The 144,179-nt window shown below is 46.9% G+C and overlaps 2 protein-coding genes across 5 annotated transcripts; one reads left to right on the top strand and one right to left on the bottom strand.

Moving 5' to 3' along the window:
• The first annotated feature begins 42,992 nt into the window (after nt 1-42,992).
• Nucleotides 42,993-45,693, top strand: FZD9 (frizzled class receptor 9). Its single transcript, XM_003895871.4, has one exon. The coding sequence runs from the start codon at nt 43,579-43,581 to the stop codon at nt 45,352-45,354; it is 1,776 nt and encodes a 591-aa protein (XP_003895920.2). The 5' UTR covers nt 42,993-43,578; the 3' UTR covers nt 45,355-45,693.
• A 4,250-nt stretch (nt 45,694-49,943) lies between these two features.
• Nucleotides 49,944-132,555, bottom strand: BAZ1B (bromodomain adjacent to zinc finger domain 1B). 4 transcript variants are annotated; one of them, XM_031665497.1, is made up of 21 exons: nt 132,089-132,167; nt 130,729-131,001; nt 121,095-121,211; nt 118,396-118,540; nt 108,669-108,870; nt 101,956-102,077; nt 98,559-98,756; nt 86,794-88,495; nt 80,096-80,234; nt 78,659-78,792; nt 75,437-75,542; nt 74,585-74,683; nt 72,076-72,253; nt 68,433-68,615; nt 61,331-61,478; nt 59,724-59,871; nt 57,473-57,588; nt 53,529-53,674; nt 52,266-52,369; nt 51,725-52,097; nt 49,944-51,238 (listed from the first exon to the last, which is right to left on the bottom strand). In XM_031665497.1, exons 4-20 carry the CDS (start codon nt 118,492-118,494, stop codon nt 51,740-51,742), a joined length of 4,182 nt encoding a protein of 1,393 aa, XP_031521357.1. In that variant the 5' UTR covers nt 118,495-118,540; nt 121,095-121,211; nt 130,729-131,001; nt 132,089-132,167; the 3' UTR covers nt 49,944-51,238; nt 51,725-51,739. The 4 variants fall into 4 exon arrangements, with proteins under 4 accessions (XP_031521357.1, XP_031521355.1, XP_031521356.1 ...); XM_031665495.1 differs by lacking the exon at nt 130,729-131,001 and having other exon boundaries at nt 108,675-108,870; nt 132,089-132,409; XM_031665494.1 differs by lacking the exon at nt 130,729-131,001 and having other exon boundaries at nt 49,948-51,238; nt 132,089-132,555.
• Nucleotides 132,556-144,179: the final 11,624 nt, after the last annotated feature.

The following is a 144,179-nucleotide window of genomic DNA, read 5'->3' as shown; positions in this document are numbered from 1 at the left end:
GTCACTTGCTTTCAGCCTGAAGAACTTTATTTAGTATTTCTGTTTTTTTGTTTTTTGAGATGGGGTCTCACTCTGTCACCCAGGCTGGAGTGCAGTGGCGCGATCTCAGCTCACTGCAAGCTCCGCCTCCCGGGTTTATGCCATTCTCCTGCCTCAGACTCCCAAGTAGCTGGGACTACAGGCACCTGCCACCACGCCCAGCTAATTTTTTGTATTTTTAGTAGAGACGGGGCTTCACTGTGTTAGCCACAATGGTCTCAATCTCCTGAGCTCATGATCCGCCCTCCTTGGCTTCCCAAAGTGCTGGGATTACAGGCATGAGCCACCGTGCCCAGCCCTATTTAGTATTTCTTATAAGGAAGGCTTGCTAACAACTAACTATCCCAGTTTTTTGTTTATTTGGGAATGTCTTTATTTTGCTTTGATTTTCTAACAATAGCCTTGCTGGATAAAGGATTCTTGGTTGATAGATTTTTTTTTTCCCCCCTAGAGCATTTTGAATATTTTGTATCTATCTCAGTGCCTTTTGGCCTTCATTCTTTTTGTTTGTTTGTTTGTGACAGAGTGTTTGTGACAGAGTCTCACTCTGTCACCCAGGCCTGAGTGCAGTGGCATAATCATGGCTCACTGCAGCCTTGAACTTCTGGGTTCAAGCAATCCTCCACCTCAGCCTCTTGAGTAACTACAACTACAGGCTTGTGCTACCATGCCCAGCCAATTTTTTTATTTTTCTTTTGTAGATATACAGTCTTGCTATGCTGACCAAGCTGGTTTTGAACTCCTGGCCTCAAGTGATCCTCCCACCTCAGCCCTCCAAAGTGCTGAGATTATAGGCATGAGCCACCATACCTGGCCTAGCTGTCATTTGTAAGTGATCAGTTGTTTTCCTCTTCCTGTTTTCAAGATTTTCTCATTGGCTTTGGCTTTCAATATTTTCACTACAGTGTGCCTATTTGTGGATCTCTTTATCCTGTTTGGAGTTTGTTGAACTTCCTAAAGATGTAAATTAATGTTTTTCAATAAATTTTGGAGGTTTTCAGTCATTCTTTCTTTAATTTTTTTTTTTTTTTTTTGAGAGAAGTGTCCCTCTTATCCCCCAGATTTGAGGACAATGGCTCAATGTCAGCTCACTGCAACCTCCGCCTCCTGGGTTCAAGCGATTCTCCTGCCTCTGCCTCCCAAGTAGCTAGGATTAACTTGCCTGCCACCATGCCCGGCTAATTTTTGTATATTTTAGTAGAGACGGGGTTTCACCATGTTGGCCAGGCTGGTTTCGAAATCCTGACCTCAAGTGATCCACCCACCTCAGCTTCCCAAAGTGCTGGGATTACAGGCATGAGCCACTGCGCCCAGCCCTTTCTTTAAATATTTTGTTTTGCTCCTTCCTCCCTCTCCTCTCTTTCTGGTACTCCCATTGTGTTCAATGATGCCACATATTTCTCTGAGGTTCTGTTCATTTCTCGTCACAATTTTTAAAAATCTTTGTTCTTCAGATTGCATAATCTTTATTAATCTTTCTTCAAGTTTACTAATTGTTCCTTCTGCCAGTTTAAATCTACTGCTGTACTTCTAGTGTATTTTTCAGTTTGGTTGTTGTATTTCCAATTCTAGTATTTCCATTTTTTTATAATTTCTATCTCATTATTGATATTCTGTACTTCATGCAACTTTGTCATCATACCTTCCCTTACTTCTTTAATCATGGTTTTCTTTAGTTCTTGTTATAAATAAAGTTTCAGTGCCACAAAAGAAATAGCACTTGAATATAAAATTTTCTCTTTTTTTTTTTTTTTTTTTGAGGTGGAGTCTCACTCTGTCACCCAGGCTGGAGTACAGTGGCACGATCTTGGCTCACTGCAAGCTCCGCCTCCTGGGTTCACGCCATTCTCCTGCCTCAGCCTCCCGAGTAGCTGGGACTACAGGCGTCCTCCACCACGCCTGGCTAATTCTTTGTATTTTTAGTAGAGACAGGGTTTCCCCGTGTTAGCCAGGATGGTCTCCATCTCCTGACCTTGTGATCTGCCCACCTCGGCCTCCCAAAGTGCTGGGATTGTAGGCATGAGCCACTGTGCCCGGCCTAGAATTTTCTTTTTAATTCTCAGCAAGGCAATGTACTTCTATAGAAGGGTGCGCCCTTACAGATGGGGCAATGGTAAGCACACACTTGGACAAGGGAGGGGAAGGGTTTCTTACCTCTGACGCATGTGGCCCCTGCTGCTGTGTCATTCCCTTATTGGCTAGGATTAGACCACACAGACTAAACAAATTCCGTTTGGCTACTTTAAAGAGAGCGACAGGGTGAGTGGTATGGCAGGAAAAATGGTTATGGCAGAGCAGGAAATTGGAATGAGTCAGGGTGGAGAATGAGCAAGTAATTGGAATGATTCAGGGTGGGGTAGGTAATCAGAATGAGTCAGGGTGGAGCAGGTAATTGGAAAAGGTTGCTTTACGAGGAATTTAAGTTTAAAAGTAGAAGGCAAAGAATTGAACATACTGACATATTGATTCTTTGAAGAGAAATTTAGAACTCATATCTAACAGTTCTTTTAACACATTTTTAACAGCTTTTTTGAGGTCTTTGTTAAATCTGACATCTGGTCACTCTCACAGGCAGTTTCTGTTACCTGCTTTTTTTCCTGGTGTATGGGTCATATTCACCTGTTTCTTTGCATGTCTCATATATTTTTGTCGGAAACTAAACACTTTAGATAATATGGTGTAGCAGCGCAGTACTGGTCATCCACTTCCCAGGGTTACCTTTGTTATTTGGTTATTTGTTTAATGACTTGATGGATTTTTTTTCCTTTTGAGACAGGGTCTCACTCTGTTGCCCAGGCTTGAGTGCAGTGGTGTAATCATAGCTCATATCGGCCTCAACCTCCCTGGGTCAAGTGATCCTCCCAAGTAGCTGGAACCACAGGCATGTACTACCACACCTGGCTAACTTTTTTACTTTCCTTTTTTTTTTCTCTATAGAGACAGGGTCTCTTTGTGTTACCCAGGCTGATCTCAAACTCCTGAGCTTAAGCAGATCCTCCGCCTCAGCCTCCCAAAGTGCTGGGATTACAGGCATAAACAACCACACCTGGCCTGGATGGATTATTTTAGCATAATCTATTCCACCCTCTTCCCCTCCGAAGCAAGTGGCCTCTGATGTTGCTTCTTAGGGGATGCAGCCTTGGATATGCTCACAGACACCCTGAGATGATGGTGGTTTGAGAAGGTCTCTATTTGACCATCTTTTTCCCTGACCACACCCATTTGTTAAGCTCTACTAATTGTTAGTTGATTGCTGTATTTTTCACGCTGTCTCTCTCTCTCTCTCTTTTTTTTTTTTTTTTAAATAAAACCTATACCTGATACAGCTCTATTGTTCCCAACATTCCCCTGGGGCATAAATTGTCCCAATCAGACTAATCCAATCAAATTCAGGCTCATTTTTCAAGAGGTAGGTCCCAAGGTCAGTGTTTGAGATTTGTTCTGATCCCAGAAGGACACCTCTCAGTGGTCTCCTTCCCTGGTTCTTTCCAGAAAACTAGCCAGCCTAAAGTTTAGCCTACATCTCTAATGAATCTACCCATCTCTTTCCAATTATCTTTCACCACAATCTCTACTGTTTTTGAGAGCACCCTTAGGCTTCAACCTTTCCACATTCAGTTGCCGATGAAGTCAGTTCTATTGGGAAGAGATTTGGAATTCTCTGTGCTGCAGCCTGCCTCACCTTCCGGGCGAAATCTCTGTGCCATTGCTATATAGCTAGGGGTGGGATAACCCATGCTTCTCTCTGAATGACACTCCTGCCTTAGGGGCTGAGCACTCAGTGGAGGAAAAGTAGCCTCAGGTCTTTTTGGCTTGCTTCTCCCACCATAGAAACTCTGTCTTTTATTTTATTTTATTTATTTTTTTTGACAGGGAGTCTTGCTCTTGAAAGGACACAAAGATAGATGTGTACCCGCCCCCCTGCTACACCTTTGTTCTGCTCTCTAATCTTTGCACATACCAGAGATTTCGTAAGTTCTGTGAAGTACCTGTTTTTCTGCACGTACCAGAGATTTTGTTTTGCACATACCAGAGATTTTGTAAGTTCTGAGGCAAGGTCACAAGACGTGTTTAAGTAAGATAAACTCTTGCTGCCATAAACCTGCTCTCCCGCCTCAAAGGTTGAACCGAAATATCAGAAATGGCGGGAACCAATCATAGTTAGCCAAATCGCCTTGTTCAAACACTAGCCAATCATATATCTGATTTGTATAATAACTCTACGCCCACTTTTCTTAGACTATATAACACTGCTCGGAGCTCAGTGGGGGAGCTCTCCTGCCCGTCTCGTTTCGCGAGCGAGTGAGAGTTCCAGGTTCGAACCTGTAATAAAGATCCTTGCTGCTTAGCTTTGACTCTGGACTCTGGTGGTCTTCTTCGGGGAATAAACGGTCTGGGCATAACACTCTGTTGCCCAGGCTGGAGTACGGTGGCACAATCTTGGCTCACTGCAACCTCTGCCTCCTGGGTTCAAGCGATTCTTCTGCCTCAGCCTCCCAAGTAGCTGGGACTTCAGGCACCCGCCACTAGGCCTGGCTAATTTTTGTATTTTTAGTACAGACAAGGTTTCGCCACGTTGACTCGGCTGGTCTCGAACTCCCGACCTCAGGTGATCCACCAGCCTCGGCCTCCCAAAGTGCTGAGATTACAGGCGTGAGCCACCACATCCAGCCAAGGGACTTCTGTCTTATGAGCCGGAACAAAGAGGCTGAGGACCCCAGGAGCCTCAGTGGTGCCATGCTCACAGCAGAGTGGGGGCTGGGTGGAAGGTGGGAGGCCTCACCTCTTGGACATGAAACTGCCTTTGCAAAGTTATGACTGAGACAGTGAAAGAGATCTAACTTAATTGACTCCATCTTGCTTCTAACCTCCAAGCTGTCCTTGTTCATTCCCGGGCGTAGGCTGAACTAGCTTTGGGAGACACTTAGTTTACAGTTTAAAACAAAGACAATAACAGCCCTTTCCCAAGGCAGACCTCCTTCTTGTCTGGGGACTAGATTGCCCTTATAGGACTAACACGAGCTACAAGATGAGAGATTATGGTTTAGGAGTCATGCCGGTGGAGGCTACAAGATTCTGATCCCTCTCTAAACTGCTCCTGAGATCAGTGCTTGAGATATTTTGCAGACCCTACGCTTGATGGAGCAGCTGGCACCATCTAGTTGGATAAACTGGCTCATCTAATCTTGTGGCCCCCATCCAAGAACTGACTCAGCACAAGAAGACAGCTCCGACTCTCTATGATTTCATCCCTAACCAATCAGCACTCCCGGTTCACTGGCTTCCCCCCACCCACCAGGCTGTCCTTAAAAACTCTGCTCCCTGAATGGTCGCGGAGACCGATTTGAGTAATTAATACAACTCCAGTCTCCCATACAGCTGGCTCTGCATGAATTACTCTTTCCCCATTGTAATTCCCCTGTCTCAGTAAATCGGCTCTGTCTACGCAGTGGGCAAGGTGAACCCCTGGGGCGGTTACAGGCATACTTGCCCAGAACAGTGCTTCACCAACCAGTAGCTGGGGACAAGGTGAGAAATTCTGATTTCCTGCCCCTCCTGGGAAGAAATCTTTCCTACTGGGAGCCGGAGGGAGGGGACCTTTAGTCTGGAATGGAATTTCCATCTTTTTGAGCTCAAGGGGTGGGGAGCAGGTCTTAATTTCAATACCACAGACTCTCACTGTTCTCATTAAATTTGAGTAGATTTGTTGAATAAATGTTTATTCATCTTTTGAAATGCCTTTAGGACCATTTCCAGAGGGTGTCTGGCTGTGGTGAGCTTCCCGCCCCCGGTGGACAGGAAGCATGAGGAACTATTTCTTTGCTGTGTTAAGCCCCTAAGAGGAGAGTTTTCGTTATGACAGCAAATCTAGCTCAGTGCTTCTCAAACTTGAGCATTCATTGGAAACATCCAGAAGCCTTGTGAAAATTGGGCCCTACTCCAAGAGTTTCTGATTCAGCAGATCTGGGTTGGTGTCTAAGAATTCACATTTCTGGCTTTATTCTTTTTTGGTGGGAGGGACAGAGTCTTGCTTTGTTACCCAGGCTGGAGTGCAATGGCATGATTTCGGCTCACTGCCACCTCCGCTTCCCGGGTTCAAGAGAATCTCTTGCCTCAACCTCTCGAGTAGCTGGGATTACAGGCACCCGCCACCACGCCCAGTTAATTTTTGTATTTTTAGTAGAGATGGGGTGTCGCCACATTGGCCAGGCTGGTCTTGAACTCCTGACCTCAAGTGATCTGCCCACCTCGGCCTCCCAAAGTGCTGGAATTACAGGTGTGAGCCACCGTGCCCGGCCAGAATTCACATTTCTAACAAGTTCCCAGGGAAAGTCCATGCTGGGGGGTCCAGGGATCACACTTTGAGAACCACTGCTCCAGCCCATCCTCTCTGATACTGGTGGATAAATAATAGTACAATAGTGTTTATTTCATAAGCCAGTTACAAGTTATTGCATTAAGATCTGAAAAGCAGTTAGAGTCGTGTCTGGCACACAGGCAGCCTTAATAATTAACCATTATTAATATGTCCCAGGATTTTCTTTTTTTTTTTTTTTTTTTGAAACGGAGTCTCGCTCTGTCGCCCAGGCTGGAGTGCAGTGGCACGATCTCGGCTCACTGCAAGCTCCACTTCCCGGGTTCACACCATTCTCCCACCTCAGCCTCCCGTGTAGCTGGGACCACAGGCGCCCATCACCACACCTGGCTAATTTTTTGTAGTTTCAGTAGAGGTGGGGTTTCACCGTGTTAGCCAGGGTGGTCTCCATCTCCTGACCTCGTGATCTGCCCATCTCAGCCTCCCAAAGTGCTGGGATTACAGGAATGAGCCACCATGCCCGGCCTCTTACCTGTTTTTCTAAGTCAGCATGCTGGCCCCCGCAGATCTGAAAGGAACTCTGTCCTGTCTGCATACAGACACAGGGGCCTTGTGACTAAAGATCCCTCTGTTCCCATTGGGGCTGGACTAGGTGTTTTGCTTCTTAGAGAACCAACAGACCTCAGTCACGTTCCCAACATGATGTTAACGGGAAGTAAGCGGAAGGTAAACAACTGTCAAATGTCTTCCTTGTGAGCAGATTGTATAAACGGAAAGATAAAAACCGAGCCACGTCAGGCAGAAGGCGGTGCCTGTGTTCTCTGCTGAATCCCAAGCCCTTCTTCCAGTTTCATAAGCATTCAGGAGGTTGTCAATTGTGGTCCCAAAGGAAACAATCTGGGGAGAAGGTCAGGGCAGATCCCTTTGGTTTTTTTTTGGTTTTTGTTTTATGAGAGAGAGTCTCGCTCTGTCACCCAGGCTGGAGTTCAGTGGCGCGATATTGGCTCACTGCAAACTCCGCCTCCCAGGTTCAAGCAATTCTCACGCTTCAGCCTCCGAGTAGCTAGAATTACAGGGGCTCACCACCTCGCCCGGCTAGTTTTTTGTATTTCTTAGTAGAGACGGGGTTTCACCATGTTAGCCAGGATGGTCTCGATCTCCTGACTTCGTGATCCACCCGTCTCGGCCTCCCAAAGTGCTGGGATTACAGGCTTGAGCCACCGCGCCCGGCCTTTGTTTTTGTTTTTTCAAGATGGAGTCTTGCTCTGTCGCCCAGGCTGGAGTGCAGTGACATAATCTCAGCTCACTGCAACCTCTGCCTCCCAGTTTCAAGTGATTCTCCTGCCTTGGCCTCCTGAGTAGCTGGGATTACAGGCATGGGACACTGTGCGCAGCACTGATGTTCTCTAGAATGTAAGTGCCAGGTGTACAGGGACCTTGCCTGTCCTGTCCCCTGCTCTACCCCGACTCAGGAATAACGCCTTTCCCATAAGAGGTCCTCCATGAGTGCCTGTAGAATGAGTGAGAGAATTCCCAGATAAGAACTGGATAAGAGGGGCCTGTCAGTGCGTTCTGTGCTCACCAAGTGTTGTTTATGTTACCAGAAAGGGGTCCAGATCCAGACCCCAAGAGAGGGTTCTTAGACTTCACGCAAGAAAGAATTGGAGCAAGTCCATCAAATGAAAGCAAGTTTATTAGAGAAGTAAAGGAATAAAAAAATGTGATGTGACTTGGCTGTGTCCCCACCCATATCTCATCTTGAATTGTAATTCCCATAATTCCCACGTATCCTGGGAGGGACTCGGTGGGAGGTAATTGACTCGTGGAGGTGGGTCTTTCCCATGCTGTTATTGTGATAGTGAATCAGTCTTACACGTCTGATAGTTTTATAAAGGGGAGTTTCCCTACACAAGTGCTCTCTTGCCTGCCACCATGTAAGACGTGCCTTTCGCCTTCCACCATGATTGTGAGGCCTCCCCAGCCACGTGGAACTGTGAGTCCATTAAACCTCTTTTTCTTTATAAATTACCCAGTCTTGGGTATGTCTTTGTCAGCAGCATGAAAACAGACTAATACAGAATGGCTATTCCGTAGGCAGAGCAAACCCAAGGGCTGCCTGATTGGCTATTTTTATGGTTATTTCTTGATCATATGCTAAACAAGGTGTGGATTATTCATGAATTTTCCAGGATAGGGGCAGGCAATTCCCAGAAAGGACGGTTCCTCCCCTTTTTAGACCATATAGTGTAACTTCTGGACATTGCCATGGCATTTGTAAACTGTCATGGCACTGGTGGGAGTGTCTTTTGTATGCTTATTAGCATACTATATATATTATATATATACACATATATATATATTTTTTCTTTTGAGACAGAGTCTCGCTCTGTCACCCAGGCTGGAGTGCAGTGGCACGATCTTGGTTCACTGCAATCTCTGCCTCGTGGGTTCAAGCGATTCTTCTGCCTCAGCCTCCTGAGTAGCTGCGACTACAGGCACGCGCCACATGCCTAGCTAATTTTTGTATTTTTAGTAGAGATGCAGTTTCACCATATTGGCCAGGCTGGTCTCAAACTCCTGACCTCGTGCTCCACCTGCCTCAGCCTCCCAAAGTGTTGGGATTACAGCAGTGAGCCACTGTGCCCAGACGCCATGATAATATATTATAATTACCATTAAAGAGCAGTGAGGATGTCCAGAGGTCACTTTGGTCGCCATCTTGGTTTTGGTGGGTTTTGACCAGCTTCTTTATTGCATCCTGCTTCATCAGCAGGGTCTTTGGACCTGTATCTTGTGATACCAGACTTGCCGACCTCCTATCCCATCCTGTGACTTAGAATGCCTTAGCCGCCTGGGAATGCAGCCCAGCCAGTGTCAGCCTCATTTTACCCAGCCGCTCTTCAAGATGGAGTCACTCTGGTTCAAACACCTCGGTCAGTTACACAAAGGAAGCTCAGAAAAGAGTAACTCCTCCGAGGTCTCCTGGGGTGTGGTGTGGCCAGAACCACTGCTCAAGTCCAATTAGATGAATTAAGTGCCTGCAGCCTCTGCCAGGATGAGAGCCTCTCCCCTCAGCGCCCAGGGCATGGTGATGTTCTGCCAGGCAGAGGCCGCTGCCCGGGGAAGAAGGCCAGACTCCAGAGAGGGCGGAGAGGGCACCTTGCCACCCGCTGGTCGGGCCGAGGCTGGATGCCCACACCCTGGACATTACGGGAGAGAGACGCTGGAGGCAGCTGCCTGACAATCCTGAGCTTGGACACAAAAGGAATTTGGAGTTTTCCACTGTGAACCAGACCCTGGGTTGTGGTTGGAGAGACCCCAGTTCAAATCCCAGTGTGTAAAAATAGAGATAATAGCTGCTGCAAACATGTGTTGTGTGGATTGAATGAATGTGCTTGTGAACGGTCCCTAGGAGGTCCTTCCCCACTGGCCTTTCCCAGACCTGACCCGGGGCCTGATCCCCAGGAAGCCTACTTCCCTGCACCCCCAGCCGGGAATGGATTCTTCAGAGAGAGGCTGGGACACGGGAGAACTGGGTGACCAGGGCAGAGTGTGATCATGCCCCAAATAGGTTGCTTTTCCAGCCTGTCACTTTTTCCCACAGTTGCTGACCTAGAGACAGCTGGAAAACTGGCTGGCCCGAGGGGAAGGGATGGCAGGGAGGGCACAGAGGGACACCTTGACCCTGTACCCCCTCCCACCTCCCAGGGTGCCAGTCTTCTGGTGGGGGCTGCCTCAGAGTGGAGGTCGGGGGTTCTGGGACACTTAAGGCAGGGACAGTGGCTCTTGGAGCTGCACGGGAATGGGGCGTTGTTTAAAACGTGGCTCTGGGGCCAGGCACGGTGGCTCACGCCTGTAATCCCAGCACTTTGGGAGGCCGAGGCGGGCGGATCACCTGAGATCAGGAGTTCCAAGCCTGGCCAACATGGTAAAACCCCATCTTTACTAAAAATACAAAAAAATTAGCCAGGCGTGGTGGCACATGCCTGTAATCCCAGCTACTCAGGAGGCCGAGGCAGGAGGATTGCTTGAGGCCAGGAGTTCAAGACCAGCCTGGGCAATACAGCAAGACTCTGTCTCTACAAAAAAATTGAAAATTAGCTGAACATGGCAGCATGCGCACCTGTGGTCCCAGCTACTGTGGAGGATGAGGTGGGAGGATCACTTGAGCCCAGGAGGTCGAGGCTGCAGTGAGCCATGATCACATCACTGCACTCCAGCCTGGGCAACAGAGCAAGACCCTGTCTCTTAAAAAATATAAATAAATGTGAAATGATAAATTAAAAAATAAAATGATGTATCTCTGACCCCACCCCCAGAGAGTCCATGTCTTGGGGGACTCGAGGCAGGCCCTGGAGTCTTTATCATAAGAAGCCCCCCAAATAACCCTGCTGCAGACCCCAGGCTACACTGGCAGAGGAGTCTCCTCCCAGTTCTACCCTGGCTCCAGGTCACCCTAAGCTCCTCCCTTCCCTTCTGCTTCAGTTTCACCTGCTGTCAGATCACAGAGGAACCAATAGCGCTTTTTAGGAGCTTTCAGCTGAAATCTCTGCCTCACAGTCCGCACCGCTGCCGGCTCTGACTGTTCCTCCACCTTGGCTTTGCCCAGGGATCTGTCCTGTCTCCTCTGCAGCTGGCCTGAGCCAGCCCAAGTCAGCCGTCTCTGCCGGGCCCCTCTTCTCCAGCAGCTCAGTTAGCCCCCGTCTTGGGAGACACAGGGCAGGCAGTAAACTGCTGGAGGAGGAGAAGAAGGAGGAGGAGGAGGAGGAGAGCGAGGAGGAAAAGGGGACTGGGAGAAGGAGGAGGAGTAGGGGAAAGGGGAGGGGAAGAGTAAGGAGGAGGAGGAGGCAGAGGGGGAGGAGGAGAAGCAGAGGAGGAGGGGGAAAAGGAGAAGGGGGAGGAGGAGACGGAAAGGGAAGAAACCTGGTCTCCATGGGCAAACGGGGCTTGACCAGCGGGTGGGGCCTGCTTGGGGGCGGGGTGCGGGGGGATGCAGGGTTGGCCAGGCCATCTCTGCTCCACACACAACCATGTGCAGGATGCCATGTGGCTATTTTTACCCCTGCCGAGGAAATAGCCTGATTTATGTGAGGCCTGGTCCCGTTTGTTCGGGCCTGTGTTATAAATACACCTGGCCCCACACTCGTGTTCACTTGGACAGAGAACTCAGGCATTGGCCTGCACAGCCTCTCTCTGGCCTCCCTCCCCGCCTCACCCTGCCATGCAGCCTTGTTGAGAAGTCCTTCTGTTACCTTAGGGAGCTAGTGACACAGGAGCAGGGCAGGACCCCCACAACCAGCAATGTCAGGCACCACCAGGTGACGGTCAGATGGTTGAGTTTTTTTGTTGTTGCTTTTTGTTTTTTGTTTTTGAGACAGGGTCTCACTTTGTTGCCCAGGCTAGAGTGCAATGGTGTGATCTCGGCTCACGGCATCCTCCGCCTCCTGGGTTCAAGCGATTCTCCTGCCTCGGCCTCCCGAGTAGCTGGGATTACAGGCGCTCACCACCACACCCGGCTAATTTTTGTATTTTTAGTAGAGACGGGGTTTCATCATGTTGGCCAGGCTGGTCTCGAACTCCTGACCTCAGGTGATCACCTGCCTTGGCCTCCCAAAGTGCTGGGATTACAGGCGTGAGCCACCATGCCCAGCACCTGCCCCAAAACTTTTTAATGAACTTTCACTCCTGCTCTAAAACTTGCCTTGGTCCCTCACTCCGCCTCATGCACCTCAGTGGAATTCTTTCTTCTGAGGAGGCAAGGATTGAGGTGAATCCACATGGATTCACCAACACTAACACTTCCCCGATATATCTCCCCACTGCTGCGCCCAGCTCACCTCAGTCCCCAAGGCCTCAGTGTGAGTGAGTTTATCAGATGCATTCAGGAGTGGCACGTGTCTGGGAGCAAGCTCTGATAAGGGAAGAGAAGGAAAGGGGCTTTGGATTTGAGGTCCACACTTTCTTCAAGGAACAGGTTTAGCTGGGCATAATGGCACACCTGTAATCCCAGCACTTTGGGACGCCAAGGCAGGAGGATCGCTTGAGGCCAGGAGTTCGAGACTAGCCTGGGCAATATAGCGAGACCCCCATCTCTACCAAAACAAAAAAAAATAGAAAAATAAGCCAGGCACAGTGCTGCGTTCCTGTAGTCCCAGCCACTCTGGAGGCTGAGGTGGGAGGATTGCTTGAGCCCAGGAGTTTGAGGCTGCAGTGAGCTATGATAGCACCATGGCACTCCAGCCTGGGCCACAGGGTGGGACCCTGGCGAAGGAAGGAAGGAAGGAAGGAAGGAAGGAGGGAGGGAGGGAGGGAAGGAAGGAAGGAAGGAAGAAAGGAAGGAAGGAATTGATGTGGGTGAAATTCAGGCCAGGCTGGACAGACAAGGGCAATTTTCAGGCCAGGCAGCTACTGTCAGACATCACCCTCTTCTCTGAGGATCCCTGGTCCTACCTTAGCCTCCCAAGTAGCTGAGACTACAGGCATGTACCTCCATGCCTGGCTAGTTTTTGCTGCTTCTTTTTATTTTTATTTATTTTTTTGATAGAGACGGGGTTTCACCATACTGCCCAGGCTGGTCTTGAACTCCTGGGCTCGAGCAATCCACCAACCTTGGCCTCCTACAGCACTGGGACTAGAGGCATGAGTCATCGTGACCTGCCTATTTATTTATTTATTTATTTATTTGTGTTAGGCTCTTACAGTGAAGCAGTGGAAGTGGAGAGAGAACAAAAAAATCTGTAACTGGTTGTGATCAATTAAGTGTAACCACCACTGCACTCGGGCCAGTTCCATCGAGTTCATTATGAGGAAGGAGAGAAGACGGGAGAGCTTTCTACTTTCTAGACCCTGGGGTTTGTGGGGAGAGGAAGGCCGAGGGAGGAGAGGAAGAGATTGGATACAGCACCCTGCTATGGGTGTCTCCATCTGGACTGCTGCTGGGAGGGGTGGTTGTTCTCTTGTTTTTCTTTTTTAGACGGAGTTTTTTTGCTCTTGTCACCCAGGCTGGAGTGCAGTGGTGTGATCTCAGCTCACTGCAACCTCCGCCTCCCGGGTTCAAGCGATTCTCCAGCCTCAGCCTCCCAAGTAGCTGGGACTACAGGCGCCCGCCACCACGCCTGGCTAATTTTTGTATTTTTAGTAGAGATGGGGTTTCACCACGTTGGCCAGGCTGGTCTCGAACTCCTGACCTTAAGTGATCCACCCTCTTCGGCCTCCCAAAGTGCTAGAATTACAGACGTGAGCCACTAAGCAGACTGCTCCTCCATCCTGGGCTGGGAAACATCAAAGCAGATGTGGGGCCAGCATGCTTACAGCGGGGACATCACTTCCCAACAGCCTGAAAAACTCCCATTTACCCTTAAAAACTCACCAGACCTGGCCGGATGCGGTGGCTTACGCCTGTAATCCCAGCACTTTAGGAGGCAGAGGCAGGCGGATCACGAGGTCAGGAGTTCAAGACCAACCTGGCCATCATGGCGAAACCCTGTCTCTACTAAAAATACAAAAATTAGCTGGGCGTGGTGGCAGGCGCCTGTAATCCCAGCTACTTGGGAGGCTGAGGCAAGAAAATCGCTTGAAACTGGAAGGCGGAGGTTTCCGTGAGTGGAGCTTGAGCCACTGCACTCCAGCCTGGGCGAAAGAGCGAAACTTTGTCTCAAAACAAAATTTTTTTTTAAAAAAACAAAACTCATCAGACATCTTTCTGCAAACCCCGCCATGCCAAAACTCTCATAGACAGAGCTAGCTGCCCCCCACTGTGGGTCCCCTACTCCATTATCAGAGTCATTGAAAGGCCTGTCCCTCCAGCCAAGCAAACTCAGGGCAGGCAAGGGGGCCACACCCTAGGCTGTGCCAGACAGTGTGGGGCTGTGGGAGACCCAGGCGGAGCCTCTGCTCTGTCCTTAGGGGGCCTCTGAGAAGAGGTTCTAGACAGAGAAGACCAAGGGGCGGTGGTGGTGTCAGGGCTGGGGAGGAGAGGGAAGGGCTGCACCAGGGAAGTGCGAACTCCTCTCCCTCGAACCTTCCACTGCCCGTCCCTGGGCAGACACAGTCCAGGCATCACTGCTGCAGCTGTAGGAAGGACCTGCTAGGTGAGCTCATCTCTCTGAGCACTGACTGGCAAGGGAGCCCCCTTTGTAGCCAGTGTTCCTCTGAAACAGCGATGCTATGAGACGACTGGTTTCAAGTCCCTGGGGCCCCACCCTTCCTGGGCACTTGCTGTTTCCCTGCCTCCTCTTTCCCTCTGTACCCAGAAAGGAGGAGCCCCTGCGTTGAGGACTGGCCCCTTGCACTGCAGGGAGAGGAGCAGGGCCCTGACACCAATGGTGGGCACCTGGTGTCTGGCCTCAGGGATCCACATGTTTTGAGAACAGATACGGTCCCAACTTCAGATTGAGCACTGCTCTTCTAAGCATATCCACATGTGGCTGGGTTGAAGTCAATATTCCAGAGAAAAAATCCATCTGTTCCTAAAATTTCGGTTTGTTTGTTTGTTTGTTTGTTTTTCGAAGACGGAGTGTTGTTCTGTTGTCCAGGCTGGAGCGCAGTGGCATGATCTCGGCTCACTGCAAGCTCCACCTCCCGGGTTCAAGCGATTCTCCTGCCTCAGCCTCCCTGAGTAGCTGGGATTACAGGCACGCACCACCACGCTCAGCTAATTTTTGTTTTTTGTTTTTTGTTTTTTGAGATGAAGTTTTGCTTTTGTTGCCCAGGCTGGAGTGCAATGGCACGATCTCCAGTCACCACAACCTCCGCCTCCTCGGTTCAGGCGATTCTCCTGCCTCAGCCTCCCAAGTAGCTGGGATGACAGGCATGCGCCACCATGCCCGGCTGATTTTGTGTTTTTAGTAGAGACAGGGTTTCACCATGTTGGTCAGGCTGGTTGCAAACTCCTGACCTCAGGCAATCCACCTGCCTCAGCCTCCCAAAGTGTTGGGATTACAGGCGTGAGCCACCACACCCGGCCTTTAATCCTTTTTCTTTTTTTTTTTTTTCTTTTGAGACGGAGTCTCGCTGTGTCACCAGGTTGTAGTGCAGTGGCGTGATCTCGGCTCACTGCAAGCTCTGCCTCCCGGGTTCAAGCGATTCTCCTCCCTCAGCCTCCCAGACTATAGGCAAGCACCCAGCTAATTTTTGTATTTTTAGTAGAGATGGGGTTTCACTGTGTTGGCCAGAATGGTCTCGATCTCCTGACCTCGTGATCCGCCCGCCTAGGCCTCCCAAAGCGTTGGGATTACAGGCGTGAGCCACCGCGCCCGGCCAGTCATTTTTATCTTGTTTCCAAATGAAATCATACCTGAAGACAACTTCATTCTCTTGGACGAAAGAGCACTGACCTCTAGCTGATCCTAACTCACACCTCCCACCTACTCCATGGCTCCTGCTTAGACACCGGGACACTCAAAGCTGTGGGCCCTCCCCCATCTGCCTTTCCTGAGACTTCCAGACCCCCCAGGTCAAGTTGACCACCCTTACCCCCACCCCAACATAGCTCACTGGCATCAGACGTGCTTTGCTGTAGTGTACACTTATTTATTTATTCATTTATTTATTTATTTATTTATTTTGAGACAGAGCCTGGCTCTGTAGCCCAGTCTGGAGTGCAGTGGCACAATCTCATCTCACTGCAACCTCTGCCACCCAGGTTCAAGAAGTTCTCCTGCCTCAGCCTCCCAAGTAGCAGGAGGGATTACAGGCATCCACCACCACGCTCGGCTAACTTTTTGTATTTTTAGTAGAGACGGGGTTTCACCATGTTGGTCAGGCTGGTCTCAAACTCCTCACCTCAAATGATCCACCTGCCTTGACCCCCCAAAGTGCTGGGATTACAGGCATGAGCCACTGGGCCCAGCCGTACACTTCTTTTAAAGAAATAAAAATGATCAGAAACCATAAATAGGCTTGGCTTGGTGGCTCATGCTTATAATCCCAGAATTTTGGGAGGCTGACCAGGGAGAATCCCTTGAGGCCAAGAGTTTGAGACGAGCCTGGGCAACATAGTGAGACTCTGTATCTACAAAAAATAATAACAATAAATTAGCTAGGCATGATGACGCATGCCTGTAGTCCCAGCTACTCAAAACAGAAGGAAGGAGGATCGCTTGAGCCCAGAAGTTCGGGCTGCAGTGAGCTGTGATTAAACTGCTGCACTCCAGCCTGGGCAACAGAGTGAGATCCCATCTCAAAAAAAAAAAATTTAAAACCTTAGTTTACAGGCATATATTATCATTGCAAATGATTGCTGCAAAAGAGAGTTCTCACTGTGACAAATCATGGGATCTTTAAAAGTTATCATTGATAAAAGATGACAGAGTGGGAGAAAAGAAAAAGGAAAGGAGGCCGGGCACGGTGGCTCATGCCTATAATTCCAACACTTTTGGAGGCCAAAGGGAGCAGATCACTTAAGGTCAGGAGTTCGAGACCAGCCTGGCTAACAGGGTGAAACCCCGTCTCTACTAAAAACGCAGAAATTAGCTGGGCATGGTGGCCGGTACCTATAATCCCAGCCACCTGAGAGGCTAAGGCAGGAGAATCCCTTGAACCTGGGAGGCAGAGGTTGCAGTGAGCCGAGATTGCGCCACTGAACTCCAGCCTGGGCGACAGAGCGAGACTCAGTCTCAAAAAATAAAAATAAAAAAAAAAGGAAAGAAAAGAAAAAGTTACCTTTTCTTTGGAGCGGTGGGGTGGCTGTGCGGGGTTTCACCCTGTTAGCCAGGCTGGTCTCGAACTCCTGACCCCAAATGATCCGCCCGCCTCAGCCTCTCAAAGTGCTGGGATTACAGGCATGAGCCACTACGCCTGGCCGAAAAAGTTATCATTGAAATGAAATTGAAAACTTCAAATCCTCAAGGAATTTGAAGATCTCTCCAAATGCATTTTCACATCCCTGTTTTGAGAGCTATCTCTGGGAAACATCGCCCCCACCCACACACAGCAAGACCCCAAGGTCCAGGACCACCTCATTGTGTAAAGTCCAGGACAGAGAAAGCACCTGGTAAATGCTGATGGGTGGTTTTTTTTTTTTTTTTTTTTTTTGGGACGGGGTTTCGCTCTGTCACCCAGGCTGGAGTGTGTGGCGCAATCTCTGCTCACTGCAAGCTCCGCCTCCCGAGTTCACACCATTCTCCTGCCTCAGCCTCCCGAGTAGTTGGGACTACAGGCGCCCACCACCTCACCCGGCTAATTTTTTGTATTTTCAGTAGAGACAGGGTTTCACCACATTAGCCAGGATAGTTTCCATCTGCTGACCTCGTGATCCGCCCACCTTGGCCTCCCAAAGTGCTGGGATTACAGGCATGAGCCATCGCGCCCGGCCACTGATGGGTGATTAAGTGAAGGAAGGAAAGATCTGGAGTGCAAGCAGGGGATGAAGACAGATGCAAAACATTGGTTCAGAAGGTGCCCCTTCCCACAGTGGAGTGGAGGAATCTCCAAGGCAGGGGTCCGTGGTCCCCAGCTGGTCCGTGGCTTGTTAAGAATCAGGTCGTGCAGCAGGAGGTGAGTGGCAGGTGAGGGAGCATTACCGCCGGACCTCCGTCTCCTGTCAGATCAGCAGTGGCATTAGATTCTCACGGAGCGTGAACCCTATTGTGAACTGCGCATGCGGAAGATCTAGGTTGCCCGTTCCTTATGAGAATCTAATGCCTGATGATCTGACGTGGGACAGTTTCATCCCCAGACCCTCTGGCTCACTTCTACCCCCAACCCCAGCTCCATTCTTTGAAAAATTGTCTTTTTTGAAACTGGTCCCTGGTGTCAAAAAGGTTGGAGGTGCTGGGCGCAGTGGCTCTCGCCTGTAATTCCAGCACTTTGGGAGGCTGAGGGGGGCAGATCATTTGAGGTCAGTAGTTCAAGATCAGCCTGGCCAACATGGCGAAATCCTGTCTCTACTAAAAATACAAAAATTAACCAGGTGTGGTGGCGCATGCCTGTAATTCCAGCTACTCAGGAGGTTGAGGCAAGAGAATCGCTTGAACCTCAGAGGCAGAGGTTGCAGTAAGCTGAGATTGTGCCACTGCACTCCAGCCCAGGCAAGACAGCGAGACTCTGTCTCAAAAAAAAAAAAAAAAAAAATGTTTGGGACCACTAGAGGACAGGCAGGTGGAAGAAGGAAAGAGAGAAGTGTGAGGGGCGTTTTGTCTGCCCCTGAGCTCTCTCACATCCGCAGCCCAGGGCAGGTACGGCTGGACTTGGAGGGTGGAATGGTCTGGGCAGAGATCAGTTTGAAACTTCAGCCCTGGAGTGAACTGGAGCTGGGGCTTTATCTTTCTCCTTTTCTTTATTTTAACTTATTCTTGTGTTTTAGTTTTGTAAAGATAGGGTCTCACTATGTTGCCCAGGCTGGTCTTGAACTCCTGGGCTCAGGCAATCCTGTCACCTCAGCCTCCCAAAGTGCTGTGATTACAGGCATGAGTCACTGCACCCAGCTCTTTCCTCCTTTCAAAAACAAGAAACCTGGCCAGGCATGGTGGCTTATGCCTGTAATCTCCACATCTTGGGAAGCTGAGGTGGGCCAATCACTTGAGGCCAGGAGTTCAAGACCAGCCTGGCCAACATGGTGAAACCCTGTCTCTACTGAAAATACAAAAATTAGCCGAGTGTAGTGGTGCACGCCTATAATCACAGCTACTCAGGAGGCTGAGGCAGGAGAATCGCTTGAACCCGGGAGGCGGAGGTTGCAGTGAGCCAAGGTCGTGCCACTGCACTCCAGACTAGGTGACAAAGTGAGACCCTGTCTCAAAAAAAAGAAAGAAAGAAAAGAAGCCTGAGTCACAGGAAGAGGCTTCTCTCCAGCCCCTGGGAAGCAGAGGAAGCCCTGGCTGGGACAGGCTCCCAAACTCAGGGGTCCTGCTGGGCGCCTGCTGTCACTCTCAGTACGGACCTGGCAGAAGGCAGTGGCCCATTTATGACACTGCACCCCGCTAAGCAGGCAGAGCCTCTGGAGCCCTTCTGCAGCTGGAGGTTCATTTCCTTCCTGATGTCATAGTGCTCCAAGGTGGCACAGTGAGGACGGGAGCCTAGGGAATTGTCATCCACCCTGGAGCCCTTTCCGTCTCTCAGCTGCTGTCCCAGCCCCGCATCCCAAGAATTCCTGCAGAAATCGGTGGGCCCTGGGCTTCCTGGATGGGGAACCACAGCCCCCGAGGCAGAATGGCACAAACCCTCCAGTGGGTCCCGTTCTCTTCTCCCAGGGATCAATGAAGCCCAGGGCGTGGGGGCTCAGCCTCGGTGTCCCGGCCCCTCTGGTCACACAGCAGCTATTGCTATGGGGTTGGGATGCAGGGAGGAAAAGCCCAACGTCCCCCTTCCCACCCCAGGCCCCAACTTCTCTGTATTTGTTTATTTACCTTGGAAAAGGCCCCGCGGCCCAGGCAGGAAATGGGCCAATTCCAGGAGGCCGGGCCAGGGAACAAGGAGCTACATTGTGCTCGGGCGGTGGCTCCCCACCGGGGCCTGCCCGGAGCCCAGAGAGGGGGGTCTGCATGGGGGCCGGGCAGGAAGGAGGCGTGGGGCTGAGGGGCTGCCAGTGCTCCCAGCCAGCCGGCTGGCCTGTGAAAGGGCTTCTGTGCGGGGGGTGGGTTGGGGGCTGTGGCTTCCCATCCCACCTGGGAATGAACAGAGGCTGGACATGGGGGGAGGCAGACGCTGGGCTGGGGCTGGCCCCCGGTCGTGACCCAGGGCCCACCTGGCACCGACCTGCTTGCCCAAGGTAGACCCTGGCCCGGGAACCCCATCTCCTTGGGCTGAGATCCCACCCTGTGGCTGGAGAATGTTCCTGCCCTCAGCCTCCCTTCTGGGGGTCTCAACTCCTGCCAGGCAGCTGGCCTGACCTCAGGCTGCCCCTAGCCCAAGGCCGGGGGCTGGAGAGCCCTGTGGTCAGAGCCCTGCCCTCCATGCCCAAGCCCAAGCTGGCACTGGGGCTGATGTCGTCATGGGAGCGGCTTGAGGAGGGCTGAGCCCTCCCTGACCACAGACTCTTCTTTACTGACAGGCTATCGTCCGTATGGACTGATCATTCATTCACTATTCATTCATTCAACACACTTCCTGTCTGTTCCATGCACACTCCCCTTCTCTCCACTTCTGGCCCCGTTTCCTCTAATCCTTCATTCCTTGGTTCCCAGAGGGTTAAATGTAGATCCATACGTCACCTCTGGCTCTGAAGATCTCTGAAGGGCTGGGCGTGGTGGCTCAAGCCTGTAATCCCAGCACTTTGGGAGGCTGAGGCAGGTGGATCACCTGAGGTCAGGAGTTCGAGACCAGCCTGGCCAACATGGTGAAACCCCATCTCTACTGAAAACACAAAAATTAGCCAGGCGTGGTGGTGGCGGGCGCCTGTAATCCCAGCTACTTGGGAGGCTGAGGCAGGAGAATCACTTGAACCTGGGAGGCAGAGGTTGCAGTCAGCCGAGATCACGCTACTGCACTCCAGCCTGGGCAACAAGAGCAAAACTCCATGTCTCAAAAAAGCAAAACACAAAACAAACAAAAATAAATAATTAAAAAAATAAGAGTCTCTGAAGACTTCCTGCTACTTTCTGAGTAAGGCCCTGCAGGGTCCATGCCCCTCCTCTCCACCCTCCACTTCCCACCGGGCTCTTCAGGCCCCAGCCTAGATAACACCAGGTTATTCTTGGTTTCCTGGGGACTGGGTGTCAGGAGGGAAAGGTGGGGGGAGTGTCAGAGAGGGGATGGATTTCTCCCACCCACACTCGGGGAGGCCTCCGGATGAACATGTCCTTCCAGCTGATGGACCTCAGGATTGGGAGAAAGATCGGGGCCAAGAGACGGGCACAACAGTCACCTGGTTTCTTTTCCTTTCTTTTTTTTTTTTTTGAGACTGAGTCTCGCTCGATCACCCAGGCTGGAGTGCAGTGACATGATCTTGGCTCACTGCAACCTCCACTTCCTGGGTTCAAGTGATTCTCCTGCCTCAGCCTTTCGAGTAGCTGGGATTACAGGCGTGCACTGCCATGCCCAACTAATTTTTAGATTTTAGTGGAGATGGAGTTTTGCCATGTTGGCCAGGCTGGTCTTGAACTCCTGACCTCAAGTGATCTGCCTGCTTTGGCCTCCCAAAGCGTTGGGATTACAGGTGTGAGCCACCTCACCTGGCCACCTGGTTTCTTCCATGACAGCTGCCTCTCTGCTGAAACAGCATTTCCCACCCCCACCCATGGCATCGCTCTCCTGCTGCCATTTTCATCAAAGACTGATGTCACCTGGCATGCTTTTAGGATTTTTTCTGGTGATTTTTTTTTTTTTTTTTTTTTTTTTAATTTTAAAGATGAGGTCTCGCTATGTTGCCCAGCCTGGTCTCAAACTCCTAAGCTCAAGGGATCCACCTGCCTCTGCCTCCCGAAGTGCTGGGATTACAAGCATGTACCACCATGCCTGAACCACATTGCATGCAGTTTATTTATTTATTTATTTATTTTTTGGTGGAGTCCCATTCTGTCACCCAGGCTGAAGTGTAGTGGTGCGATCTTGGCTCACTGCAACCTCCGCCTCCTGGGTTCAAGCAATTCTCCTGCCTCAGCCTCCCGAGTAGCTGGGATTACAGGCGTGAGCCACTGTGCCTGGCCTTTAAGATTTGTCTCTTTAACCATTACACCTGTAATCCCAGCCCTTTGGGAGGCCGAGGTGGGCAGATCACTTGAGTTCAGGTGTTCAAGACCAGCCAGGCCAACATGGTGAAATCACATCTCTACTAAAAATACAAAAATTAGCCAGGCATGGTGGCAGGCACCTGTAGTCCCAGCTACTCGGGAGGCTGAGGCAGGAGAACTGCTTGAACCTGGGAGGTGGAGGTTGCAGTGAGCCAAGATCGCACCACTGCACTTCAGCCTGGGCAACGGAGTGAGACTCTGTCTCAAAAAAAAAAAAAAAAAGTGTCAGGTGCTGGCAGAGACACTGCTTTTCCCTAATTGACCCATTTGGTCTTCACGTTAACCGTATTTTATAACAACTATCATTTACAGATAAGGAAACTGGGCCAATGAGGAGGTGAGAAATCACTCAAGGCTGCCAGGTACAGTGGCTCATCCCTGTAATTCCAGCACTTTGGGAGGCCAAGGGAGGAGGATTAATTGAGGCCAGGAGTTTGAGACCAGCCTAGGCAACATAATGAGACTCCATTTCTACAAAAAAAATTTTTAAAATAGTGGGGTGTGGTGGTGCATGTGTAGTCCCAGCTACTCGGGAGGCTGAGGTGGGAGGATCACTTGATCCCAGGTGTTTGAGACAGCAGTGAGCTATGATTGCACTACAACCTGGGTGATGCAATGAGACCCTGTCTCAAAAACACACACACACACATAGACATACACACACAAATTGCTTAAGGCGAGCCTGGTGTGTCAAGCCCCTGTTCTGAGCACTTTGCTTATATTATCTCCCTTAATCCTTCCCACCACCCCACATGCTAGATACTGGGATTAATTTAGTTGAGCTGTAATACATCAATACTGTATGAAATGCTATGCAACATCTAAAAGGAAGACAGGTGGAGCTTTTATTTATTTTTTATTGTACTTCTTTTTTGAGACACGGTCTCGTTCCATGACCCAGCCTGGAGTGCAGTGGCACGATCATAGCTCACTGTAGCCTCAACTTCCTGGGCTCAAACAATCCTCCCACCTCAGCCTCTCAAGTAGCTGGGACTACAGGTGCACGCCACCACGACTGGCTAATATTTTTGTTTTTGTTTTGAGATGGTGTCTTGCTAAGTTGCCCACGCTGATCTCAAATTCCTTTTTTTTTTTTTTTTTTTTTTGCTTTGGAATGATTTGGAACTCCTGAGCTCAAGTGATCCTCCCACCTTGGCGCCCAAAGGCCTGGGATTACAGGCATGAGCCACTGCACCAAGCCCAGGTTGAGCTTTTAAGGTATTCAAGATTCACTAGGTGAAAAAAAAGAGCGAATGGTACATATATTCGCTCTTTTTAAGGGAAGCACAAGAAAACTCCTATTTTGTCTCTGTGTGAATACAGGGACATAGATGCCTAGAAAAGTGTCTGGGAAGAAATGAAACCAGACTGGCCACAAAAATCACCTCTGGAAAAAGGAGAAGACTTTCAGTTTTTGCTTCATATGTTTCATGTACCTTTTTTTTTTTTTTTTTTTTTTGAGATGGAGTTTCACTCTTATTGCCCAGGCTGGGGTGCAGTGGTGTGATCTCAGCTCACTGCAACCTCCACCTCCTGGGTTCAAGTGATTCTCCTGCCTCAGCTTCCTGAGGAGCTGGAATTACAGGCATGCGCCACCACGCCCAGCTAATTTTTTGTGTTTTTAGTAGAGACGAGGTTTCTCCATGTTGGCCAGGCTAGTCTCGAACTGCCGACCTCAGGTGATCCGCCCGCCTTGGTCTCTCAAAGTGCTGGGATTACAGGCGTGAGCCACCGCGCCCGGCCATATTAGTAAAATATGGCGTAAAATATTAGTAAAATATTAGTAAAATATTAGTAAAATATTAGTAAATAGGCGGTGGCTCACGCCTGTAATCCCAGCACTTTGGGAGGCTGAGACGGGCGGATCACGAGGTCAGGAGATCGAGACCATCCTGGCTAACGCGGTGAAACCCCGTCTCTACTAAAAAATACAAAAAACTAGCCGGGCGAGGTGGCGGGCGCCTGTAGTCCCAGCTACTGGGAGGCTGAGGCAGGAGACTACAACCCGGGAGGGCGGAGCTGCAGTGAGCTGAGATCCGCCACTACACTCAACCTGGGCGACAGGGCAGATCTGCCTCAAAAAAAAAAAAAAAAAAAAAAAAAGTAAAATATAACAGAAAACTGCACAAAACCAAACAACAGAAGTGTTCAAATTAAATTTTTTTTCTTCTTTTTTTTTGAGACAGGATCCTTTTCCCACATGAGGCTGGAGTGTGTGTGCAGGGCTCATTGCAGCCCAAACTCCTGGGTTCAAGCTTATCCTCCCACCCCAGCCTCCTGGAGGGCTGGAAGGTCAATGGAGTCCAGGAGTTTGAGGCTGTGCCACCACTCCAGCTAGTTTTGGGGTTTTTTTTTTAATTTTTGTAGAGACAGGGTCTCTATGTTACTCAGGCTGGTCTCAACCTCAGACTCAAGCAATCCTCCCATCTTTGGCCTCCCAAAGTACTGGGACTACAAATGAACCATTGTGCCCAGTCCCTAGAACGGTTATCCAACAAACACTGATGTAACCCCTACCGCCACACAAAGTAAAACACTGCCAGCCAATCCCTAGATGCCTCTGCTTGCCCTTCCCAATCCTGACCAAATGCCTTCTCCTGACAAGTACAGATGGTCATGTTCCTGCATTTCTAATGCTTCATCGTTATCTAACTAACTAGTTTTGTTTTGCCTGTCTCCAAACTTGGCATAAAATGAGCAGCATGTCTGGTGGACCTGGCTTCTTCCACTCAACATTATGATTACAAGATGGACCAAGGGGAGTCTATAGCTATTTTTCTATGTCAGTTCTGTAGATTCTTACTCAACATACCTAACATTTTTATTCTGAAATAAGAGGGGATGCTATTAAAAAAAAAAAAAAAAAGAAAGAAAAGAAAAAAATAGAAAACAAAAAAAAGTCCCTCCAGTAAATTTAAACACGTAGTTACATGGGCTGCAGTGGCTCACACCTGTAATCCCAGCACTTGAAAGCTTGAGGCGGACCATCAGAGTCTGGAGACCATCCTGCCAACATGGCAAAACCCCTGTCTCTACTAAAAAATAACAAACAAAATTAGACAGGCATGGTGGTGTGCACTCCAGGTTCCAGCTACTCAGGAAGCTGAGACATGAGAATTTCTTTTGAACATGGGCTGCAGAGGTTTCGTGAGCTGAGAAGTGCCACTACACTCCAGCCTAGAGACAGAATGAGACTGTCTCAAAAAAAAAAAGAGAGAGAAGAAGAAGAAGAAGAAGAAGAAAGAAGAAGAAGAAGAAGAAGAAGAAGAAGAAGAAGAAGAAGAAGGATATATATGAGGAGGAGGAGGAGGAGGAGGAGGAGGAGAGAGGAGGAGGAGGAGGAGGAGAGAGAAAGAAAGAAAGAGAGAGAGAGAGAAAGAGAAAGAAAGAAAGAAAGAAAGAAAGAGAAAGAAAGAAAGAAAGAAAGAGAAAGAAAGAAAAGAAAGAAAGAAAGAAAAAGAAAGAAAGAAAGAAAGAAAGAAAGAAAGAAAGAAAATTAGAGATTAATCTCAGGAGATTCAACATCCTACTTAATAGAAATTCCAGAAAGAGGAAGAAGAGAACAGAGGGGCCAGGTGCAGTGGCTCACCTCTAATCTCAGCACTTGGGAGGCTGAAACAGGAGGATTGCTTGAGGGGCCAGAGTTGGAGGCTGCAGTGCAGCCATGATCGAGTCACTGTACTCCAGCCTGGAAAAACAAAGCAAGACCTCATCTCTAAAAGTAATAAAAGGCCGGCACAGTTGCTTATGCCTGTGTTCCCACACTTGGGAGTAAGCAGGAGGCTAAAATAAAAAAAATTAGCCATGTGTGGTGGCACATTCAGGAATCCCCAGTTGTTGGGTTTATATTAGAGAATCGCTTGAACTCAGGAGATGGAGAGGCAGTGAGCCAAGATCGCGATCATTGCAGTCCAGCCTTACAGAGACTCTGTCTCAAAAAAAAATAATAATAATACCAATAATAGAGTTAAACATAACAACAAAAAGCAAATTAATATAATGAGTTTTATTTATTTGTTCTGTTGTTGTTTTGGAGACAGAGTTTGCTTGCCACCCAGGCTGAGTACAATGACGCCGATCTTGGCTCACGCAACCTCTGCCTCCTGGGTTCAAGTGATTATCCTGCCTCAGCCTCCTGGAGAGTAGCTGGGATTAGAAGCATCTCACACCAAGCCCGGTAATTTTTTTGTATTTTTAGTAGAGATGGGGTTTCACCATGCCAGCCAGCCCCGCCTCTAACTCCCCACCCCTAGGTGATCCACCCACCTCAGCCTCCCCCAAGTGCTGGATTACAGGTGCTAGCCACCATGTCCGCCAACTTTTTATTGTTTTTTGTTTGTTTGTTTTTTGTTTGCTTTGTTTTTGTTTTTTTTTTTTTTTGAGACAGAGTCTGCTCTTGTTGCCTAGCTGGAGCAGGCCTGATCCCAGCTCACTGCAAGCTCCACCTCCCGGCCCAGCCACCCCTCCCGCCTCAGCCTCCCGAGTAGCTGGAACCAGGTGCTGCCGCCACCCGGCCAGCTTTTTGTATTTTTAGTAGAGACGGGCTTCACCGCTTTAGCCAGGATGGTCTCGACCTCCTGACCTCGATCCGGCCTGGCCTCAGCCTCCCAGCAAAGTGCTGGGATTACAGGCTTGAGCCAATCACACCGCCTATGGTTTTGAAACGGAGTTTTCAGCTTCTGTTGCCCAGGCTGGAGTGCAATGGTACGATCTCAGCTCACCACACAACCTCTGCCTCCTGGGTTCAAGCTCCTGCATCAGCCTCCCGAAAGCATGTGCCACCGGACGCCACACTTTTGTATTTTGGGTTTCACCATGATGGCCAGTCTGGTCTCGAACTCCTGGACCTCCCAGGTGATCCACCCACCTCGCCCAAAGTGCTGCTGGGATCACAGGCGGTCACCGCCTCAGCCTTTATTATTGTTTAGGTGCATATATACCGTGAGTTTAAAGTCATAATAAAACATTACGCTTTGTTATTTTTAAAGATGTGATTATAGGCCGGGAACAATGGCTCACACCTGGAATCCCAGCACTTTGAGAGGCTGAGGCGTGGCAGGTCAGCTGGAGGCCAGGAGTTCCAGGATGAGCCTGGGCAATATGGTGAAATCCCATTTCTACTAAAAATACACAAAAAATTAGCTGGGCATGGTGGCTCACACCTGTAATCCCAGCTACTTGGGAGGCTGAGGCAGGAGAATCGCTTTGAACTCAGGAGGCAGAGCTTGCAGTGAGCCAAGATCACACCACAGCACTCCAGCCTGGACTGACAGAACGAGACTCTGTCCTGAAAAAAAGGTGATTATAAGTGATATGTATTACGCTTTGTCCTTAAGAAAGTAAGCACAAAGCCACAGTCAAGAAGGGTGCAGCTGGCAGAAGGACGTCTCAGTATTTTGTGCCAAGCACTGGGCTTGCTGGTGTCTGGGCTGGGTGAGAGACAGGTGCTGGGACCCCAGGCTCTATGCGTGGGGCTGGGGAGAGCAATGGCAGAAATCACTGAGCTCCCAAGACCTAATAACCAGGCTGAGCCGCGGTGGGTATGACACTAAGAAGATGAGAGCCAGTGAAGGCTTGGGAGTGGGGTATAGAGGTGACGCCTGGCATCTGGAAGGACCTGACCTCTCCTACTGGGTGGCTCGGGGCTGAGACACAGGGGAGGGCCAGCCAAGGCACTCCCCAGGCTGGCTCAGCCACCCAGGAGGGAAAGCCTGCCCAGAATGCTGGAGATTTCTCCTGCCAAGGATGTGGGAAAGATTGCAGGGCTCTTGTGGGCCAAACCTCCCACTCTTTCTAGGAGGAAACTTTCTTTACCCAGGTGCAGGGAAGAAGGAAGGGAATTCCAAATCAGACAGAAACTCCGTCAGTGTGGAACTTCGACGAGCGATCGAGACGATGATCCATGACTTATCCTGACGAGCGTGCAAGCGTTTCTGGCGGGTAAAGCCGCCGCCGCCGCCGCCGCCGCCGCCGCCGCCGCCGCCGCCGCGCGCGATCGGGCTCTGTTGTCCAGGCTGAAATGCAATGGCACAATCTCAGCTCACTGCAACCTCCTCCTCCCAAGTTCAAGCTTTATTCTCCTGCCTCAGCTCCAAGTATTGGGACAGGCAGCCCACCACCACCTGACTAATTTTTGTGTATTTTTAGTAGAGACAGGGTTTCACTCATGTTGGCCAGGCTGGTCTCAAACTCCTGACTCCCAGTGCATTCACCCACCTGGGCTTCCCAAAGTGCTGGGACAGGTGTGACAATGTGGCCCAGCCTCATTTCTTTTAAAATCAGAAGGAAAAAAATACATAACTTTTAGGCCCAAATGTTCCTATGTATACAATAGATTCACCTTTTCCCAATGTAACCATAAATATCATTTTAAAATTATTATTATTTTAGAAACAGATCACTCTGATGAGAAATAAAATACAGGTACGCATCTAGCTCACTGCAACCTCCCAATTCCTGGGCTCAAGTGATCCCTCCCACATCAGCTTCTTGAGTGTGACTCAGGCATGCCCACTGCACTGACTAATTTTTAATTTTTTTTGGTAGAGATGGGTTCTCAAGTTGCCCACACAGGTCTTTGGAACTCCTGGTCTCAAGTGATCCTCCTGCCTTGGCCTCCAAAGGTGCTATTATAGGATTGAGCCACCAAGCCTGGCCAAATATAATTTTAATTTTTTTTTTTTTTTTTTTTTTTTTGAGACAGGTTTTAGCTAGGCGTGCATTATCTGCTTCTCCAGGTTCAAGCGGCCTGTTCACTGAATTTGTGCAGCTGGGATTACTGGCACACACACCCAGCTAATTTCTATTTTTAGAAACAGGGAGCCTGCCCACCCCTGACCTCACAGGTGATCTCCACCAGCCTCGCAAAAGCAGAGAAAATGAGCCACCGCTTGGCCTATTCTTCTTTAATGAAAGAAAGTCCCCTGCAGTTTTTCTCCAAAAAGTGCCTACCACCCATGAAAGTCAAAATGAGGACAACAGAGCCTGGGTGCAGTGGCTACACATGTAATCTCAGCACTTTGGGAGGCGTGGCGGAGACCGAGGTCAGGAGTTCAAGACTAACCTGGCCAACATGGCAGGAAACCCTGTCTCTACTAAAAAACACACAAAAATTAGCCGGCATGGTGGCTGGCACCTGTAATCTCAGCTACTCTCGGGAGGCTGCGCAGGAGAATCGCCAGGGAGGCTGGAGGCTGCAGTGAGCCGAGATCGCGACCACTGCACTCCAGCCTGGGACAGAGTGAGACCCCCGCCTCAAACAAACAAACAGACAATGGGGCTTCCAGTGGCAACTCGACATTAGTTTACTCCAGAGCCATGGAGACAGAATGGAGTGTGTGTGTGTAAGAAAGGAGGAGGGAGGGTTATAGACTGTAGGAGTCAACAGAAAAAAAAGCAGGGAAGGTTCGCTGTGAATTGACAGTCACTGTGACATCACAGGCATGTGCAGAGTGCTCACTTCCCACCAGGCACTGTGCCAAGCCAGTACCTTTCATGTCATGAGACCCTCTCAGCAACCCTGTAACCTTGTCCCCACCAGAATATTCCTTTCTTACAGCTGAGAAAACTACAGCCAAGAGAGAGGATGAATTAAAATTGGTCTAACATGCCGCTTAGTGGTCAATGCTCTGTAATCCCAGCACTTTAGGAAGCTGAGGCAGGTGGATTATCTGAAGTCAGAAGTTTGAAACCAGCCTGGCCAACATGGTGAAGCCCTGTCACTACTAAAAAATACAAAAATTAGGATCGGGCTGGTGGCTCACGCCTGTAATCCCAGCTCTTGGGGAATGAGGTGGGCTGGATCACGAGGTCAGAGATCGACGATCCCACAACACGGTGAAACCTCGGCTCTACTAAAAGTACAAAAAATTAGCCAGGCAGAGGCTGGCTGAGGCAGGAGAATGGAGAACCTGGGAGGCGAGCCTTCAGTGAGCTGAGATCACACCACTGCACTCCAGCCTGGGCAGCAGAGCTTGGTGACTCCCGCCTCAAAAATAAATAAATAAATAAAATTTAAAAATAAATAAAAATTTTGAGTCTCATCCAAAAAACAAAAACAAACAAAAGACTTAGCCAGGTGTGGTGGTGGGCTCTGTAGTCCCAGTTACTTGGGAGGCTGAGGCGGAGAATCATTTGAACCTGGGAGATTGAGACTGCAGTGGGTCATGATTGCACCACCACACTCCAGCCTGGGCAACAGAGGGAGACCCTGTCTGAAAGCACTCTATTTCTGTGGGGATGTCAGCCCGTGCCTGGCCCCACCCCTAGCTGGCCTCCACAACCAGGCTACAGCTCACGGGCACATGGCAGGCAGGAGAAGGAACAAAGAGGAATAGAGGGAGGAAAGAGGCCTAGGAGCTCCAGTGGAGGAATGTGTAATGATGAAACCCCAAACACTACAGTTACCAGATTGGAGGACCCAGGTGAGCCTCCCTTGGGGTATCCAACTCTCATTCCAGAGGACTTATTCAACAGATACTTTACTGAGACTGTGCTGAGGGGCATGGTAATGAACCGGACTCAGCCTGGGACAATCAGGTGGGAGATGACAGGGCAGGTTAGGTGGGTGTATGGAGGGGTGATGGCCAGTGAAGTCCTGGGACTGGAGTTAGCTTGAACTAGTTTAGGTACAGCCTCGGCATACCAGGTGCAGGGGCCTCTTGGAGGAGTGAACTGCAGACTCGGGTCCTGCCTGCAGTCAGTGGGACCTGGAGTACAAAGTTAAAGACTGGTGTGGGGTCGGGAGTCATGCCTAATCCCAGCATTTGGGAGGCCAGCAGTGCCGATCACAAGGTTGGGAGATCGAGACCACCCACAACACAGTGAAACCCGCTCTACTACATTAAAATTAAATGGGGCCAGGCAGGCAACGAGTCACCGGGAGGCTATAGAGAAGAGAATCCTGAGGATGGTGGCCGAGATCAAAGATCATCTGCACTCCAGCCTGGTGACAGAGTGACCCGCCCCCAAAAAAAAAAAAAAAAGACTGGTGTGGGATGTGCCGTGGGGAACCCCCGGGAGGCCGGATCTGCAATGAGCTGGTGTAACGAGGACCAAGGGCTGCTGCTTACAAGTCTAGGAGGGGTCCCCAGGTGACCTGGCGACAGGGTGCAGCTCTTCTTTATTTTATTTATTTATTTATTTTTTTTTGAGACAGAATCTTGCTCTGTCACCCAGGCTGGAGTGCAATGGTGCGATCTCTGCTCACTGCAATCTCCACCTCCCTGGTTCAAGCGAGTCTCCTGTCTCAGCCTCCCAAGTAGCTGGGACTACAGGTGCGCACCACCAGACCCCGCTAATTTTTGTATTTGTAGTAGAGATGGGGTTTCCCAATGATGGCTAGGTTGGTCTCTAACTCTGAACCTCAAGTGATCCATCTGCCTCAGCCTACCAAAGTGCTGAGATTACAGGCATGAGCCATCGCACCTGGACAGTTGCAGATTTTGTTGTTGTTGTTGTTGTTGTTGTTGTTGTTGTTTTTGAGATGGGGTCTTGCTCTGTCACCAGGCTGGAGTGCAGTGGCACGATCTTGGCTCACTGCAACCTCCACCTCCCAGGTTCAAGCGATTCTCCTGCCTCAGCCTCCTGAGTAGCTGGGATTACAGGCGCGCCACCAAACCCGGCTGTATTTTTAGTATTTTTAGTAGAGACGGGCGTTTCACCAGGCTGGTCTCCTACTCCTGACCTCGTGATCTGCCCGCATCGGCCTCCCGAAGTGCTGGGATTACAGGCGTGAGCCACCGCGCCCAGCTCAGGTGCAGCTTTTTAAAGCTCTTGCTGGGCTGGGTGCGGTGGCTCACATCTGTAATCCCAGCACTTGGGGAGGCCAAAGCAGGAGGATCCCTTGAGCCCAGGAGTTTGAGATCAGCTTGGGTAACATGGCAAAACCCCATCTCTACAAAAAATATTTAATACAAAAATTAGCTGGATGTGGTAACTTGAGCCTGTGGTCCTAGCTACCCCGGAGGCTGAGGTGGGAGAATGGTTTGTGAGTCCAGGAGGCAGAGGTTGCTGTGAGCCAAGACACGCCTCTGCACTCCAGCCTGAGTGACAGAGTGAGACCCTGTCTCTAAATAAAATAAAATAAAGCGCCTGCTGTGACCAGGTGGGGCCACTAAGCACTCATAGGAGGCTGGGAAGAACTTGGTGTAGGGCTGGGAGTAGGGAGTGGCACCCCCACCCTAAAGATGTCCGGCCAGAGCAAGGGCAGTGGAGACAGGTACCCTTGTCCCCGCCCCGGCAGACATCACTGGGGCAAGGTGAGGGGCTGGGCCAAGTGCTACCTGCCCCTTGGAAAAGGGACTGACCCCTACCTGGAGGGACTGAAGGGAGACAGTAGGGAGGAAGAGGCTGTGCCAGTGGGGAGCCAGGAGGCCCACTCCTGTCCTGCACACACGCCCCAGGCTGAGAGAGGTTGTGGTCTGCGGAGGCTGAAGGTCACAGCCCCACCTGCCCCACCTTGCTGGGCTTTGCCCCTTACACCTGGAGAGGCAGATGGGCCGTGACCCAGGGACCTGCGTTGGCTGCAGTGGCCAGGCTGCGGCTGGGCCAGCCAAGCAGGGTCAAGAAAGTCCCCAGAACACCTTGGGGACCATCTCTCCCAGAGCTTCCCCTAGGCAGGGCACAGTGCAGCTTGCTGGCCTCAGGGGCTGGCCCAGGAGTCAGGCAACATTCCCTGGGGACCCCGCTGGGACCAGCACAGCCTCCGAGAAGGTGGGCTCCTGGACCGGGGCTGGCGCAGGGCTCTGGGCCGTCTGAGGCCCAGGCTGCAGGGAGCAGGGACCCTGAGTCCTTCCAGGTTCCCTGGCCCCTCTCTAGGCCGGACAGGCCGGCGGGAGGGAGGGTGGGGGTGGGGGACGCTGGGGCCTCTTTCCTGGTCGCCTGGCGGCAGCTGAGGTTATTTTTTCCCCCTGGCCGCTGCAGAATTTCCCTCCGAGTTGGATAAATAAGCAGCAGAGTCCAACGTCAACGAAACAGGAGCTCGCTCGGCCGCACAAAAGCGGCTTTCAGCAGCGGCGGTGCCTCCGGGCCTGTCCCGTGGCCGGGACTCCCCGAGCAGCGCAGAGAGCGGAGCTGCCCCTGGCCCGCGCTGCGATTGCGGCTTCAGAGGCCTCCTCCCTCCGGGGTTCCGGCGCTTGTCCACTTCTCTTTTTTACTTTTATTTTTAATGTAATTTTTTTTTTTTTTTTTTTTAAGAGATGAGGGCTTGCTCTGTCTCCCAGGCTGGAGTGCAGTGGTACTATCACAGCTCACTGCAGCCTCCACCTCCCGGTTCAAGTGATCCTCCCGCCTCAGCCTCCCAAGTGGCTGGGACTACAGCAGTGAGCCACTGAGCCTGTGTTCTCTTCTGTCCCATCTCTTCTGGTCCCTGCCTGCTCCCTGCAGAACCCATGCTTGCCCTTTGCCCCCACAGCACTCTGTGCAGACCCTATTAAGGACTCCCTCCCTTAAAACCTATGACTCTGCCAGGCGTGGTGGCTCATGCCTGTAATCCCAGCACTTTGGGAGACAGAGGCCAGCGGATCATGAGGTCAGGAGTTCGAGACCAGACTGACCAACATGGTGAAACTCCATCTCTACTAAAAATACAAAAATTAGCCGGGCGTAGTGACACACGCCTGTAATCCCAGCTACTCAGGAGGCTGAGGCAGGAGAATCACTTGAACCCAGGAGGCAGAGGTTGCAGTGAGCTGAGATCGTGCCATTGCAGTGAGCCGAGATCGTGCCATTGCAGTGAGCCGAGATCACGACATTGCACTCCAGCCTGGGCAACAGAGCGAGACTCCGTCTCAAAAAACAAAACAAAACAAAACAAAACAAAACAAAAACCTTCTGAGGCTCCTCATTGCCCAAGGGAAGATCCTGGCTTTCCAGACCCCCACCATGAAGTGGGCTGCTTCCTGTTTCTCACCAGTGCTTTGCAGAGGCTGGTTCCTCTGTCAACAACACCCTTCCCTCTCTTCTACCTGGTTCCCACTTGGTGTTGAGATTCAGCTCCTGCATCGTTGTTGCTGACTCCAGCCCCTACAGCTTCTCTCTCTAATCACAGGCATCAGCTGACACCAGAGTGGTCACTGCTCTGTCTGTGGCTCCAGCTGACCTTGAGCCACCCTAGGGCAGGAGGTGAATCCTTTTTTTTTTTTTTTTTTTAAGGTATGGGGTCTTGCTCTATGCCCGGGCTGGAGTGCAGTGGCGTGATCATAGCTCGCAGTAACCTCAACCTCCTAGGCCCAAGCCATCCTCCCGCCTCAGCCTCCTGAGTAGCTAGGACTCCAGGCATGTGCCACCATGCCCTGCTAATTAAAAATATATATAGAGAGAGATAGGGTCTCACTATGTTGCCCAGGTTAGTCTCAAACTCCTGGCCTCAAGTGATCCTCCCACCTTGGCCTCCCAAAGCACTGGGATTCAGGCATGAACCACTGTGCTCGGTCCCAAATTTGGCTCATCTTGTATCCTCAGAACCCAGTCTAATCTGTGCTATGTGCTGCAGAGGCACAAAAGGGCCATTACCTGGCACGGAGTAAGTGCTCACTTAATGTCTCCTGTTAAAAAGCAACATAAGGCCAGGCGTGGTGGCTTACGCCTGTAATCCCAGCACTTTGGGAGGCCAAGGCGGGTGGATCAATGAGGTCAGGAGATCAAGACCATCCTGGCTAACATGGTGAAACCCCCATCTCTATTAAAATACAAAAAAAAATTAGCCAGGCATGGTGCATGGTGCCTGTAGCCCAGCTACTCGGGAGGCTGAGGCAGGAGAACGGGTGAACTCTGGGAGGCGGAGCTGCAGTGAGCCGAGATTGCCCACTGCACTCCAGCCCGGGGTGAGAGCCAGACCGTTTCAAAAAAAAAAAAAAAAAAAAAGGGCCGGGCCGTGGCCTGCCTGTAATCCCAGCACTTTGGGAGGTCAGGCAGACATGGATCACCAGGTCTGGAGATCGAGACCATCCTGGCTAACACTTGTGAAACCCCGCTCTCTACTAAGAAATACAAAACTAGCCGGGCGAGGTGGCGATGCTCTGTAGTCCCAGCTACTCGGGAGGCTGAGGCCGAGAATGGCGGGAACCTGGGAGGCGGAGCTGCAGTGAGCTGAGATCCCGGGCCACACTGCACCCAGCCTGCTACAGGAGCGAGACCGCCTCAAAAAAAAAAAAAAAAAAAAAAAAAAAAAAAAGCATAAAATCAGGCAGACGCTACAGTGAGCCTCCAGTGAGCCCAGATCATGCCACCGCACTCCAGCCTGGGTGAGAGAGGGAGACTCTGTCTCAGAAAAAAAAAAAAAAGGGACATAAAATCATAATAATATTACATTTTATATAACAAATGCAAACTAATCAGTCATGACAAAATGCAGTGCAGTGATTGGCTGCCTGACTACAGACTCAGGGAAGGGAGGGAGAGCACAAGAAAACTTTTGGGGTGATGAATATACTCACGGTCTTTTCTTTTCTTTTTTTTTTTTTTTGAGACAGAGTCTCACTCAGTCGCCCAGGCTGGAGTGTAGTGGCACGATCTTGGCTCACTGCAAACCCCACCTCCCTGGCTTCAGTTTACCTCCCACCTCAGCCTCCCGAGTAGCTGGGATTACAGGTGCCCGCCACCACGCCCAGTCATTGTCTTAAAAAAAAAAAAAGTCCTGGCATCATCTCTTGCCCAAATTGCTTCAACTCTCTCTAAATATCAATGCCCTCGTCTAAAAATGAGAATAAAAGATCACCACCAGTGGGCACAGTGGCTCATGTCTGCAATCCCAATACTTTGGGAGACCGAGGTGGGTGGATCACTTGAGGTCAGTGACCAACATGGCGAGACCAGCCTGGCCAATGTGGTGAAACTCCATCTCTACTAAAAATACAAAAATAGCTGAGCGTGGTGGTGCGCACCTGTAATCCCAGCTACTTCGGAGGTTGAGGCAGGAGAATCACTTGAACCTTGAACCCTGGAGACAGAGGTTGCAGTGAGCCGAGATCACGCCACTACACTCCAGCCTGGGTGACAGAGTGAGACTCCATCTCAACAAAAATAAATAAATAATCACCTCATAAAGTATTATCAGGATTAAATGAGATACAAATTAATATTTAATAAATTGTAGTTATGATTAAGCTCATTTCACAGGATATTGTAGCATGTACTAGTTATTATTATTATTATTTTTTGGACAGGGTCTCACTCTGCCCAGGCTGCAGTGCAGTGGTGATTGCAACGATAGTTCACTGCAGCCTCAACCTCCTGGACTCAAGTGACCCCCCTGCCTCAGCCTCCCAAATAGCTGGGACTACAGGTGTGTGCTACCATACCTGCTTAATTTTTTCTTTTTTCGTAGACATGGGGTCTAACTTTGCTGCCCAGGCTGGAGTGCAGTGGCATGATCATAGCTTACTGCAGCCTCAACCTCCCAGCTCAACCAATCCTCCTGCCTCAGGCTCCTGAGTAGTTAGGACCACAGTTGCACGCCATGACACCTGCCTAATTTTTAAATTTTTGGTAGAGATGGGGTCTCACTATGTTGTTCAGGCTGCTCTCAAACCCCCAGGCTCAAGCGATCTTCCCACATTGGCCTCCCAAAGTGCTGGGATTACAGGTGTGAACCACCAAGACTGGCCAGTTGTTAACATTTTAATGTGCTACTTTCCAGTAAGATATTTGCATTTTAACTGGAATGTGTTCATTATGTGGACCAATCCTGATGATGATTGCATATATATAATCCATAGATCAAAAATCATCAAATTGGGCCTGGTGCAGTGGCTCACACCTGTAACCCCAGCACTCTGGGAGGCCGTGGAGGGTGGATCACCTGAGGTCAGGAGTTCAAGAACAGCCCGATCAACATGGTGAAACCCTGTCTCTATTAAAAATACAAAAACTAGCTGGGTGTGGTGGTGCACGCCTGTTAACCCAGCTACTCTGGAGGCTGAGGCAGGAGAATCGTTTGAACGCGGGAGGAGGAGGTTGTAGTGAGCCGAGATCATGCCACTGCACTCCGACCTGGGTGACAGAGTGAGACTTGGTCTCAAAAAAAAAAAAAAAAAAGAATGGAACAGACAGTCTAGTATAGCCCTGATATCTCATAAAGGGAAACTGAGTCAGAACCAGGGCTCAAGCTACAGAAAGGAAAATATTCCCTGAGCCACACCCAAGGTCTTCCCACCCCTGCCCCTGTGCACAGCCTGTGGACCTGGGCACAGGTGCACACACAGGAGTAAACAGGCACCTGCATGGACCCTGTGTGTGCACCTAACCTACACACACACACACACACACACAGACACACAGACAGACACACACACAGAGCCCCCCACACAGACACACAGACACACACACAGAGACACACACACACACAGAGACGCACACACACAGACATACACACAGATGCACACGCACACAGAGACACACACACACAGACACACACAGACACCCACACAGACACACACACAGAGACACACACATACACGCACACAGAGACACACAGAACCACACACACACATACATGAACTGGCACCTGCCTCTGCAGGAACACACTGGCCCTCCCACCCATCCTGCCCCAGGGAGCAGGTGTGCCGGGTGGACCTGCTGGGTATCCCGAGGCCACGGACAGCCTCTCCTGTGGGGCGGTCCAGGCACCTGAAGGAGGCGCAGGATAGTCCCCTTTCTGGTCCCTGCTTACTCATACTGCCACCTCCCTCCCCCAAAATCCAATCAACACCCTTTCCCCAGCCTCAGGCCCCACGAGAGTTCAGCCATTCCAAAAGGATCTCTGCCCCTCTTCTCATTCTGACATTCTTCACACACAACAGATATTTATGGAGGCCTACTCCAGGGCAGGCTCCGAGACGCTGCAGAGCACGGCCGGGGCCCTGACCTCCCTAGGCTCATGAGGACGAAGGCACAGGTGCAGCATGGTGGCTGCAAGGCACAGAGGTGGGCACGAGGGTCAGCCGGGCACTGAGTGGGGGTCGTCCCGGAGGAGGCAGTAAAGGAAGGGGAGGGCGTACCCTCTAGGGGGTGACATGTGTCCGGGGGCAACTAGTGGCCCCAGCCAAGGCCCCCAGGAGGGATGGCTTCTCCCCAGGGGGAGGAGGAGTTAGGGGGGCCCCTTGGCCCAGGGAGGGGTGCTGGAGATGGGCATTGATAGTGACCTCCCTCCTCCTGGCCCCTCCGGTCCTCCGGTCCTCCACATAGTCTCCCTTTCAGCGAGCTCCAGGAGCATTGTTCCGCCTTTATAAAGAGGGAGATTGGGTGACAAAGCCGGGTGGGTGGGCAGGAGGCCAGAGGCCTCTTCTCTCCCAGGCCGCATCTGTGTGGGGGCGGGGCTCATCCACTCCCCTCCTCCTGCTTCCCAGGCGCGGCCGTTGCCATGGTGACAGGCCTGGCATCCCACAGCCCCCGGGGCGCCCTGCCCACCAAGGCTGCCAGAGGAAGGGCCCCCCCTTGCTTCTCCACCCTGGCAAGGTGGGGGTGGGGGCCCACAAAACCTAGCTCTTAGACCAGCCCCAGCAGTGGGAGGTTTCTAGCAGCCTGAACCTCCCAAGTCTGTGGGAGGGGAGCCCCACCTCCTGGCACCCTGACAGCTGGGGGCTCAGGAGGTGGGGCCACACATCACTATCATCTGTGCACCTAGGGGCCAGATACAGAGAAATAATATTTATTTTTTTGTAGAGAGGGGTCTTGCTATGTTGCCCAGGCTGGTCTTGAACTCCTGGGCTCAAGCGATCCTCCCACCTTGGCCTCCCAAAGTGCTAGGATTGCAGGCATGAGTCATTGCACCCAGCCAATATGTTATTTCATGATGTTATTCCATAGCCCTTGAACAGTGGCTGGCATGGGGCCAAGGGAGGGCACGGATGCAGAGGCCACAGTGTGCTGGACAGATGGGCTGGCCCAGACCCTGGATCCACAGAGTAGAGCCTCCAGCCCCAGCCAGGCTCTGCTGGGCTGCCCCTGGGACGTGATGCTTCAATCTGGGGTGCCATAAAGAACAGAAGAGGAGGAAGGCCTTCAGAGCTGGGGAAACAAAGGCCTAGAAGCATGGCTTTGCAGGGTGTTTCTGGGGAGGAGTAAGAGTGGGGTGTGCAGTGTGACAGGAAATGAAGAGGTGAGGCGGGGGCTCTGCTTGGAGGACTTCCACTGCCATCCCTAAGAGCATGCATTTTATTCTGGGCAGCTGCTGCTGAAGTTTTAGGACCCTCCATTATCATTGCCCAGGTGATCAAAGCTGGCTTCCTTCCTTCCTTCCCTCCCTTCCCCCTACCTCCTTCCTTCCTTCCTTCCTTCCTTCCTCCCTCCCTCCCTCTCTCCCTTTCTTTTTTTTTTTTTTTTTCCTAGAGATAGGGTCTCACTCTGTTGCCCAGGCTGGAGTGCAGTGGTGTGATCACAGCTCACTGCAGCCTCCCAGGCTCAAGCGATTCTCCAGCCTCAGCCTCTCGAGTAGCTGAGACTACAAGCGCATACCACCATCCCTGAATTTTTTGTTTATTTTTCTTTTAGAAATGGTGGGGTCTTGCTATGTTGCCCAGGCTAGTCTCAAACTCCTGGGCTCAAGCAATTCTCCCACCTTGGCCTCCCAAAGTGCAGGGATTACAGGCTTGAGCCACGGTGCCCAGCCTGGGTCCCCCAGGGTCACAGGTACCACACTCCTGCCTTACCTCTTTGGGAACTTCAGGACCTCTCATGGCCCACGTGGGGCTGAGTGCTACCGTGTGCTGGACACAGGGCTGGCTGCAACTCCTTGGTGCCCCATCTCCCGGGTCCTCTTGAAGAGTGAGGGGCTGAGTGTGTATGCCCAAGATGACATGTCCCCTGCCTAGTCCCCTCCCTGCTCCAGCACAGCTCTAAGGGTAGCAGAACACTAATTACAGGGATGTGTGGGAAATTATGGCCCCATTTTCTCACCATTGCCACCACCACTGCTGACTCCTACCCAAGTTCCCACCACAGGCCAGGCTCTACATCGGGCAGGTGTGGCTGAGCTGGGCCGGCTGGGCTGGTGCCCTGCCTCTGGTGGTGGTAAGAGCCTCTTCCAATGGAGGAGCCTGGATGCCAATCTTGACCCTTACGAGCTGTGTAATCCTGGGCAAATACTTTGCATTTGCTAAGCCTCAGCTTCTCATCTATAAAACGGGTACGGGATTCCTTGTAGAACCGTGATGAGGGTGAACAAATGATCACTGTAAAATCCCTGGCCCAGAGCCCAGGAGGCTCACAGCAGGTCCTTGGTGAGTTTCTGTGCCTCCCTGCAGTTCTAGTTACTCACTCATTCATTCACTCACCATCCCTGAGCTCAGCCAGGTGCCTACCCCTGTGCTAAGTGCTCATGTGAAACAGTGCTAAATGCTCACGTCAAACAATACTAAGTGCTCACGTCAAACAGTACTAAGACACACACAGAGACACACACATACACACACAGAGACACACACAGAGACACCCACACAGACACACACACAGAGTCCCCCCCCCCACAGACACACACAGAGACACATACACACACACATACACTCACAGAGACACAGACACACCCACACAGAGACACACAGAGACACACCCACAGAGACACACACACCCACACAGAGACACACACACACAGAGACTTAGCTAAGTGCTAAGTGCTCGTGTGAAACAGTACTAAGTGCTCATGTGAAACAGTACTAAGTGCTCACAAGAAACTGTGCTAAGTGCTCACATGAAGTGGTACTAAATGTTCATGTGAAACAGTACTAAGTGCTCACGTCAAACAATACTCGCTGGGCTCGGTGGCTCGAGCCTGTAATCCCAGCACTTTGGGAGGCCGAGACGGGCGGATCACGAGGTCAGGAGATGGAGACCATCCTGGCTAACACGGTGAAACCCTGTCTCTACTAAAAAATACAAAAAACTAGCTGGGCAAGGTGGTGGGCGCCTGTAGTTTCAGCTACTCGGGAGGCTGAGGCAGGAGAATGGCGTAAACCCGGGAGGCGGAGCTTGCAGTGAGCTGAGATCCGGCCACTGCACTCCAGCCTGGGCGACAGAGCGAGACTCTGTCTCAAAAAAAAAAAAAACAACAAAATGGTACTAAGTGCTCGTGTGAAACAGTGCTAAGTGCTCATGTGAAACAGTACTAAGTGCTCATGTCAAACAGTACTAAGTGCTCATGTGAAAGTGCTAAGTGCTCATGTGAAACAGTACTAAGTGCTCACGTCAAGCAGTACTAAGTGCTCATGTGAAACAGTGCTAAGTGCTCACATGAAACTGTGCTAAGTTCTCACGTGAAACGGTACTAAATGTTCATGTGAAACAGTGCTAAGTGCTCAAGTGAAACAGTACTAAGTGCTCATGTGAAACATTCTGAGTCCTCCAGGTGTTTCCAGGCCAAAGGAATAGGAACAGATGGGCAAAAGGGGGTTGGCCTTCTCTAAAGAGTCCCAGATCAGGGCCCCTTGCCCCTTATGTGGCCTGCCGGTGGCACTTGAATTTCACCCACAGAGCTACCCAGGAACCATGGCAGTTTCTAAGCAGGTCCCAGGGGTCTCAAGGGGGCAGCCTAGAGAGAAGTGAGAGGGTGATGGCGCCACTCCCCAGAGGAGCACAGTGGCCTTGTGAAATGGGTATGGGGTCCAGAACGGACAATCACAAATGGAATTCTTAGTAGCTCTATGCCCTTGGGTATGTTATTCCTCTCTAAGCCTCAGTTTCCCCACCTGGGAAATAAGGATAGCGTAGCATTCTTGGATTGCTGAGAAGATACAATGAGGCCAAGTGTGCGGTGTGATTGATCAGATTCAGGTGCCCAACACGTGAGTTGTTGATTTTCTTTTTTTTTTTTTCCTTTTTGTTTTTTCAGGCCAGGCACCATGGCTCATGCCTGTAATCCCAACACTTTGGGAGGCCGAGGTGGGTGGATCACCTGAGGTCAGGAGTTCGAGACCAGCCTGGCCAACATGGTGAAACCCCATCTCTACTAAAAATACAAAAATTACCCAGGAGTAATGGCGTGCGCCTGTAATCCCAGCTATTAAGGCTGAGGCAAGAGAATTGCTTGAACCCGGGAGGCGGAGGTTGCAGTGAGCCAAGATCGCACCATTGCACTCCAGCCACTCCAGCCTGGGCAACAAGAGCGAAACTCCATCTTAAAAAAATAAAAAGCTATTTTTTTTTTCTTTATTAGAGACGAGGTCTCACTATGTTGCCCAAGCTGATATCAGACTCCTGAGCTCAAGTGATCCTCCTGCCTCGGCCTCCCAAAGTGCTGGGATTACAGGTGCGAGCCACTGTGCCTGGCAGAACTGTTGATTTTAACAGTAGGATTATCTGTCTGCATTACAGAAAAGCAAGCTGAGGCTCAGAGAGGAGCCCCAAGTCACATACACCCAGGGGAGAGGCAGATGCTGCATTTGAGCTGCCACTGAGCACAAGGCAGAGACGCCACGCGTGGGAAGCCTTAGAAATGGTCTCCCCTGGCCAGGCACGGTGGAGCACTCCTGTAATCCCAGCACTTTGGGAGGCAGAGACAGTAGCATCCCTTGAGCCCAGGAGTTGAAGACCAGCCTGGGTAACATAGTGAGACCCTGTCTCTACGAAAACATTCTAAAATTAGCCGGGAGTGGTGGTGCCCACCTGTAATGCCAGCTACTCTGGTGGCTGAGGCGGGAAGGTCGATTGAGCCAGGGAGATGGAAGCTGCAGTGAGCTATGGTCGTTCCACTGGACTCCAGCCTGGGCGACGGAGAGAGATCCTGTATCTAAAAAGAGATAACAATTAAAAATAAAGATAAAAAGTCTTCCAGCTGGATGCGGTGGCTCATGCCTCTAATCCTAGCACTTTGGGAGGCCGAGGCAGGTGGATCACCTGAGGTCAGGAGTTCGAGACCAGCCTGGCCAAAATGGTGAAACCCAGTCTCTACTAAAAATACAAAAAATTAGCAGGGCATGGCGGCGGGCGCCTGTAATCCCAGCTACTCGGGAGGCTGAGGCAGGATAATAGCTGGAACCCGGGAGGCGGAGGTTGCAGTGAGCCGAGATCGTGCCATTGCACTCCAGCCTGAGCGACAAGAGCAAAACTCCGTCTCAAAAAAAAGTCTCCCTCCTAGAATAAAATGAGGCGACCCAGCATGAGAGTGTGGGTACGAGGACTTCCCGCAGCCTCCCCCAGGCAGCAAGGGAAGGGAGGAAACCGAGTGTAAGCGGACGGCGAGCGGGCGGACACCCACCGGACCCGGCCTCACCTCGCGCTCCGCGTGGCCGTCAGACGCGGCGCCTTTAAAGCCCAGCAGGGGGCGTGTCCATGGGCGTGTCCGCCCGGAGCCCCGCCCCGGGGGCTGGTAGCCTCGGCCCCGGGAGGCTGCGCCGGCTCTGGCTCAGCGGCGGCTCCAGTGGCAGCGGCAGTGGCGGCTAGGCGGGCTCGGCGGCTCCTGTCCCTCGGGCGGCTGCCCGCTCGCTGCCCAGGGCGCCCGGACACACGTGGGCGGCTCGGCGATGGCCCGCGCCCCGCGACGTGGCGGGCAGGCACCGGGGCGCGGGACCGCTCGGCCCGAGTGAGCCGGGGCCGCGCTCCCGCCCTCGGCCCGGGCTGCCCGGGATGGCCGTGGCGCCGCTGCGGGGGGCGCTGCTGCTGTGGCAGCTGCTGGCGGCGGGCGGCGCGGCGCTGGAGATCGGCCGCTTCGACCCGGAGCGCGGGCGCGGGGCTGCTCCGTGCCAGGCGGTGGAGATCCCCATGTGCCGCGGCATCGGCTACAACCTGACCCGCATGCCCAACCTACTGGGCCACACGTCGCAGGGCGAGGCGGCCGCCGAGCTGGCGGAGTTCGCGCCGCTGGTGCAGTACGGCTGCCACAGCCACCTGCGCTTCTTCCTGTGCTCGCTCTACGCGCCCATGTGCACCGACCAGGTCTCGACGCCCATTCCCGCCTGCCGGCCCATGTGCGAGCAGGCGCGCCTGCGCTGCGCGCCCATCATGGAGCAGTTCAATTTCGGCTGGCCAGACTCGCTCGACTGCGCCCGGCTGCCCACGCGCAACGACCCGCACGCGCTGTGCATGGAGGCGCCCGAGAACGCCACGGCCGGCCCCGCGGAGCCCCACAAGGGCCTGGGCATGCTGCCTGTGGCGCCGCGGCCTGCGCGCCCTCCCGGAGACCTGGGCCCGGGCGCGGGCGGCGGTGGCACCTGCGAGAACCCGGAGAAGTTCCAGTACGTGGAGAAGAGCCGCTCGTGCGCACCCCGCTGCGGGCCCGGCGTCGAGGTGTTCTGGTCCCGGCGCGACAAGGACTTCGCGCTGGTCTGGATGGCCGTGTGGTCGGCGCTCTGCTTCTTCTCCACCGCCTTCACCGTGCTCACCTTCCTGCTGGAGCCCCACCGCTTCCAGTACCCCGAGCGCCCCATCATCTTCCTCTCCATGTGCTACAACGTCTACTCGCTGGCCTTCCTAATCCGTGCGGTGGCTGGAGCGCAGAGCGTGGCCTGTGACCAGGAGGCGGGCGCGCTCTACGTGATCCAGGAGGGCCTGGAGAACACGGGGTGCACGCTGGTCTTCTTGCTCCTGTACTACTTCGGCATGGCCAGCTCGCTCTGGTGGGTGGTCCTGACGCTCACCTGGTTCCTGGCGGCCGGGAAGAAATGGGGCCACGAGGCCATCGAGGCCCACGGCAGCTACTTCCACATGGCTGCCTGGGGCCTGCCCGCGCTCAAGACCATCGTCATCCTGACTCTGCGCAAGGTGGCAGGGGATGAGCTGACCGGGCTCTGCTACGTGGCCAGCACGGATGCGGCGGCGCTCACGGGCTTCGTGCTGGTGCCCCTCTCCGGCTACCTGGTGCTGGGCAGTAGTTTCCTCCTGACCGGCTTCGTGGCCCTCTTCCACATCCGCAAGATCATGAAGACGGGCGGCACCAACACAGAGAAGCTGGAGAAGCTCATGGTCAAGATCGGAGTCTTCTCCATCCTCTACACGGTGCCCGCCACCTGTGTCATTGTTTGCTATGTCTACGAACGCCTCAACATGGACTTCTGGCGCCTTCGGGCCACAGAGCAACCATGTGCAGCGGCCGCGGGGCCCGGAGGCCGGAGGGACTGCTCGCTGCCAGGGGGCTCGGTGCCCACCGTGGCGGTCTTCATGCTCAAAATCTTCATGTCACTGGTGGTGGGGATCACCAGCGGCGTCTGGGTGTGGAGCTCCAAAACTTTCCAGACCTGGCAGAGCCTGTGCTACCGCAAGATGGCAGCTGGCCGGGCCCGGGCCAAGGCCTGCCGGGTCCCCGGGGGCTATGGCCGTGGCACGCACTGCCACTATAAGGCTCCCACCGTGGTCTTGCACATGACTAAGACGGACCCCTCTCTGGAGAACCCCACACACCTCTAGCAACACAGGCCTGGCGGGGGGTGGCTGCTGCCCCCTCCTTGCCCTCCACACCCTGTCCCCTGCACCCACTAGAGACAGCTGACTAGCAGCTGCCCAGCTGTCAAGGTCAGGCAAGTGAGCACCAGGGGCTGAGAACCAGGGCCGGGACCCCGTGAGGCTCATTAGGGGAGATGGGGGTCTCCCCTAATGCAGGGGCTGGACCACCCTGAGTCCTCACAGGGTCCTAGGGGAGGATGTGGAGAGGAGGGGGCAGAAGGGTCCAGCCGGAGTTTATTTAATGATGTAATTTATTGTTGCGTTTCTCTGGAAGCTGTGACTGGAATAAATCCCCGCGTGGCACTGCTGAGTCCTCTGTGGCTGGGAATGGGGGAAGGTAAGAGGGTGAGGGCCCTGTAGCAGTCTTTCTTGTAAGCAGAGCTGGCGGTGGGTACTGGCACCCCCCAATCGGAGGAAGTCCCCCCAGAACAGCTGTGCATTGCAGGAGTCCCAGACACCATGTGTGCGTGTTTTCCCCTCCCGCCCATCTCTCTGCTTCCAAATGGAGAGAGGGACGCCTGCGGGATGTTCAGGGAATCCCCCAGGGTGACGCGGCCACCTCTGGCCCCAGGGAGTCCAGTTTGAGGCTGTAAATGCGTTTTCCTTCTCTGGGCCCTTGCTCTCCTCACTGGCGTGGAAAGTAAGGGTGTCAGTCTGTGTCAGTGTCATGAGGGCCTCCTCCCTGGGGGCTTGGAAATTTGCTGGTGTCTGCCTGGCTCCTCAGGGCCTCCACCAGGGCAGCCCCAGCCCGCTCCCTGGCATCTCCAGGTGGGGTGAAGGTGAGACTGGACTGGTCTGTGGGCCTCTGGGTAGTACAGACATGCACGTGGAGTTGGGAAGCCCTTGAGTAGAGTGGGAATTGGGCTCCTAGCTCCTAAGCTTGTCAGATTTGAGTTGCTGACGGCAGCGGTGGGAATGAGGCAGCTCGGGGGTTGTGCAGAGCTCCACACTGGGGCAGGTATGGGGAAAGGTCCCGTGTCCATCCGCATGCTGGGGTAGCTCAAGGTTACTAGGACCTGCCTTGTTTCTGTGGGCTGGGTAGCTGGGGACATGTGGCCATCTGGAGACCCCTATTGGCTTGGGGTCAGACCCCAGGGCCCCATCTTGGCTGTTGTGACTCCAGCCAGGTGAGGGTCTTAGTTACTACTGTCCCTGAGTGCCTACTACACATAGCCGGCATTTGATGTCAGTGCCAGGAGGTCCCAGAGGTCCAGCCCTGCTGCCAGCCTCACTTTAGAGCCACGGGGAGGCTCCAGGAGGGGAGACGCTCAGGTGCTGAGGTTGAATGGTGAGGCGGAGCCCCAAACCCGGGGCCTCTCGGGCTGGAGCACTATGCCCTACCCCCAACCACCAATCCCACAGGGATAAGAAAAATTCAGTGAGAATCAAAGAGGTTGGGTCAAGCTCCCAGGAGACAAGACCACCGTGGGCTGAGGGGGTTAAGGGGTATCCCTCACCACAAGGAGCAGTGGTGCCCCAGGGAAGCTTACAGCCCTCGCACCTGTTCTTAGGCTGTTTATTGCTCGGGGAACGCCCTCTCCATCTAAATCCTTCCCTTTGCACAGAGCGCACATTAAGTGAGTCCCCATGTGCCTTTGACCAACAAAGCCAAATGACCCTGCCTCCTTGTAATGCTGCAGGTGAGGGTGTTTTTTTGTTTTGTTTTTAATTTGAGGCGGAGCCTCACTCTGTTGCCCAGACTGGAGTGCAGTGGCAAGATCTCAGCTGACTGCAAACTCTGCCTCCCAGGTTCAAGCGATTCTCCTGCCTCAGCCGCCCGGGTGGCATCTACCATGCCTGGCTCATTTTTGTATTTTTTTGTAGAGATGGGGTTTCACCATGTTACCCAGGCTGGTCTTGAACTCCTGGCCTCAAGTGATCCACCCGCCTTGGCTTCCCAAAGTGCTGGGATTATAGGCGTGAGCCACCACACCTGGCCATGCGAGGGTCTTTGAGTGGGAAAGAGAATGAGCTCATGAGAGGCAGTGAAGTGCCCACACTGGGCATGGGAGGGGCAGAGGCTGCAGGGTGCTGGGCTCACAGGCAGTGTAAGGGAAGTGGGAAGGGCCTATACCAGGGCGAGGACAGCTGGAGCGAATGGAGAGGATTCCAGAGACTTGGGAAGAGCAAGATAGGTGGGGTGTGGGAAAGGCGGGGGGAGGATGAGCATCCAAGGGCACCCACCTGCCCCTTCTTCCTTGCTGTCAGTGGCCATGTCCTGCTCAGCAGACACCAGCCTGGTGCTGGTTTCCAGGGCAGCTGGGATGGGAGCACAGACAGGCAGTGCAGGGTCAGGACAGGCCCCAGGGGGCTCTGCTTTAAGGCCAGAACCTGGGAGGGAGGGCAGGGCCCTGCCAGCTTTCTCAGCCCTGGAAGATGCTATGGAAATAAGTTCCAGGCCCTGGAGGAAAGGGAAAAAGGAAACGCAACCCTCTCACGTGATCCTGCTCCCCCCACCCCACCCCGCGTTTCAGATGGGAAGTGTTTAGATGGCTTGGCTGCTGGAACGCATAGCCAGGCAGTTTGAGGCCAAGCTGGAGTTGAACCCAAGAGCTTTTGTGCGTTCCACACCAGGGATCCGATTAGGTCCTGGTGGGGAAAGGCAGGGTGTATGCCTTGGCAAGGTTATGTCCCCAGAAGCTGGACAAAGCGGGTGGGGAGTAGACGAACGCCCCTCCCACTGCCAGACCTCTCCCCACACCCATTAAAGAACCCTCCAGGGCCAAAAAATGCCTCGAAAACCCACACGTGCTGGCATGTGCATCGAGTGCCCGGGCCTTTCCCTTAGTGGCCCTGGCGCCCAGTATGTGGGTCTTCAGAGTGCGGCATCACACACCTGCAAGCCTCTTGGGAGGCTGACCCTGTCCCTGTGGGTCTGTGCTCGTGTGTGGTGGGCCCGAGATCCTCCTGCTCCCAGGAAGTCGCCCCCCTCAAGCAGCTCCTAGACACAGCAGTCCCAGATGTTGAAAAGCCAGGAGGCCCAGGGCCGGGGTTACGAGAGCGCGGTTAACGGGAGGCGAGTTCCCCAGGGTCCTCTAGAGATGCCCTGGCCGCTGGCCAGCAGGAAGAGGTGCCCCCTCTGAGTGGCTCTATTGGAATCCAGATGCCACCTCACTGCCAACCAAGTCTACTGACCGTGTCCCCTCCCCAGAGACAAAATTTGAGAAAGAAGAGTGTGCAGGACAAGGACAGGCCTCAGTTGACTCCCAGGTCATGACTCAGGCCCCTGTCTTCAGAGATGGAGTTCCCATGCCCCCATTTGCAGTTATCAAAGTGAAGTGGCTGCCCCACAAGGTCACAGCCTGGTGAGGCAGTGGCTAAGAGTGTGCTGAGACCAGGACATGACCAGAGGTGACCACCCCAAGGCAGTATCCTAGTGTGTGCCTGGGAAAACTACCGGAGGAGCAGGACTTCACAGAGGAAGGCTGGGAGCCCTGAGTGTCACTGTCACCCTGCAGAAAATGTCCAGAGGGGGCACTGCTCTCTTCTCCAGAGCTGGAGGCCGGAGCGGATAAGCTGTGCAAATTCAATTTGCTGTTGGGGCAAGCCCGCTTCCTCCAGGCAGGACGAACATTCCCTGAGCGCTCTGTGTAGGCCCTGGCTTGCCCATGGTTACCAAGGCCGCAAAGTCACTCAGCAGCAGAACCTGCGCCCAAGGCTCGGGCCTCAAAGGCTCTTCCCATTACACCAGCTTCACCTCGTTCAGCTGGTCAGGAACTGGCAGTTTAATTTCTCAGTGCCTGTGCCCACAGCAGTGGCTCAGCAAAATCTCTGTATTCCATTGGCGGGTGGCTGCCTAGCAGCACCCTACGCACATCAGCCAGTCAAACTTTAAAAGATAAATGAAGGCATAAATAAAACAAGATTAGACGTGGTAGAACCGTCAAAGCTGAGCATAGGAATTCATTATACTTTTTCACTGTTTCTGTGTCTGAAATTTTACTTGAGGCCGGGCTCGGTGGCTCACGCCTGTAATCCCAGCACTTTGGGAGGCCGAGGCGGGCAGATCATCTGAGGTCAGGAGTTCAAGACCAGCCCGGACAACACGGTGAAAACCTGGCTCTACTACAAATACAAAAACTTAGCCAGGCGTGGTGGCGTGTCCCTATAATCCCAATTACTCGGGAGGCTGAGGCAGGAGAATTGCTTGGACCCAGGAGGTGGAGGTTGCAGTGAGCTGAGACCATGCCACTGCATTCCAGCCTGGGTGATGGAGTGAGACTCCATCCCCACCACCCCCCAACTTTTTTTTTTCCCTGAAGAAGGTTTTAAAGTGGCAGGAGTTTCCCCATAGTGAAGGCTTAAAAATCTATTTTCACCCTAATTCCTAGTTTCAAATGAAGTTTTTCGGGGTTTTAGACGGAGACAGGGCCAGGAGAGGCTTGAAAGGAGTATTTCTTTCTCTGGTTAAGAACACTGAGAGGCCCTCTGACTCTGGAGGACAAGCCTTCAGAGGACCTGGCTCCAAGGGTCAGTGGGAAAGCAGCACTCAGAACAGCACTACTCACCCCCACCCACCAAGAAAGAGCATGAAGAAACAGCCACCAGAATGGTTTCTTCTTTATAAACACAAGTACATGAGGTTTATTTGAAATTCCAATTTATTACAAGTTCACCCTTTAATGGGGCCCTTCCTCCTTGAAGACAATAATAAAAAAACAACAACAACAAACAATTCAGTTGTCACTGAAGTGGGAACACAGGATTCTCACTATGAACAAGAACAGACTGGATGTAGGAGGCAGGGGAAGCTGGCGGTGGTGGGGTTATGAAGCTGTGATGTCAGTGCCAACTCCATGCCTAGAGAAGGGACGGTAAACTACCCAGCAGCCCTGGAGCAATCCCCGTCGTCCTTGGGCAGGAGGACGGAGAAAGCAGGGGCCACACTCCGCAGTTTAATATTGAGAGGCTTGATTCTCATGTTCTAGGAGCTGCAGTCCCCTTGGTGGACTTTAATTTAAATAGGTACAGAAGAGCTTGGGTGCTCAAAATTTCCAAATTCAAAGGTGATAAAAAAGAAAATTAAACCCTGTTTTGTACTTTTATCAAAATCCATCATAAAAGGGAAAGAAGACTACAAAGTTTTGCCTAAATATAACAACTAGAGCTAGACTGGTTGTGGGACGGGGCTCTCAGAGCTTCTCTGTTGCTCTCTCCTCCCACCCCCCACTGACACTGACCACTGGAATCTTCAGGTTCTTGAGGAATTCCAAGTCTGAGGTCAGAAAGGGCATGGGAGGCAGCAGACGCGGCACCGCCCCACCCCGCCCCCGCCCCCAGTGTTGCTGCTTGCCTCAATGAGCCTCCAACCCAACTGCTCTGCAGGAGAGTGGATGGGCTGAGGGAGAAGCCAGGGAAGTTAGAGCAAACACATTATCATAGAAACTGTACTGTACATGTGCCAAAGCGAGATGTCAGGAGTATCTTACAAGATGTTCTTTATACAATATCACTGCTGAAACAAGCAACTTTTAATAACTAGAAAAGTCAATTTAAAAAAAAATTAAACATTTAAATTCTTCCTGCTTTTCTTCTGCTCCCCTAAGAGCTTGTCTGGTATGTGGGTGGGCTGGGCTCCAACACCCCTCTGGCCAGATCCATCAAAGTAAAGGTTATATGCATGATTATAAGCAGGACTCCAGTCTCTAAGTGAAGTGCCTTAGTTTTGTTTTTTGTGGTTTCTTATTTTTTTTTGGGGGGAGGGGAGCTGTCACAAAGAAGGGAGAGAGATTCAGGAATGGCTCCAGGACACGTCCCTTTACTCTGCCAAGATCAACTCAAAAGACCACAACTGTTTCATGATGCTGGTGAATACAGAATTCTGTATGGCACTCACTGATACTGTCACCTGAGAGGAAGACGGGGAAGAGACAGAGTATGGGCTTAAAGAAACAAGACTGTATATAAATACAGATTAAAAAAGAAAAATCGCCACCATCTTCCCTGTTGGCTTGATTACCCCTGATCCTGCTATGTAACACAGCAATCCCACCCCTGGAGACCAGAGGGGCTTGGCACTGTGGTAAAAGCCAGAGTGAGAGGGGCCTTAGGAAAGAAGGCAGGAACAGGAACTGGGTTCACCAGAAAAGCTAGACCCTCAGACTCCTCCTGGAAACTCTCAGAAGGGAGGGTTATGGCCCTCTTCGTCCCTTAAGATTTCTGGACAAAGATCACCAACCCAATAACAAGCCCCATAAAGAGCTGTTAGAAAAACAGCATAAGCTTGGGATGATGGGCGCTTCTGGACTCCCTGCGATCTCTTCAGAGTTCTCAGTCTTCCTCTCTCACCTCCCTCCCACCCTCCCTCGCTGTCCCCCCACCTCAGCTCCCTTACCACAGCCCTGCCTCTCTACTTCTTCTGTCTTCGTCCCCTGGACTGTCCAACGGGCTCTGGCTCACTGTCCCCTTCATCTTCAGCAAGCCTATCAGGAAACTTCTTGCGCTTCCTGCGGACATATGGGTGGCCAGGAAGGTGTTTATGCAACAGAGCCACTAGACACTGTTCTGTCTTCGCCATGCAGCTTAGCACATGGCTGCCACGGCAGTTGTAAACCTCAGCATTGGTAAACACTTGCTTCATGTCAGTAAGAAACTCCTGCACAGAGCGGTAGCTCCCACAAGAACATTTGTTCTGCACTGTCTGAAAGTCCATGGGGTGCGTGATCACATCATAGTAGTCCTCGGCCTCATCTCTGGTCACAGGCTCCCTGTGGAGAAGAACCAAATAGAGAATCTGCATAGCCTTGACGGCAGTGCCCATGCTAAGACACATCCTAAAAAGCAAGGGCTTGGCTGAGAGCCCCTCAGGGATTCTGGAAGCTTTTAGAACCTGCTAGGCCACTCCTCTCCCCTGCACCTGAGAACACAGCGCTCACCTGAAGGGCCAGCTGAAGCGGTACTTCACGATCTTGTGGAGGATCTCTTCACACTTCTGCAGCTCCAGGCTTTGCCTCCGGGAGCTCCGCTTGGTCTGAAGCACCTGGCAGGAAAGAAATAACAATGTTATTATAGATTCAAGACAGGAGGAAGAGTGCATAGGGCAGAAAATAAGTGTATCTGCTCAAAAAAGGAAGAGAGTTCAACTATTTCCTTGGCACAGAGGTGCTGAAACCTTCTGACATTCAAGTCAGGGAGCACCCTCGGCCCAGGTGGCAGGGATCTTCCCAGTAGTCCACTCGCTCGCCCCCCCAGGGCCATGGCAATCAAAGCAGCAGAGAGCAGGCAGCAGAGGCCGTCTTCACCAGCAGTCCTACTGGAGGTCGGCTGAAGGGGGCCACTGTCAACAGGACACTAGCTCTCGGAGAACAGGTGGACCTGGGGTTACAGTGACACCATGGAAGGGCATCAACAAGCCACTGCAGAAAGCCAAACAGGCTATCTGGGTCACCAGCAGCCAATTCTGTGGGGGTGAGGTGCCTCTGAGAAGAAAAGCAAGAGGTCCAATTCCCTTCCTGGGCTCTTCCACCGTAGACATGTGAGGGCTAAGTGGCTAAAGAGAAAAGGGGCGGGGCCTCCATTCCAGGTAGCCATAACAAAGCTGTGACTCACAGCAGAGGCCACACAGAGCCCAAGGGGTGAAGGCTGGGCAAACCGAGCATCTTCTAATGCCCTATGATCTCCCCAATGGCCTGTCTTAAGCTCCTAACTCCAATATGATCTGTCAAAACAAGCACCTTTTCAAGAGTTTCTTTTTTGTTCTTCAAAGCTCAAGTGAGATCTAAAAACAACTAAAATTACATTGGTTAAGGAGCAGAGAGGAGGGTAACGTCCCTCCCATAACAACTGTCGACTCAACTGTAAGTGAGGCTCCAACATTGCTGACATTCCCACAATGAAGACCCAGCCCCTCTGAGCCCACTGGAGACACATGGATACTATTTTTAAATCCTTAATAAGTTGCAGGCTGCCCACTAACTAGTTTGCAGGCTACAGCAGGGGAATGCCGGACATAGCTGTTCCTGGAGGCCCTGCTGCTTCTGTCTGCCTACAGACTCACCCATCTGCCTCCCCAGCCTCCCAAGTTTGGGAAGAAGGAGGGGGGAGGCTCCCCTCCCACCTGTTGCCTGATGAATTCCTAATTGCTGGGGTTGGGAATAAGAAACAGAAAGGTTAGAGAAGGGATGATAAATAATTCTCACCAATTCATCCACCTCAGTGTCATCCACAGGTGGTGCCTTCGGCTGAGACCTCCTGGTAGAGTGTGGCTTCTTACCCGGGCGCCGGCCAGACCTTGCTGCAGGGGGGATGACGCTGTGCTTGCCCCGGATGGTCTTTCGAGGTCTCACTGAAACAAAAAATAAGGATTCAGCACAGAACAACCAAAGGTGAAGGGAGGAGCATCTTCGAAATGGGGGAAAGGGATGCAGGGAGAATCCTTTTCCTGGACAAGGAAAGCAGTGGCTTCCTTTGGTTTTAAGGTGCTCTTGTTATTTTATCTTGCCTTACCTAAAAGGACACTAAAAGGCAGTGGCAGCGGATGAAGAATGGGTGCTTTTACTGCCAAAGCCCTTCAGAGGGCCAGGTCCTTCGGTACTTCTGTCCTGCCCCAGTTCTGCAGTTACTCCCAGCCATAAGGCCCCTGCAGGAATCAACTGTAAACTCTCACTCAGGAGAAGCCATTTGCTAATAGGTCAGCCTGGATTTCCCACAGCCCAAGCTCAGCCTGAGCAAGTGGATATATTTACACGTGAGATGGAACTGGATTGTAAAACAGACCCTGTGATGGCCGGGCGTAGTGGCTCATGCCTGTAATCCCAGCACTTTGGGAGGCTGAGGCGGGCAGATCACGAGGTCAGGACATTGAGACCATCCTGGCTAACACGGTGAAACCCCGTCTCTACTAAAAAAGAAATACAAAAAAATTAGCTGGGCATGGCGGCAGACACCTGTAGTCCCAGCTACTCGGGAGGCTGAGGAAGGAGAATGGCATGAACTCAGGAGGTGGAGCTTGCAGTGAGCCGAGATTGCGCCACTGCACTCCAGCCTGGGTGACAGAGTAAGATTCCAACTCAAAAAAAAAAAAAAACAAAAAACACACACACACACAACAGACCCTGTGTTTTAATTCCCAGAGTTATTCTACACTCACCATCAGAATCTTTTCAGAGAAAAGGTGGTACTTCCATGAAGGGCCACAAGGTTGCCTCATTAAATACAATTTAGGGCTAGTCCCCTCCACAGAGACCTGCCCAGGGTCACCAATGAGAGAATAAAGAATACAGGCCGGGCGTGGTGGCTCACATCTGTAATCCCAGCACTTTGGGAGGCTGAGGCAGGTGGATCACCTGAGGCTGGGAGCTCAAGACCAGCCTGACCAACATGGTAAAACCCTGTTTCTACTAAAAATACAAAATTAGCCAGGCATGGTGGCACATGCCGGTAATCCCAGCAACTCAGGAGGCTGAGGCAGGAGAATAGCTTGAACCCAGGACGCAGAGGTTGCAGTGAGCCAAGATCACGCCATTGCACTCCAGCCTGGGAAAAAAGGGGGAAAACCCAACAAAAAAAAAAAAAAAAAAAAAAAAAAAAAAAAAAAAAAAACAAAGGCACTGAGACTACTTGTGTCTCAGGTTTACAACAGGTGCTCAGCATCAAGCCAACCAGCATTCCTCAGTGAGCCCTGGGAAACAACGCCATGAGGATTAGCTCCAAGCTTTCCATCACCTTCCCTTGGGGAGTGGGGAGATGACACTGGACACAGATAGGGTGTCTAGGAAGGCAATGACACGAAGAATCGAGAAACACTACTTTCCATTCTATTTCTAGATCACGATAACCCTTCCTTGGCTACTTTAGGGTCTCTAGCTCAAGCCCAGGCTAGTAAGAAAAGGTAAGAAGCTGATGCTTAGGTGCTCCAGCCTTGAGCTGCACTGGGGAACCATATCTTTGGTGGTCTGAAAGATAGAGTTGATAAAAAGCTGTGAAGTACCAAATACTTCCTAGATCCTTTTGGCAAGTAGAGGCTGTAGAAACCTAGAAAAACAATTCCTTGGAAAGGGAGCTACAATGTAGAAGTGGAAAGCAATCACTAGCTTAAAAATAAAAGAATCAGGACAGGCGTGGTGGCTTGCGCCTGTAATCCCAGCAGTTTGGGAGGCAGAGGTAGGCAGATCACAAGGTCAGGAGATCGAGACCATCCTGGCTAATACGGTGAAACCCCATCTCTACCAAAAATACAAAAAATTAGCCAAGTGTGGTGGCGGGCACCTGTAGTCCCAGTCACTTGGTAGGCTGAGGCAGGAGAATGGCATGAACCCGGGAGGCGGAGGTTGCAGTGAGCTGAGATCGCACCACTGCACTCCAGCCTGGGCGACAGTGAGACTCTGTCTCAAAAATAAATAATAAATAAAAAATAAAAGAATCCGTATACTACCATATTCAGGATCTGCTCTTAGACAGATCTGGCACAGTGGCTCACACTTACAATCCCAGCACTCTGGGAGGCCAAGGCTTTAACTCTTGAACCCAAGAGTTCAAGACCAGCCTGGGGAACATGGCGAGACCCTGTCTCTACAAAAAAGCTGGGCATGGTGACACGTGCCTGTAGTCACAGTTACTCAGGAGGCTGAGGTAGGAGGATTGCTTGAGCCTGAGAGATCAAGGATACAGTGAGCTGTGATCATACCACTGCACTCTAGCCTGGGTGACAGAGCAAGATCCCCATATCTCAAAGAAAAAAAAAAAAAAAGAAAAAAAGAAAAAAAAAATCTGCTCCTAAGTCACTGACTCTGACCAACAGAAGATGATATCCCTGAATGCAGGACTGAAGGGCCATTTGTTCACTTACCCTGGGATACCTGAAAAATCAGGCGTAGTGAACAAACAAAAAGAGCCTGTAAGAACGCGAGAGCTTAAGGTGTCCCACATCACACCTCTGGAGCATGGGGGGAAAGTGGGAGGATAGGAGAAGACGTGCAAGCCCAAAGTCGTTAGGGTTTGGCAGTCTCACTATAGTAAGAGACTGGTCGTGCCAGGCATCCAGTCTCTCACTCCTTATACCAAGTGTGACCATTCAGAGCTGCTATGATCTTGGGAACTGAACCACTGCTTCGAAAGCTTGTTAGAATTTTGATCTGCAGTCTGTTTTCTACAAACCTGTAAAGAAAAGTGTGTGGGCCAGGTGCAGTGGCTCACACCTGTAATCCCAGCACTTTGGGAGGCCGAGGCAGGTGGATCACCTGAGGTCAGGAGTTCGAGAACAGCCTGATCAACATGGTGAAACTCCGTCTCTACTAAAAATACAAAAATCAGCCAGGTGTGGTGGCGGGTGCCTGTATAATCGGGAGGCTGAGGCAGAGACTAAGGTAATCTGAGGTCATACCACTGCACTCCACCCAGGCCACAGAGTGAGACCATCTCAAAAAAAAAAAAAAAAAAAAAAAAAAAAAAGGTGTATTTTGGAAAGAGGTAGCCTGTTAAAAGAAAGGCCAGACAAGAGGACATTAGCCACGAACACAAGACTCTCCAACGGTCATGAGAAATGAACATGAGAGAATGAGAGTCAATGTGGTGAACACAAAAGATGATGCCTTTTTTCCTACAGGCACCTAGTGAGAACAGATCTGAACCTTCCTAACATCCTTCCCCCTAAGCCTTCAAACAATCAGTCATCTCTTTTTAAACCAGCAAAGCTATAGCCCTGCACACTGCAGGGAGGAGAAAATCACTGTAACCAGAGAGAAAAAGTCACTCTCTGAAAGCAGCGATAAAACAACAGCCAAAAGAACTGTTAGGAGATGGCAATGGGCCGAGAACTTCCTTCCCCACTGTCCCCATATGCCAAGGAGCTGAGAACCAGCAGCCTTGGCATAAATATACTTGGGACCATGAATTCTACTGAATCTTAGAGCAAGTGGGCTGATGTTACTGAGACCAAGCCACCTTCCCTCCTACCAGGCAGGTAGTTAAATGCCATCTTGGAAACCCATTTAAACCCACAGCAGCTAAGTTACGCCACAGTCACAACACGAGAGAAAAGGAAGAGAGCAAGCCGGCCACACTACCTACTGCCAAGCCAGCCTTTCCAAGCGTTCCAAGCTTAGAAGACTGTGAAATCAACTACAAAGGAAGACAAAATACTTACATCGCAAACCAGCCACTTCATAATCTTCTTCCTCCTCCTCCTCTTCTTCCTCCTCTTCCTCTTCATCACTCTCATCATCTTCACTGTCCTCAGAAGCAGACTCTTCAGTATAGTTCCTGTGGGTAGAAAAAATAATGTAGGGAACACAGTTGTAGCCCAAAGTGGTCCTAAGAAGGGTTCAAATCCCATAGGGATCAGGAAACTTCTCTTCACAGACTAGGTATGTATAATGTATGACAATACAGAGAGGGAACCTGAATGTAAGCCAGGAGAGTTTTTCACAGAAATGAAAAACGAAGTTTCAACAGCATGCCTCCTGCTGCCAGGCCACAGACAGTTTGGACAAGATACCAAAGGCAACAGAAATCAAGACCAAAATGCAATCCTACCCTTCCCCACACAAAGCAATACAAAACACTATTTCTTTTGTCTCACAAAAAGAACCAGATAATGTAACACATCAGGTACTAAAAGCTGTCCCCACCTCTGAGGTGGACTGAAAGAATAAACAGAGCCCAGACAGGTGTGACTTCACCTTCATGGCCCCCTTCCAAGAGCTGAAACAGCTTGCAGATGACCATAACATCAAAGCAGTGGTAATCCCAGCTCCGAACAGCTGGTCCAAAGCCCCACCATTTCAGAGCAACATATCTCATCTCTTAAGTGCAGCTGGGATCGAGTGCGAAAGAACCTGCTAATACTGTTAAGGTGGGGTCAGGATCAAACAGCTCTGCCCTTTAGAAGGAAGCCCAGGCCGGGTACAGTGGCTTATGCCTGTAATCCCAACACTTTGGGAGGCTGAGGCAGGTGGATCACCTAAAGTCGGGAGTTCGAGATCAGCCTGACCAACATGGAGAAACCCCATCTCTACTAAAAATGCAAAATTAGCAGGGTGTGGTGGCGCATGCTTGTAATCCCAGCTACTGGGGGTTGAGGCAGGAGAATCGTTTGAACCAGCGCCATCACACTGCAGCCTGGGCAACAAGAGCTAAACCCCATCTCAAAAAAGAGAAGCCCAAGCCAGAGTGCCTATAAGCTGCCCATTTTACAACCCCAAATTTCAATGTGGGAAACAATAGTATTATCTTGGGCAAATATAAGGTGTCTCCTCCTCTTTACAAGGCCCTGTGTTTGGCCTTATTGAGGATTCAGGTAAAAAACAAAGCACAACCTCTACTCTCAGGGAATTCACAATCTCATGGGAGACAGACATGTATAAAACCAGAGACAAGATCCATGCACCAAAATACTATTTCAGAAAATGAAGGTTCAGCTGGAACACAGAGGAGAAACCATGAAGCCTAAGGATGCAAGCACTTTTCAAAAGAGCAATGAAATGTCAGCAAAGCCATGGGCAATTTACCCACTGGGAATTCCGGGCAGAGAATGCTCCCAGCTGGGAGAAAGGCACAAGAGGAAAGAATGAACAATAAATAGTCTGTAACAAGCACACAGATATGGGATCTAAAGCTAACTGAAAACCCAGGCTGGTGTTGTGTAAGAGTCTCAGAAGTGAGGACAGGAGTTGGGACTTTATTCTAGAGGCAAGGGGAAGACTGGAAGTTTGTGATCAGGAATGTGAGCAGATCGTTGCCTTGTGCACAGCATTCTGGTATCGCAATAGATGGGTGGATAAGAGGGGAGAAGATGTGATATAAGAAAGAGGAGTTGAGAAGCCTTTGGTGACAGATGTAGAAGGGACAAAAGTAGAAGGGACAAATGAGAGCAGAGACTATGGAGAATGGAGCGCAAGAAACTGGATCATAAAACATCTGGGCATTGGACTGATATCGTGGCAAATTAATGGGTATGTAGGATGAGGGAGAGACATTCATGTTCAAGTTGACACCCAAGTTCTACTCATGATAGGGAAGAAAACATTATGTATGGGTAAGGAAGGTAATCAGTGTGAGATTTTTAGCAGTGGGTGATTGCAGAAGTAATCATGAAGACACAGGAAGTGGGCAACAGGAGGCTAAAGGCAGAGAGAGAGATTTCATTACTTGAGAAGAAGGTATGGTCAAGAAGACAGAGAATGTGGCTGGCAGTGAAAACTAGAAATGTCAACATTCAGCTAAAATTAGATCAGAGTCCTTTGAGCTCCTATTGAAGTACTGTAAATGATCAGTTTCTGCTCCCAAAAGATGAACTTAAAGCTCCTTAGACTCATTCTGTTTGAATAACTCAAGCTTAATTATAACAGCTATTCATATTTATTCATTCAATTATTTTTAAAAGAAAAGATTCTCACCTGCCACGGGAGTTGCGCCTGGCAGTAGCGGGCTGGCAAGCTGGGCACTGCCACTCACCATCTGGTACTTCATAGAGGGCCGGCCTCAGACAAAACAGGTGGAAGGCTTTATTACACTCATCACACAAGATCAATTTGTCATCCTCACCTGCAAAGAGATGAATGTGAATAGCATTGTTGGGAGCACAGCAGCAGTCAATGAGCTGTAAGGAAGAGGCAATCACCCTATAATTCACGGCACACGAGAAGACATGTTCCATAGAATGCTACCCAGCTGCTGTTTTGTAAATGCAGGCATTTTCTAAAAAGAAATATAGCATAACTTAAGACTACAGATAATTTAGGAATCAGCTCTCCTAATTTATATCCCAAAACCTACCCATGGCTAAGACAGGACAGTTAACAATTACTAAGAGGCACAAAAAACCCAAGTGAGAGCAGGAAATTTTGCTGCTCTTTTGACCTCCTCAAACGTTTCTCAACTTACGCCTAATGGGTTCTCTCTCTCTGTTTTTTTTTTTTTTTTTTTGAGACAGTCTTGCTCTGTCGCCCAGGCTGGAGTGCAGTTGCACAATCTTGGCTCACTGCAACCTCCGCCTCCCAGGTTCAAGTGATTCTCCTGCTTCAGCCTCCCAAAGTGCTGGGATTACAGGCGTGAGCCACCATGCCTGGCCCCTGACGGGTTCCCTTATATTCGAAAAAGTGTTATGCTGAGTCAACTTAATATGGTCATCTCTCCTTCCAACCTTCATTCTAGAGCAATTGAACGCTTTACAGCAACTGAATTTTACGTAGATCTTTTCATCTCTAACCTAACTCAGAAAATAACTCTAGCCAATGAAAAGCCAATCACAAAAGGGCTTCTAGCCATGAAGTTCCTTTTGCACACACGAGACTGCATGCTTCTCACTTTAACTGGACCACCTTCTGCTGAAAGCACGTACCTTACTTCACAGATGACAAAAGTTCTGAGCCAATCAAAGGATATAAAACTAAACTAAAATAGTTAAAAGGATTAACTAATTTTGTTTTCTGTAGAAAATCAGGAGATTGAAGAGATCAATTGCTTTTATGTTACGCTCTACAATGAGGAACAAAGGGTGTGCTCTGATTCCCTGGCATGACATTTCAAAGACTGGCATGTTACAGACCTCCAGGAGAGTAAAATCTATACCATACTTATATTCTGTGTACACAAAATTCTTTTGGGTAGAAATGAAGATCTTGGGAATAGAAATCCTACCCCTGCCGGGCATGGTGGCTCACGCCTGTAATCCCAGCACTTTGGGAGGCTGAGGCAGGTGGATCACCTGAGATCGGGAGTTGGAGACCAGCCTGACCAACATGGAGAAACCCTGTCTCTACTAAAAATACAAAATTAGCTGGGTGTGGTGACACATGCCTACAATCCCAGCTACTAGGGAGGCTGAGGCAGGAGAATCGCTTGAACCCGGGAGGCGGAGGTTGCGGTGAGCTGAGATTGTGCAACTGTACTCCAGCCTGGGCGACAGAGCAAGACTCTGTCTCAAAAAAAAAGAAAAGAAAAGAAAAGAAAAGAAATTCTACTCCCTAATACACCCACATAAGCAAATTTGATTTAAATATACCTTTCTTTCGACAAACTTTGCACCTAGCATTTTCTGCAGACATATCCCACTTGATACAGGCATCAAGCATTCCAAGCAGCACGTGCATCCTGGAGAAAGTCTGAGCTTCCCGGATTGCTGTCTTCCATTTCTCCAGTGCAGATGCAACCTAAACAGAGACCAAACCAGGCTAGCATTACTACAGTGACCAAAGACACTGAGAGAGAACTAGGAACAGGTGACAGTATGAGTGAATTCTGAGGACACTTGCCTCCTAGAACTTCACTAATCTAAACTATTTATTCTTACAGAAAAAAATCAAGGCTCCAACGGGTGAAAAAAACTTGCCAAAGGTCACACAGAGATGCAGTGGGAGTGGATGGATGACTGGGCACAAGCATGTTCTAGGGACCAAGACTCAGTATAATTTAAAAATAGGATCACCTGTATGCTGTAAATGCTATAATGCAACAATTTTATACAGCTAATAAAACTCTGATTTAAAAGATAATAACCTACCACAACACCACCAATCCAATACCACAGCTGGATTTCAATGCCCTGCCCGAAGCAAAGAGGTCCTTGTGAAGTAATGAATCTCCTAAAGGAAAAGAGCCAGTTACCCTGGAAGGCCATGGGCTTTAAAATACAGGTGCCAAGGAACAAAGATAGCCGAATTTGTTCCGAAGTGGGGTACTACACAGACTGGGGTGAGGGATGAGGGGAACAGGGCTGCTTTTTCTCTTTCCTATAGAAATAGAGAATCACAGGCGGTACGTGATTCAGCTCAAGCCTGTAATCCCAGCACTTTGGGAGGCGAGGCGGGCGGGATCATGAGTCAGGAGATCGAGACCATCCCTGGCTACTGCAGTGAAACCCGTCTCTACTAAAAAATACAAAAACTAGCCCGAGGAGCAAAGTGGCGGTGCCTGTAGTCCCAGCTACTCGGGAGGCTGAGGCAGGAGAATGGCGTGAACCCGGAGGAGGAGCTTGCAGTGAGCTGAGATCCGGCCACTGCACTCCAGCCTGGGGGACAGAGCAAGACCCCGTCTCCAAAAAAAAAAAAAAAAGAAATAGAGAATCACAGAGAGCCCTGTGCATATAAATTTATGGGTAACAAGTACTATAAACACACACACACAAATCTACATTTAAGAAGCTGCTGAAGTTCAACTGGAAACTGACTGATTCCTTACTCCAACCTCCGTTGTAGATATTTCAACATCTGCTTTGAGAAACAGCAATCTCCTCCCTTACTTTTGCAGAGCTCCACAGTAAACTGAGGTCCACAATCACAGCTGCCTTGCTGTCTTCTCCCCTGATAAATGGAGAGCTGACACACACTACTGCAGATTCTTTTCTTGAGAGGATAATCCAAATCTTTTCAATGGAATATCAATGTAAGAATTTTAGGTTCGGTTCTTTAAAAGTGCTTGAGAACTGGCAGGGAATGACTACAAATAGGCTTTGCTGTCCTCTAGCGGACACTCACATGTAGTGCACACAGTATGGAAGGAAACAGTCCTGGGCAGTCCTGCTTTTTACTATTTCCTATCAATGCTAAAATCTCAGCATACAACAGCTTATCTGACCTCATTAAAACTTTTTTTTTAAATTTGAAGGTATTTTGGGAATAGGCTTATTTAACCTTTTTTAAAAAAACAAATTTTAAATAGTATCACATAGTAATAGGTAGCCCTTGTAACTGGCTTCTTTCACTAAGCATGTTTCTAGGTTCATTCGCAAAGCATGTAACAATACTTCCATCAGTTTTACTGCTGAACAATATCTCACTGAATAGATGTTCCACATTCTGTTTATACACTCATCAGCTGACAGATATCTGGGCTGCTTCCGTATTTTGGTTATTCAGAATCACCCCATCTTACGATGGGTCAGACCTATGACTTCACAATGGTGCAAAAGTGATACACATTCAGCTGGGCGCAGTGGCTCACGCCTGTAATACCAGCACTTCAGGAGGCTGAGGCGGGCGGATCACAAGGTCAGGAGTCTGAGACTAGACTGGCCAATATGGTGAAACCAGGTCTCTACTGGTTTTTGTAAAAATACAAAAATTAGCCGGGCATGGTGGTGCACGCCTGTAGTCCCAGCTACTTGGGAGGCTAAGGCAGAAGAATCATTTGAATCCGAGAGGTGGAGGTTGCAGTGAGCCAAGATTGTGCCATTGCACTCCAGCCTGGGCGACAGAGTGAGATTCCGTCTCAAAGAAAACCAAAAAAAAAGTGATACACCTTCAGTGGGCTCCTCGATTTATGATAGGGTTACACCCAGATAAAACCATCGGAAATTATAAATACTGTAAGTCAAATAATGGGTTTATTGTGACACAGCCCCATCCTAAATTCAGGAGTATCTGTAATCAGGATGTCAGGACAAATGCCACTAGAGTAAACAATCAAACAAAACCCAGGATTTTGCCAAATAATAGTCTTTTCTATTTAATTCAATAAAACAAAATAAGCATTAAAAACTGAAATCATCCACTATTACAAAAAGATTTGAGAGAGAATCCATTTTTATAAATAAGGAAACTGAATCCCAGACTAGAGACTGATAGAAGCTCATGCAACAGCCTAGTGCCAGTTGAAAAAACTTTGGCCCTTGGTAAGTAGAAACCTTCAAAGCAAAGAGCAGTGGAAAATTTCAAAGCTGTGGTTGAGTTGACCTCTGGTGGGGAACCACAGGGCATAATGCCATTTTAATGCAGAACACTGCTAAACTACTTACTAGGCAGCCTAGCTGATTTTCCAAGAAACTCTTCCATGCTTTCCATTTATGTACTGTGTCTGGACCTGCAAAGTTCTCACATTTTCCTCCCCAACTAAGCTAAGAACAAATCTCATCTGACAAACTGAGTTTACTTCACTGTGGAACACGGGACTCAAGAAGTTAATGAGAATCCTACAGTGACGGATGAGTTCTCAATGAGAAGAAAGCACTGCTGCAGGAAAAGAAATGGAAAGGACAGATGTGACTCTTGGACAGATCACATCAAGAAACTCTTCTGTATTCAACTTGAGTTAAAAACAAAACCTATGTAGTAGTAAGACTAAAACTTACGCCTAATGAGAAGAGATTTAGCTAAGAAGACTGTTTAATATCTTAGACAGTCTAATATCTTAGACTGTTAACTGTTTAGTATCTTAGACATCATCTAAAAGGTTACCTAGGTGCTATATACAGTCATTTAAAAGGAACACAGGGCCAGATGCTGTGGCTCCTGCTTGTAATCCTAGCACTCTGGGAGGCCAAGGCAGGTGGATCACTTGAGCCCCAGAGTTCAAAACCAGCAACATGGTAAAACCTTGCCTCTACAAAAAATACAGAAAACAGCCAGGTATGGTGGCACATGCCTGTGGTCCCAGTTACTTGGGAGGCTGAGGTGGAAGGAACACCTGAATCTAGGAGTTTGAGGCTGTAGTGAGCCAAGATTGCACCATTGCATACACCAGCCTCAGTGACAGAGTGAGACCCTGTTATTCACTCATAAATAAAATAAGCATAGGCTGGGGCATAGTTGCTCACACCCATAATCCCAGCACTTTGGGAGGCCAAGATGGGAGGAGTACTGGAGCCCAGGAGTTCAAGACCAGCCTGGGCAACGTAGGGAAAACCCTTCTCTACAAAATAAATAAATACATAAAAATTTAAAAATTTGCCAGGAATTGTGGCAGGCACCTGCAGTTCCAGCTACTCAATATAAAATAAGAAAAGAGCAAATATGACATCGGGTAGATCTGTGTGGACTAACAGAACAGAGTGGACAGGTGTCTAGGATATACTGATAAGTGAGAAACTGAAGAATATTATGTACGCATAGTAAGATTCCATTTTGTAAAAAATCCAACAAATCTTTGTACATACGTAAAATGGACATTAAACTATTAAAAAAGTGACATCCTTGGGCAGTGAAACTAGGGTGGGAGTTATATATTTTACTTACCTCTCATTTTATTTACTTACAATAATAAAGCATGCTACATTTAAAAATAAAAAGTGAGGAAACTGGATATCTAATATGAAAAAAATGAAGCTGAAGCCTTACCTTCTACCACTGACAAAAATTAACTCAAATGGATCAACGACCTAAATGTAAACGCTAAACTATAAAATATTTAGAAAAAAACAAGAGAAAGAAAGGTTCATGACACTGAATCTGGCAATGATTCGAATATGACATCAAAAGTGAAGGCAAAAATGATAAAAAAAATAGGTTAAGTTAGACTCCATGCAAATGAAATGCTTGTATGCAAAGGACACTATCAACAGAATGAAAAGGCTACCCACGGAATGGGAGGCTATATTTGCAAATCATATATCTGAAAAACGGTTATTATCAAGAACACATAAAGAACTCATACAACTCAACAACAAAAAAACCCAATTTAAAAATGGGCAAAGGACTTGAATATACATTTCTCCAAATAAGGTAGAGAAATGGACAATAAGCACATGAAAAGATGCTCAACATCATAAATCATTAGAGAAAAAGAAATCAAAACAAAATGAGATACAACTTCATATCCATTAGGATGGATACTATTAAAGAAACAGGATGAAGGCCAGGCACGGTGGCTGAGGCCTGTAATGCAGCGCTTTGGGAGGCCAAGGCAGGCGGACCACCTGAGATCAGGAGTTCGAGACCAGCCTGGCCAACATGGTGAAACCATATCTCGACTAAAACTACAAAAAAAATTAGCCAGGAGTGGTGGTGCACACCTGTACTCCCAGCTACTTGGGAAGCTGAGGTAGGAGAATTGCTTGAACCCAGGAGAGTTTGCAGTGAGCCAAGATCACACCACTGCACTCCAGCCTTGGCGACAGAGGGAGACGCTGTCTCAAAAAAAAAAAAAAGTATTGGCAAGAATGTGGAAAAACCAGAACCCTCATGAGTTGCTAAAGGGAATGTAAAATGGTATAGTCACTGTAGGAAAGCGTATAGTGGTTACTCAGAAAAGTTAAACATTGAATTACCATATGATCCAGCAATCCCACTACTGGGTATACATTAAAAAAAAAAGTTAGAAGCAGGTACTCAAATATTTGTTTTTGTGGTTTTCTTTTTTTTCTTTTTTTTTTGAGATGGAGTTTCGCTCTGTCACCCAGGCTGGAATGCAGTGGCTCCATCTCTGCTCACTGTAGCCTCAGCCTCCTGAGTTCAAGCGATTCTCCTGCCTCAGCCTCCCTAAGAGCTGGGAATACAGGTGTGCGCCACCATGCCCTGCTAATTTTTGTATTTTTAGTAGAGACGGGGTTTCACTATGTTGGCCAGGCTGGTCTCAAACTCCTGACCTCAGGTGATCCGCCCACCTCGGCCTTCCAAAGTGCTGAAATTACAAGCGTGAGCCACTGTGCCCTGCCGGGACTCATATTTGTACACCTATGTTCACAGCAACATTATTCACAATACCCAAAGACAGAAGCAACCCAAGTGAGTGGATCAACAAAATGTGGTACACAGACATGATATAGTAAATATATTTGGTCTTTCTCCGCAGACTAAAACCTTAATAGGAGTGTCTTTCGTTATTCAGAGGAGCCCCTTTGGATCACACCTAAATTTATGCTAATGAGGCTTTCGGTGAGACCTCTAGTTATGAGGCTGGTCACCAGAAAGACCAGACAATTAGAAGGCTGGAATGTTCAGCCCTACCCACAAGTTCCTGAAAGGTAGGAGGAAGGGGAGACTTGGGAGATTAAGCTCTACAACGATACTGGAACAAGATTTGATCAGCTTCAGGTAACACACTCGGAAGTTGGGAGGAAGGAGTGTTCAGAGAACACATGAAAGCCCCACGTACCCCTGCTCCGCCACCTTCCTTGTTCCATGCATGTCTTCCATCTGGCTATTCCTGAGTAGTATCCTTCAAAATGACCCGGTTAACCTAAGTAAAATGCTTTCCTGGGTTCTGTCAGGTATTCTAGCAAATTATCAAACTTAAGGAGAGGGCCGTGAGAATCCTAAATGTATAGATGGTACAGGTGGCAACGTGGGACTTGCAACTGGCATCTGAAGTGAGAACAGTCTTGTGGGACTGAGCACTTTAACTTGCAGGATCTGACACAAACTACAAGTAGATACAGTCAGAATTAAACTGAATTTTAAGAGTAGTTGGTACAGCAGAGAACTGAAGAGTTGCTTAGGGTGGTAAAAACCCCACATACTTGGTGTCAGAAGTGTATGAAAAAGTTCTGAAGACTGATGGTGGTGATGGTTGCAAAACAACGTGAATATACTTAATGCCACAGAATCGTACACATAAAAATGGTAAATTTCGGCTGGACATGGTGGTTCACGCCTGTAATCCCAGCACTTTCGGAGGCTGAGGTGGGCGGATCACCTAAAGTTAGGAGTTCGAGACCAGCCTGGCCAAAATGGTGAAATCCTGTCTCTACAAAAAATTCAAAAATCAGCCAGGCATGGTGGCATGCACCTGTAATCCCAGCTACTTGGGAGGCTGAGGCAGGGGAATTGAACCTGGGAGGTAGATGTTGCAATGAGCTGAGATTATGCCACTACACTCCAGCCTAGGCAATAGAGTGGGACTCTTTCTCCAAAAAAAAAAAAAAAAAAAAAAAAAAGTAAATTTGTATGTTATGCATACTTTTAACCATGATTTAAAAAATATCTAGAGCAAGCATGGCTGGGCACAGTGGCTCATGCTTATAATCGAACTTTGAGAGGCTAAGGTGGGAGGATAGCTTAAAGCCTGAAGTTCAAGGTTACAGTGAGTTATAATCAAATCACTGCATACCAGCTTGCACAAGAGCAAAACCCTGTCTCTCAAAATTAAATAAACAAATTTTTAACGTGTTTAAAGTCACCACCACCTTTTAAAAAAAGAAAGCAAACTCTGGTTAAAGGTGGGAAGGCCACATCCACTGTGACCACCACCCAATGACCAAGAAGCAGGGCTGCACTCCACAGGCCAGTGTGAAAACCACAAGAAGGGGTAGAAAGTGATTAAAAAAAAAAAAAAGGAACACTCACTCAGGGCACAGTGCCTACAGTAGCTAAAATGCATAGGGTTATATTATTTTAAGACCAAATCACACTCACCTACACAATCAAAAACTACAACTTCAAACAACAAAATACCTTTGCTTCCTCTACCATTTTCTTCTCTTCATCCACTTCCTCAGTTTTTGCTGAATCTTCGCTTTGGAGTTTTCTTCTCTTTTGCTTGGGAGCCATGAAGCCTTGGAGAAATTTCTTTATGACACTGGCCTGAAGGGCAATCACACACTCACCAAAATCCTTCAATTTCTCTAATGAAATGACCTATAGGAAAGGATTTTAAAACCAGACTGAGAGAAGGCCAAGAGGAAGATGAAAGGAATCCATCCTCAAATTCAAATAAATCTAGACTCAAATGCCACATAACATTCATTTAACAAAATCAAGAGCCACATACCATTAATTTAACTGTGCTCCTCAGTTCGCTGCATGGCTTATGTATTTTAAAGTAGCTGACTGGTCGGGCGTGGTGGCTCACATCTGTAATCCCAGCATTTTGGGGGGCCAAGGCGGGCGGATCACCTGAGGTCAGGAGTTCGAGACCACTTTGGCCAACATGGCAAAACCCCATCTCTACTAAAAATAGAAAAATTAGCCAGGCGTGGTGGCATGTGCCTGTAATCCCAGCTACTCGGAAAGCTGAAACAGGAGAATCACTTGAACCCTGGAGGCGGAGGTTGCAGTGAGCCGAGATCGTGCCACTGTACTCCAGCCTGCGTGACACAGCGAGATTCCGTCTCAGAAAAAAAAAAAAAAGTACTTAACTACTTCCCTTTTGCCAGCTAAGGGATCCACCAAATGAGTTACATAGTTGATTCATTCAATAATGACTGAGTGTCTACTATGTTTAAACTATAATCTTTTTTTTTTTTTTTTGAGACGGAGTCTGGCTCTGTTGCCCAGGCTGGAGTGCAGTGGCCGGATCTCAGCTCACTGCAAGCCCCACCTCCCGGGTTCACGCCATTCTCCTGCCTCAGCCTCCCGAGTAGCTGGGACTACAGGCGCCCGCCACCTCGCCCGGCTAATTTTTTTTGTATTTTAGTAGAGACGGGGTTTCACCGTGTTAGCCAGGATGGTCTCCATCTCCTGAACTCGTGATCCGCCCGTCTCGGCCTCCCAAAGTGCTGGGATTACAGGCTTGAGCCACCGCGTCCGGCCCCATGTTTAAACTATAATCTTAAGGCAAAGACACTCTGAGAAAGTAAAATAAAAATTTGCTGACTTTCCAACTTAATAATTTTTTAAAAAATTTTTTTCATATTTGTAACTTGCTTCCAGCATGTAACTAACTACATGTAAGGTAGTGTGTTTTACAAACTTGATCTCCTTTTTTTTCTTTTTAAAGAGACAGGTCTCACTGGGTCACCAAGGCAGAAGTGCAGCAATCACAATTCAGTGCAGCCTTGAACTCCTGGGCTCAGGTGATCCTCTTGCCTCAGCCTCCCCATTAGCTGGGATCCCAGGTACATGGCATCATACCTGGCTAATTTTTCAAAATTCTTGCGCAGGCTGGTCTCAAACTCCTGGCCTCAAGCGATCCTCCTGCTTCACTGATCTCTTTTTAAGCCTCACATCTACCCGATAGATGAGGAAACAGAAGTTTGGCCACTTCATCAAAATCATGTGCCCAACCAGGTGTGGTGGTGGCATATGCCTGTAGTCCCAGCTACTCGGGAGACTGAGGCAGGAGTTTGAGGCTGCTGTCAGCTATGATCTGTGAATAGCCACTGCACTTCAGACTGGGTAAGAATAACAAGACCCATCTCTTTTTTTTGAGACAGAGTTTTGCTCTTGTCGTTCAGGCTGGAGTGCAATGGCACAATCTTGGCTTACTGCAACCTCCACCTCCCGGGTTCAAGCAATTCTTCTGCCTTAGCCTCCCAAGTAGCTGGGATTACAGGCATGTGCCACCACATCCAGCTAATTCTTGTATTTTTAGTAGAGACGAGGTTTCTCTATGCTGGTCAGGCTGGTCTTGAACTCCCAACCTCAGGTGATCTGCCTACCTCGGCCTCCCAAAGTGCTGGGATTACAAGCGTGAGCCACCACATCCGGACAAACAAGACCTATCTCTTAAAAGATCAATTAATTTAAAAATAAAAAGAAAAGAAATAAAAAATGTCCTTAAACACTATCTTATCAATCACATAAGACATGCCAATTAGAAGATAACATTTTAATAGTCACAAAGAAAAATGATACCCCAATGTCAGCAAGATATAGGCCTGAATTTGGCACAAAGTAGGCAATTAATGAACATTTGCTACACAAAAAGTAAACGTGTAACATCTGAAACCTGCAAGACCCTTTGGGTTCAATAATTCTTTTTAAAAAAATCATTAAGAACCATAAAGATGTTTCAATCTTTTTTCCCAGGAAACGTACCAAGAATTCACCACAAGATTAATTAAAAAGAAAAAATGTGCATATGTAAGATACACATATTATTTGCTTATTCTAATAGCAAAAAACCCCCCCCCAAAAAAAACAACAAAAAAAACCTGCTAGAAGAGTTGAAAAGTACTTATAAATTAGGAAAAATGGCATGGGGGGATGTAAATGAACCTGTTCATAAAAATCACAAAACCATAAGAGCACACACATTGGCTGGGTGAGGTGGCTCACACCTATAATCCTAACCCTTTGAGAGACTGAGATAGGAGGATCTCATGAAGCCAGGAGTTTGAGATCAGCCAGGGCAACATAGTGAGATTCTGTCTCTACAAAATTTTCCATTTGTGTGTGTGTGAAACAGGGTCTCGCTATGTTGCCCAGGCTGGTCTTGAACTCCTGGGCTCAAGCAATCCTCCTGCCTTGGCCTCCCAAAGTGCCAGGATTATGGGCGTGAGCCACCATGCCCAGTCTCTATAAAAAAATTCTAAAAATCAGCCAGGCAGGGGTTGCTTGTGCCTGTAGTCCCAACTACTTGGAACCCTGACATGGTAGAATCACTTAAGCAAAGGAATTTGAGGTTGCAGTGAGCAATGACTGTGCCACCATACTTCAGCCTAGGTAACAGAGAGGGACCTCATCTCTTTAAAAAGAAAAAAAAGACAAAACATGTCATAATGCATGAGGAATTTGAAAAGACCCACAAATATTAATATGCCTAGAATTATGTGGACTTATTGATTTAAAATCAGTAAAAAAATGGTTTACAATAGTAATTGCTGCATAGTATTCACCAATCTTCGACACCTAAACCTACCTGCTACGGTGTATGGGATCTTTTGAGAAGTTTCACCCATCCCACTGAAGGGTCCCTCTGAGCACTAAAGGACAGGACTGTGATGACAGCCCACTGGACAACATGAGTCACGCCCAACATAAATAGAAATCTGAGCTGACTGAGTGTGAAGAATGGGCAAGTGCAGGATACACAAGCATGTTTTACACCTGAAAGCACAGGCATCGCAAGGGAAAGATGTGAAATGATGCTGTATGACTAGAGCCTCTACAATCAGTTTTCATCCACCTTAGTAGCAAAGCTCTTTTCATACCAAGGTTGTAAGCCAATTATTAAGCTTTTCTGGATACCAGCAAAAGATAACAAGGAAAAAATACATGTACGTAAAGTATTTTTGGTTCCATACACATCTTCCAAGACAAATCCAAACATCTGATTTCCAGGAAGGTCATGCTGGGAAGTCAAGAACAGCATCAGGGAACAACTTCAGATTGAGTTTCCATGAGTAATTCAAGGGGGATTTTCTTATATTCTTACCCGGGCTTCAAATTCTGATGTTTCTTCCACATATCCAAGTCCTCCTTTTTGTAACCTTGTTGCAACTTCAATGAGATCACTACGAAGAAAGTTTAAAAGCTCCTGGTTGCCATCACAGGATTTTAGACCCAAATTTGGTTTCCGAGCTAGATGAATAGAGTGAATAATGTCCTGGTATCTAGAAGATTTGGGACAAGAGAAAAGGGAAAGAAAGAAACCTTTTGAAGATGTTCTTCAAATTTCAATTACTTAACATTTTATTTCTAGAAAACTTACTTAGATCTCTTTCACCTCTCCCTGGTGTTTTTTTTTTTTTTTTTTCCTGAGACAGGGTCTTGCTCTGTCACACAGGCTGGAGTGCAAAGGTGCCATCACAGCTCACTGCACCTTCAAACTTCCGCACTCATGCAGTCCTCCGACCTGAGCCTACAGCTGGGATTACAAGGCATGTGCCTCCACACCTGGCTAATTTTTTTTATTTTTTGTAGGGATGGGCTCTTGCTTGCTATGTTGCGCAAACTGATCTCAAACTCCTGATTTCAAGTGATCCTCTCCCTTAGGCCTCCAAAACTGCTGGAATTACAGGTGTGCACCACCACACCCAACCACTTCTAAGCTTTTAATGGTAGGAATCAATCTTCATATTTAGTGAACAAAACAGATCCTTTCAATTCAACACACGCAGCATCAAATGTGCTGCCCAAAGAGAAGGAACATCATAGAACTATATTCCTTTGGGGCTCTGTGTACTGACACTTTCCTTTGTTCTTTTTTTTTTTTTTTTTTTTAGATGGAGTGTCGCTGTCGCCTAGGCTGGAGTGCAGTAGTGCGATCTTGGCTCACTGCAACCTCCATATCCCATGTTCAAGCGATTCTCCTGCCTCAGTCTCCCTAGTAGCTGGGACTACTAGGCGCCCGTCACCACGCCCGGCTAGTTTTTGTATTTTTAGTAGAGGCGGGGTTTTGCCATGTTGGCCAGGCTGATCTCGAACTCCTGACCTTGTAGATCCACCTGCCTCCGCCTTCCAAAGTGCTGGGATTACAGGTGTGAGCCACTGTGCCCGGCCCTCCTTTATCTTTCTTAATTTGCCTAGACACATCTGTATTCAGACAACACAATTCTGAATGCAATTTTAATTAATTTACACATTAAGCAGTGGACTAACATCAATATTATGTACCTATTTTCCTTCGCAAAAGTCTGGCAATGGTGTAGAGTATGTACTGAATCACATTTTCCTTCCCTCTTCCATCAAACCTAAACTCAACCGTGAAATTGAGCAGAGTCAGAAATAAGAGGTGGCATTAAGCCAAAATCTTATCCTGGCTTTGATAGAAATGTCTACAACAATGGCAGTCGCAAATTTAGATGGAGTTGATGCTACTTTGTAGACAGAACAGGGTTTTTGGTTCTTTTTAATTCATATGGCATGAAATTCACGAACTTGAAGCATGTACTTCAGTGGTTTTTGTTGTAGAACCACCACAACTATGTAATTCCAAAACATTTTCATCACCCCAAGCAGGAATCTCTTACCTGTTAGCAATCATCACTCCCACTCTTCCCTTCCCCTATCCTCTGGCAACCACTAATCCACTTTCTGTTTGAAATAGATTTGCCTATTCTAAATGTTTCATTTGAATGAAATCATACACCACATGGCCTTCGATGTCTGACTTATTTCACTTAGCATGTTTTCTAGGTTCATCCATGTTGTAGCACAGAACAGTACTTCATTTCTTTTTGCGGCTAAATAATATTCCATTATTTGAATATTCTAAATTTTGGGCATTTTTTGTTTCATTTTGTTTGAGATAGCGTCTCACTCTGTCACCCAGGCCAAGCCAGAGTAAAAGGGCATGATCTTGGCTCAGTGCAACCTCTGCCTCCTGGGTTCAAGTGACCAACTCAGCTCGGCCTCCCAAGTAGCTAAGACTACTTCATACACAAACCACCACACCCAGCTAATTTTTGTATTTTTTGTAGAAACAGAGTTTCTCTATGTTGCCCAGGCTGGTCTCAAAACTCCTGGACGCCGAGACATTGGCCTACCTTCACCTCTCAAAATGCCAGGATTACAGGTGTGGGCCACCACACAAGGCCTGGATATATACCAAATTTTATTTATCCATTCCATCAATTGATCGTCATTGCCATTGTTTCCACCTTTTGGTTCTTCTGAATATTGACAGAACACTTCTGGACACCCACCCATCCGGGCCTGCATCTGCAAAGCTGTCTAACAACCATGAGGCTCACAGCTTGGTGCTGGCACATGTTCTTTAGTGCATAATCCTGCTACTCTACATATAGATGGCCAAAGGCATATTTTTCCAATAAGCATAATGTGCCAAGAAAATATCAGGCAATATGAACACAAAACGGTTACACATTTAAAATATTTTACTTTAGTAACTTTAATGAATAATAATAAAAAAAAACCCTCAGATATTTATATCCAATGCTAAAGAGAAGTAAGATGTGACGAGTAAGATGAAAACCTCTTACCTCTTCTCTAGTCTCTCTTTAAGTTGACTTTCCCTTATTCCCTGAGGGTGAAGACAGTTTAACAACTCATCCAGCTCCTTTTGACTATCACATAAAAACCTGTAGGGGCAAAACAGACCTGATAACTCTGAAAAAAAAAAAAAAATTCAAAATCAAACACTAAGCAAGGGATCTAGAGTTGGTGGTGGGACTTGGGAGAACAGAATTCCAAATGTGTTCACAGTTTACTATCTAGAAGTAGAATTAAGTAATTTACTATTTTCATGATGACTAATGTTAACTCTGTACTAGGACACCGGAGCCAATATGGTTCCTATTAAAATATTAAATGAAATTTTATAAAGTTAATTAGCATACTTGTCCCTTTCCCTCCAGAGAGTAAACCTATACCCAAAATTCAAAAATGAAACGTCATTAAACCACAGATGATCACAGTTAAAGTCACAGAATGGATCCTCTAAAACCTAGCTCACTGCCTAAAAGCAGAATTACACACAAAGGAAACTAACGGCTATGCACACAATTTGTTAATTAATAAAAGTTAAGGAAAATCTTAAATACTTCTATTCCCAACCAAACTTAAGCTACATTTTTACTGCTATATAAGATACATCACATAATACACAAAGTTATATTACAAGGGGGGAAAATCAAAATTCCAACCCTTAAAAAACAAGTATCTTCTTAACGAAAATCAGGTCTGCTAATGCAAGAAGCTTTGGTACCCAAAATATCAAAGTCACACAAAGTATCCTGAGCATTATTAACTCACTGGCATCACTATACTAAATACTTTCTTCCTTAACAATTAAAAGGAAAAAGAAAGAGCAACCAGATGAATGCTCACATTACCATAGGTTCTGTCCTTGTTTAGGTGTGGTTGTCTCTACAGCAACTTCTGTTGCTGGTCCATGTTGTGTGTTCATGTTTGCATTTTTACCTAAGTTTGCTTTCTTACCTAAGAAAAATTGAGATATTAGGTTGACTACAGTAAATGCCCAATTGCTAGTTTCAAACCTAAGCAGTACCCAGTGCCAAACTCAACAATTTGTAACAACACAGATGGTTCCTGTGAAATATCAAATATATCTTCATGTATAATAGATGCTACTTTCTCTTACGTATCTTAAACACAGCATGTTATCTCAGATATTTGCTCTCTGAGGTGGAATCGCTGCACAATTCCAAAGTTTAAAAGTACTGCAACTTAGAATGAAGAATGACTATCTTTATATCAAAGCAAAATAAAGAACTTACTCCTTTTACATGATGTTAAGAGCAAAGGCATCTGTAGTGAAGCAGAAGCAATGAGAATACATAAATACCATAGACTCATCCTTGGAGGTTTCAAGTGGCAAATAATACAACTAACTTTTTTGTAAATCAGTTCCTATATACTAATACATAACTTTAACATAGATATATTTTGAGCCAATTTATCAAAGCCTATCTTAGCTCATCACAATATTTGTGTTTTGTTTTTTTGAGACAGAGTCTTGCTCTGTCGCCCAGGCTGGAGTGCAGTGGTGTGATCTTGGCTCACTGAAACCTTCGGCTCACTGACACCTCCGCCTCCCGGGTTCAGGTGATTCTCCCTGCCTCAGACTGCCAAAAGGCTGGTATTATAGGCGCGCACCACCACGCCTGGCTAATTTTTGCATTTTTAGTAGAGATGGGGTTTGACCATGTTGGCCAGGTTGGTCTCGAACTCCTGACCTCAGGTGATCTGCCCACCTTGGCCTCCCAAGTGCTGGGATTACAGGTGTGAGCCACCACTCTTGGCCAGTCATCACAATACTTAGCTTACAATAAGCCTTACCTTACAATAAGCCTTACTGCATACTATGACTGTTTCTCTTCTCTTTCCCATTCTCCCCGCTTTAACCTGAAACATCTCTGCAATACTACTAACACATAACCTTGTTTAGTCTTTTCAGAATGTTGCTCTGTCACCCAGGCTGGAGTGCAGTGGCACAAATCTTGGCTCACTGCAACCCCTGCCTTCTGGGCTTAAAACAATTCTCTTGCCTCAGCCTGCCAATTAGTTGGGATTACAGGCACCTGCCACCACACTCAGCTAATTTTTGTATTTTTTGTAGAGACGGGGTTTTGCCATGTTGGCCAGGCTGGTCTTCAACTTCTGAGCTCAAGTGATCCACCTGCCTCAGCCTCCCAAAGTGCTGGATTACAGGCATGAGCCACTGCATCCAGCCTCAGCTGGGTAATTTTAAATAGAAACTGCCATTCTAGAACTGGAAAACGTGAAACAACATCCACCAGGATGCTCTAGAAATGAAGGTTCTGGGTCCCCAACCTTGTCTTAGGGACACATTATAAAGTAACACTCCCTCATCCCACTGAAATCTCTTCCAAATCTAAACATCCAGGCTCCACAGTTACTGCTCTCAAATCTAACTGCCCTCACCTGAGTGTTCATGAAGTCTACCAAAACTAGATTGTTCTAACAAGTGACATAATCTATGCTCAATATAATTCAACATACAAACACCTTAAATTTGAAGTTTTATTTGAAGGAATGTTTATTTTTGTAAATTAGTAGTATTCTTACTTAACAATTTTGTGAGTTTCAAGTTTGAGTTAGGAATTTCTCTAACATGAAAAGTTACTTTAAAAAAAAAGATTTATCAATGAAGCACAAGAATCTAGTACTCAGGAAGCAACTTTTTTTTCCTTTACCTCCCACATGACACCAACACATAAGCAATTTTCATTAGGTTACAGACAGGAGAGCTGAAAGAAGTTTATGGATCATTTAACCTAGTGATTCTCGACAGGGAGCACCGCTGCCTGCCATAGGCATCTGGCAGGATCTAGAGACATACTTGGTTTTCACTGCTACCACCCAGTGGGTAGAGGGAAGCTCCTGAATGCACAGGACAGCTCCCAGTACAAAAAACTATCTTCCTCATCAGTGTCATGGTGGGAGAAAAAAAAAAAAAAAGGTTCATCTAGCCCAAAATGTCAGCAACACTGGGGTTGAGAAAACCTGAGCTAACCTAAGAATCTTATTTTTTTAATTAAAATTTGTTTAATTTCTTTCTCGAAATATACTCAATACATACACTTTAAGAAGATGAATATATATTCAGAAAACCATTCACTGTGTATTTCTTTTACAAACTGAACACATATACCCAGCACCCAGATGAAGAGAAAGAATATTACCAGTGTCCCTACATGATCCCTTCTCAGTCACTCATTCTTCATTAGGTATTTGCTATGTTTCTCCTCACAAGAATTTTAAGGACCTTATCTGTCTTGTTTGCAGCTATACCCCTAGCATTTAAGACCTTATCTGTCTTCTTTGCTGCTGTACCCCTAACATATGAAAAACTGCTTCACAAATAGATTCAGCATAAACACTGATTGAATTAATTTTAACAGTAAAAGAGGGTCAGGTGCGGTGGCTCACACTTGTAATCCCAGCACTTTGAGAGGCCGATGTGGGTGAATCATCTGAGGTCAGGAGTTTGAGACCAGGTTGGCCAACATGGCGAAACCCTGTCTCTACTAAAAATACAAAAATTAACCAGATGTGGTGGCAGACACCCATAGTCCCAGCTACCTAGGAGGCTGAGGTAGGAGAACTGTTTGAACCCAGGAGGCGGAGGTTGCAGTGAGCCGAGATCGCACCACTGCACTCCAGCTTGGGTGGCAAGAGTGAAACTCCGTCTCCAGAAAAAAAAAAAAGTAGAAGAGGACATGTAACACTGCCCTTCTTAGCCCCCATACCTCAGTTTCAGCCCTTGAGGCACCTACAAAGGCTTCCAAGGGACAAAGTTTGAAAACTGCTCCTATAAAATCTAATACCCAAATATCCTAATATTCAAGCTCTTCATCTTCTCACACTATGCTTAGAACAAAGGTAGTAATCAAATGTGGGTTTCTTTCCTTCTGTCTACACATTTCACACCTACCCATGTCACTCAAATTGATCTAAGACCACAATAAAGAAATTCTGCAAATGGAAAAAGTGACAGAGGAAAGGCAGTCCTTAATGTTGAGCCCACTAGAGCAGGGTGAACTCACTCTTAGATATACAGATATACTCACTGCGGGGACAGTAATCCTCATCAGCAGAGACTGTGTGGTCTTTGCAGTGATGGTTGAATCGGTAGTCAATGCTATCATGTACCCAGCCTTTTTCAATGAATAATCCTGGAACTTCATCTGAGAAGAGCCAGTATCTACAAATCACAACCAGTATTAGTAAGACAATGAATAGATCAGGACTGCCGGATGATTTTACTGCTGGAGAAGATAATTACAGAGTATCATTGAGCATTCAAAACCACAGTTTACGGAATTCTTCCTCTTCAGAACTCTAGACAGATAAAAATTGCAAGGTAAATCAAAGTATATGAGAAATGTTGAAACTGGAGACTAGTTTAGTGTCTGTAATTTGTGTAACTTCTTTTTTTTTTTTTTTTTTGAGACAGTCTCGTTCTGTCGCCCAGGCTAGAGTACAGTGGCCTGATCTCAGCTCACTGCAAGCTCCGCCTCCCGGGTTTACGCCATTCTCCTGCCTCAGCCTCCCGAGTAGCTGGGACTACAGGCGCCCGCCGCCTCACCCAGCTAGTTTTTTATATTTCTTAGTAGAGACACGGCTTCACCGGGTTAGCCAGGAGGGTCTCAATGTCCTGACCTCGTGATCCGCCCGCCTCAGCCTCCCAAAGTGCTGGGATTACAGGCTTGAGCCACCGCGCCCGGTCACTTCTTTCTTTTTTCAATGGAAATAGGGTCTCGCTATGTTGGCCAGGCTGGTCTTGAACTACTGGCCTCAAGCAATCCTCTTGCCTTAGCGTCCCAAAGTGTTAGGATTACAGGTGTGAGCCACCACGCCCAGCCCCAATTTGTGTAACTACTAATATTTCTCCTTCTTTAGGTTTTACAAAATGTATGCATTTAAAACCTATTATCATTTTTAAAGACTTGTATTTGGATTACATTTCACCTATCACCATCATTTAAGCTTCCTACTTGTGGTATCTTCAAGGGCATGAGTATGTTTTACTTAACTTGCAACTCTAGCATTTGGCAGTTAATATTCAATAATCATCAACAATTCTGGCCGGGCGCGGTGGCTCAAGCCTGTAATCCCAGCACTTTGGGAGGTCGAGACGGGCGGATCACGAGGTCAGGAGATCGAGACCATCCTGGCTAACACAGTGAAACCCCGTCTCTACTAAAAATACAAAAAAAAACTTAGCCGGGCGAGGTGGCTACTCGGGAGGCTGAGGCAGGAGAATGGCGTGAACCCGGGAGGTAGAGCTTGCAGTGAGCTGAGATCCGGCCACTGCACTCCAGCCTGGGTGACAAAAAAAAAAACAATCAAAAAAAAAAAAAAAAAAAAAAAAACAATTCTGTTTCCAAATAGAAATGGAAAACTGAAGAGAGAAGCTTGCCTATTCTTATACTTTAGGAAATTTTCATAACTAACAGCAATGTAAATAGTCCTAAAGAAAACAAAAATTCGGTTGAGGAACTGACCTATTATGGTTTCGATCTGTGCCAATAGGAGTCCTGCGCATGACTAGTTTGGCCTTGGCAATCCCTTCCTGGAAAGCTTTCTCAGCAGCTGCTTTGTGCTTCCGTATTCGTTCTTCTTCAGCTTGGCGTTCCAGTTTCACTATTAAAAAGACTCAATCAGATATTTTCCTAGTAAATCCCACTCTTACAAATTAAATAAAATATGGAGTAAAAAGTGGCTAGTGTACAGCAGTTGTTTATAAAATCTTAGTTTGCTTTCCCTAATTCTAATGTTGTAAGAAATGACATGTGAGGCAGCAACATCTAGTCCTCCTACACTCCTTGAATTTTGGTGACATCTCATCCCTAACTCAATGCAAAATCTTTTATCTCCAAAATATCACTTCTTTTTGTTTTCGTTTTGAGGCAGAGTCTTGCTCTGTCACCCAGGCTGGAGTGCAGGGGCGCGATCTCGGCTCACTGCAACCTCTGCCTCCCAGGTTCAAGCAATTCTCCAGCCTCAGCCTCCCGAATGTAGCTGGACTACAGGCACACACCACCACGTCCAGCTATTTCTGGCATTTTTAGTAGAGATGGGGTTTCCCCATGTTGTCCAGGCTTGTCTCAAACTCCTGACCTCAAGTCTCAGCCTCCCAAAGTGCTGGGATTACAGGCATGAGCCACCATACCCGGCCAAAATATCACTTCTTAATATATTTTAAACAATCCTGAAGAAATAGTTAACAGTCCATAAATGGGACTAACTGAAACATCTTCTGACAGGTGCACCTACAGGATCCTCAAAAAGATCATGATAAATAAAACCAGTAAAGTAACTATTTCAAAATAAAACATACTTCAGTCCTGAGGAATCTGATAGTAATTTGGCTTAACAGCCCTGATGACAAGAAAAAAAACCCTGAAAAACGGCAGGGGAGCACTTGTGAATAATAATTATTTTACACTGAACACCTATTTTTCTAATTATTCAGCAAGTTACTGTTAATGATAAAAATTTTATTTCTGATTATTCATTAATTAGGTTTGAAATTTCCTTCAACAACAAAAGCAGCCCACTAATTTTGAAAGTTTTTCCATAACTGTCACAAACCCTGACACCATAGAGTACAGAGCAATGCTATATACATTGTCACAATTTTTAAAAATTGTTCATTGTTTTTTTAGAGACAGGGTCTTACTATGTTTGCCCATGCTGGTCTCAAACTTCTGGGCTCAAGCAATCCTCCTGCCTCGGCTTCTAAGAGTGCTGGGATTAGAGGTGTGAGCCATTACACTCAGCCCCAAGAATTTTTAACCCTGATTGTCTTATTGACAATAACATCTACAATAAGATGTGAATCTGGAAAATGCATCTGTCTAAAGATGTTACTTTAAAAACTTAAGATAAATTCCATTTAAAACATGGAATTTGTTACCTTTGATAAACAGTTTTCTAGCCCAAATGACACTGTATATTTTTAACAATGTTTATAGTAAAAAACAGTACAAAGGTAAATGATAAAAAAGAGAGAGAGAATGAGTGAGTGATGGCCCAATTATTACAGTGAATGTAAAGTTTAGTCTCCCAAGACCACAAACAAAGAAACATAAACCAACTTAGGACAAGTCACCAAAGCAAGACCCAAGTTCTGACTCAGAGGTTACAGCACTGAACTAGTTATCCAAAGACCTGAACTCTAATCCAAATACTGATTTTGGTAAAATATTAATATCATGTCCTTTGTTTCTATACAAATAACAGAATATCATCTTCTTTTCCTTTCTCTTAAGATAAATATAAAACACAGCGAAGCAGTCCAAAAATGCAAGAAGAAATTATTACGTTTCCGATAAAACAGGGCCGAACGTTTTAACCTACATTCTGCTTTATCTGGAGTACAGTTACACTTTTTTTTCTCTTTTTTTGAGACAGAGTTTCTCTCGTGTTGCCCAGGCTGGAGTGCAATGGTGTGATATCGCCTCACCGCAACCTCCATCTCCCAGGTTCAAGCAATACTCCTTGCCTCAGTCTACCGAGTAGCTGGGATTACAGGCATGTGTCACCACACCCAGCTAATTTTGTATTTTAGTAGAGACAAGGTTTCTCTGTGTTGGTCAGGCTGGTCTTGAACTCCCAACCTCAGGTGATCCGCCCACCTCAGCCTCCCCAAGTGCTGGGATTACAGGCGTGAGCCACTGCGCCCGGCCGCAGTTATACTTTCTTGATAGGTTTTGTTTTGAGATGGAGTCTCGCCCTGTCACCCAGCCTGTAGTGCAATGGCGCGATCTCGGCTCACTGCAACCTCTGACTCCCTGGTTCAAGCAATTATCCTGCCTCAGCTTCCCGAGTAGCTGGAATTACAGGCGTGTACCACCACGCCCAGCTAATTTTTTTTGTTTTGTTTTTTGAGACACAGTCTTGCTCTCTCCCCCAGGCTGGAGTGCGGTGGTGCAATCTTGGCTCACTGCAACCTTGGACTCCCTGGTTCAAGCAACTCTCCTGCCTCAGCATCCTGAGTAGCTGGGATTACAGGCATGCGCCACCACACCAGGCTAATTTTTGTATTTTCAGTAGAGACAGGGTTTCACCATGTTGGCCAGAATGGTCTTGATCTCCTGACCTTGTGATCCACCCGCCTCAGCCTCCCAAAGTGCTGGGATTACAGGCGTGAGCCACCGCGCCCCCAGCTAATTTTTTGTATGTTGGCCAGGCTGGTCTCAAATTCCTGACCTCATGATCCACCCGCCTCGGCCTCCCAAAGTGTAGGATTACAGGCGTGAGCCACAGAGCCTGGATCTTCACAGGTCTTTAAAACTGTAAATACAATGGGCAGGGGCGGTGGCTCACGCCTTTAATCCCAGCAATTTGGGAAGTTGAGGCAGGCGGTTCACTTGAGGTCAGAGTTTGAGACCAGCTGAGCCAACATGATGAATCCCCATCTCTACTAAAAATACAAAAATTAGCTGGGCATAGTAGCGGACGTCTTGTTATTGCAGCTACTCAGGAGGCTGAAGCACGGGAATGGCTTGAACCTGGGAGGCAGAGGTTGCAGTGAGCCAAGATCGCACCACTGTACTCCAGCCTGGGCGACAGAGCAATGCTCTGTATCCAAACAAATAAATAAAATGGAAAGTACATATTATATATGTGTACTCAGGCACAGTATGCATTATATGTAAAAATATTTCAATGACCTTAAGGTAGTGTAAACTAAGATTTATTCTAAAAGGAATACACATTTTCTAATAAAAGAACTATTCAAGCCAGGTGTGGTGGCTCAGGCCTGTAATCCCAGCAGTTTAGGAGGCTGAAGCGGGAAGATCACTTGAGTTTAGGGGTTTAATACCAACCTCCACAAATAATAAAAAGATTAGCCAGGCGTGACACACGCCTGTAGTCCCAGCTGCTCGGGAGGCTGAAGTGGGAGGATCACTTGAGCCCAAGAGGTCAAGGCTGCAGGGAGCTGAGATCACACTGCTGCACTCCAGCCTGGGTGACAGAATGAGACCTTGTCTCAAAATAAAATAAAAAAGAAAATGTTGAAAAAGAACAAGCTGGAAGATCAACACTTTCCTATTCCGAAACTTACTACAAAGTAATCAGCACAATGTGGCTTTAACATAAAGACAGACATACAGATCAACGAAATAGAATTCAGAGTCCAGAAATAAGCTAACGTATCCTAGAGTCGTATGATTTTTGACAAGTCTGTCAAGGCCATTCAATGGGGAAAGGTTTACCATTTCAAAAAATGACACTGGGACAACTGGAGAGCCACACACACACAAAAAAATAAAGCTGAACTTTTACCTTACACTATAAAAATTAGCTGAAAATAAAAGACCTAAATTTCAGATGTAAAACTACAAGATATTTGGAAGAAAACAAGAGTAAATCTTCATGACCCCAGGTTTGGAAACAGATCCTTAAATCTAACATCAAATCTATGAGTAACAAAAGAATAAACAGATAAAATGAACCTCAACAAATTTAAAAAACTTTTGTGCTTCAAATGATACTACTAAGAAAGTTAAAGGACAGGACAGGCGCAGCAGCTCACAGCTATAATCCCAGCACTTTGGGAGGTCGAGGCAGGCGGATTACTTGAGGTCAGGAGTTCGAGACCAGCGTGGTCAACATGGTGAAACCCCATCTCTACTAAAAATACAAAATTAGCCAGGCGTGGTGGCACACACCTGTAATCCCAGCTACTTGGGAGGCTGAGGCAAGAGAATCACTTGAATCCAGGAGACAGAGGTTGCAGGGAGCCGAGATCACACCACTGCACTCCAGCGTGGGCACAAAAAAGTGTGAAACTCTGTCTCCCAAAAAAAAGTAACAAAAAAAAAAAGTGAAAGAACACACAAAATAGATTAAAATATTTGTAGACCAGGTATCTGACAGAGAATTGTATCTAGAATATATAAAGAGCTCTTACAACTCAATAATAAACAACTCAATTTAATAATGGGCAAATGATCTGAATTACTACTTCTCCAAAGACACACAGGTAGCCAGGAGACACATGAAAAGATGTTCAACATCATTAGCCATCAAAGAAATGCAAATCAAAACCACAATGAGATACCATTTCACACCCACTAGGATGACTACCATCAAAAAGTCAGAAAATAACAAGTATTGATGAGGACGGAGAAAAGTGAGGACCTTTAATTCGCTGCTGGCGGGCATGTAAAATTGTGCAGCCACTTTGGAAAACAGTCTGGCAGTTTCTCAAATGGTTAAACATAACCATATGACCCAACAATCTCATTCTAGGTATTAACTCTAAAGAAATCAAAGTATATGACTGCTCAAAAACTCATTCACCAATGTTTATGGCAGCATTATTCATAACAGGCAAAAGATGAAAACAATCTAAATGTTTATCAAGTGATGAATGAGAAACAAAACGCGGTATATCCAAATAATGGAATATTATCCAGCCACAAAAGGGAATGAAGTACTAACACATGCTACAACATGGATGAACCTGGAGAACATGCTAAGTGAAAAAAGCCAGCCATAAAAAGGCTGCATATTACATGACTGCATTTACATGAAATATCCAGAATAGGTAAATCCACAGACACAGAGAACAGACTGGTGGTTGCCGGGGGATGGGGACAGGGGAGAAGTGAGTGACTTTTGGGTTTTCTTTTAAAAATGTTTTGGGGGCCGGGCGCGGTGGCTCAAGCCTGTAATCCCAGCACTTTGGGAGGCCGAGACGGGTGGATCACGAGGTCAGGAGATCGAGACCATCCTGGCGAACACGGTGAAACCCCGTCTCTACTAAAAAATACAAAAAACTAGCCGGGCGAGATGGCGGGCGCCTGTAGTCCCAGTTACTTGGGAGGCTGAGGCAGGAGAATGGTGTAAACCCGGGAGGCGGAGCTTGCAGTGAGCTGAGATCCGGCCACTGCACTCCAGCCCGGGCGACAGAGCGAGACTCTGTCTCAAAAAAAATGTTTTGGGGCCAGGCACGGTGCGGTGGCTGGCCTGGCACGGTGGCTGGCCAGGCACAGTGGTTCACACCTGTAATCCCAGCACTTTGGGAAGCTAAGGCAGGTGGATCAGGACCTCGAAACCAGCCTGGCCAACATGGTGAAATCCTGTCTCTAAACACAAAAATTGACCAGGCATGATGGCGCGTGCCTATAATCCCAGCTACTCGAGAAGCTGAGGCAGGAGAATCACTTGAACCCAGGAGGCGGAGGTTGCAGTGAGTCAAGATTGCACCACTGCACTCCAACCTCTCAGGAAAAAAAAAAAAAAAGGTTTTGGAACTAAATAGAGGTAGTCTATTTTGTGACTGGCTTCTTTCACTTAGCATAATGTTTTCAAGATTCATTCATGTTGCAGCATGTAAAACATTAGCTAAGTGAAAGTCACAAAAGACTACCTATTTATTATACAATTCCATTTACAGAAAACATCTAGAATAGCAAATCTGTAGAGACAAAGTAGACTGGTGGTTGCTCAGGGCTGGGGAGGATGAGTGAATGGGGTAATGACAGTTCATGGGTAGGTTTCTTTCTGATTTGATAAAAATGTTATAAAATTGACTGTGGCAATGGTTGTACATTATCTGTGAATCTACTGAAAACACTAACTCATACACAATAAGTGAACTAATTATACTGCATGTTGATTATTTCTTAATAAAGCTGCTTTTTAAAAGTTCAGATTTGATGGTGCCATCAAAGCCCAAAATTTTTAAGTTCTTAAATCTTAAAGGACAGATTACTTAAAGGACAACTTAAAGGACAATCTGAGTTGGTGACTGTGCTAGGGGCTTCAAATATCCTGTCAACCAATTTTACAACAATCTTATCAAGCATATGAGGAAAGTGAGGCACAGGTAAGTAACTTGCCCAAAGGAACATTGTACAGCTAAGTCAGAGCTAGGATCTGAACCCAGGTCAGTCAACTCCCGAGTCCTATGTTGTTTCCACTATGCTTATGTGTAGATTTGGTCCTTTATTCAACCCAGAAAAGATGCCAACATCACACTAACTTATTAACTAATCAGAATGCCAGGCTGAACACTCCAGCTAAAATATGAAATTATCAATAGAATAAAAAGTAAAATACATACCAATAGGTGCCAGGTTATTACATACAGAAATAAGTAAACAGAGACCCATTACCTCAATAATTTCCTTTCTTTTACTATCTTCTACAGAGTTTCCCCTTTTCTCTCAGCATGAAATTTTACCTTTCATTTCTCTTTCCTGGATTTCCCGTTCCTTCTTAGCTTGAATGGCAAGCAACCTTCTGCTCTTCACAGCACTAATCATGTCTTCAGCTTCTGTATCTACTTGGGGCTCAAACTTCACAATTTCTTTTTTCCTATCAGTTTTGCCTAACCCATTCTCCACTTTTCCATTTTCTTTATTTTTGGCTTCCATTTCTTTCCGTTTCTGTTTCTCTGCTCTCTTCTTATCATTTTCTTCCTTCAACACAGCAAGCCGCTCCTTCCACAACTCTGCAGACATCTGCTGCCTGGTCTCCATGTGGTCTTGCACAGAGTATGTCATGAGGATCCGGTGGCACAGTGCTGTCAAGATCTGTAACTTCTCTTCTGACGTCAGCTCAAAAAATTCAGAGGTCTCCAGCTTTTCTAGGAACTCATCTCGTACCTCATTATCCTCAAATGCAGCTGAATCTTTATTGTCATCTGTGTCTGAGCCCTCGCTTTCCTCCTGAACATCACATCTACGCAAGCAGAGCCGCACCAGCTCTGAAACAGAATGCAGAGTCAAGGGGATTTCCGACAGCTTCATTCCCAATTCACCATAGTCTTCTGCTATCTCATCTTGTAGTAGGGTCTGTAAGAGGATGACCAACACCCTATTAAGGTATAAAAAGCCACCCTTATCTGCACTCAAGGCTTCCATAAGGGACACAGCAGTAATAGGATACTGAGCATCTGGTAAAAGTAGCCCAGAATAACAGCTCAAGAATTCCACCACCATGGCCACATCCCCAAACAGCGTGTTGGGCAGCCCTTCAGGGGTATCCACCAATCTGAATGGTGGAAGGTTTTTGCCAGTTAACTCTTGGTCCTCATACCGCTTCTGTTTTTCTAATCTCTCAAGCATTTCTTTTTCTCTTCGTTCTTTGGCTTTTTCCTTCAACTTCTTTTTCAGTTCCTCCCGTTTCTTTTTCAAATATTCTTTCCGTTGCTCTTCAGACATAGAAGCCCACCTCTTTTTGTGCTCTAGAAGTTCATAGCGTTTTTGAACAAGACTTCGCAATTCTTCTGGGAGACGAGCTCTATCTTCACTAGAGAGAAGACGAGCTGTTTTGGAGATAACACAGGACAGGGCGCTCCTCTTGTCCTCCCTGTCTTTATTTTCTTTGTAGTAGGCAATGAGGTGTAGGGCTGCAGGAGGCAGATGTTTATGAGGTTTACTAGAGGACCTAGGTGTACTCCCAGAATTCCGTGGGGTTCGCGTCATCTTCTGTGTACCTTTGGCCATATCCAACAGAGTCATCTGCTTCATTTTGGTTTTAGGAGTCTTCAGTCCCTTTTTGGGAGATTTGGAATTCCCTGTGGATTTCTGTCCATTCAGGATGCCTTTGCTTCTGCCCTTTGCCTTCAAAGGCTTGTCACTGTGCTTTCCTGGTTTCTTGGCAGGTGGGCCTTTTTTAGGAATGTGAAAGTTAGCGTGCAGCTTATTGGGCGACATCATCTTCATCATTTCTTCTAGATGTTCTTCAGGAGATTTGGAATTCTTTGAGTTCTTCACTTTGAGTGGCGAGCCACTCAACGACTTCTTCAAGTGTACGTGACACCATAACTTAGGATTTAGTGGTGAACTAAGAGAAGAGTTGTCTGTCTTGGATTTCTTTGAGGGCTTCCTGTCTGGGGATCCAGTATTCTTCCTCTTAGTAGAAGGGTTGAGAGTCATATACTAGAATTTAAGAATAGGAGCAAAATTAATTTTAAAATCTAAAACTAACTTAAGCAACATTTAAGCATCTTAAAGGCCCTCTTCCCCAGCTATTCAGGTAAAGCTACATATTCATATCTCTTCATAGATACTTTGTCCCTGAAAAAAGCAAAGACATGAACGTTAGCTAAGGTTTTTTAGTATGTCAACACAAAATTCCCTTGACATCCAGACTTAATATTAGACATTTTTGCTATGTAACTAGTTCTCTGTTTATATATATTAATGGTTCTTAAATATTTAAACAAAATCTGTGAACCCCTCCACCAGAAATATTAGACAAAAACTACACATACAATTTCAGAGAATCCATCCATGGACCCCAGATTAAGGATATATGATCGACAAAATGGCAGTATCTGAAAAGTTTAAAATGCACTGTTCTTGAAACAAGAATGAATTTTCATCCTTTCACTGTTGGTTACTATTCAGGGCATTTTACGCTTTTAAGCAGAAATGATACTGCTTAGAGTACTTTTGTCTAAACTCTAAGGCACATTTTCTGATAAAAGCAACAGTTAGTGTAAGAACGTGAACACTGCTCACAGATAAAGACACCTCCTGACCTGGGCCTCAAACTCCCCTTTGTCCTCACCCCACACTTTTTTTTTTTGAGACGGAGTTTCGCTCTTTTTGCCCAGGCTGGAATACAATGGCGCGATCTCGGCTCACCACTACCTCCGCCTCCCAGGTTCAAGTGATTCTCCTGCCTCAGCCTCCTGAGTAGCTGGGATTACAGGCATGCGCCACCATGCCACATTACTTGGCCACCCCACACTTTTAAGAATACATTCTGGCGGGCACGGTGGCTCACACCTGTAATCCCAGCACTCTGGGAGGCCAAGGCAGGTGGATCACTTGAGGTCAGGAGTTGGAGACCAGCCTGGCCAACATGGTGAAATCCTGTCTCTACTAAAAATGCAAAAATTAGCCAGGTGTAGTGGCACATGTCTGTTACCCCAGCTACTCAGGAGGCTGAGGCTCGAGATCACTTGAACCCAGGAGGAGGAGGTTGCAGTGAGTCAGGATCACGTCACTGCACTCCAGCCTGGAGGACAGAGCAAGACCCCCGTCTCAAAAAAAAAAAAAGAGAATTCATTCCCATGACTAATTTCACACCATTCTCCTTTGAACATACCCTCTTATCTTCCAAATCCACTCCCTCTAGTCCCGCAACTCTACAGTCCTTCAATCTCACCAGAACCTTAAACCCATTAATTTTATTACATTTTCACCACCCTAACCCCCATGTCTTGCTTTACTCAGATTAAATTTTAGTCAATCATGATAATTCATCTCACATAAACCTATAGTTCCCTTGTCTCTCTTATTCTACTTGGAAAAGCCATAACCCTGATTAACTCACTCTATTTACTCCTGCCCTGCATATGTTCAGCTTAAACACGGCTAAAATAATAGATACAATAAAAGCGAGGGGTCTCAGCCAGGCGCGGTGACTCACGCCTGTAATCCCAGCACTTTGGGAGGCCAAGGCGGGCGGATCACGAGGTCAGGAGATTGAGACCAACCTGGCTAACATGGTGAAACCCTGTCTCTACTAAAAATACAAAAAAATTAGCCAGGCGTGGTGGCGGGCGCCTGCAGTCCCAGCTACCTGGGAGACTGAGGGATGAACCCGGGAGGCGGAGCTTGCAGTGAGCCGAGATCATGCCACTGCACTCCAGCCTGGGTGACAGAGCAAGACTCTGCCTCAAAAAAAAAAAAAAAAGTGAGTAGTCTCACTTTAAATTCATTGCCAGGCACCTCAAATAGGTCCTCCACATCACCTAGTAAACAGTGTGTTCCTTTAGTCCACTCATGTTCCCACTCTCCTGATACACATCTCGTCTCCTCAAACCTCCCATGCCTCACCTCCATCATACACAATCAGTTAACAGGTTACAGTCTGGTCCATTTGTCACGATACCACTGCTTCTCTTTTTAAATGTGCATTGAAAAAAAGAAAAACCAAACTCTATGAGTGGAACACTTTAAAAAAGATAATTACGAAGAAAAACGCCTGACAGCTAAAATGCAAACTAATTGAAAATACCAAGTAATCCAAAATACAGCCCATTTCAGAGGAAAACTGTTGCTTTAAGTGATTAGGGAAAAGACTAGAGAAACTCTAGAATATGTAATTATTACCAAAAGCAGCTAAGCCCATCAATGGCACTCACAGATATGAACATCCAGTTTTTGAACAGAAGGGACTAACCGGAAAAGAGCAATACGTAAAGAAGTAGTCTAAAGACAACAAGTAGGTCAGGCTAGTTTGAGATGAGACTACAGGCAAGAAAACAGGTAAGAATTACTGAATATAGAATTATGAGCCCCTTAAAAAAGGGTACAGGGAAATGGTTAAGGTGAGATAAATCCCAGAGATCACAGAGTAAAACACCTATGCTCTTGTTAGGAGAAAAGCAAATAAGTTTAGTAAAATCAAATAAGCTGTACTATAAAGCCATTTAAGGTTTTTTCTTTTTTTTTTTGTCTGGAGTGCAGTAGCGCAATCCTGGCTCATTGCAACCTCCACCTCCCAGGCTCGAGCGATTCTCCTGCCTCAGCCTCCCAAGTAGGTGGGATTATAGGTGTGCACCACCACACCCAGCTAATTTTGGTATTTTTAGTAGAAACAGGTTTCACTATGTTGGCCAGCTTGGTCTCGAACTCCTGACCTCAGGTGATCTGCCACCTCCGCCCCCCCAAAGTGTTGGGATTATAGGCATGAGCCACCCAGCCAGGCCCCAATTAAGACTTAAACATTGAAGATATAATGAGAGAAACGAGCCCACAGAACCATGGCTACACACAGAGGAAAAAAACATGGCCTGCACTGAGTAGGATATACTTAACAAATCCCTCTTTTGGCTAAGTTATCTAACTTTAAAGGCCCATTGGCCTTTGAAGAGTTCCAGGCAACTGCAGGTTATTGTTCCTCTGCCCGACTTTCTGTTGCCTGATTAAAACTGGAATGTGTTGTTCCCCAATCCCCAAAAATCATCATTAGAATGGGCTGACAAAGAGGCTTTACAGCTTTACAACATATAAACCCTATCCATGACTCCTGGATTACTTTCCCTAGATGCAGAATTTCCTCATTCTAGTTTCCCAGAACTACATTTCACAAAATGCTAGGAAGAATAAGCCAAGATAACTTATTTAAGACTCCAGTCTCCTCATGGACAGTAATACTATCAGTACTCCAAAGAGAATATGGCAGAGGCCATCCAAATTGCAGAGCAAGACCCATTACTACCCTGACAAGAAATAAGAACAAATGTGTGCCCCCAAAAAGTTAACAACCTTCTTCAGTCAGCCTTGGAAAATCTTCAGAGTATACACATAGAGACGGACATTTTTTCTAATGCTCAGAACAACAGATTATATATTTAAAGTTATCCTAAAATGAAATTTATTGCTAAAAAGACTAAGTTTCATTTTTAGCATTTTAAATAGGTTTGTTTTAATAGGGCCTGTTACAATAACTGGGACACTTCTTTATTTACTGATTATAGTTCTATTTTAAAAGAAAAATCACTCACATTTTTCATAAGGTTCTTTAAACTTCTTCCACTTAGAAGCATAGTAGCATGAAGAAATGACACAAGAAAAAGGTGGGATGGCTTAGCCATGAGAGTCTAGCAATCCATTTTTATTCATAAGGTGTGTTTTTGTGGCAAGCCACACCATGTTTTTTTGTTTGTTTTTTTCTTAAAAATTAAAGAAATGAACTCACCCAACCCCCTCCCAATAGGCCGGCTCCCCACGTGAGCAGTCCTTCAGTAACTGGATCATCTCAGCATGGGGCATGCTGGGCAGTCACAGCCAAATGGGAGCCGGCTTGGCTGGACTCAGGGGGATCTGAAAAAGTATAAAACCACTTATGCGCCAACGGTGCTCCCTATCCCCCACTCAGCACAGTTATTCTACCAGATGAGCGGACGGGGAGGGAGAAGAAAGGACACCTGGATTACTACTAGTATAATTTTTGGCAGAGGCCCTTCCTAATTGCTAAACAGAAATAAATATTTATGACTGTCTCAGTAGCATGGAAGGTTGAAAGGAAAAGAGCATCCACAATTTTACATTTGTTCCTGTCACTTGAAACTCACCACAACCACAAATATCTGTCTGCAACTCCTGTTTCTTGATTAAAAATACGATAAAAATGAAAGAAATTACTTGTAGTAGCTCATTCAGATGCTGCATACAATTTAATAATAAGCAATATAATCTAGGCAGCAAAACCCTAAATTAGCAAACCTTGGCAATCTCTAGTCTGATTCTTATCTAACTGTTCTCATTCACCCAAGGCAACATGTTAGAACTTTGAGGACAACACTCAAATAGCGGGCTTTTCTCAACTTCCATATGCCTTTATTAGCAAATTTGCAAAATTTGTTACTATAAAATATATTTAAACTGTTTTCAAAATAATATAATTTACTTTTCACTTTTTTTTCTTCTAGCAAAGCATTCCTTCAACAATATAATTTACATTTTAAAGTACTTCTGTTCTAATCCCTAACTCGCAAACTTTTTTTTCCCTCCCCTCAAAACAGTGTCTCACTCTGTCTGTCACACAGGCTGGAGTGCAGTGGCATGATCATAGCTCACTGCAAACTTGACCTCCTGGGCTCAAGGGATCACCCTGCCTCCGTCTCCGAAGTAGCCTGGACTAAAGGCACACACCACCATGCCCGGTTAATTTTTTGTGTGTGTGTGTAGAAACAGGGTCTCACCATGTTACCCAGGCTGGTCTCAAACTCATGGGCTCAAGCAATCCTCCCACCTCAGCCTCCCAAAGTGCTGAAATTACAAGCAGGAGCCACTACACCCAGCCATAAACAACAAACAAACTTTAGGAGTGAGACTTCATTTAAAGAAAAATCAGGCCAGGTGTGGTGGCTCACGCCTGTAATCCTAGCACTTTGGGAAGCCGAGGCGGGTGGATCACAAGGTCCAGGGATTGAGACCATCCTGGCCAACACGGTGAAACCCCATCTCTACTAAAAATACAAAAATTAGCCGGGTGTGGTGGCAGGTGCCTATAGTCTCAGCTACTCAGGAGGCTGAGGCAGGAGAATTGCTTGAGGCCGGGAGGTGGAGGTTGCAGTGAGCCGAGATTACGTCACTGCATCCCAGCCTGGTGACAAGGCGAGACTGTGTCTCAGAAAAAAAAAAAAAAGAGAAAGAGAAAGAGAAAGAGAGAGAGAGAGAGAGAGAAAGAGAGATCGATCAGCCACGCATGATAGCTCACGCCTGTAATCCCAACACTTCGGGGGTCAGGGGAGTGGGGACTGCTTGAGTCCAGAGTTTGAGACCAGCCTGGGTAACATGGCGAGATCCTGTCTCTGCAACAAATTAAAAATAAAAATTAGCTGGGCTTCGTGGTGCACACCTGTGGTCTCAGCTACTTAGGAGGCTAAGGTAGGTGGATCGCTTGAGCCCAGAGGTCAAGAATGAAGTGAGTTATGATCGCACCACTGCTCCTCCAGCCTGGACAGAGCAAGATCCTGTCTCAAAAAAATAAAAAATAAAATAAAATATGCAATATCATGAGCAATGGACAAAATTATGTCACTGCCTTGTTACATGATGCACTGAGAATACATCAATTCTTATGTCCAAATATTCGTAACCTGAATCTAATCATGAATAAACCAAAATCAAAGAGCATTCTACAAAATAACCGAGTTCTATTATTTTAAAATGTCAAGGTTTTGAAAGACAAAGAATAGCTGAGGGACTGTCCCAGATTAGAAGAGACCAAAGAGACAAGTAAATGTAACACACGTGACACATGGTAGCACAATGAATCCTATTAAAGCAAAAAAAAATTGTTTTTTGGTTAAAAGGCGATTACTGAAGAATTGGGAAAATGTGAGTAAAAACTATAGATCAGATAATAAAGTTACTTCAACGTTAACTTCTTTATTTCGACAACTCTACTGTAGTTATGTTAGAAAATATCCTTGATTTTTTGTTTTGCTTTGTAGAGATGGAATCTTGCCATGATGCCCAGGAAGGTCCTGAACTCCTGGACTCAAGTGATCTTCCCACCTCAGCCTCCCAGAGTGCTAGAATTACACAGGTGTGAGCTAGCAATATCAATGTTTTAAAGAAATCCATATTCCAATATTCCATAAAAGGGCATCCTGCCTGGAAAATCACTTGGCTCAGGAAAAAATAATTCATGTGTGTGTGTAGACAGCAGATTAGGCCAGATGCAGTGGCTTGTGCCTGTAATCCCAACACTTTGGGAGGCTGAGGCAGGAGGATCACTTGAGACCAGGAGCTCAAGACCAGCATGGGCAAGAGTGAGACTCCATCTTTACAAAAAACAAAAAACACAAAAATCAGTTGGGCATGGTGGTGAGCACCTGTAATCCTAGCTAGTCAGAAGCATGTGGTGGGAGGACTGCTTGAGCCAGAAGTTCCAGGTTACAGTGAGCTATGATCATTCCACTGCACTGTAACCTGGGAGATAGCGTAAAGGCCTACCTCAAAAAAAAAAAAAAAAAAAGAGAGAGAGAATGATAAACGAACATGATAAATGTTAACATCTGAGGAAATCTAATTAAAGAGTACATGGAAATTCAGTAGGGTTTGTCAACTCTCCTGCATAAAATTATTCAAAATAAAATATTAAAATGTATTAAGAACAAGGCTAAACTCGTGCAGGATTCCAAATGTCTTAAAGTGTTATTTTCTTCTTATGCCTCTAATCCAAAGGTTTCCCTACTAGGATTTATCAGTCTAAAATAAGAGCTCAAACATGATGGAGAGACTAACAAAACAGGGCTTCAATGTATTACAAGAGGAAAATGAGCTGCAGATTTCATCTTAGATGACAGTTATCACCCAACTTCCTTGTAAATCATTCCTCCAAGTCATTGGGCCTACAAAAAATTATGCTGCCCCCTAAAGTCCAAATGTCAGTGGCATTTTTCTCCAACAAATGGAACTTCTTCAAGAAATGAATAGCCAGTTACCTATTATATGCAACATACTATACTAAACATTACAAGATATAAAATAAGCAAGGTAGTTCTTATTCTCAAGTAATTTTTTATTCTAGAAAGAATTTGGAAAACCACAAACACACCCTCATCATCATATTAAGTACTCAGGTAAAAATTCCTGCACCTTTACATAATTTTCCTCTCTCCCACGTAAGCCCTCCCTACGGATCCCTTGCTAAAACTTTTTTTTTTCTTTTGGAGACAGAGTCTCGCTCTGTTACCCAGGCTGGAGTGCAGTAGCGCAATCTCGGCTCACTATAAGCTGCGCCTCCCAGGTTCAAGCAATTCTCCTGCCTCAGTCTCCCGTGTAGCTTGGGACTACAGGCGCCCACCACCAAACCCTGCAAATTTTTTGTATTTCTAGTAGAGGTCTCGATCTCCTGACCTCGTGATCCACCCACCTTGGCCTCCAAAGTGCTGGGATTACAGGCGTGAGCCAGCACACACCCAGCCTGCTAAAACTATTGCTCAGAACTCCCTCTCTTTACGCCTGGTCTCTCTCTACAGTAAATGTACTCAGAGCCTGATAGAACATTAAATTCTACAAAATCCAAAGGGTATACAGAGAGAGAAAATATCCCAGGCCTTTGGATGGATGGGTCCTATGTGATCAACTTTAATCCTCAACAGATTATTTTAAATTTCTTCTAGATAGAGAATCCAAAGCAATGTTTTAAATTCTACTTACCATCTGTGTTCTTTACTATGTTTTGCCCTGGCTGAGAAGCCAAAATACTAATTTTATAAATAGGAAAAACATAGCTTATATACAGAAAACAATCAGTGACATGTCAAGTAGTATTGGGAAATAAGAAATTATTGTTTAAGATAGGGAAAACAAATAATAAATCTGAGTATAAGCCTTTAACTCTGTAAACCAGTATTTTACATGAGTCTTAAGTTTTCTGAGTAAAATCACTGCCCTCTTATAGCATTTTACTCTAAGCAAGCTTCCATTTCCTAGTTTCAACCTAAATTATAGCCAAATTTCATAACATTAGTAATTTAAGCCCCCACTAGAAATTCTGGGAGAAGCTTATTTCTTCAGAAATTACCTTTCAGGTTATAAGTTCCCAGAGTTCTAGTCTCTCTCTCCTACAAAAATTGTGGATCAGCTGGGCGTGGTGGTACATGCCTGTAGTCCCTAGCTACCAGTGAGACAGAGGGAGGAGGATCACTTGAGCCCAGAAGTTTCAGGCTGCAGTGAACTGTGATTGTCCCACTGCACTCCAGCCTGGGCAACACAGCAAGACCCTGTCTCTAAAGTAAGAAATAAGGGTGGATTGGCTTTTATGTCTTAGGAAACTCAAAAAATCTTTTACCCATAAAAAGAGTCTTTCACATTATTAACATACTTGAATCACTAAACTAAAATACATAAAGAGAGCTGTAAGATTAGAAAAGAGGAAAATATTTAAGGACTCAAGTAATCCAAGAATTAGTCTAAAACCCATTTAGAGATGGTTTCATAGAGTTCTCATACAGTTAAGACAGTAATCTCATGTGAAGACCAGAGAAAGTTGAATCATGGTTCCAAACTCTGTGGCAACAAACCGACAGTGAACTCAAATTTCTCTTCAATAAACAAAAACGAACATCTAAGAAAAAATTATAAGTTCCATGGAAAATTTACTCCTGAACTAGAAAAAGCCAATTGCTTTCTAAATTTTTCCTTTTAAGCAAATAATAAAAATTTAAAGAGCCTAACAGAAGACACCACTTATCTTGTTGGTCTAGAATAAGAAAATCGCTAAGTGCTAAAACTATGACTGGAGGTCTTTACTATGTTTTGGAGAAACAAAATTATTTTTCAATATGCTTTTGTCATCATAATCAACTTAAGATAACTGAGCTAATTTAGTTGTTATGACTTGAGATGTCTTTATATTTTCATAATTAAATGAAATGGGAAAAAAAGAAATCCTGGAAATGTGACCTAGTTTTAATGGATCAAGAGCCCTTTTCTGATTCTACTCTGGCCCAGAGACCAAGATGAAAATTATCAGCCAGTATGCTGTGTTAAATTTACCAATGAAAGAAGCATTAAGTACTTTCAAAACCTAAATTTAAAAAAAACACCTTATCAGATAAAGTTTGAAACGGAAAAGAAAATCGAAATCCTAGACCAGCGTCTTAAGTTTTGTCATCACTTTCTGTTGGTTCTGATTAGACCAGGTCTCAAATTCCCCATCTGTAAAATGAAACATATAACTTCATAAAAGTATTTTGAAAATCAAAAGAGATGATTTTTTAAATTATTCCTTCTCGGTCGGGCGTGGTGGCTCACATCTGTAATACCAGCACTTTGGGAGGCCGAAGCAGCCAGATCACTTGAGGTCAGGAGCTCGAGACCAGCATGGCCAACATGGCAAAACCCCATCTCTACTAAAAGTACAAAAATTAGCTGGGTGTGGTGGTGTATGCCTGTAATCCCAGCTACTCAGGAGGCTGAGAAGGAGGATGTTGCAGTGAACAGAGATCGCACCACTGCACTCCAGCCTGGGTGACACAGCAAGACTCCATTTCAAATTAAAAAAAAAAAAAATACTCTTCAAGAGGAAAATACTAGGTTTTCCACTAACCTATCACACACAGTGCTTCTCATTCCAGGTTCTTTTTAAGGTTGCCACTGTATGTGATCATCTTGTCTGACATGCAAAATCAGTTTTCATTCTTAAAACTGGTTAACAAAATACTTTTTATATTTATACCATACCTCATTCCAAAAAGGGTCTGAGGCACAAAAGCACATGTATGTAGAGTTTTTAAATTATGCTAGCCTAATAAAACATAAATTGAACTGGGGAAGATATTCAATGTGGCCTCTCCCCTACCAACCTCACATCACAACCTATATGAAACAGATATACCTGAAAATTTTTTAATTCATTATCTGATGTTAGAGTTCAAAACCTGCTATAAATATAAATATACTGGAGCCATCAAAGAAATAATGATGCTTTATCCTGCTGTCCAAAAATTAACAGTGACCTTACCTTGTATGGATCAAGTAAAAAGTCACTGAACTTGCTGGGCAGAGAATATTTCTTCACCAATTCATCTTCTACGACCCAAGGTGCATTTTCACCAGTACCAGCTCGTAATGCATTATGCCGTATAAAGTATCGAACTATCTCCTTATTTGGTGGGCGCTCTGTACGAATCAAGCTGTCTGCTGGCACATTACTGATGATCTAGGTTAAAAATAAATAAATAACTCAACACTGGGGTAAAAAGTAATTACCCAAACGAGAACAAGCAATATATGTTCTCTCCAGAAAAATCAAAATTCCATCTACATCAATAGAGCTACAAATTAGGAAGAAAAAAAAAAATTGGCCAGGGATGGTATCTTACACTTGTAATCTCATTAACTCAGGAGGCCAAGGCGTAAAGACCGTTTGAGGCCAGAAGTTAGACATCAGCCTGGGAAATATAAAAAGACCCTCTGTGTACAAATATCAAAATATGCCAATAGTACTAGCTACCTGGGAGCCTGAAGTAGAATTACTTGAACCCAGGAGATAGAGGCTATAATGAGCTATGGTCACACCAATGCACTCCAGCCTGGGCAACACAGTGGGACCCTCTCTCTTAAAAAAAGAGAGAAAACGGAGAATAATTTTCAGAGACAGAACATCAATTTAAAAACATCCTTACGTAATCTGTCAATATGTATCAAAGTTTTCTAAAAATATGTATACCCTTTCAGCAATTCCTCTCGTTAAGAATTTATCTTAGGAAGTAAATGGACAAAGTCATCATCAAATGCTTGTAATAGCAAAAAGGTGAGGAAGGGGTTGAGGGTTATTACCTAAAGGTACATCAATAAGGGATTTGTTAAATGAAAATATGTACATATAATGGACACTCCAGTCCTAAGAAAAAAGTTTCTCAACCCAGAAAAATTCATCAGAATCATCTAGGGTGCTATTAAAATGCAGATCCTGGCCGGGCGCGGTGGCTCAAGCCTGTAATCCCAGCACTTTGGGAGGCCGAGACGGGCGGATCACAAGGTCAGGAGATCAAGACCATCCTGGCTAACACGGTGAAACCCCGTCTCTACTAAAAAATACAAAAAACTAGCCGGGCGAAGTGGCGGGTGCCTGTAGTCCCAGCTACTCGGGAGGCTGAGGCAGGAGAATGGCGTGAACCCGAGAGGAGGAGCTTGCAGTGAGCTGAGATCTGGCCACTGCACTCCAGCCTGGGTGACAGAGCGAGACTCCGTCTCAAAAAAAAAAAAAAAAAAAAAAAATGCAGATCCTTGGCCCTCACCACACACTTAATGAATCTTATGACTCTCTGGCAGTAAAGGTTACGAATCAACATGTGTAATCAGCTCTCCTGGTGACTATCACATACATTAAAATCTGAGAACATTGCTTTGGAAGAAAGTTTAATGACATTACAGATGCTTAGCACACAATAAATGAACAAATTAAGTTATAAAATAATACAGACAGAATAGTTCTACTTTTAAAAGTCACTTAATAGCAGGAAACAGAGAAGGAAGGAAAACAAATTTTTTTTTAAAAAAAGTCACTTAGGAGCTAACTACCATTTACTAAATCTGTATTCACCAATTATCTCTGAGCATGACATCAGATATCATCTCTTTCTTATTCGCATTTTCTTTCTTCCTAAAACCAACTTACTCTTTGTGAACAAAATATCATCTATATCAATAGGGCTCATCAATAAGAATACAAGTGATACTTAGGGAAGTGGTTAAAACTAAGCATGTTTTAATCAGCTACCTTGCTGAATGAGAAGAAAGTCTGTGAAAAATTGTATTTAACAATATCCAATATTCAAAAATAAAAAGAAATCCTGGATGGGCACAGTGGCTCATGCCTGTAATCCCAGCACTTTGGGAGGCCAAGGCAGGCGGATCACAAGGTCAGGAGCTCAAGACCAGCCTGGCTAACATGGTGAAAATCCGTCTCTACTAAAAATACAAAAATTAGGCATGGATAGTGGCGTGCGCCTGTAATCCCAGATACTCGTGAGGCTGAGGCAGGAGAATCGCTTGAACCCAAGAGGCAGACGCTGTAGTGAGTCAAGACGGCGCCATTGTACGCCAGCCTGAGCGACAGAACAAGACTCCATCTCAAAAGAGACAAAAAAACAAAACAAAACAAAAAAAAAAACACCTAGGCCAGGAGTGGTGGTTCACGCTTGTAATCCCAGCACTTTGGGAGGCCAAGAGGGGCAGACCACCTGAGGTCGGGAGTTCGAGATCAGCCTGGCCAACATGGTAAAACCCTGTCTCTATAAAAAATACAAAATGAGTCAGGTGTGGTGATGCATTCCTGTAATCCTAGCTACTTGGGAGGCTGAGGCTGGAGAATCACTTGAACCCAGGAGGCAGAGGATGCAGTAAGCCAAGATCGTGCCATTACACTCCAGCCTGGGCAATGAGAACAAAACTCTGACTCTAAAAAAAGAAAAAAAAAAAATTCCTAACAACCTGGCCAAGGCTTCTGATCACAAACCATAAAACCAACAGTCAGAATGGAACTGGACTTGTCAACATTCTGAGGCAGGAACAAAATAATGTAAATAAAGCAGCAAAAGATTTGGGTTATAATCCTTCCCAATCTCATTTACTGAATCAAGAACTTTGACAGTTACTAAACTTCTCAGGTCTTAGCTGTTTCTTCTGTAAAATGGTTACATCTGAAGACAAATGTGCACTGCCTTCCACACCCAGTCTGCTAATCCACCTCTTTCTATTTATAAAATTCTACACATACAAGTGGTGTAGGAGTACCTGAAAAGTAACACAGCGCCCAGCCCAAACCCATTATTTTATATACCACTATGAAAAAAACCCTTGCCAACTGATTTTACCTTATATCCTGACTCTGGACAAGTTAAAAAAAATAAAATAAAAACTGAACATCTTAGAATAAATATAATATTAAGTTAATTTGAGAGTACTTACTATTGCAGGTTATTAGCTTGTAGTTTTATAAGGTTCCTTGTAAAAGCACTGAGCAGAGTTGACTCAACGTCTGAATTTAATTATATTAACAAACGACTGCTCTACTTTTAACTGGGAGGAATGATTTCCTTGGAAAGTCCGCAACTGCTGGGAACAGATTCTTAATTTTCAAACTGAGTTTCAAGCTCAAATGTGAATTACTTATACCCTAGTAATTCCCATATAAAAAAGAGGAAAAGCATGCTATCTTCTAGGAAAGAAAATATAATTTACATTAACTTGAAGTCATTAATTACTGTAACTAGAAAACCACTCAGAATTTGCTGTACAAAGATATTCATTTGCATTTTTCTTTAGTACATAGTCTCCAACAAAAGCAACCCTATGATATTTTCTTAAAGAACATCAATCACATGTAAAAAGTTTAATGTAAAGTGTCAACTAACCTTATCTTCATTTTGTAGTTTCACATCATATTTGTGAGGCAGAAATTTTGGAGGAGCCCATTTCCTTTCTCCTTTTTTTAATGAAGTAGGAAGTTTTCGTGGCGATCTACGTGCTCTGTCATCTAGTCAAATCATAGAAAATTGTGAAAAACATAATCATTTTAATCCTTTTCATTCACTCATTAGCAAGTCTTAACTGAATGTCTGCTCTTCACTACGCACTGGGTGACGTAGCACAAAAATGAATCATGATGTCTTAACTTCAAGGAGCTAAAGTCTATAAGGAAAGTCACCAAGTAAAAAACTACAATGTGGTAAACAGCATAATAGAAGTTGGTAAAGAAAAACACTATAGGCCGGGCGCGGTGGCTCAAGCCTGTAATCCCAGCACTTTGGGAGGCCGAGACGGGCGGATCACAAGGTCAGGCGATCGAGACCATCCTGGCTAACATGGTGAAACCCCGTCTCTACTAAAAATACAAAAAACTAGCCGGGCGAGGTGGCAGGCGCCTGTAGTACCAGCTACTCGGGAGGCTGAGGCAGGAGAATGGCGTAAACCCGGGAGGCGGAGCTTGCAGTGAGCTGAGATCTGGCCACTGCACTCCAGCCTGGGCGACAGAGCGAGACTCCGTCAAAAAAAAAAAAAGAAAAACACTATGAGAGGCTGGACACAGTGGCTCACATCTGTAAACTCAGCACTTTGGGAGGCTGAGGCAGGTGGATCACCTGAGGTTGGGAGTTCAAGACCAGCCTGATCAACATGGAGAAACCCCCATCTCTACCAAAAACACAAAATTAGCCAGGCTTGGGGGCACATCCCTATAATTCCAGCTACCGAGGAGGCTGAGGCAGGAGAATCGCTTGAACCTGGGAGGCAGAAGTTGCAGAGAGCCGAGATCACACCACTGCACTCCAGCCTGGGTAACAAGAGCGAAAACTCCATCTCAAAAAAACAAAAAAGAAAAACACTATGAGAATACAGAGAAGGAATACTAACTTATTCTGGAAGGTAGGTAGAAAGATGAGTAAGAATATGACTTGGGACAGCTGTGGTAGTTCACACCTGTAATCCCAGCACTTTGGGAGGCCAAGGTAGGCGGATCCCCTGAGTTCTGGAGTTCGAGACCAGCCTGGGCAACATGGTGAAACCCTGTCTCTACAAAAAATATAAAAAATTAGCCAGGTGTGGTGGCACATGCCTGTAATCACAGCTACTTGGGCGGCTGCGGTAGGATGGCTTGAGCCTGGGAGGTCAGGGTTGCAGTGAGCCCTATCTTGCGACTGCACTCCAGGCTAGGAGACAGAGTGAGACCCTGTCTTTAAAAAAAAAAAAGAATACGACTAAAAAAGCATATGACCTCTTCAGAGACTGCAAGCAATGAGGTGTGGCTAAATATGATATATACTAGAGTCAACAAAATTTAAAAAGGTAAGCCAGGGCCATAATTAGAAAGGGCCTTGTATACCATTTAAAGAGATTAGAATTTGTCTTCCTAGCACTAAAGAACCAATGACAGTCTGTGGCTATAACTAACTACGGTGCATTCTGGAAAGATCAACATAAAATGGGACCCATCACAGTGGCTTGTGCCTGTAATCCCAGCACTTAAGGGGCCGAGGCAGGAGGATCACTTGAGGTCAACAGTTCAAGACCAGCCTGGCCAGCATGGTGAAACCCCGTCTCTACAAAAAATAGAAAAAAAATCAGCTGAGCATGGTGGCACACGCCTGTAATCCCAGCTACTCGGGAGGCTGAGGCAGGAGAATTGCTTGAACCCAGGAGGTGGAGGTTGCAGTGCTCCGAGATGACGCCACTGCACTCCAGCCTGGGCAACAGAGCGAGACTCTGTCTCAAAAAAAAAAAAAAAAAAAAGACAACGAATATAAAATGGAAAGTTGAAACTGAAGATAAGGAAATCAGAAAATACAATGCTAAACGTCTGAATTAGGCTGGGCACGGAGGCTCACACCGGTAATCCCAGAACTCTGGGAAGCTGAGGTGGGAAGACTGCTTCAGCCCAGGAGTTTAAATCAAGCCTTAGTCACATAGTGAGATCCTGTCTCTAAACAAACAAACAAATTAGCCAGGTGTGGTGATACACACGTGTGGTCTCAGCTACTCAGGAGGCTAAGACAGGAGGATCACTTGAGCCTGGGAGTTGAGGCTGCAATGAGCTATGACCACACCACTGCACCCTAGCCTGGGCGACAGAGCAAGACCCTATCTCAAAAGTAAACATCTGAATTTATGTAACTGTAATACAAAAGGAGAGTTAAGATGCATCTAGTTCGTGACCAACTAGACGTGAGAATGTTAAAGGTATCTTAAGTTTTTTGCCTTAAACACTAGGTGGATGGATGGTGAGCCAAGTAAAAGAATGAGGAGAGAACAGTTCTTGTTTACCTGCCTTGGGATACAAGAAGAGTGAGGTCAATTCAGCTTTACATATGTTGAATCTAAACTGCATAAAGGAGGGGTCAAGCGTGGTGGCTCAGGCCTGTAATTCCAGCACTTTGGGAGGCCAGGGTGGGCGGATCACCCGAGGTCCAGAGTTCAAGACCAGCCTGGCCAACATGGTGAAACCCCATCTCTATTAAAAATACAAAATTAGCTGGGTGTGGTAGCGTGCTCCCACAGTCCCAGCTACTGGGGAGGCTGAAGCAGGAGAATCGCTTGAACCCGTGAGGCAAAGGTTGTAGTCAGCCAAAATTGTACCACTGCACTCCAGCCTGCGAGACTCCATCTCAAAAATAAGTAAATAAATAAATTGCATATAGGACAGGCAAGTAAAGATCAAGTCAACAGTTAAAAGTCTGACCCAAGCTTGAAAATCACCAGGCTACAAATAGCTAAGAATTCAAACTGTGTGGCCAGGCACGGTGGCTCACACCTGTAATCACAGCACTTCGGGAGGCCAAGGCGGGCGGATCACAAGGTCAGGAGATTGAGACCATCCTAACACAGTGAAACCCCATCTCTACTAAAAATACAGAAAGAAATTAGCCGGGCACGGTGGCAGGCGCCTATAGTCCCAGCTATTCAGGAGGCTGAGGCAGGAGAATGGCATGAACCCGGGAGGCGGAGCTTGCAGTGAGTCGAGATCGCGCCACTGCACTCCAGCCTGGGCGACAGAGCGAGACTCAGTCTCAAAAAAAAAAAAAAAAAAAATTCAAACTGTGGCATGAATAGCATATAACAGTACACTATGCAAACTGAAAAACAGAAGGCAAAGAATAGAATCCTATGGAAAAAGTCAAAGGAATGGCAGGGAAGGAAGGAAGTAAAGAAACCGAATAGCTGACACACTAGGAGACAGTGGTATCAAGCTAAGAGATGTGAGTGATCAACAGTATTAAATGTAATAGATGCAACACTATTCACAATAGCAAAGACATGGAGTCAACCTAAAAGCCAATGATGGACACAAGAAAGAAAACGGGGTACACGTACACCATGGAATACTATGCAGCCATAAAAAAGAATGAGATCATGTCCTTTGCAGGGACATGAATAAACCTGGAGGCTATTATCCTTGCAAACTAACACAGGAACAGAAAACCAAATACTGTATGTTCTCACTTGTAAGTGGGAGCTAAATGATGAGAACACATGGACACAGAGGGGAACAACACACACTGGGGCTTTTTGAGGAAAAACAACTAATGGCACTAGGCTTAATACTTGGGTGATGAAATAATGTATACAACAAACCCCTATGACACAAGTTTACCTATGCAACAACCCTGCACTTCTACCCTTGAACTTAAATGTTAAAAAATAAATAAATATTAATAAATACAACAGAAAAGTCAAACACAGGCTAAGAAGAAATATCTGCATTTGACAATTAAGAGGACACTTGTAAACTTAATAGAAACTACTTCAGGAATACAGAGGCAGAAGTAAGACCACAATAAAACTGATGTTCAGAAAGCAGAGAGAACATTCCTAACCAAAACACTTCTCAACCTCAAGGAATTGCAAGTAATGCCCTTATTACAAAACTTCAATACCAAAAAGAAGAGGGAAACTCGAAAACACAGAAGTTAGCATTCGCAATACAGAGGAGAAAACAAAACTGAAGTATCAACAACTCGTGGTGGACCAACTACAATGACACTCTCAGAAGTTTGCTTCAAACTATATTAAGAAAGTACCTTGAAAACCATCTGCACAGATCCAAAACATCTAGAGACACAAAACAGAATGGGAGACAGACATCACCACATTCTCATGCAAAGTTTGTACCAGTTAAACAGTGAGCTAATATTATTTGATTCTCTAACACTCATGGGGAGGGAGACCAACACATACCAAACACTTGGTGCACCTACATTTTTGGAGGCAACAATAACCGAGTCCAGTCAAATTCTTTATTAATGAAGGCCTCAGAGGCTGAACGGTCTTCCCAGTGAGCCAAATCTCAATTCTTCAACTTTAAAAACATTATTGTCAGAGTCTCCAGGTCCCTAGGATATCACAGTTTCAGGATTTTACCTGCTCCCATGTGAGAGGGACTTAAATTACAGATTATGGAGAGAAGAAAGTGCAATTGACCCTTGAACAGCACAGGGATTAGGGCTCTGACCTCTCCTTCTCTTGCAGGCAAAAATCTGTGTATACAGACAGGCACAGTGGGTCATGCCTGTAATAGCATGAGGCCAAGGCCGCAAGGAGGTCCAGGCTGCAGTAAGCTGTGATCACAACACTCCACTCCAGCCTGGGGGCAACACAGTAAGACCCTGTCTCAAAAAAAAAGAGGTCAAAGCAGGAGGATCGCTTGAGCTCAGGAGTTCAAGACCAGCCTGAGCAATATACTGAGAACTGATCTCTACAAAACAACAACAACAACAAAAACCCTACAAAAATTAGCTGGGTGGGGTGGTGCATGCCTACAGTCCCAGCTACTTGGGAAGATGAGGCGGGAGGATCGCTTGAGCCAGGAATGTCGAGGCTGCAGTGAGCCATGATCATGCCACTGCACTCCAGCCTGGGTAACAGAGCAAGACCTTATCTATGAAAAGCCAAAAAAGGACAGTAGGACAATTACCAATTTACTAGAGAGATGAACTAGCATCACATAAGATGACTGAGGTCACTGCAACTGCAACAGGTCACTAGGAAATGATTACAGTAGTATAGTATGTACTACAGTTCATTTTATTTCATTATTATTTAATACTGAATCTTCACATTTCTCTTGACTGAGAAAAGTGCCATGTATGGTCTGTTTGTGTAAGTTTTGATAAATTTTAACTTTTTGTAATAGACTTCTGTATATATTTTATGGTAGTAAATGACAAAACAGACTAGTATCTACATGTATTTTATGCATTTATGACATACCTAACTTTTTGTTCTTTTTTTCAATATCTCTAGGGTACTCAGTTCGTCTCTGAGTTTCTTCAAACTGTTACAAGCCTCCAAAAAATTTTCCAATACATTCATTGAAAAAATATTGAGAGATGGACAAGTGCCATTAAAAAAAAAAAAGAAAAGAAAAAGAAAAATTCCATTTATACGTGGACCTGTGCAGTTCAAACTCAAACGTTGTTCAAGTGTGAGCTGTACCTAAAACCATCACATTGGCTTACGATGTAAAGAGCAAAAAGTATTAGAATTTGCTCTTCCTACCTTGATCACCCCCCAACACATTTCCCATTTCCACTTTAAGACAAAAGGAAAGTACCCATTTCCACTTTAAGTACCCATTTCCACTTTAAGAACCCATTTCCACTTTAAGACAAAAGGAAAGTAAACTTTCTTTGCCATCTTGGGTAGCTAGCAATGTGCACACAACTTTTTTTCTTCTTTTTTTTTGAGATGGAGTTTTGCCCTTGTGGCCCTGCTCTTATGGTCCAGGCTAGAGTGCAATGGTGCGATCTCAGCTCCCTGCAAACTCCGCCTCCTCAGTTCAAGAGGTTCTCCTGCCTCAGCTTCCCGAGTAGCTGGGATTACAGGCGTGCGCCAGCACAACCCGCCAATTTTTGTATTTTTAGTAGAGACGGGGTTTCACCATGGTGACCAGGCTGGTCTCGAACTCCTGACCTTAGATGATTTGCCCTCCTCAGCCTCCCAGTGCTGGGATTACACGCATGAGCCACAGCACCCGGCCCTGCACACAGATTTCTAAGCAACTAGAGGAAACGATTTCCAAATGGTCTTAATCGTTTAGGGAGATTCAAGTCTTGATTCATGTTGTGGACATTTTAGTTGTACTATGAATCATAAATGAACAAAATCATGTCTACATAAAAAAATCACACATTTAGTTGCTAGAGAACCCTAAAAGGTATGTTCATAATAAAATAAACGCCGGGTGCGGTGGCTCACGCCTGTAATCCCAGCACTTTGGGAGGCCAAGGTGGGTGGATCACGAGGTCAGGAGATCGAGACCATCCTGGCTAACATGGTGAAACCGCGTCTCTACTAAAAATACAAAAAATTAGCCGGGCATGGTGGTGCGTGCCTGTAGTCCCAGCTACTTGGAGGCTGAGGCAGGAGAATGGCGTGAACCCGGGAGGCGGAGCTCGCAGTGAGCCAAGATCGTGCCACTGCACTCCAGCCTGGGCAACAAAGCAAGATTCTGTCTAAAAATAAAATAAAATTAAATTAAATTAAATTAAAATAAAATAAAATTAAAATAAAATAAAAATAAAATAAAATAAACAGGATCTCATAAAGCACTAAGGAAAGCTAGTATCAAACATACTAATACTTTCTCTCCTTCCTTCATCCTCTTTCACAGCTGTCTCCTTCTTCTGATGGTCCTGAGCAATCTGACTGGAATTCTCTTTGTCACTTGATGGAGAATCACAAGCACCATCCGATTTCTTCTCAGTGGCCTCTTCATCCACTTTCTCCAAAGGATGAATCTTCACAATCTTCACCTTGAGCATTTTCTCCTTCCCAACCTATAAAGGAGACAGTAGAGAAAATCAGAGATAATAAATAAGAATCAGAAACCTGAAGATATTTAGAATATATCATCCAATATACATGCTCCTCAACTAACAAAAAGTGATTGAAACAGTAAAGTACCCAAGTACAATGAACTGTTTCCAACTTTACTTCTGAGACTTCTAGGTTGAAATATGATACCCTAAAACAATGAAATGATCACAATCTAGGTTCATGATTCATGTACTATGCCAATATACAAGGCCAAAGGGCAATCACTGTACCAGCCTAAAATATGTGAATACAGTTCAATAATTTACATTTTATGTATTTATTTTTTATTTATTTTTGAGACACAGTCTCTCTCTGTCGCCCAGGGTGGAGTGCAGTGGTGCGATCTCAGCTCACTGCAACCTCCGCTTCCTGGGTTCAAGCCATTCTCCTGCCTCAGTCTCCCGAGTAGGTGGGGCTACAGGCACGCACCACCATGCCAGGCTAATTTTTGTATTTTTTGTAGAGACACGGTTTTGCCATGTTGGCCAGGCTGATCTCGAACTCCTGACCTCAAGTGATCTGCCCGTCTCAGCCTCCCAAAGGACTGGGATTACAGGCGTGAGACACCGTGCCTGGCCTACACTACAAAAAAAAAAAACAACTATATATGGATATCCAATTGTTCCAGAACCATTTGTTGAAGTACCACCTTTCTCCACTTAATTACCTTTCCACCTCTGTCAAAAATCAATTGTGTAGGGCCAGGATTACAGGCATGAGCCACCATGCCCGGCCAGGCCCAGGAATTTGAGGCTAGCCTGGGCAACACAGGGAGACCCCATCTTTACAAAATAAAATAAAATTAGCCAAGCATGAAGGCATGTGCCCATAGTCTTAACTACTGAGGAGACTGAGGCAGGAAGATAGCTTGAGCCCAGTTTTTTTGGGCTGCAGTAAGCTATGACAGTGCCACTACACTCCTGCCTGGGTGACAGGGTGAGACCCCTATCTTGGGGGGCTAGGGGGGTGCGAACCTCTGCTACGTCCTCTTGACAAAATGACTCCTTTTTTCATTAAAAAATGACTTGCTAGTTCTTTATCCCTGGTTACACTCTTTAATCTGAAATCTATCCTCTGATACTTACATAGTCCCTTCAGATTTCTTTTGACTTATGTTAACATGGTATATATTTTTCCATTCTTTCACTTTTATTCTATGTGTATCTCTCTTATATACACAAAGCAGTACCATTTGGTGTTGCTTTTTCTGCCCAAAATGAGAATTTCTACTGTTTTGTTATTGTTTTAAAGAAACGAGATTTTTGTTATGTTGCCGAGTCTGTCCTTGAACTTCTGGGCTCAAGCAATTCTCTCGCCTCAGCCTCCTAAGTAACTGGGACTACAGGCACACACCATACCTGGTCAATGTCCACCTTTTAACTGAAATGTTTAGACTACTTATGTTTAATATAATTATAGACATATTTAAGGTTTATTTGCTTTTCTATTCAGCCTCAACAAAACTAAAAACTGCTCTTCGAAAAATACTGTTAAGTAAACAGAAACACTGGCCAGGCATGGTGGCTCACGGCTGTAGTCCCAGCACTTTGGGAGGCCAAGGTGGGTGGACTGCTTGAGCTCAGGAGTTCAAGACCAGCCTGGGTAACATGGTGAAACCTCGTCTCTACAAAAAATACAAAAAATTTTTCCAGGCGAGGTGGTGCATGCCAGTGATCCCAGCTACTAGGGAGGCTGAGGTAAGAGGGTCACTTGAGCCTGGGATGTCGAAGATGAAGTCAGTTATGACTGTGCACCACACTCAAGCTTGGGCAACACAGTGAGACCTTATCTCACAAAATAAAAATAAAAACAAAAAATACAAAAAGTTTTTCCAAAGCTCATTAAGAGTTCAAACCAGGCCGGGCACAGTGGCTCATGCCTGTAATCCTAGCACTTTGGGAGGCCGAGATGGGTGGGTCACCTGAAGTCAGGAGTTTGAGACCAGTCTGGCCAACATGGTGAAACTCTGTCTCTACTAAAAATACAAAAATTAGCCAGGCACGGTGGCAGGCGCCTGTAATCCCAGCTATTCAGGAGGCTGAGGTAGGAGAATCACTTGAACCCAGGAGGCGGAGGTTGCAGTGAGCTATCACACCACTGCACTCCAGCCTGGGCAACAAGAGCAAAACTCTGCCTCAAAAACAAAACAAAAAAAACAGAGTTCAAACCAGTTTTGCAAAGTAAGCCTTATGATAAATCAAAAACCAAAAACAACCGAGTTCAAACCATGACCTAACCTTTGAGGACCTATACAAGATCTAGCCCTTGGCTACCTGATACTACCATTGCCACCATCCTCCCTCCTTACATAGTCTAGCCACATTGATTTTTCTCTGTTCTTCCAGTACAATGGTTTTCCCAGTACAATACAGGGGTAATTCTGTCATCCCTCTTTTCTTTTCCCCAAGACATATGGCAATGTCTGATTTTCACAACTCAGAGGGTGCTACTGGCATCTAGAGGGTAGAAGTCAGGTATGGTGCTAAATACCCTACAATGCACAGGACAGCACCCACTAGAATCATCTGTTCTAAAGTCTGTAATGCCAACATTGAGAAACCCCGTTCCTGACCATCAAGTTCCCTTTTGCCTAAGGGCCTTCACACACCCTGTTCTCTCTCCCTGAAATACTCAATGCCCCCTTCTCCCATGGATATATCCTACTCAACCTATAGGTTTCACTTTAAATATTGCCTCCTCAGAGGAGAAGGACAACACCAATTCTGATACCCTGATTATAAACTTCAATAAATACCCTGTGCTTTTCTTTCATAAGTCTCATCACCATTTTTTTTTTTTTTTTTTTTTTTTTTTTGAGACGTAGTCTTGCTCTGTCGCTCAGGCTGGAGTGCAGAGGTGCGATCTTGGCTTACTACAACCTCCACCTCCTCGGTTCAAGCGATTCTCCTGCCTCAGCCTCCCAAGTAGCTGGGACTACAGGCACGTGCCACCATGTCTGGCTAATTTTTGTATGTTCAGCAGAGACGGCGTTTCACTATGTTGGCCAGGCTGGTCTCGAACTCCTGACCTCGTGATCTGCCTGCCTCAGCCTCCCAAAGTGCTTGGATTACAGGCGTGAATCACCACACCTGGCCTCATCACCAATGCTAAACACCCCAAAACAACTGTTGATTTTGGTCACCACTGTTTTTCCAGCACCCAAAATATGCTCTCTACATAGCAGGTCATCAATAAATACCTCTATATGGCGCTTGAGACAATGTTTGTGGCACCCTTCCAATGTTCATCATATCTACTTCTTTTTATCACACTTAAGAGTGCAAAACGTTTTTTTTTTTTTTTTTTTTTTTGAGACGGAGTCTGACTCTGTCGCCCAGGCTGGAGTGCAGTGGCGCGATCTCGGCTCACTGCAAGCTCCGCCTCCCGGGTTCCCGCCATTCTCCTGCCTCAGCCTCCCGAGTAGCTGGGACTACAGGCGCCGCCACTTCGCCCGGCTAGTTTTTTTTTCTATTTTTTAATAGAGACGGGGTTTCACCGTGTTAGCCAGGATGGTCTCGATCTCCTGACCTCGTGATCCGCCCGTCTCGGCCTCCCAAAGTGCTGGGATTACAGGCTTGAGCCACCGCGCCCGGCCCAAAACGTTTTTATAAATAATGAACACCTGTGTACCCACCATACAGGTTAAAGTACTTAGCATTAATAATGGCCAGGCCCAGTGGCTCACACCTGTAATCCCAACACTTTGGGAGGCCAAAGCAGGAGGATCGCTTGAGCTCATGAGTTCAAGACCAGTCTTGGCAAGTTGGCGAAACTCTGTCTCTACAAAAAATACAAAAATTAGCCAGTGCCTTTGGACTGTAGGATGAGGGGGAAAAAAAAATTACAATTAGCCAGGCACTGTAGCTAGAGTCCCAGCTACTTGGGAGATTGAGGTGGGAGGATGGCTTGAGCCTGCGAAGTGGAGGTTGCAGTGAGCCAAGGTTGCACCTCTGCACTCCAGCCTAGGTGACAGAGCCAAACCCTGTCTCAAAAAAGAAAAGGATATTAACAGTACCTCGGAATCTCCCAGGAAGCCTATGCTCAGGTGGAAACGACCCTCTCCTCTCCTCCCCTGCTGACAGTGGTAACGAACATTCTGAGTTAGTTCGTTCTGCCTGCTTTGAGACTTCTATAAATGTAATCACATTGTATTCTTCTGTGACTTCTTTCAAGTTCACATTTTTTCTGCTATAGAGTATTCCGCGGCTTAACAATTTGTTTATCAACTACTGATGGCTATTTGGGTTATCTCCTCATTGGAATGCTATGAACAATTCTATTCAAATACTTACACAAATCTCCTGCGGCAAAATTGAGGGTAAATACTCAAGAAAAAATCCTTAGTCAAAGGGTATAATATATAATATCCAATTGTATTCAGCAATGCCAAGTGCTTATCAAAATAGATGTGCTACACTATAAGCAATTCCACATTCCTGTCAAAACTTGGCAGTGAGTTTTTTAAAATTAATCTGATGTATATACATTATCTCACTATGGTTTCGATTAGATTTCCTGCATTATTGATGAGTTTAAACATATTTTCATGTTTACGGACATACATAGCTCCTTAGTATCTCTTCCCTTTCCTCAAACTTTTTTTTTTTTGAGACAGGGTCTTGCTATGTTGCCCAGGCTGCAGTACAGTGGTGTAATCATAGCTCACTGTAGCCTTGAACTCCTGAGTTCAAGCAATCCTCCTGCCTCAGTCTTCTAAGTAGCTGGGACTACAGACATGCACTACCACACAGAGTCAGTTTTTATTTTTCGTAGAAACGGGGTCTCCCTATGTTGCCCAGACTGGTCTCAAACTCCTAGCTTCAAGCCATCCTCCTCCCTCAGTCTCCCAAAGTACTGGGATTACAGGCAGGAGCCACTGGGTTCAGCCCATCTTCCCTCAAACATTTCTTCTTTCACCTTGCAGATGTGTACAAAATATTTTTGTTTTGCCACGTCAAATCCATTTCCATCCTTCTCTACCTAGCTCTATGCTTAAATAGGCTGACCTTTATAGCCTCCGCCAAAACTCACATTGCCCGCTAGATTCTGGTGAGTTCAGTTCATAGGGAGCATTAGCAGAAAACCAGGAGATGGAAGTAAAGCATCGTTGGGGTGTTTATTCCCAAACGCCTCCCTAAGAGGTTGGTTACAGTTACAGTTTTCTCTCACTACCAAAGTACTCTTCAACAACAGCAGCTATTCTTTTCTAGTTCCTGTACCCACTCCCTCCCTCTGCTTCCTTGGGGTTTAGAAATGATAAAGTTTCCCCCAACCGCTGATAGGTATGAAGTACTTAACTCTTCCTTGTTAAGTTTTCCTTAACCCTGACCAGACTGCTGTGTGCTGTCAACAGCCCCTTTATTAAGCTCAATTCAATTACATTTGAGTATACCATCTGTTTCCTGCTGGGACACTGACTGATATAAAGTATGTGATTAGAACCCACTAATGGTCAGCCACAGTGATTCATGCCTGTAATCTCAGTATTTTGCGAGGCCAAGATAGGAGGATCATGTGAGCCCAGGAGGAGTCTGAGACCGGCCTGGCCAACATGGCGAGGCCCTGATTCTCTATAAAAAATAAAAAACTGACCGGGTGCGGTGGCTCAGGCCTGTAATCCCAGCACTTTGGGAGGCAGAGGCAGGCGGATCACGAGGTCAGGAGATCGAGACCATCCTGCTGGCTAACACGGTGAAACCTTCTCTCTACTAAAAATACAAAAAATTAGCCGGGTGCGGTGGCGGGCACCTGTAGTCCCAGTTACTTGGGAGGCTGAGGCAGGAGAATGGCGTGAACCCGGGAGGCGGAACTTGCAGTGAGCCGAGATCGTGCCACTGTACTCCAGCCTGGGAGACAGCTAGACTCCATCTCAAAAAAAAAAAAAAAAAGGCCTTAGCTAGGCATGGTTGTGAGTGCCTACAGTTCCAGCTACTCAGGAGGCTGAGGTGGGAGGATTGCTTGAGCCCGGGAGGCTGAGGCTGCAGTGAGCTACGACCACACCACTGCACTCCAGCCTGGAAGACAGAGCAAGACCCTGTCTCAATAAAAAACAAACAAATAAACAAAAACCCCACTAGTATTGCCAGACATGACAAATAAAAAAGAACTAGCTAGGAGATAGAAAGGAGTCAGAGGAGTAAATTACTGAAGCAAACAAACAACAAGAACTTTGAAACCAGACAGACAGGTGTGAATCTTGGCCCCATCATGTACTGGCTATTGTAGCACAAACTGCTGCTGAGCTAGCTACCAAGCTATTCCCTCCCTCTTCTCTCTTGCCAGCCTGTGTCTTTTGAGACTTACATACAAAGGAAGATACTCTCTCAGCCCCCGCTGCAGCTCTGGGTGGTTATATAAGCCAAGGTCTAGCCAATAACATGTAAAGATAAAGGGTGGAGTTTTCTATTTTATGCTTCAAGAAAGACTTCTCCAGATACACTTCTGGAAAGATTTTCTTAGACTGCTTTGATAAGTATTCCCTCACTCTGAACACAGTCACATTTTATCACAACCAAGGAACAACAAAGCTAAGGACCAGAACTCAACACACTAAGAACAGAACAGAAAGAGAGAAAGTCTAGGTCCTTGATAATAGTATTCAGCCTCTGTGCCAAACTTGGAACTATCTAAGACTTACTACGTGAGATAATCACATACTCCTTGTTTAAGCCAGTACCACTAAAAGTGTTATACCTCATGTGACAGCATCACTACCACCCTGCAGATTGTTAGAATTGAAAAATGTTAGGTCTATCCTAGACCTTCTGAACCCTCAAGGAATGGGCCGAAGAACAGCAGTTCTCCCACCTCAGCCTCCCGAGTAGCTGGGATTATAGGCATGCACTACCACACCCGGCTAATTTTCGTATTTTTTTGGAGAGATAGGGTATCGCCATGCTGGCCAGGCTGGTCTCAAACTCCTGACCTCAGGTGATCTGCCCACTTTGGTCTCCCAAAGTGTTAGGACTACAGGCCTGAGCCACCATGCCCAGCCAAGGACGCATTTTCAGTAGCTAAGTATTACACCAAAGTCTGAGAACTACGGGCCACTATTACAATTTCACTACATCACTACATAACGGCTGAGTGTACTCATAACTGATACATATCAACCTCAACATGCCATTTAAATGTATAAGGCTGCCTACCACCTCAAGATTTCTGTGCAAATTCTGCAAGACATTATGTAAAGCAATTAGCCCAGTGTCAAGTACATACAGATAGATATTTAACAACTGTTTAGTTGTTTCTCCTGAATCTTACTTTCAGCTCTTAAAATATACACAGCGACTGCTTTAGTGTTAGGTATCACTTTTGTAATAATTAACCTTTAGTTATTTTGGCTGGATAATTAAAAAATAAATTTAAGGCCGGGCGTGGTGGCTCACGCCTGTAATCCCAGCACTTTGGGAGGCCGAGACGGGCGGTTCACAAGGTCTGGTGATGGAGACCATCCTGGCTAACACAGTGAAACCCCATCTTTACTAAAAATACAAAAAAATTAGCCAGGTGTGGTGGTGGGCACCTGTAGTCCCAGCTACTCGGGAGGCTGAGGCAGGAGAATGGCATGAACCTGGGAGGCGGAGCTTGCAATGGGCCGAGATCGTGCCACTGCACTCCAGCCTGGGCAACAGAGCAAGACTCCGTCTCAAAAAAAAAAAAAAAAAAAAATTAGGTAGAAAAACTCCAACTCTCATTACAGCGAGGACTTGGATTACACGTCTGAGGCCGGGCGCGGTGGCTCACGCCTATAATCCCAACTCTGGGAGGCCGAAGCCTGAGGTTGGGAGTTCAAGACCAGCCTGACCAACATGGAGAGACGCCATCTCTACTAAAAATGAAAAATTAGCAGGGCATGGTGGCAGGCGCCTGTAAGCCCAGCTACTCGGGAGGCTGAGGCAGGAGAATCACTTGAACCAGGGAGGCGAACGTTGCAATGAGCCACGACCACACCATTGCACTCCAGCCTGGGCAACAAGAACAAAACTCCATCTCAGAAAAAAAAAAAATCTTAAAATCTTTTAAATATAGTAAGAATTATGAGCTCACTTTGCCAGCACATATAATGAAACTGGAATAATATGGAGAAGACTAGCATGGCCACTGCACGGGCCGGGCACAGTGGCTCAAGCCTAAATCCCAGCACTTTGGGAGGCCAAGGCAAGAGGATAGATTAGGAGTTAGAGTCCAGTCGGAGCATCATGGTGAAATCCCGTCTCTACAAAATATACAAAAAATTAGTCGGGCATGGTGGCACACACCTGTGGTCCTGGCTATGTGGAGGGTGACATGAGACTATCGCTTGAGCCTGGGAGGTGGAGGCTGCAATAAGCCAAGATTGCAAAACTGCACTATTCCAGCAAGTCCAGTAAGACTTACAGAGTCCAGTAAGACTCTATCTCCGAAAAATAAAAAAAAGAAAACTCAAAACCAAAAAGGCAAAATAACAGAATTATCAAAAAAGGATGAAAAAGACAAAGCAAGGACAGACTAATACAACAAAGTGTTGCAATTATTACAATACTAAAACATTCTTGGTGATGAATGTGGTTCTAAAATTTGGTTCAAGGCCAAGAATGATGGCACATGCCTGCAGTCCCAGCTACTCAGAAGGCTAAGGTGGGCGGACGGCGTAAGCCAAGGAGTCCAAGGCTATATACAGTGAGCTATGACTGCACCACTGCACTCTAGACTGTGTGACAGAACGAAACCCTGTCTCTAAACAAACAAATAAAAATAACATTTATTCCTTTTTTTTTTTTTTTTGAGACGGAGTCTCGCTCTGTCACCCAGGCTGGAGTACAGTGGCCGGATCTCAGCTCACTGCAAGCTCTGTCTCCCAGGTTTATGCCATTCTCCTGCCTCAGCCTCCCGAGTAGCTGGGACTACAGGCGCCCGCCACCTCACCCGGCTAGTTTTTTTGTATTTTTAGTAGAGACGGGGTTTCACCGTGTTAGCCAGGATGGTCTCGATCTCCTGACCTCGTGATCCGCCCGTCTCGGCCTCCCAACGTGCTGGGATTACAGGCTTGAGCCACCGCGCCCGGCCCATTTATTCCTTATAATACTTGATAGGAGGCCAAAGTGGACGGATCATCTGAAGTCAGGAGTTCAAGACCAGCCTGGCCAACATGGTGAAACCCTGTCTCTACCAAAAACATAAAAAAATTAGACGGGCATGGTGGTGCACAGCTGTAGTCCCAGCTACTCAGAAGGCTGAGGTGGGAGAATCACTTGAACACGGGAGAATGAGGTTGCAGTGAGCCAAGACTGCACACTGCATTCTAGCCTTGGAGACAGAGCGAGACTCCATCTCAAAAAAACAAAAACAAAAAAACACACAAGTATTAACATCAAGTATCAATACTTGATATTAAATATAATACTACACATAACAGTTTTACACACGTAGAAATGTGTTCTGTAACCTAGGCCGACAGCTCTAATTCTGACGGTAAGTCCAATCAGAAACGAACAGGCACTCACCTCGAAGTCACACTCTTCTCCCACAGCATATTTGGTCATGATCTCCAACCAAGCAGTATCTACCAACTTCTCTAAAGAGGCTGTGTTATGGTGAACCATTTCCAGAACAAGCTTCTCATACCAGGCAGGAAACTCCTCCTTCAAGCTAAATAAATGTAATTAGTTACTAAGAAAACACAAAAACTTACCCAGAGATTTAATTCAAGTCAATTCAAACATTTCTTTCTTTCTTTTCCAAACATTTCTCACTCTGTCACCAAGGCTGGAGTGCAGTGGCACAATCGTAGCTCACTAGCCTCCACCTCCTGCGCTCAATCCTCCTAACCTCAGCCTCTCAGGTAGCTGGGACCACAGGCATGCACCACTGCACCTAACCTCTTTTAAGACTTAACTTTTGGCCGGGTGTGGTGGCTCACACCTGTAATCCCAGCACTATGGGAGGCCAGGGCAGGCAGATCACCTGAGGTCATGAGTTCAAGGCCAGCCTGGCCAACATGGCGAAACCCTGTCTCTACTCAAAATACAAGAATTAGCCAGGCATGGTGGCACATGTCTGTAATCCCAGCTACTTGGAGGGCTAAGGCAGGAGAATTACTTGAACATGGGAGGCGGAGGCTGCAGTGAGCCAAGATCAGGCTACTGGACTCCAGCCTGGGCAACAGAGCAAGACTCCATCTCAAAAAAAAAAGACACCATTTTACAAGTTTTAGGTTCACAGCAAAACAACACTACTTTAGCAAATATACACAAGGCACTGGGGAATACAAAGATTAAAAAAACCATGCAGTTTGCTGGACACGGAGGGTTCTAGCACTTTGGAAGGCACGGGTAGGAGGACTGCTTGAGCCCAGCAGTTTGAGACCAGCCTGGCCAACAGAGTGAGACCCTGCCTCTATAAAAAACTAAAATAATTAGCTGGGTGAGGTGGCATGCACCTACAGTCCCAGTTACATTAAGAGGCTGAGTGAGGCAAGAGGATGGCTTGATCCCACGAGCTATGATCATGCCACTGCACTCCAGCTTGGGAAGAGCGAAACTGTGCCTCTAAAAAAAAAAGGAAACCGGCCGGGCACGGTGGCTCAAGCCTGTAATCCCAGCACTTTGGGAGGCCAAGACGGGCAGATCACGAGGTCAGGAGATCAAGACCATCCTGGCTAACACGGTGAAACCCTATCTCTACTAAAAAATACAAAAAAAACTAGCCGGGCGAGGTGGCGGGCGCCTGTAGTCCCAGCTACTCGGGAGGCTGAGGCAGGAGAATGCCGTAAACCCGGGAGGCGGAGCTTGCAGTGAGCTGAGATCCGGCCACTGCACTCCAGCCTGGGCGACAGAGCCAGACTCCCTCTCAAAAAAAAAAACAAAAAAAAAAAAAGGAAACCAGGAAGCATTAACATGTCGGAAACATGACTTGAACACCAGAGCTGTTGCAAAAGGACAGCAATGATTTAATGCTTTTCACTTATTAAATTAGCAAAAAAAAAAAAAAAATTTAATTATCATACCCGGCTGGGCACAGTGGCTCACACCTGTAATCCCAGCACTTCGGGAGGCTGAGGTGAGCAGGTCACTTGAGGTCAGAAGTTCGAGATCAGCCTGGCTAACATGGCGAAACCCCATCTCTACTAAAAATAGAAAAATTAGCCAGGCCTGGTGGTGAGTGTCTGTAGATCCAGCTACTCGGGAGGCTGAGGCACGAGAATCGCTTGAACCCAGGAGGTAGAGGTTGCAGTGGGCCGAAATCATCCCCCGCACTCCAGCCTGGGCAACAGAGCAAGACTCCATCCCAAAAATAAAAATAAGAATAAGGCCGGACGCAGTGGCTCACGCCTGCAATCCCAGCACTTTGGGAGGCACAGGCAGGTGGATCACGAGGTCAGAAGATCGAGACCACCCTGGCTAACATAGTGAAACCCCGTCTCTACTAAAAATACAAAAAAAAAATTAGCCAGGTGTGGTGGCAGGTGCCTATAATGCCAGCTACTCAGGAGGCTGAGGCAGGAGAATGGCGTGAACCCAGGAGGCGGAGCCTGCAGTTGAGTTGAGATCGCACCACTGAACTCCAGGCTGGGCGACAGAGGGAGACTCGTCTCCAAAAAATAAATAAATAAATAACACCGGGGCGGTAGCTCAGGACTGTAATCCCAGCACTTTGGGAGGCCAAGGCAGACGGATCACAAGGTCAGGAGATTTGAGACCATCCTGGCTAACATGGTGAAACCCTGTCTCTACTAAAAATACAAAAAATTAGCCGGGTGTGGTGGTGGGCACCTGTAGCCCCAGCTACTCGGGAGGCTGAGGCAGGGGAATCACTTGAACCCGGGAGGCAGAGCTTGCAGTGAGCCGAGATCATGCCACTGCACTCCAGCCTGGATGAAAGTGAGACTCCATCTCAAAAAAAAAGAAAAGAAAAAAAGAAACCACATTACCAGAGTACTTGCAAGGTGAAAGCATGGAGCAGGAACACTCAAAGGCCTGGTAAATACCTAAACAAGTGCACATATAACTAAATAAATATTCCACATTGCTACTGGCAAAATGCCACTATGCAAAGGAATCCAGAAACCCATACAGTACACCAATGTAGTACAGTCCAATTTGTGCCCCATAAACTTAAATACACATACTGCTTTAGGATTAATATTCCCTCCTTTCCTAACAATGAGAAGATGGTGACAAAGGGCAATACTTCTATTACTTACAGCTCAGCAACTTCCTGTTCTTCCTCCCAGGCTTCCTTGTGTGTTAGCTGACTGCTTCCAGTACTCTTGCACGTCCAGATGCGCTCACTGTACCTTTCCAAGCGGGCTTCGTACTCTCTGCAGGCAGTAGTTCAGGAAAACAATATGCAAGCAACAGAGACAACTAACCCATACCCGTAAGATACTTATATATAGAAAAAAATCTACAGTATCCTTTTAAAAATGTGTAGCATGAGAGGATAAAAATGGAATTGGGGTCTTTAAGCTGAATCAGGGCCCAAAGCAAAATGACTAAGACTGAAGTATGATGAGAATGGATTGTCATGGGCTGGGCGCCTGCATGGGATTTACAGACTGGGATGATCACGCCTCTAATCTCAGCATTTTGAGAAGTCAAGGCGGGACAATCACTTGAGACCAGGAGTTCGAGACCAGCCAGGGAGACCGCGTCTCTACAAAAAATAAAAATAATAAATAATAAAAACGGTTGCTCATGTTTTACAAAAAAACTAGTATTTTAGTACAAATGTAATTTCCTCAATTCACCAAAGTTTCATTACACAAGACTTAAGATGTACTAAAAACTCATAAGAAAAAGTAAAGGTAAATTAAAATACAAGTCAAAAAATAACAATACAAGGTAAGTAAAATTTTTAGAAAACTCAGATAGTCAGCAAGTTTAAGAGTCAGTCCACTGCCGGGCGCAGTGGCTCACACCTGTAATCCCAGCACTTTGGGAGTCCAAGGCAGGCAGATCACCTGAGATCAGAAGTTCGAGACCAGCCTGACCAACATGGAGAAACCCCATCTCCATTAAAAATCAAAACAAACAAAAAAAAAAAATTAGCCGGGCTTGGCGGCACATGCCTGTAATCTCAGCTACTCGGGAAGCTGAGGCAGGAGAATCGCTTGAACCCGGGAGGCGGAGGTTGCAGTGAGCCCAGATAGTGCCCAGCCTGGGCAACAAGAGCAAAACTCCATCTCCAAAAAAAAAAGAAAAAAAGAAAATCAGTACATTGCACCTCCATTTAAAAAAAAAAGTAATCGGTTTACAGTAAAATGAGATGACCAGGCCACAGTCTCACAGGCAGTTTGGAATAACCTTGAGCATATGTTAATGATCCATTTACCCACAGCCCTCCAGTCCACCTTGGAAACATGTTACTTCTTAGGGTTTACAAGCTTGTCCAACCTGCGGCCCAGGACGGCTTTCAATACAGCCCAACACAAGTTCGTAAAGTTTCTTACAACATTATGAGTTTTTGGCCAGGCGCGGTAGCTCACACCTATAATCCTAGCACTTTGGGAGGCCGAGGCGGGCAGCTCACAAGGTGAGGAGATAGAGACCATCCTGGCTAACACAGTGAAACCCCGTCTCTACTAAAAATAAAAATAAAAAAAATTAGCTGGGCGTGGTGGCAGGCACCTGTAGTCCCAGCTACTCAGGAGGCTGAGGCAGGAGAATGGCCTGAACCCGGGAGGCGGAGCTTGCAGTGAGCTGAAATCATGTCACTGCACTCCAGCCTGGGAAACAGAGGGAGACTCCATCTTCAGGGAAAAAAAAATTATGAGTTTTTTTGTGATTTTTTTTTTTTAACTGATCAACTATTGTTAGTGTTAGTGTATTTTATGTGTGGCCCGAGACAATTCTTATTTCAATGTGGTCAAAAGATTGGATACCCCTGGTTTAAAAAATAAATTTCATAGAATACTTAGAAGTATTCCAAAAAGTACTTTTAATACAATATTTATCCAGTCTCTATGATGTCTCCAATAGTATTTAGATTCAGAAGATCATTTACTAGCCATTTAGACAGTCTTCGTGAGGGAGATGAGGGAAAGAAAACATCAAGTTAGTAGCGTAAATATGGCAACTTTCCACACAAAACCAACTGGAATTCACCATCAGCCAGCCACTTTCAAATTCAAATGGCAAGTAACTAATTTACTTTTATGCACAGCAACAGATGCTATGTAAGAAAATCAACTGACATAAGTTAGCAAACAATACCTGTATATTCCAAAAGACACGTTTTATAGTGGTTGAAATAAGTATTTAAACAGCTTCCTCTACAATACTACCTAACAACTAAACAAATATTCTAATTTTTGTTTTTAGAGACAAGGCTGGCCGGGATCTCCTGAGCTCAAGAGATCCTCCGGCCTTAGCCTCCTGAATAGCTGGGATTACAGACTCACACTGCAACACCCAGCTCATTTTTAGCTATTTATGTATTTATTTTTGACACAGGGTCTCACTCTGTCTCCCAGGCTGAAGTGCAGTGGCAGAACCATGGCTCACTGTAGCCTTGACTTCCTGGGGTCAAGCAATCCCGGGCCTCAGCCTCCTGAGTAGCTAGGACTACAGGTGCACACCACCATGCCCAGCTACGTTTTTTATCTCTTGCAGAGTCGGGGTCTCACCACAATGCCCAGGTTGGTCTTGAACTCCTGGGCTCAAAAAGTCCTCCTGCCTCAATCTCCCAAAGTGCTGGGATTACAGGTGTGAGCCACCACACCCAGCCGCATGTTTAATAAATACAGACGCTTGGTTTTCCAAGGTTATGATCAACAAAAACACAAATAAGAACAAACCCCCAGGTAATCCAAAATAATAACATTATCCAATAGTATAAGCACCTTTGCTCATTGTGGATTTCCCCAGATCTGCTAAAATTGAGTAATAAATCCATTTTCCTTAGCAGGGGTGGTGCTAATATCTAAGTGATTAAACAAAATATATAGTATGTTTGAGTAAAAACCTGAGTCAGGCTTCCATATACAGCTATGTAAATCCAATCACTGAAAAATTTTCAAACCTATACCTAGAAAAGAGCAACAGAACGACTTCCATAGGACATTATCCCAAGATGGATTTGTCTTATTTTTGTCTGCTGCACTAGGGGAGTGGAAGGGATGGGCAGTAAAACAAGGACAGAGGAGGAATCAGCAAGTGGACTTATCTAAGCTTTCAAAAAGCTTGATAAAATTCTAACACATTATTTAGCCATATTTAAGAAGCTCCAGCAGGCATAGTGGCTCACGCATGCAATCCCAGCATTTGGGAGGACAAAGTTGGGGAATCCCTTGAGTCCAGGGGTTCAAAACCAGCCTGAACATTGTGAGACTATCTTTACAAAAAACTATTAAAAGGAAAAAAAAAAAAAAACTCACGGTGTCATCAGTGAGAATGTAAGAGAAACACATTAACAAATATGTCTTACAGAGAGAACAGTAAGTTTTTATTATTACAGGTTGAGGATCCCTTATCCAAAATGCTTAGAAACGGGAGTATTTTGGATTTCGAATTTCTTTAAGATTTTGAAGTATTTGCATTATACTTAACTAGTTCAGCATCCCAAATACAAAAATCCAAAATGCTCCAATGAGCACTTCCTTTGAGGATCATGTTGGGGCTCAAAAACTTTCAGATTTTAGGCCGGGCACGGAGGCTCACGCCTGTAATTCCAGCACTCTGGGAGGCCAAGGCGGACGGATCACGAGGTCAGGAGATGGAGACCATCCTGGCTAACATGGTGAAACCCCACCTCTACTAAAAATACAAAAAATTAGCCAGGCGTGGTGGCGGGCGCCTGTAGTCCCAGCTACTGGGGAGGCTGAGGCAGGAGAATGGCGTGAACCCAGGAGGCGGAGCCTGCAGTGAGCCCAGATCACACCACTGTACTCCAGCCTCGGCGACAGGGTGAGACTCCGTCTCAAAAAAAAAAAAAACCTTCAGATTTTGGAGCATTTCTGATTTATGGATTTGGGATGCTCAACCTAGAGTTGTTACTTTAAAAAGTAGGGGCCAGAAAAACAAAACAAAACAAAACAAATCAGGGGCAGGCCAGACACAGTGGCTCACGCCTATAAACTTGGCACTTTGGGAGGCCAAGGCGGGAGGATCACCTGAGGTCAGGAGGTCGAGACCATCCTGGCCAACATCGTGAAATCCCATCTCTACTAAAAATACAAAAAATTAGCCAAGCGTGGTGGCGTACGCCTGTAATCCCAGCTACTCAGGAGACTGACACAGGAGAACTGCTTGAACCTGGGAGATGGAGGTTGCATGGGCTGAGATCATACCATTGCACTGCAGCCTGGGCAACAAGAATGAAACTCAGTCTCAAAAAAAAAAAAAAAAAAAAAAAAAAAGGAGTGGCCAGGCATGGTGGCAGTTTATGAGGCCCAGGCAGGAGCATCGCTCAAGCCCAGGAGTTCGAGAGCAGCCTGGGCAACACAGCAAAACCCCATCTCTACCAAAAAAAAAAAAAAAAAGTTAGCTAAATGCCGTAGCACAGGCCTGCAGTTCCAGCTACTCAGGGATCTGAGGTGGGAGGATCACTTGAGCCCAGGAAGTGGAGGTTGCAGTGAGCTGAGATGGTGCCACTGCACTCTAGCCTGAGCAACAGAGGGAGACTGTCTAAAAAAAGATTAGGCCGGGCATGGTAATCCCAGCACTTTGGGAGGCTGAAGTGGGTGGATCATGAGGTCAGGAGTTCAAGACCAGTCTGGCCAAGATGATGAAACCCTGTCTCTAAGAAAAATACAAAAACTAGCCAGGCACGGTGGTGGGCACCTGTAATCCCAGCTACTTGGGAGGCTGAGGCAGAGAATTGCCTGAATGAGGAAGGTGGAGGTTGCAGTGAGCCAAGATCACATCAACGCACTCCAGTCCAGATGACAGAGTGAGAATCTGTCTCAAAAAAAAAAAAAAAAAAAAAAAACCCCTTCAAACTCACACAATCACGAACTCATCACACCTTCTCTGCCAACAATATACAGTCCTCTATTATTCCTGTAAATTCTAATCATACTTTAGATCTCAAAAATAGTTTTTCCCAGAAAACATTCCTTGAACCTTCAAATACGATAGATTGTATTAGTTTCTTTCCATAAGAGGATTTTTACATCTCCACCCACTGCCACGTGGCATGTCCACAAGGTCCCTGAAGAGGAATGTACCTCCCCTCTCCATTAACATCAAGCTTGACCATGTGACTTGTTTCAACCAACACATGTGAGCAGATGTAATATATGTCACTTCCAGGAAGAGGCTTAAAGTCATGATGTCTTCTAGCTCTTTCTCTATGCCACTAGAAAGGCATGTCACACACAGGGTTTGCCCCTCCAGCCTTCTTTTTTTTTTTTTTTTGAGGTAGGGTCTTGCTCTGTCACCCAAGCTGGAGTGCAATGGCACCATCTCGCTTCACTGCAACCTTTGCCTCCTGGACTCAAGTGATCCTCCCACCCCAGCCACCCAAGTAATTGGGACCACAGGCAACCGTCACCATGTCCAGCTAATTTTTCTATTTTTTGTGGAGACAGGGTTTCATTCACTGCTGTCCAGGCTGATCTCAAATTACTGGGCTCAAGCAATTCACCTGCCTCAGACTCCCAAAGTGCTGGGATTACTGGCATGAGCCACCATACCAGGTGTCAGCCTTGGTCTTAAAATGAGAAAAATGTGGCAGGGTACGGTGGCTCACACCTGTAATCCCAGCACTTTGGGAGGCAAAGGTCAGCAGATCACTTGGGGCTAGGAGTTCGAAACCAGCCTGGCCAACAAGGTGAAACCCCATCTCTACTTAAAATACACAAAAAAGTAGCCAGGTGTGGTGGCGCGTGCCTGTAGTCCCAGCTACTCAGGGGGCTGAGGCAGGAGAATCACTTGAACCCAGGAGGCGGAGGTTGTAGTGAGCCGAGATCGCACCACTGTACTCCAGCCTGGGATACAGAGCGAGACTCCACTCAAAAACAGAAAAATGTGGTTTTCCTTTTTATTATTTATTTATGTTTTTGGAGATGGTGGTCTCACTATGTTGCCTTGGCTGGTCTCAAGTTTCTGGGTTTAACGAATTCTCCAGCTTTGGCCTCCTGAGTAGCTGGGACTACAGGCGCACACCACCACATCCAGCTGTTTTAATTTTTTCCCACCATTTTTTTCTTTCTTTAATATGAGAGTACTACAAAATTTTAAATTACATATGGCTTATATTTTTGTTGGCCAGCACTGAAACCCAAGGTATACATCTCAGAAAATGTCCTCTGACAGTATTAACTCAAAATTAATTGACTGGTCAAATTAATTATAAAAATCTGGGGCCGGGCACGGTGGCTCACGTCTGTAATCCCAGTACTTTGGGAGGCCAAAGCGGGTGGATCACTGAGGTCAGGAATTCAAGACCAGCCTAGCCAACATGGTGAAACCCCGTTTCTACTAAAAATACAAAAATCAGCCAGGCATGGTGGCAGGCGCCAGTTATCCTAGCTACTTGGGAGGCTGAGGTAGGAGAATCGCTTGAAGCTGGGCGGCGGAGGTTGCAGTGAGTCAAGATCACACCATTGCACTCCAGTCTGGGCGACAGAATGAGACTGTCTCAAAAAAAGAAAAAATCTGAAACGGAAACTCCTACAACCCCTAACAATGGCTATTTTAAGTTTGTGTAACTCTTCTGGTAATTACTTTAACTTATATTAAGAGAAAACAAGGCCGGGCATGGTGGCTCACGCCTGTAATCCCAGCACTTTGGGAGGCTGAGGCGGGAGGATCTCTTGAGGCCAGAAATCCAAGACTAGCCTGGGCAACTTTGCAAGACCCCGGTCTCTATGAAACGTACAAAAATTAGACAAGCGTGGTGATGTGCACCTATGGTTATAGCTACTCAGCAGGCTGAGTGGGACGAATCACTTGAGCCTGGAGAGTTGGAGGCTACAGGAAGCCATGATCACACATCACTGCACTCCAGCCTGGGCAATAGAGTGAGACCCTGTCTCAATAAATAAATAAAAAAGGGAAAGCAAGAAAAAAAAATGAAAATGAAAATGCAAAAAGGCCCATTAGTAGGATATTGAGTCAGCTGCCTCTAAATCCTATTTCAGATTTTAGGTTACCAAAATAAGTCACTCATTCTCAAACAATCTCTCAGAGCAAATGCCAATTGAGGTTTTTATGTTCCAGCAACTGCTGCACATATAATTGCAGACAAAATGTCAAAGCAATTCTCCAAAGGTTGTGTAAGCTATAAAAGATAAGATATTTTCGAATCCTAGACTATCTCATTATGCATCTACTTTGCCATCAGCTACCTCCTTATCACAATATGCTCCTGCTTTGTTCTCTTCAATCTTGCAGGGATTGTTTCTTTCAATGAAGTACTTGATATCCTGAAAGGAAGTGGCCCAGGAAAGTACAGAGTTAAAAAAGCATTAACTGTAACCTAAGAATTCTAAGTCAGAAGATGGCAAATAGTGAGCCAACTCAAGATTTGCTTTTTACCTGATTTTCTCTCTTTGGACCAGACTGTCTTTAAGTTAAAAACAAGTCTAACATGGCATAATGTTTTACTTTAAAGAATGTATAAAAATCCTGTAATCCCAGCACTTTGGGAGGCCGAGACGGGCGGATCACGAGGTCAGGAGATCGAGACCATCCTGGCTAACACGGTGAAACCCCGTCTCTACTAAAAATACAAAAAATTAGCCGGGCGTGGTGGTGAGCGCCTGTAGTCCCAGCTACTCGGAGGCTGAGGCGGGAGAATGGCGTGAACCCAGGAGGCGGAGCTTGCAGTGAGCCGAGATCGCGCCACCGCACTCCAGCCTGGGAGACACAGCGAGACTCCGTCTCAAAAAAAAAAAAAAAAAAAAAAGAATGTATAAAAATCAACATAAGAGCTCAGTATTCCAAATGTCCAGTAAAACTCTTACAACTACAACATAACTCCATCTACAGCTACTCAACTCTTAATACATGCTGCTCTAAGGCAGGCGCAGTAGTGTGTGCCTGTAGTCCCAGCTACTCTGGAGGCTGAGGCAGGAGGATCTCGAGTCCACTTCAAGGCTTCCCTGTGCTACCATCTCGTCTGTGAACAACTGTTGCACTGCAACCTGGGCAAAATAGCGATTCCATCTCTTAAAACAAAACAAAAACATGCTCTAGTCACACTTGTATGGAGCCAGATTAACAGTATGAATAAGCCCCTCATCATCATACCCTCAATAAATTCTCATATAATGATGCTACAAAGGTCGTGAACTAGTTGATTCTAAGCTTTACAAACTATGACAGTTGAAGCAACACAATAAAAATACTCATCTACAACAGGCTGCTTGTAGCTCCAATTCCTGCCTAAAACCTATCTTGACTTAAATACAGTGTCACATCAAGAACTGATTCTGATAAAGTTAATGTTTTCCAAGATCTAGTGTCCTGCCTGTGAGACTAACCTGTGAATGTACCATACAAAGCTATAATACAATCAACATAATCACCAATATATAACACCTAGTCATTAAATGTGTGCATTACTCACAACTTCCACTAAGTTTAATGAAGATTTACAATACACTCCAAGAACATACCAACACACAGCTTTAAGTCAGTAAAATATCACACAAATTTCTGTGATACATGCAATCAAAAAGTAGGTATGGTATTAAAAGAAAATTAAAATATCAAGTCCCATTAAAAACATAACTATAAATATAAATTGAGAACTGGGAATACTACTTCAAAGGCAGCTGTTACCAACCACATATTTGTTCTCCTCTATGAAACCACTAATAGCCTAATAAAGAAACATGCCAATCTGCCAACCATACAGTACAATTGTTCAAAAACCATCCTCAAAGTCCTTCCACTTGCAGAAATTCCCAAAAGAGCAATTCCCCCCCTCCAATATATAATATGCTTTAAGACTTCTTTTGTTAAAACAGTTCTAAATGCTGTTATGGGAAATTAAAAAATGAAGAATGTTTATTAAATACGTACCACTTAAAATGTTTCCGGTTTCAGTTTTCAATTGTCACCATCAAAACTCTTCATATATAATTTCAATTTCATTCATTCAATAGTATGAAAAAGCCTGCGCTGCGTTGCCAGTCCTAAATTAACTCCCTACAGCCATTTTTTACAAAGCTCAGTACCTGAAATATACTTAGAACTTGTCTCTTCTCCATGGCATGTTTCTTATACTCCACTAGAACCAGACCTGAGAAATTATCATCTGATAGTGTGTGAGCATCCATCAACGGCTCAAAATATTAACAACATTTGAAAAGGGGATGTTGGATTCTGACAAGCTGCTACTCCACTGACGTTTCAAATGTATTAAAAAGTAGGGTACCGGCTAGGCGCGGTGGCTCACACCTGCAATCCCAGCACTTTGGGAGGCCGAGGCGGGTGGATCACCTGAGGTCAGGAGTTTGAGACCAGCCTGGCCAACATGGTAAAACCCCGTCTCCACTAAAAATACAAAAAATTAGCCAGGCGTGGTGGCGGTCGCCTGTAATCCCAGCTATTCAGGAGGCTGAGGCAGGAGAATCGCTTGACCCCGGGAGGCGGAGATTGCAGTGAGCCCAGATCGTGCCACAGCACTCCTGCCTGGGTTAACAAGTGAAACTCTGTAAAAAAAAAAAGTGGGGTACCTTTAGAATAATGCAGTATTTGGTAGAGCTAGAGGAACTCCTCCAAAGCATTCCAAGTCTTCACAGTACAGGAAAAAACCAGATTACCACCCCTCCACCCACTTTAATGTGCTTTACCTTATACCACGACGACAAAAAAGTGAGGTAATATTTAAATCAATTTAAAGTGAAGGACTAACATTCCACCTTCTTCTGCTGATTGACTTACAGGGTTGAGGTAGGAAGAGCGGTGGATTCTACTCCTCTTTTATCGTTTGACCTTCAACAAGTCAACCTCCACTCTCTCGGCCAACTCGGCAAACCAAGCCCGAGGACCCGACCACCTCCAAGATCCAAGATCCACTTCAGCTCCAAGATGCTACAGCTCGATTTCTCCAAGAGCCTTCTTCCAGCATGGACTCATTTTCCAGGTCCCTTTGTGTGCATACTCCCCACAAAGGGACACTCACAAATTGCACTCCAACAAGAATGAGATTATCCTCTAAAGTACTGCGTTAAAGTGAGGATCAGGGAGAAATGAAATAACTCTCAGAGACACTTCCTTCTATACAGAAGCAAGCAAGAAACTGAGAAATCAAGTCCTTCCGAACAGACAGGGCTGAGAAAACTCCTAACACATTAGCCTTAACTCTTAAAGCTTTCAGTCACCAAAGAAATGCTTGATTCCGGAATCGTTTTCTTTTTTACAGATAAGTCTCAAAAACGATTCTTCTGGCACCCATAAAAAAAGCAAATAAAAGCTGCATAACTTTTCACCAAAAGATAATGCTTATGCAAGAAATCTTAGTCATGACGAGAGGATGCTTCCTTTGTAAAACATCCAATTTCATGTTCCGAAAATACAATATAAAAACTTCACGTTTTTGCTTTTTTTTAAACTTTTAACAAATACCAATCTCCTTCTAAACCTTCAAAATTTCAAACCTGTGTCTGCCCAGGGAAGGCAGGCATCAGCTCCTCCAGAGGCAGTTTTCTTTCCTCCCTTTCCTCTAAGTGGGGAATCTCACTCCCAGTTTTCTGCCCCAGGGTCCTGTCAGTTCATCCCCGGCCTAAAGTCCCCTCGGGAGAAGAAAAAAACGCCAAGTATCCCCGCAGAGATCGGGGAAAGACGCAGTTGAGACTTGCACACGCCGCATCACGAGGCCGCGCAAGTACAATTTCAAAACTTAAGCTGCAGGTTTCATTTAAATTATAAAAAAAAAAAAATTGTAAAAAGAAAAGAGGAAACCTAGCTCCCCCTCCCCACTCCCGGGTCCTCAAGGCCTAAAGCCAACCCGGGGGCGGTAATGGGGATGGGGGGATGCGCTCCTCACCGGCGAAGCCCCGGGACAAAGTACGGGGCCCCGGGGCGGCCGAACGGGGCCCTTCCCCGTCCAGGGCCGGTGCGCGCCCCCCGCCGGATCCCCGGGAAGGATCGGCAGGCGCAGGCTGAGACTCGGCGTCCAGGCCCGCGAGCGGCCGGGGCGCGCTGACAGCTGCCCCGGGCGGGGGATGCGCGGCTGGCCCGCTCCCGCAAGTCCCAGGCCCTACCCCGGCCCGGCCCGGCCCGCGCGACTGGAAAAGGATACTCCCGGGTGCGAAAGGCCTCCTGAGTGTGCGGGATGGTGAAGAGCGGCTCCTCTCCGGGCAGCGGCTTCACCAGCGGGAAGGGTTTGCGGCCCAGGAGCGGCGCCATCGCGACGGCGGCGGTAGGGACTGGCAGCAGCTGGGGCCGGCCCCGCGGCGCAGCACTAGGCCCCGCGGCCCGGAGCGAGCGCCAGGCGCCCGGGGGTGGGGTGGGGGAGGGGAGGGGTGAGAGGGCGGCGCGAACTCCGGCTCCCTCACCGCCGGCGCGGCCGCGCGACAGCCATGGAGCGGAACGCCACGGCGAAGAGCTCCCGCGCACACCGCCGCGCCTCCCAGCAGCTCCCCGCCGACCTCCACCTCCGGTCCCGGCGGCCGGCAGTCACGACTCCTCCTCAGCGGCACCGGAGGAAATTATTGAAAAATGGCGGGAGATTCCCCTCCTCCCCCCAGCCCGGCCAACGCACACACTAACTTGCTCCCCCGTGGCGCCGGTGGCGAATGCTCCAATAGGCGGAGAGCTGGTCAGCGCTCACAGCCCATTGGCTCAGAGGAGCTGCCGCTCCGCGTCTGGGTCCCGCCTCCCTGCCCCTGTCGCGTAGTTGGGTTGCAGCGCACTAGAGGGCAGTCTGAAGAGGTGAAAGGTCACGTTATGTAAACGCCCGTGATAGGCATGCGGGCCTCCGACAGCGGAGTTAAAAGTCGGAGACAGCGGGGGACGGAGAGGCTGAGAACTCAAAGAGGTCACGCCGGAGAAGCCCCTCTCATATACAGATACTGCGCCATCTGTCACCGACGGCGACACCGACATCCGGGCACCACTGTCCGTGTGGTGCGCCGGAGGGGGAGGGGGAGCGCGCGGCCAGGGGCTTTGTCTTTCCTTTTGGGCTCCGCCCCCTTCTTAAAGGCGCCGCGCTCGGCCACGCCCGAGGATGCGCGGGTGGGGCTGGACTGCAGGGAGGGGTTGGCGGGAAGTGGACCCGAGAGCTTCCCCTGGCAAAGGTTCTGCGGAAGGACAACTTGGGCGCCAGCTTTGCTCACCCCAAAGTTAACTTCTGGGCGAGAGTGTGGTTGAGATCTGGGTAGAAGTATACTGCTTGTTTCTAGGGGCTTGCTGGAAAGTAGAATGTAGAAGCTTCTTTGGAGAAATAGATTAAAAGACGTACCTAGTTTTTTGGATTTTTTGAGACGGAGTCTCGCTCTGTCGCCCAGGCTGGAGCGCAATGGCGCGATCTCGGCTCACCGCAACCTCTGCCTCCCGGGTTCAAGAGATTCTCCTGCCTCAGCCTCCCCAGTAGCTGGGATTACCAGCATGCGGCACCGCACCCGGACAATTTTGTATTTTTAGTAGAGACTGGGCTTCTCCATGTTGGTCAGGCTGGTCTCAAACTCCCGACCTCAGGTGATCCGACCGACTGGGCCTCCCAAGATGATTTTTTTTTTTTTTTTTTTTTTTTTGAGACGAAGTTTCACTCTTGTTACCCAGGCTGGAGTGCAATGGTGCAATCTCAGCTGACTGCAACCTCTCCCTTCCGGGTTGAAGCTATTCCCTTGCCTCGGCCTCCCGAATAGCTGGGACTACAGGCGCGCGCCACCACACCCGGCTAATTTTTTGTATTTAGTAGAGTCGGGGTTTCACCATGTTGGTCAGGCTGTTCTCGAACTCATCTCAGGTGATCCACCGGCCTTGGCCTCCCAGAGTGTTGGGATTACAGTCGTGAACCACCTTGCCCGTCCAGAACTGTGATTCTGGCCTTTTTTTTTTTTTCCGGCAATCTCTTGTGTCTTATTTTTCTACTCCCATGATACTCGGCACCCAACTCGGAACATTGTAGGTGCTAGTGAATGCTATTTGAATGAATTGGATCTACCTTTTATTTTTTATTTTTTTGTAGAGACAGGGTCTCACTTTGTTGCCCAGACTGGTCTGGAACACTGGGCCTCAAGCAGTTCTCTCGCCTCGGCCTCTCAAAGTGCTGGGATTACAGGCATGAGCCACCGCGCCCAGCCCAGTGTACCTATTAAAGATACATCCTGGCTGGGCACGGTGGCTCACGCCTAATCCCAGCACTTTGGGAGGCCGAGGCGGGCGGATCACAAGATCAGGAGATTGAGACCATCCTGGCTAACACGATGAAACCCCGTCTCCACTAAAAATACAAAAAATTAGCCGGGCGTGGTGGCGGGCGCCTGTAGTCCCAGCTACTCAGGAGGCTGAGGCAAGAGAATGGCTGAACCCGGGAGGCGGAGCTTGCAGTGAGCGGAGATTGTGACACTGCACTCCGGTCTGGGCGGTAGAGTGAGACTGAATCAAAAAAAAAAAAAGTACGTCTGGCCGGGCGCGGTGGCTCAAGCCTTTACAATCCCAGCATTTGGGAGGCCGAGGCGGGCAGATCACCTGAGGTCGGGAGTTCGAGACCAGCCTGACCAACATGGAGAAACCCCGTCTCTACTAAAAATACAAAATTAGCCGGGCATGGTGGCGCATGCCTGTAATCCCAGCTACTCGGGAGGCTGAGGCAGGAGAATCGCTTGAACCCGGGAGGCGGAGGTTGCGGTGAGCCGAGATTGTGCCGTTGCGCTCCAGCCTGACCAATAAGAGGGAAACTCCGTTTAAAAAATAATAATAATCACAGTTCAATACAAAGTGCAGAATAAGAAAATAGCATTAACTGTGCCTTGAGGAGGGGAGCATTTCAGTTGCTTCTCCAGACAACACCCACTTCCAGAATCTGTTGGGCTTTCCAGTACAACCAAAAACACACTCATTAAGTTCTCTCCCTGTTAAACTGTCTCCCTTAGTTTAAAGAACTTCACTGGCCCCACTCTGTACCTTCCCAGCCTGTCCTTCAACGGGGCTAGACTGCGAGGTGTCCCTAAATGCAGCCTCCTAATGCCAGACCTGTATCTCCTTTTCTTCTCACTTCAAGGATATCCTAATCCCCACTAGGAGGTCTAGGTCAAAAGCTACCTCTGAGGTTTCCTCTGATCACCTAGCAGAAAAGAGAGCTCCTTTTCCTTCAGTAGGCTTTTCTCCCAAGAACTATAGGAGAAGCCTTCCCAGAGCACATGGCATATGAGTTAATTGCAAAAAGAAAAGAGTTCTCTAGACAGAGAAAGGAGGGAGGAGGCCGGGCACGGTGGCTCATGCCTGGATCCCAGCACTTTGGGAGGCCGAGGCGGGCGGATCACAAGGTCAGGAGATGGAGACCATCCTGGCGAACATGGCGAAACCCCGTCTCTACTAAAAATACAAAACATTAGCCAGGCGTGGTGGCGGGCACCTGTAATCGCCGCTACTCCAGAGGCTGAGGCAGGAGAATGGTGTGAACCCAGGAGGCGGAGCTTGCAGTGAGCTGAGATCTCGCCACTGCACTCCAGCCTGGGTGACAGAACGAGACTCTGTCTCAAAAAAAAAAAAAAAAGAAAGAAAGAAAAGAAAGGAGGAACAAACATTCTAGACAGAACAGCAGAGTGAAGACTAGAAGTTCAAAATCGTGTACCCAAAATGTGAGGATTTGAGACAGAATGTATCAGATAAGAACAGTGAAGAAGTGACTATCCTGATCCAGTCTGTAATGACTGAATCGGAGTGACTATTTAGAAGCGAATTACAGGGCTAGGCATGGTGGCTCACACCTGTAATCTGAGCACTTTGGGAGGCTGAGGAGAGAGGATACCTCGTGGCTGGGAGTTTGAGACGAGTCTGGGCAACATGGTAAAACCCTGTCTCTACTAAAAATACAAAAATTAGCTGGGCGTGGTGATGCATGCCTGTAATCCCAGCTACTTGGGAGGCTGAGGCAGGAGTATCGCTTGAACCCGGGAAGCAGAGGTTGCAGTGAGCCAAGATGGTGCCACTGCACTCCAGCCTGGGCAACAAAGTGAAATTCCGTCTTAAAAAAAAAAAAAAGCAAAAGAAAACAATTTGATATTTCAGAACAGCATCTCACTTTACACATGTGAACTGAGCGCCGTCAACATTTCAGTGCTTGGGTCTGCTGTGGGCTAGAATCCATTCCTGGTATTGATGAAGATGGGATCTGAGATGGGAAAATCGGCGATAGGCTTGGTTTCGGCCACGTGAACTCCGGGTACCCTGGAGAGCCATCCAGAACACCGCCGGAAATTCTGAGGGAGGAAGTGGGAGCTGGAGGTGGGGCTTGGTGATCAAGCATAGAAACTTGAGCTTCAGGAACCATATGGAGTTTATGAAGAGGCCCCAGATAAAGAACAGTGCTCACCTCGGGGAGATGGATTTATGTGTTTTGCGTTTTGTCTCGTTTTGAGACAACATCTTGTACTGTCGCCCAGGCTAGAGTCAGTGCAGTGGGGGGATCATAGTTCACTGCAACCTTGACCTCCTGGACTCAAGATCCTCCCACCTCAACCTCCAGAGTACCTGGGACTACAGGCACCCACCACCATGTCCAGCTAAGTATTTTCTTTTTTGTAGAGGTGGTGACGGGGATGGGGTCTTACTGTGTTGCCCAGGCTGGCCTCAAGCCCCTGGCCTCAAGGTTTCCTCCCTCCAGGCATGAGCCACCGCACCAGGCCTGGAATTACAATTTTTTTTTCTTTTTTTTCACCCCTCCTTTTTCACTGGAATTATAATTGATGTGATTTTTTAATTTATATTTTTCTATATTTTATGATTATGTTTTTATAATGACTACATATTAGTTTGTTTTTGAGATAGGGTCTCACTCTGTTGCCCAGGCTGGAGTGCAGTTGCACAATCTGAACTCGCTACAACCTCTGCCTCCCGGGCTCAAGTGATCCTCCCACCTCAGCCTCCCAAGTAGCTGGGACCACAGGCACGCAACACCATGCCCAGCTCTTTTTTTGTATTTTTGGCAGAGACAGGGTCTCACCATGTTGCCCAGGCTGGTCTAAAATTCCTGAGCTCAACTGCCAGGATTACAAGCGTGAGCCACCACTCCTGGCTCTTTTTCTTTCTTCTTTTTTTTAAAATACATTTAAAAAAATATTTTAGGCTGGGCAGGGGTGGCTCACGCCTGTAATCCCAGCACTTTGGGAGGCCAAGGCAGGCAGATCACGAGGTCAGGAGTTGGAGACTAGCCTAGCCAATATGGTGAAACCCTGTCTGTCTCTACTAAAAATATAAAAATTTAGCTGGGTGTGGTGGTGCATGCCTGTAGTCCCAACTACTCAGGAGGCTGAGGCAGGAGAATCGCTTGAACCCAGAAGGTGGAGGTTGCAATGAGCACTGTAGCCTGGGCGACATCTCAAAAATATATATATCTCAAAAAATATATATTTTAATAGAGACACGGTCTCACTATGTATTGCCTGGGCTTTTTTTTTTTTTTTTTTCTTTTTTTTTTTTTTTTTGAGCCGGAGTCTTGCTCTGTCACCCAGGCTGGAGTGCAGTGGCCGGATCTCAGCTCACTGCAAGCTCCGCCTCCCGGGTTTACGCCATTCTCCTGCCTCAGCCTCCCGAGTAGCTGGGACTACAGGTGCCCGCCACCTCGCCCGGCTAGTTTTTTGTATTTTTTTAGTAGAGACAGGGTTTCACCGTGTTAGCCAGGATGGTCTCGATCTCCTGGCCTCGTGATCCGCCCGTCTCGGCCTCCCAAAGTGCTGGGATTACAGGCTTGAGCCACCGCGCCCAGCCGCCTGGGGTATTCTTAAACTCTGCCTCCTGGGCTCAAATGATCCTCTCACTTTGGCCTCCCAAAGTGCTGGAATTACAGTCCTGAGCCACCGCACTTGGCCCTGGTTTTATTTCTCCTAGTGGCTTCACCTTCCTCTTCAGCCCACAGGCTCAGCATTTGACCTCTCCCTTGAGCTCCGCAGCCTCAGGGGCAACTAGATAACATCAATTCTAGCAGCCTAAAATCTTGAACTGTTTCCCCTTCCTGTCTTTCCACAGCACCTGCTTCAGGCCTTTATTATTTCTGCCCAAAATTGCTATGATATTGACTTTTTGCTTAAAATATGTTTTCAGTTGCATTCAAATTAGGTATTCTCATGGTAAAATGAAAACAGTTCCAAAAAGAAACATATATCAGTGTGCAGATGGATAGATTTTTAAAAAACGTAAAAACACAGTTCCAAAGAAAATCAAATAATCCTACAAAAAGCAGCCTGGCCACACTCCTCTAACCACTTCCTGCTCCCCTGGGGCATCCATTTCCAACTCCTTAAACATTTCCTCTAGTCTTTAGCTCTATATTTTTAATAATTCATATACTGCTATCTTCAGTTTTTTCTTTTTCCTTTCTTTTTTTTTCTTTTTTCTTTTTTCTTTTTTTTTGAGACAGGGTCTCGCTCTGTCACCCAGGCTGGAGTGCAGTGGTGTGATCAAAGCTCACTGCAGCCTCGAAGTCCCTTGCTTAAGCAGTCCTCCCGCGTCAACCTCTAGAGTAGCTGGGACCACAGGCATGTGCCACCCGGTTAATTTTTATATCTTTTTTTTTTTTTTGAGACAGAGTCTCATTCTGTTGCCCAGGCTGGAGTGCAGTGGTGCAATCTTGGCTCACTGCAACCTCCACCTCCCAGGCTCAAGTGATTCTCCTGCCTCAGCCTCCCAAGTAGCTGGGATTACGGGCTTCTGCCACCATCCCTGGCTAACTTTTGTATTTTTAGTAGAGACAGGATTTCACCATGTTGGCCAGGCTGGTCTCGAACTCTTGACCTCAGATGATCCACCTGCCTCGGCCTCCCGAAGTGCCGGGATTACAGGCATGAGCCAGCGTGCCCAGCCTAATTTTTGTATATTTTGTAGAGACAGTGCTATGTTGCCCAGGCTGGTGCTGAACTCCTGAGCTCAAGCCATCTGCCCACCTCGGCCTCCCAAAGTGCTGGGACTACAGGCGTGAGCCACCGCGCCTGGCCTAGTTTTTCAGTTATAAATATTAGCTATTGACTTTCTTCAATGGAAGATGAGGACTTAGCCCCACAAACACCACACACATATGCAAACATATTCCCAAAAGAATTATATTGCAATTGGCTAAATCAGCATGCAGCATATAACTTATGATTATGCATTATTCACAGATGATTCATGTGGTAAACTCATTACATTTCCTTTCTTTTGTTGTCTCTGGATGACTTCAGTCTGTTTTTACTTCGTTTTCTCTGGACCTATCTCTGCTCTGTCCCCAGACAGAACTGTAACTCTTCTCTCAATATATGCAAACACACCCGGCGGGCACTGTCCTTCCCATCTGTCTCCCTGTCTCCCCTCTCTTTCCTCTCCATGGTATCCAGCACACCGTGTCACTCTAATATTTACAGCTGCCGATGGATGGCTCCTTAAAGCAAACAGAATTAAACTAAACTGTGGCCTAACGTTCGAGGCCCTCCACAATCCATCTACCATCTTGATACTTCTTCCCTCAAACTCCTTACGCTATCAAAACCTAGATTTATCTAGGTTTTTTTTTTTTTTTTTTTTTCAGACGGAGTTTCCCTATTGTTGCCGAGCCTGGAGTGCAATGGCCCGATCTCAGCTCACCACAACCTCTACCTCCCGGGTTCAAGTGATTCTCCTGCCTCAGCCTCCCGAGTAGCTGGGATTACAGGTGCCTGCCACCACGCCTGGCTAATTTTTTGTATTTTTTTTTTAGTAGAGGCGGGGTTTCACCGTGTTCCAACTCCTGACCTCAGGCAATACCCCCACTTCGGCCCCCCAAAATGCTGGGATTACAGTTGTGAGCCACCGCACCGGCCTATCTAGGTTTTAAAATACTAGCCCAGACAGGTATGGTGGCTGTTGTGTGTAATCCCAGCACCTTGGGAGGCTGAGGCAGGAGGATTGCATGAGCCCAGAAGTTTGAGACCAGCCTGGGCAACATGGTGACATCCTGTCTCTACAAATAATTTTTAAAATTTACCCAGGCATGGTGGCATGTGCCTGTAGCCACAGCTACTTAGGAGGCTGAGGTGGGAAGATCACTTGAGCTGGGGAGGTCAAGGCTGCAGTGAGTTGTGATTGCCCCCCTGCCCTCTAGCCTGAATGACAGAGTAGGAGCATGTCTCAAAATATTAAAAAAATTAAAAATATTCCCCCCTAAAAAGATCCAGGGTAGGCTGGGCACGGTGCCTCAAGCCTGTAATCCCAGCACTTTGGGAGGCCGAGACAGGCGGATCACAAGGTCAGGAGATCGAGACCATCCTGGCTAACCTGGTGAAACCCCGTCTCTACTAAAAAATACAAAAAACTAGCCGGGCGAGGTGGCGGGCGCCTGTAGTCCCAGCTACTTGGGAGGCTGAGGCAGGAGAATGGCGTAAAAACCCGGGAGGCGGAGCTTGCAGTGAGCTGAGATCCAGCCACTGCACTCCAGCCTGGGCCACAGAGCGAGACTCTGTCTCAAAAAAAAAAAAAAAAGATCCAGGGCTCCTTGAAAAATGGCTGGGGCTGGATAAGTCCAAAGTGAGTCTAGGGTCGGGCACGCTGACTCATGCCTGTAATCCCAGCACTTTGGGAGGCCAAGGTGGGTGGATCACCTGAGGTCAAGAGTTCAAGACCAGACTGGCCAACATGGTGAAAACCCGTCTCTACTAAAACTACAAAAATTAGCTAGGCATGGTGGCGCATGCCTGTAATCGCAGCTATTTGGGAGGCTGAGGCAGGAGAATCGCTTGAGCCCAGGAGGTGGAGGTTAAAGTGAGCCAAGAGAGTGCCACCGCACTCCAGCCTGGGCGGCAAAGTGAGACTCCGTCTCAAAAAAAAAAAAAAAAAAAGTGAGTCTGGAACATTTCGTACCTGATGGTAAGGCACTGCTCAAATCATGATGCAGAAATGTCAAAGGGCACAGGCGCTAACTGGCCCAATCTGGAACAATTTGGACTTTTATTTATTTAGAGATGGAGTCTCACCATGTCACCCAGGCTGGAGTGCAGTTGCATGATCTCGGCTCACTGCAACCTCCATCTCCTGGGTTCAAGCAATTCTCTTGCCTCAGCCTCCCAAGTAGCTGAGACAACAGGCATGCGCCACCACGCCTGGCTAATTTTTGTATTTTTTGTAGAGATGGGGTTTTGCCATGTGTTCCAGGCTGGTCGCAAACTCCTGAACTCAAGCAATTCACCCACCTTGGTCTCCCGAAGTGTTGGAATTACGGGCATGAGCTACTGTGCCTGGCCGTTAAATTTCTTGGGTGTGATTTGGTAGTCTGGTTGTGTTAGGGAACGTCTTTGTTCTTGGGAGATAGAAGCTCAAGTATTTAGGGGTAAAATGTCTTAGTCCATTTGTGCAGCTCTACCTAAATCCCTGAGACTGGATAATGTACAAGGAGCAGAAATTTATCTGGCCACGGTTCTGGAGACTGGGTAGTCCAAGATCAAGGTACTGGTTCTGTTATCTGGTGAGGGCTGCTCTCTGCTTCCAACATGGTGCCTTGATGTTGCAATCTCCTTGGGCGGGGGGAACCTGTATCTTCACATGGCAGAAGGCAGAAGGGCCAGAGAGCCGAACACTGCTGAAGCCTTTTATAAGGGCCTTACTCCCATTCATGATGGAGAAGCCCCCAAGGCCTAATCACCTCTTAAATGCCCCATCTCTTGGCCAGGCGCGGTGGTTCACGCCTGTAATCCCAGCACTTTGGGAGGCCCAGGCGGACGGATCAGGAGGTCAGGAGATCCGGACCATCCTGGCTAACAGGGTGAAACCCCATCTCTACTAAAAATACGAAAAATTAGCCAGGCATGGTGGCGGGCGCCGGTAATTCCAGCTACTCGGGAGGCTGAGGCCGGAGAATGACGTCAACCCGGGAGGCGGAGCTTGCAGTGAGCCGAGATTGCGCCCCTGAACTCCAACCTGGGCGACAGAGTGAGACTTCGTCTCCGGTGGGGGCGGGGGGAAGCCCCACCTCTTAATACCATCACAGTGGCAACACCTGAATTTTGGAGAGGACAGGACACATTCAAACCATAGCAGTGTCATAATGCTGCAACCTATTTTCAAGTAATTCAGTCAAAAAGCTGGGAGAAAAAAATGTTTGTAGGCCGGGCACGATGTCTCATGCCTGTAATCCCAGCACTTTGGGAGGCAGAGGTGGGAGGAGTGCTTGAACCCAGGAGTTTGAGACCAGCTTGGGCAATATAGGGAGATCTCATCTCTACAAAGAAAAATTTTTTCAGCCTGACGTGGTGTCTCACGCCTGTAATTCCAGCACTTTGGGAGGCCGAGGCAGGTGAATCACCTAAGGTCAGGAGTTCAAGACCAGGCTGAACAACATGGCAAAACCCCATCTCTACTAAAAATACAAAATTAGCTAGGCATGGTGGCACATGCCTGTAATCCCAGCTACAGGAGGCTGAGGCAGGAGAATCACTTGAACCTGGGAATCGGAGGTTGCAGTGAGCCGAGATTTCGCCATTGTACTCCAGCCTGGACAAGAGCAAAACTCCATCTCAAAGAAAAAAAAAAAAAATCTCGTATCCAAATTTTTCAAGGCCCAACTCAAACACCACCTATTCTATAAACCTTTTTTTTTAGATGTCTCACTCTGTTGTCCAGGAGTGCAATGGCGCCGTCTGGGCTCACTGCAACCTCCACATCTCAGGTTCAAGTGATTCTCCTGCCTCAGCCTCTGGAGTAGCTGGGACTACAGGTGCCCACCATGCTCGGCTAATTTTTTGTGTTTTTAGTAGAGATGGGGTTTCGTCATGTTGGCCAGGCTGGTCTCAAATTCCTCACCTCAGGTGATCTGCCTGTCTTGGCCTCCCAAAGTGTTGGGATTACAGGCGTGAGCCACCACACCCAGCTCTATAAACTTTCTATGATCTCAAAGCCTCCAAGATTCTTCTCCAGACCCTAATGGTATTCCACCTTCACCAGCCCTGACGGCTCCTACTCCTCTCCACCTTCTCTACTGCATCAGACCATAAGCTCCTTAAAGGCAGTGACCACGTGTCTACCAGTTGTACTTTACAAAGAACCTACCAAGATTATGTTTGCAACAAATACAGTTATCCCTCAATATCCACAGATTCAACCCATAGTGGATCAAAAATACTGGATTCAAGAGATGCGGAACATGGCCTACTGTGGGACTTGAGCATCTGCAGATTTTGGTATCCACCAGGGTTGTGAACCAACCCCTCCAGATACCAAGGGATAAATGTATTTGTAAAATATTTTTATTGTGCCACCATGCCCGGCTGATTTTTGTATTTTTAGTAGACAGGGTTTCACCATGTTGGCCAGGCTGGTCTCAAACTCCAGGCCTCAAGTGGTCCGCCTGCTTCAGCTTCCCAAAATGCTGGGATTACAGGCATGAGGCACCACGCCTGGCCAGTATTTTTATTTTTTAATAAGACAAGATCTCTTTCTGTTGCCCAGTCTGGAGCGCAGTGGTGCATGGCTCACTGCAGCCTCGACCTCCAGGGCTCAGGCGATCCTCCTGCTTCAGCCTTCAGAGTATATGGGACCAGAGATGTGCACCACCACACTCAGCTAACTAAAAAAAAAAAAAAAAATTATTCATACAGATGGAGTCTCCCTGTGTTGCCCAGGTTGGTCTCAAACTCCTGGACTCAAGCAATCCTCCTCCTCAGCCTTCCAAAGTGTTGGGATTATAGGCATGAGCTACCGCACCCAGCCCATTATACTTTCCTTTGTTTAAACACAATTAAAACAGTTATGTTGGCCAAGCATGGTGGTTCACAGCTATAATCCCAGCACGTTGGGAAACGGAAACCAAGGTGGGTCCAGCCTGGGCAACATAGTGAGACCTTGCCTTTACAGAAAAAAAAAAAAAGGGTCGGGCACAGTGGCTCACGACTGTAATCCCAGCACTTTGGGAGGCTGAGGTGGGTGGATCACAAGAGACTGGGAGTTTGAGACCAGCCTGGCTAAGATGGTGAAACGCCATCTCTACTAAAAATACAAAAATTAGCTGGGCACAGTGGCAGGCGCCTGTTATCCCAGCTACTCAGGAGGCTGAGGCAGAAGAATTGCTTGAACCTGGGAGGCAGAGGTTGCAGTGAGCCAAGATCATACCACTGCACTCTAGCCTGGGCGACAGAGCAACACTCTGTCTCTAAAAAACAAAAAAAAGAAAAAGAAAATAAAAGGCTGGGCACGGTGGCTCACACCTGTAATCCCAGCTCTCAGGGAGG

The sequence above is a fragment of the Papio anubis genome, chromosome 4 (genome assembly GCF_008728515.1).
Source record: "Papio anubis isolate 15944 chromosome 4, Panubis1.0, whole genome shotgun sequence".
NCBI classification, from domain to species: Eukaryota; Metazoa; Chordata; class Mammalia; order Primates; family Cercopithecidae; genus Papio; species Papio anubis.
Note: the sequence above shows the minus strand (reverse complement) of the source record. Positions and strands in the feature narration are given on the sequence as shown.

Coding starts and splice junctions, on each gene's coding strand:
- FZD9 (XM_003895871.4), top strand. CDS start 43,579: ATGGCCGTGGCGCCGCTGCGGGGGGCGCTGCTGCTGTGGCAGCTGCTG.
- BAZ1B (XM_031665494.1), bottom strand. CDS start 132,195: ATGGCGCCGCTCCTGGGCCGCAAACCCTTCCCGCTGGTGAAGCCGCTG. Junction 61,479..68,432: donor AAATGGTAGAGGAAGCAAAG/GTATTTTGTTGT, acceptor GTCTCTGTTTAG/GTTGCATCTGCACTGGAGAA. Junction 52,098..52,265: donor CGCTTCAGCTGGCCCTTCAG/GTGAGCGCTGTG, acceptor TCTTCTCCACAG/GGAGCCTGTGACCAGAGATG.